Below are 142,730 nucleotides of genomic sequence, written 5' to 3'. Positions count from 1 at the left end.
GCCTGTTAACCTCCAACAGACCCGCCCCTCAGCCGACGCTCCGCCCTCCACCCTGCAGACCCCGCCTCCCGTCCCGCCCCTCAGCCGCCATTGACTGTGCAGGCTCGCACTTCCTCGCAAAGGGATGGCTGCGCTTCGGGCGGGCCCGAGAGCCCCGCAGCGCGCGCTGCTCTGGTAGCGAGCGCATTGCAAGCGGGCGCGATTCGGGCCCGCGTGTGCACAGGTGCGACCCACGCCTCCCTCAGCGCCTCAGCGCCCGCCGGGCGGGACCCGGGACGGTGAGTGCACCCTGGGCTGCGTGCCGGATCCCGGGGACCCCCGGGGGCGGGGGCTCTGCACCTTCACCGCACCTGCTTGCACGCAGCCCAGGACGTGTCTAGCGGTCACAGATACAGTCCCCAAGGCGAGCCCAGCACTGGAGCGCTCTCTCTGGATCCCTTGGCCTAGAAAAGAAAGCTCTCAGAGTGCGAGGAACCAGAAACCTGGCTGGCCGCCCTAAGTAGATGGGCAGAGAGGGTATCTATCAATGTTTTCCTCTCTGTGACCTTGGGCGGGCCCCTCAGCCACCTGCCCAGCCACGGTGTGGTTTTCTCACTGTGGGAACAATGGTGCTCGGTCGCAGACGGCCAAGGTGAACCGAGGAAGTCAGGGGTGTGCAGTAAGTAGATGCCGTTTGATGGCTGGACGGCTTCCCTTCTCTCTGGGCCTCCAGCAGCCTGGGGACAGAGAGTTCCCGCATGGGTACAGCTTAGTTACAAAGTTGCTAGTTTTCGCCGAAAGATCCACTTGTCTCTTTTTTCCCCGGGGAGAGTCGAACAGAATGAAATGTCCCCGGAATTCTTCCTCCGTGGGAACACCGGAGCCCCCTCTCTCTCCCTGTTTATCTCATAACCCTGCTGACTTCTTATCACACTGTTCTGCAAAGAGTCTTTTGTTCAATAGGTAACAAAATGATTCTTCTTGTGGAGTCAGCAGAACGGGGGAAAATTTCTCCGAATCCCAATCCCAGTATATGTGTTATGCCCAAGTTGGTTTTGTAAGGAAAATGAGGTGAAGAAGTGAGACTGGCGAAGACAGACTCATCTTTACGAGCTGTTAAGTAGACCAAGGAGAGGCTGCACCTTTCCAGCCTTCCCGAAGGATGGGTGGAGGTTGGGTTCTCTGTGCGTGCCTTTGGGTCAAGCTTGCTGCAGGGGACTGAGGATAGGGAAGTTGCAGGTGTTGACTCTAGGCTGTTTGCAGTGGTCCCCGCATCAGTGTGTCCCCCTTTCTCTCCCTCATTGTCCCCTGCCCCCCAACATATAGGGCCGGGGAGTTCCAATAGGCTCCAAGTGCACCCAGAATGTTCCTGACCACAGTTGGGGAAGCAAGCTGAGCAGAATTTCTCTGAGTCATATAAAGTTTAACCCAACAGGTTTATTCCTTCCTGGGTGTCCCCTGCCGGTGCCCTCCTCGTCTTCCAAGTCCCCCAAAGCCTGGTCCCCGGGTGTTCACAAGTTGCTTGGCCTTTTAATGCAGGTAGAAACATCATGTGTCACATCTGTAGATTTGATCAGAAAGGTCAGCACAGCAGGATTGCTCGTGTTTGCATTAAAGCATGGGCCTCTCCTGAGGCCTGTTCCTTAGGCCTGTGGGTTCTTCCCCACATGATAACCAGACAACAGTACAGCTTTGGAGTGCAGAACAACAGGGAGGCCTCTTGGGTCTTCATGCCAGCCCTGCTGCATCCTCCACACTGTGGGATGCTGTGTGGTTTATTTTACACCTCTTTTGTTACCTCTTGCTTTTTGACTCCAGGACAGTATAGGGATGGTTCCATCGGGTTATATGGAAGAAAACTAAAGAAGACCCACAGAAGCCCCGAGGTCGGTTCCCAAAGCAGAGTTTGTACCCATTAGTCACAAGTGCCTCTCACCCTTCACTTCCTCTCGAGAATTTGAAAGTGTGACCCTGGTCAAGTCTGGGCCTTGTTTCCTGTACTAAGATGGAGGGCCCCCAGGTTTGGTGGTCGGACATGAACTAGCATTATGACAATTTTAAATGTCCCCATCTGTAAAATGGGACTGTGGACATTAGCCTGGCTAATGTGTGGCAGGAGTTAAATGAGGTGGCGAGTGGAAGTCCTTAGCTTGGATCCACCGTAGTCCAGATTCCAAAGTGACAAAACCTGCCATAGCCAAAAGATAGGGTTTAGATTAAACATCATAAGATGGGCGCTGGGCCATTGAGGTGGCCCAGTGGATAAAGGCGTTTGCCACCAAGCCTGACAACCTGAGTTCAACCCCTGGGTCCCATATGATGGAAAAAGGAACTGTCCCGGGCTTTCACAGAATAAATAAATTAAATAAAAGTTAAGGGGGAAAAACATGAGCATGGGACACAGACTAAATGCTGTGAGGTGCCAGACTTTAGACAATAGAGGACATGAATTAAGTGTAAGTAAAGGAAGTTGTCCCCTTGTTCCCAGCCAAGGCTATAAAGTAGGCTCAGAGTTCCAGGAACTCTGACATCCATGCAATTACCCAAGGTCCTGAGGAAAGCAACTGACCTATCTCCACCTCACAGTTTCCAAATAAAACAGCTTATTTTAAAAAACAGCTCATATTCCCCCCCCCCCGCCGCCACACACACACACACACACACACACACACACACACACACACACACCTAGACTTTGCACTGTGTGCTGTCCTGTGCACCAGGTCTTGAGATACCCTTCAGATTAATACAGTCTGCTTGTGGTTGAGGGCTGTCTGTTTCCATTCCTTCAATTCCCTTTGCGAACTCAGTTCTTACATTAAGCAGCTACGGCAGCCTGACTTTCTACCCACAGTATCTTGTTCTCTCCCACTCTCCTTCATGAGATGGTTTCTTCATTTGCTGACAATGGTATCTGCCAGCAGGGCCTGCAGCTAATAAGCAACCTGGAGTTAATGCTGCATGCTCAGGAATGCTATTCTCATTGTAGGCCTGAAATCACTCACAATGGAGGCAAGCAAGCAGAGTCGAGTATCTCGGCCATACAAAATCAGCGAATCTTCAAAGGTACGTGAGCAATCCCTCCCCACCCAGGGTATCAATTCCGATTGCCTCTGGCTTCTGGCTGATGTCTCCTTAATTGTGGCCACATGTGGGTTTGTAGAGAAGCTCCTGGGTATAGCTCCCTCTATTCTACATATCACCATGAGAGGTGGGACAAAAGAACCATGGGACTTCTGCCTTCATGTGGGGGCTTACCAACCTCAATATGAGTCTCATGGAGGGCCCAGCCCCTGACCTTATGGTAGAACTCATCTTCCTGATGGTAAGGCCTCAGGGATCTCTTCCCTGTTTGTGTCCAACTCCCTGAGACCCCAAGAATGAATACGTATAGACTCCCTGGGTTCTGGCCACCAGCACGCACCAGGCTGGTTTCATTAGAATCACCCTCAGCAAGTCAGGAAAGAGTCCAGGGAGAATGGCCGTTGCATGGGCATGGTATACATCTGTAATCTCAGCACTTGAAGGCTGAGGCAAGAAGACAACCATGAGTTTAAGGCCAGCCCTGTCTATATAATGAGTACCAGGCTGGCCGGTACAAAATCCTCTCTCAAAAAATAGCCTGTGTGAAGCTGGGTAGTGGTGGCTCATGCCTTTAATCCCAGCACTCAGGAGGCAAAGCCAGGTGGATCTGTGTGAGTTCGAGGCCAGCCTGGTCTACAGAGCGAGTTCCAGGACAGGCCCAAAGCTACACAGGGAAACCCTGTCTCAGGGAAAAAAAAAACAAAAAACAACAAAACAGCCTGTGTGTGTGTGTGGAGGGGAGGGGTGACACACACCTTTAATCCTAGCAGAGGCAGATGGATCTCTCAGTTTGAGTCCAGCCAGGTCTACAGAGTGAGTTCCAGGACAGCCAGGGCTACAGAGAGACCCTGTCTTAGAACCAAATAAACAACAACAACAAAACAGGGCTGGTGAGATAGCTCAGCAGATAAAGGCATTTGCTGATAACCTGAGTTCAAAACCCAGGATTCATGTGGTAAAAGGAGAGAACCACCTCATGCAAATTATCCTCTGACCTTTACAGTAAGCAGTGGCACACATGCACTACCCCCCCCATAAAAACTAAGTCAACAGATGTAATAACAATCATATTTTAAAAAGCAAGAAAAAAAAAAGAAGAAATACAAGGGCTGGTGATGGAGCTCAGTTGGTAGAATGCTTGACTGGCCTGGCATGCCTGAAGCCCTGGGTTCAGACCCCAACACTGTGTATACAGGGCACAGTGGAACACACCTGTAATCCTAGCACTCAGGAGGTAGAGACAGAAGGAGCAGAAGTTAAAGATCACCCTCTGCTACATAGCAAGAGGAGGGGAGGGCTGGGCTGGGCGTGGTGCCTGTCCACAAGACAGGAAGAGGAGAAGAGGAAAGAGGGAGAGGAGGAGGACAAGAAAAATAGACTAAAACCAAAGAGCTGGTCCATTCAAGGACCACCAGCTGAGAGTGGCCAGCCTGAGAAGAACAGCATTCCTGCAGTTGTGTCCTGGGTCCTCAGCCTAGAATCTGAGACTGAGGACGTGCATCAGATATAGGTGGTGACGGCTGTGGGCCCCTTAAAACTGAGCAGAGGACGTGGGTTGGGGAGGGTGTCGCGTGACAGTGAGGCCAGCATTTTGTAAGACGGAGGGCTGCCTCCCCTCAGAGCTTCATGCACAGCAGCCTGCGTTTTTCAAGTGCCCACTGGTCTGTCTCATCGACCCCCTAAACCCGAATGATAAACACGCTCGTCTATCGTTTAACATGCTCGAAAACCTCACTCAGGCGAGGAAGTGGGTCCATGGCTAACCTGAGACCACAGTCAGCAGGATGCAGAGCTGGAGTTGTAACTTTGGTCCATGTGATTGTAAGTGTGTGTGTGTGTGTGTGGGGGGGGGGGCAGCACCACTTTTCTGATGGGAAAACATTTACAAAACATCTCTTGTGACCTAGAAGAAGGAAGAAAGGAGAGAAAGAAGGGAAGACAGGAGAAAGTGAGCTCTTAGACTCCTGGTTATAAAGGAGGAAGACAGAGAAAGCACCCAGACAGCTTTTTTGGTTGTTTTGGGATTTTTTATTTTTGCTTTTTCAAGACGGCTTTTTCTGTGTAGCCTTGGCTGCCCTGGAACTTACTCTGCATTTATGTCTGTGTGAGAGTGTTGGATCCCTTGGAACTGGAATTACAGACAGTTGTGAACTGCCATGTAGGTGCTGGGAATTGAACCCTAGTCCTCTGGAAGAACAGCCAGTGTTCTTAACCACTGAGCCATCCCTCCAGCCCTGGAACTTGCTCTGTAGACCAGGCTGGCCTCGAACTCACAGAGATCTGCCAAGCAGACAGTTTCTAGTAATCATATATACTGAGGCTGGCTAGACGGCTCAACATGTAAAGTCACGTCCTGCTCAAGTCTGACAGACAGCCTGAGCTCCACGCCTAGAACATAGGAGGTGGAAGAAAAGCCTTCCCTTCACCTCCACATTCACACCTGGTGCGTGCACATGTGCTAATAAATACTTTAGTCTTTTGATTAATTTTATTTGAGACAGTGTTTCTTCTCTATGTAGTCCTGGCTGGCCTGGAACTTTCTAGGCCCACCTGCCTCTGCCTCTGAGTGCTAAGATTATAGGCATGTGCCACTACACCGAGCCAAATATTTAAAACATTTCAGGAGGGAGGGCAAGAAGGAAGGAGACGCGTGCTGTCAGAAGCCCCTGTGATGCTCTGGGGTTTCCTTCCGTGGCTCTCATCCCGTCTTATAACAATTGCCGTTACCTCTGGGCTGACTGTGGTCCCTGTGGGCGGCAGGCCTGTGCTTTCTCTCCTGATGCACCTTCTTGTGCAGGTGTTCCACTGGGCTGAGCACTCTACCACAGTGCTGCAGCGGCTGAATGAGCAGCGGCTGCATGGCCTCTTCTGTGACGTGGTCCTCGTGGTGGAAGAGCAGCAAGTGCCTGCCCACCGCAACCTTCTGGCTGTGTGCAGCGACTACTTCAACTCCATGTTCACGCTGGGCATGCGTGAGGCTTTCCAGAAGGAGGTGGAGCTGGTCGGCACCTCCTATGTGGGGCTCAAGGCTGTGGTGGACTTCCTCTACAGCAGTGAGCTGGAGCTGGACGGCAGCAACATCGACTACATCCTGGAGACGGCCCACCTGCTGCAGATCTGGACGGTGGTGGACTTCTGCTGCGAGTACCTGGAGCAGGAAGTGAGTGAGGACAACTACCTATACCTGCAGGAGCTGGCCTCCATCTACAGCCTCAAGCGGCTGGACGCCTTCATCGACAGCTTTGTGCTGAGCCACTTCAGCACATTGTCCTTCACGCCTGACTTCCTGCAGACCGTCCCCGTGCAGAAGCTGTGTGTCTACCTGAGCAGTGGCCGCGTACAGCACCAGTGGGAGTACGACCTGCTGCAGGTGGCTTTGCAGTGGCTGACCCAGCAGCCCGAGCGCGAGGCGCACACCTGCCGTGTGCTGGAGAACATCCGCTTCCCCCTCTTCCCGGAGGACATCCTGCTCCAGCGTGTGAAGCTGGCCATGTGCTCCCTGTTGCCCAGTGAGGCCAATTGGGAGGGCTTCGTGGAGGAGGCCATGCACTACCACAACAGCCTGGTGGCACAGCCTGTCCTGCAGACGAAGCGGACGGTGCTGCGTTCGGAGGAGTGCTTGCTCTTCGTGGGCGGGGAGGTCTCCGAGCGGTGTCTGGAGCTGAGCGATGACACCTGCTACCTAGACACCAAGAGCGAACAGTGGGTGAAGGAGACGTCCCTGCCAGCCCGCCGGAGCCACCACTGTGTGGCTGTGCTGGGGGGCTTCATCTTCATTGCCGGTGGCAGCTTCTCAAGAGACAATGGAGGGGATGCAGCCTCCAACCTTCTTTATAGGTATGACCCCCGCCGTAAACAGTGGATCAAGGTGAGATTAAAGCAAATTAATTTGTTACTCTTGAGGCCTCCCTCTTTGCAGCTCCCTAACCTCACCATGGCTTCCTGTTTGGGGGCCTTGTCGACCGCCCTGCTTCTGAGAGAGTTGTGATGATAAGGTGATGGTCCACGTCATTGCTGCCTTCCCCATACCTACACCAGGGTAGGGCTAAGGGAAGGCCAAGCAACCACCATCTGAAGGGCTGGCTCTTGCCCAAAGCAGCATCCTTTGATGGAACTTTCTACCCTGATGGGAGCATTCTGTGTCTATCCTGTGTCCAACACAGTGGCCACTGTCCCTATGTGGCCGTTGAGGGCTTGAAATGTGGCCAATGCACATTTTGAGTCTTATCTAATTGTAACTAACAGATATTAAGTGTCAATGGCTGCTCCAGGCTCCATGACAGGGCTCAGCCAAGCGAGGGCCCCCATGCCTCAGAGCCTCTGCTGGGTTTCTCTTGTGGAGAGATTTGAAGAGTAATTAATGTTCAGGAAGCCACAAAGCTCCATGCCAGCTAGGGCCAGTATGGAGCCCGAACATCAGCCCTGTGCACCCTAGCTGAGTGTCTTAGTTACTGTTCTGCTGTTGGGAAGAGACACCATGACCAAAGCAACTCTTACGAAAGGAAGCATTTAGGCATTTAGGACTGGAGAAATGGCTCAGTTGGTTAAGAGCACTTGGTTCTCTTGCAGAGGACCAGAGTTCAGTTCCCAGCACTCACATGGTTGCTCACAAACATCCGTGACTCCAGTTCCAGGGGATCTGAGGTCTTCTTCTGACCTCTGTGAGCAAAAGGGATACACACACATACATGCAGGCAAAACACCCATACAAGTAATATAAAATACATTTTTTCCCCCCGAGACAGGGTTTCTTTGTGTAACAGCCTTAGCTGTCCTGGAACTCGCTCTGTAGACTAAGCTGGCCTGGAACTCACAGAGATCTGCTTGCTTCTGCCTCCTGAGTTCTGGGATTAAAGGCATGTACCACCACCACCACCAGGCAAAATAAATAAATTTTTAAAGGAAGCTTTTAATTGGGGGCTTGCTTACAGTTTCAGAGGGTGAGTCCATTATCATCATGGCCAAAAGCAGACAGGCATGGTGCTAGAGCAGTAGCTGAGAACTTTACATTTTGATCCACAGGCAGCAGATAGAGAGACTGGGCCTGGCATGGGCTTTTAAAACCCCCAAGCTCACTTCCAGTGACACTCCTTCTCCAAGGCCACACCTCTTAATCTTTCCCAAACAGTTCACCAGCTGGGGGCTTGGCATGCAAGTATATGAGCCTGTGGGAGCCATTGCTGAGCTAGTGACAGCTCAGGAGTTCCAGGCTGCCTCCTTGTCCTTTCCAGGTTTCACATTCCACCTGTGGATATGCGTGTGGCCTTGTAAGCCTAAGGGGGTGGTAGCCTGAGTTGATTGGCATACGGATGGCTGAAGTGAAGTGTCCCCTTCTACCATCACCTCTCTAGACTGCCACCAACTGAAATCGGTCTCCTATGCTCACACCTCTGTGTGACTAATTGCCTCAGTGTTTGCTGAATTTAACACCTTCCAGGCACAGCAGCTCACCCCAGTAATTTTTTAGGAGGCTGAAGCAGGAGGATTACCACAAGTCTGAAGCCAATTTGGGCTACATGGTGATTCCAGGTCAGCCTGGGCCATAGATTGAGACCTTGTTGCAAAACCAAAACCAAAATGGATTCCAGTTGGCCTTTCAATTCTATGATCAAAACTCTAACCTGGCCAGGCAGTGGTGGCATACCCCCTTAATCCCAGCACTTGTGAGGGAGAGGCAGGTGGATATCTATGAGTTCGAGGCCAGTCTGGTCTACAGATCGAGCTCTAGGACAACCGAGACTACACAGAAAATAATAATTAAAACAAACAAACAAACAAACAAACAAACAAAAAAAACCCAAACCTCTAAACTGGGCCAGCAAGATGGCAAAGGAGAGAATCAACTCCTCTGACCTCTATACATGTCATGGCATGTCCTCCCACCCACCCCCAACACACACATACACACAATAATAACACATTAAAACTTTTTTTAAAAACCAAAAATCTAAGTGGCAGTGGGGGACAGTTAACACCTTTAGTCCTGGCACTCAGGAGGCAGAGGCAGGTAGATCTCAGAGTTGGAGGCCAGTGTGGTCTACATAGTGAGTTCCAGGATAGCCAGGGCTACACAGAAAAAATCCTGTCTCAAAAACAAAACAAACAGGCTGGGGCGGTGGTGGTGCACGCCTTTAATCCCAGCACTCGGGAGGCAGAGCCAGGTGGATCTCTGTGAGTTCGAGGCCAGCCTGGGCTACAGAGTGAGTTCCAGGAAAGGCGCAAAGCTACACAGAGAAACCCTGTCTCAAAAAAATCAAAGAAAAAAACAAAATAAACAAACCTTGAACCCTAAAAGCCAAGTAAGGCCTCTAGGAAGCCCAACATTGGAGTCCCTTCTGAAAAACTGGTGGCAGGGGCTGGGCCTGTGGTCTCCTGGTTATGAAGATTGAAGCTTCTACTTCCCAACTGCCTGTATGGTGTCACTGTCTGAGGGTTTCTATTGCTGTGAAGAGACACCATGACCATGGAAACTCTTATAAAGGAAAACATTTAATTGGGAAGGCAACTTACAGTTTCAGAGGTTCAGCCCATTATCATGATGGCAAGCCTGGTGGCATGCAGGCAGATATGGTGCTGGAGTGGTATCTGAGAGTCTTGAAGGCAACAGGAAGTGAACTGAGACATTAGGCAGTATCTTGAGCATATATGAGACCTCAAAGCCTGCCCCCACAGTGACACACTTCTTCTAACAAGACTGCACCTACTCCAGTAAGACACAGCTCCTAATAGTGCCAGTCCCTTTGGGGGCCATTTTCCTTTAAACCACCATATTCCCTCCCTGACCCTCAAAGGCTTGTAGCCATATCATAATGTAAAAATGCATTCAGTCCAACTTCAAAAGTCTCCACAATCTATAATAGTCTCAAACTTGTTTCAAAGTCTCTTCTGAGACTCATGGCAATCTCTTTTTTTTTTTTTTTTTTTTTTTTTTTGGTTTTTCGAGACAGGGTTTCTTTGTGTAGCTTTGCGCCTTTCCTGGGACTCACTAGGTAGTCCAGGCTGGCCTCGAACTCACAGAGATCCGCCTGGCTCTGCCTCCCGAGTGCTGGGATTAAAGGCGTGCGCCACCACCGCCCGGCTCATGGCAATCTCTTAACTATAATCCCCTGTAAAATTAAATCAAAAAACACATCACATACTTCCAAAATATAATGGCACAGGTGTAGCTAGAGTTTTCCTGCCTGGCCCACAGTCAAGACAAATCTCTCTCACCTGCCAGTCCCACAGCCGCTCAGACCCAACCAAGTAAACACAGAGACTTATATTGGTTACAAACTGTATGGCCGTGGCAGGTTTCTTGCTAACTGTTCTTACAGCTTAAATTAATCCATTTCCATTAATCTATAACTTGCCACATGGCTCGTGGCTTACCAGCATCTTCACATGCTGTTTGTCATTGTGGCAGCTGGCAGTGCCTCTGACTCAGCCTTCCATTTCCCAGCTTTATTCTCCTCCTTGTCCCGCCTATACTTCCTGCCTGGCCACTGGCCAATCAGTGATTTATTTATTGACCAATCAGCAACACACTTGACATACAGACCATCCCACAGCACACAGGATATATACTACTGTTCTAAAACTAGGGAAGGGAGCACACTGAGGAAATACTGGACCAAGGCAAGACCGAAAACCAGCTGGGCAAACTCCAGACTCTACATCTCTATGTCTGATGTCAAAACGCTCTTCGGATCTCCAACTCCATTCAGTTTGTTGACTGCAACAGACTTCTTTCTCTTGGGCTGGTTCCATTCCCTGTTAGCAGCTCTCCTCAGCAGGTATCCCACAGCTCTACCATCTTCAACATCTCCAAGGCAATCCAGGCTTCAGCTTCATAGCTTCAGGTTGGGTATTTAGCTCAGTGGTAGAGAGAGCTACCTAGGCCCTGGGTTCAGTCCTCAGCTCCGGGGCGGAGGAGGGACAACAAAATAACTTCACAGCTTCACACAATGGCCTCTCTAAGCTTCCATTCAGGGACACCCCTGACACATGCCTGGCCTCAGCAGCTTTATTCCATAACTCCTTCTGTCCTTAACTCTAAAGGCAGAACCACATGGCTGAAGCTACCAAGTTCTGCTGCTTGCTGAGGCTGGAACATGGCCCCCTCGTTCAATTACATTTTCACCAGCTTTCTGTTTTTCACTGCCTAAGCTTGGCTGTCCTGAAACTTGCTCTGTAGACCAGACTGGCCTCAAACTCAGAGATCTGCTAGCCTCTGCCTCTGAGTGCTGGGATTAAAGGGATGCACCACCACACACAGCTTTTCTGTAGTTCTTTTTCACAAGTTGGAAATTTAGCTGGGTGGGATCTTGCCCTGAGGTCCCCACTCCTTTATTCCATTTCTTAATCCATTTATCTCCTTGAACACAGGATTTAGCTCCATTCTACTTCCTGGTGCTCTTTTTCTCCTCAAAGTTTACATTTTGTAATTTACCCTGCTCAGCTTGCTCCTTTTCATTATAAATCTTCATTAGAATTATCACTAATACCCACACAACTATACTAGGCTGTTTTGAGATTTTCTGTGCCAACTGAATTAATCCACAATTCTTACTTTAGCCTCGGGCAGACTCTTCGGACAAGGGCAAAAGGCAGCCACTTTCTTCCCCAGAATATCACAAGAACGATCTCTAGGCAACATACTAACATTCTCTCCTCTGAAACCTCTTGAGTGAACCTCCCACAGTTCATCAGATCACACTCAGCACCATCTCCCATGCTCCTACTAGTACGGCCCATTAAGTAGTACTAAAAATGGTCAACTGCTTTTCTAATCCACAGTCCCAAAGTCCATATTACTCCAAACAAAGACATAGTCAGGCCTATCACAACAGTGGTACCAACCTCTGTCTTAGGTAGTGTTTCTATTGCTGTGAAGAGACACCATGACCATGGCAACTCTCAAAAAGAAAACATTTAGTTGGGGTGGCTCGCATACAGTCTCAGAGGTTCAGTCCCTTATCTTATGATGGGGGGAGGGCGTGCAGGCGAATGTGGTGCTGGAGTAGTAGCTGAAAGTCCTTCATCTTATAGGCAACAAGAAAGAGATTGACACTGAGCAAAGTTTAAGCAAAAGACCTCCGAGCCCGCCTCCACGGAGACATCTACTGTAACAAAGACTTCCTCCAACAAGGCCACACCTACTGTAACAAAGCCACACCTCCTAATAGTGCCACTCCCTTTGGGGGCCATTTTCTTTCAGACCACCACAGTCACTCTGCTCTGTTAACATGGATGAGTGGATCAGTATTGATTTAAAAAAAATAAATGTGAGCCAAACTGTGCTTCAGTGGTAGGACAGTGTTCAGCATGCTGGAATCCCTAATGGGGAAGAAGGGAAAACTGAGTTGTTTTGTTTAAATTTTTAAATTGTATATAGATTTATATTTTTGATTTTATGTGTATGAGTATGTTTATGCTTGCATGAATGAGCACCATATGCATGCCTGGTGTCTGAGGAGGTCAGAAGAGTGCAGGAGACTGATTTTTTTTCTTTTTAATTAATTTTAAAAAGTCATTAATTTCTTGCATAATGCCAGTCCACAAGGTTGACTATGTGGCCAAACCAGTTTGAGCAGGTGCCCTTATGCACTTCTTGAAGATCTGAGGTCTGATGAAAGCATCAGGAGTCTCAGAATTCCCACCAGTAGCACCCCATTTTCCTCAAGTCCAGGCCCTTCTCCCCAGCTCATCTGGCCACTGTCTGGCCCTCCTGGGCCATTGACTCTGTGGACACTGTTGAGGAACATGGTGCTAGGGCTTGGGAGGCGAAGCTTCAGGTGTCTCGCCCTCACAGGTGGCATCCATGAACCAGCGCCGTGTGGATTTCTACCTGGCCTCCATTGAAGACATGCTGGTGGCTGTTGGTGGCCGGAACGAGAATGGAGCGCTGTCTTCTGTAGAGACCTACAGCCCCAAGACCAACTCCTGGACTTATGTGGCTGGCTTGCCAAGGTGATGAGGGCTTGAGGCCGACTGCTGGAAGGTGATATTGTCAAAGGATAAAGTTTAGTCTCGCTTTCTGTTTTCTTTGTTTTGTTTTAAGATTTATTATTATACAGATGTATTCTGCATGCAGAAGAAGGCACCAGACCTCATTACAGATGGTTGTGAGCCACCATGTGGTTGCTGGGAATTGAACTCAGGACCTCTGGAAGAGCAGCCAGTGCTCTTAACCTCTGAGCCATCTCTCAAGCCTTGCTTCTGTTTTTATAATGTCCTGGCTTCTGTGTAATGGGGTAGGCCATGGGGGGCTTGAGGGCATTTGTAGCTCAAGACAAGCATCCTCCAGTTTCCAAGTTGACTGGGTCCTTGGGTTTCTGAGAGTGAGTGTTGAGTTGGGATATTAAGTCCCTTTCTAGAAGGCCCAGCTGGGTGTAGGCAGGAGGTCAGAGGGGCGTGGACCTCACCCTACCCGTGTTTCATTTGTTCGCCTGCAGAATGGGTACCACAGCACAGCCCGGGGAAAGTTAGACACCATCTCTCTGTGACATTCTCATGTGGCTTCCAGCAGGCCGGGAATGCCCCAGAGATGGAGTGCACCCCACCCTCCCTAGGCCTTCAGCTGAGTATTGGGTCACTAAGTGTGGGTTGTGTTGTGGGTTTGCCAAACCTGCACACCATCTGTCTACCACTCCTATGCTATACCTAAACCCAGACTCTGAACCTTCCTGGCTGTGGGATACACTAGGTATCTTGGAGATGTGGTCTCCCAGAGTTAGCAGGGTATGTGGGATTGGAGTGAATATGTGTTTTAAAGTCACACTTGAGCCTGGCATGGGGCTCATGCCTATAATCCCAGCACCCAGGAAACTGAGGCAGGGAATTGAATTTGAGGCCAGGCTAGGCTACATAGTGAGACTTTATCTCAAATAAATATGGATTCCAGAAGCCAGGGGGCAATTCCTGGACACTGTTGGTGAGCAGGCGACACTCCGTATCACTGTGACTAGGCCCTGGGCATCCATAGCAACCTGGTGAGTGGAGAGGTAGCCAGAGAGTGACAGGGAGCAGGTGGTCAGTGTTGTAAGTGATTGCCTGTTGATGGGCTCCCTGAGTAAGCACCATATTGACATTTATGGGGCAAAATGAAGCTGGTGGTCATGCTAAGAGCAAGTGCCACCACCACCACTGTCATGGGACAACATGGGTGTGGGGGTGGGGTTATTTCTGAGGAGACCTCCTGTGCTCTCAGTTGGTGTGAACACAATCTATGATGTCAGCAGCAGTGTGTGCACAACCCATATTTATGAGTTTCCTGTCCAGCCTTGCTCAGTCATTGCCTCGCCTCATAGCAAGCCTGCACAAACTCCACCTGAGCCAGGAGCTAGGCCTGCCCCATCTCTTCTGCCTGCCCTGGGCTCTTCCTGTGAATGCCATCCCCCAGCCTTCTCCAGCCCTGACTGCCGACTAAACCACAGGATATAAGGCTTCATGTCTTTGCTCCTGGGCTTTATTTTTGGGTTTCATGGGTTTTTTTGTTTGTTTGTTTTTTTCATTCACTTTGTGTGTGTGTGTGTGTGTGTGTGTGTGTGTGTGTGTGTGAGAGAGAGAGAGAGAGAGAGAGAGAGAGAGAGAGAGAGAGAGAGAGAGAGAGAGAGAGAGATGTGCACATGCAGGTCCCACAGCACACACAGGGTGGACAGAAGACAACTTACAGGAGTTGATCTCTTCCGCCGTGCAGGTTCTAGGGATCAAACTCAGGTTCTCAGGCTTGGCAGCAAGCACCTTTACCCACTGAGCCTTCTTGCTGGCCCTCTCTGACATTATTTGGAACCCTTATTTATAGGTCTCATTTTGTAGCTCTGGCTGGTCTGAAACTCACAGAGATCTCCCAGCTAAGAGCTAATATTAAAGGTGTGCATCACAGGCCCAGTTAAGCATCCCTTTTGTCTCTTTTTTCCACTTTGATATTTGGAGGAGCCAGGCTTACAGAACACTGCACAGAGAGTGGAGTGCTCCCATGCACCCTCCCCGGGGCAGGGACTACTTGTTCACCTGCATTCTGTGCCTCTTGTCCATTGACAGCCCAGGTCTGTGAGGTGGCCGTGGTTTGTCTGCTCTGACCCTCATGACCTCCTGAGAAGCAGGCTGTACCCCACTGGCAGAGAGCCCAAGTCCCTTACTCACAAACATGGGGCCGGGCTCTTCCCTGAGCTCATCTGTCCTCCCGCCTCTCTGCAGGTTTACCTACGGCCATGCAGGCACCATCTACAAAGACTTCGTGTACATCTCAGGGGGCCACGACTACCAGATTGGCCCATACCGCAAGAACCTGCTGTGCTATGACCACCGCACAGATGTGTGGGAGGAGAGACGGCCCATGACGACAGCCCGAGGCTGGCACAGCATGTGCAGCCTGGGTGACAGCATCTATTCCATCGGGGGCAGCGACGACCACATGGAGTCCATGGAGCGCTTTGATGTGCTGGGCGTGGAGGCCTACAGCCCACAGTGCAACCAGTGGACTCGTGTGGCACCGCTGCTGCAGGCCAACAGTGAGTCGGGCGTGGCCGTGTGGCAGGGCCGCATCTACATCCTGGGTGGCTACAGCTGGGAGAACACGGCCTTCTCCAGGGCCGTGCAGGTGTATGACCATGAGGCCAACAGGTGGAGCCGGGGCCCAGACCTCCCCAACGCCATTGCAGGGGTATCGGCCTGTGTGTGTGCGCTCAACCCAAGGCTGGACGAGAAGAAGAAGAGGAGCAAGGACAAGCGCCAGGACCGAGGTCAGTGACACCGAGGTCAGGGACACCGAGGTCAGGGACACCGAGGCTCTGGCCGAGGCGGCCACATCCATGGCAGTTGCTCCCTAGCAGGTTTTTATACTTTTTTGATCCCTGGTATTTCTATGCTATCACAGTAAATAATGATTAAATGTTCTTCACAACTTTACACATTATCTTGTTTGAATACTTACACTTGGGTCCTCATGTCTGCACAGGCCTTCTTCCCGGGCCACACACCCCAGAAAGTCCCCGTGACTATTCCCACCAATAGTAGCCGGCTCACGGGTTATGTGGGAAATGATGTAATGAAATTCAGTGTCTCTACATTTTGGGCCTCCCTAAACCTAGCTGAAGCTTTTGTACGGACACCCAAGCCGTGCTGAGGTGCTGGAGGAGGCCTGTCCAGAGACTTGCGTTCTACGCATCGTTTGCATTCTGCATTCAGTTGTCTCAGGCAAGAACACGTATGTCTGTTGAGCATTTAAAGACATGGGGACCCCAAGCTTCCTGGACAGGGAGACGAGACCCAGGGACTCTTGATTTTCTTGCTGAAGGTTCCATAGCAGCAATTCTTTTCTTGAATAGTGTCGTCTTCCCTGGCTGGTAATCTTTATGAATCCTGTGTGTCATTAAGAGAGGAGGGTGGGAAGAATGGTGCCAAGGTGTTTATGTACAGTATTCTGTAATGTGAGCTGCCCGCCTCCTGTCGTCGCTGTTGGAGTGAGCTCCCCAAATCTACCTTTGTTTCCTCAGAAATGAAAACGCAGCCCCACAGCACGTGCGGTCATTGCCTTGGGCTGGTGCAGCCATCGGGAACACTGCACAAATGAGTGCACTGGTCCCCAGGAAGGGGGCCGAGTTCCTTCCCTGGCTCCAGCAACTGTCCTGGCCCCATTGGCTGCTGCTAAGTGGTTTTACCATGCTGGGAAGATTCTCTTTCTCAATTTTCTTTCCTTCTTTGAAACAGGGTCATGCACTGTAGCCCAGGCTCTCATCAAACTCACAGAGATCCTCCTGCCTCAGCCTCCTGAGTGCTGGGATCATAGGCATGGCCACCATCCCCAGTCAGACTCTTTGGTGCTTCCATCTGTCCACACCTCATTTCTTACTGGACAGGGTCAGGGGGATGCCTCTCCAGCCCCAGAGGATAGCTCCTTCTCTCGGTCTTAGTGAGTTGCTAAAATATCAAAGTCTGCTGCCCTGTGGTGATTTCCAAGAAATGCCATTCCTGGGAGCACTAGACTCTCGAGCCCAGGCAGACATTAGTGATCTGTACCTCAGGTGAGAAAGCTTAAGACACTGTTAACACTGTGTCAGAAGCAAAACCTCAATGCACTAGTTTGATTTTTTGAGATAGGGTCCCTTGTAGCCTAGGCTGGCCTTAAACACTGATCCCCCTGCCTCTACCTCCCAAGTGCTGGGGTCTTAAGGATTTGCTACTGTGGTGGTTTGATTGGCACTCAAAAGAAGTGACACTATTAGGAGGTGTGGCCTTGTTGGAGTAGATGTGGTCTTGTTGGAGGAAGTGTGTCACTGTGGAGGTGGGCTTTGAGGTCTCATATATGATCAAGATATGGCCCAGTGTCTCAACCCACTTCCTGTTGCCTGTGCAAGATGTAGAACTTTCAGCTACCTCTCCAGCACCACATCTGCCTGCTCGCCACCATGTCCCACCATGATGATAATAGACTGAACCTCTCTGAACTGTAAGCCAGTCCCAATTAAGTGTTTTCCTTTATAAGGGTAGCCACGGTCATGGTATGTCTTCATAGCAATAGCAACCCTAACTAAAGCAGCTACCATGCCCAGATTATCAGTTTACTTCCTTACCTCCCAGCCTGGGGGTCACTCTGGTTCTGGTCAGTCTGCTTCTGCAGTAATCTGGGAGAGGGGAGACTGGCCTGAGGACTGAAGGCTTCAGAGTCACTGGCCTCCATAGCTATCATAAAGCAGTCTGCGTATCTAGTCAGTTACGGCGTGCGTAAGTCCCTAAGGACTCAGAGACAGTTGAAAGCTTCTGCAAGGCATGCAGACAATCGACCAGGGATCTTTGTGCCCTTCTGTGTATTAAAGGCTCTGAAAAGTCTTGCACTAACCGTTCACTTCCATCATCCCACCATTTCCAAACTTTGGCTTTGAAACCACTTCTTCTTCCCTCCCCAGTACTGAACTCCAGGAGAGTGTACCCATCCCTATTCCAAGAAAAACTTTATTACTTGAAAACCTTTCAGAAGGCACAATGGAAGTGTGACCTCTTCTCCACGGATCATGAACACACAGGAGGGGATTCAGCCAGAATTGGGCAGTCTGGGGGAAGCACACCGTAAAGCTCCATGAATGGCTTGCAGAGTAGGACAGCTTTGACCCTGGGAAGAGGAAAGCCACTGAGCTGAGCCCAAGCCAGCTCTCCATTACTCACTGCCGGTGTTTGCCCCAGATAAGGCAAGACGTGGCCTCCATCCCACTTGATGCCTTGTGGGTTAGCCACAATGTCCCTCCAGCCTTGTTAATGTGGTTAGTCACTTAGGTTTGGAATCTGCTACGTGACTGACAGCTGAGAGCCTTCCTTTCAAAGGAGGCGGGACTGTAAGTTTCACTGTGGACTGCTTTTTCTCATAGTTGAGGGCAGCTGCCTTCTGCTGAGACATGGTTTTGAGCTTGGTGGGATCCGTGGAAAGGCCCAGAGCCCAGCAGGCCCCTGGGCCAGGCTTGTGTTACCTGTGGCTTTAATGGAAAGTTCTATGCAAGAATGGAAGGAAACAGGCTTCCTCTAGGACAGCTTCCAGCTGACCCCGAGCAGGTGCCTGTGGAATAACTACGGCAGCCTTTGAATTGGACTTTGCATCTTTCCCTTTATAAAGAGTTAGAGTTTTACCTGGTATCTGTTGTAGGTTTTTTGGTTTGGAGCCCTGTTTGAGTAAGGCAGAAAGGAAATAAGAGATGGGAGGGGAGCGGGAAGCTCAGGGCCGATTGCCGGGTCCTCTTGGTGTCTGGCATCTGCACAGAGCAGCTCGCTGCTGAGGCACATGCCTGCCACCCAGTCACTGGAGAGGCTGAGATCAGAGGAATCCCTAAGCCAGGGAGTCCCAGGCCAGCTTGGGCAACACGGTGAGACCCTATGTTGCCCCTGCCCCCAAATAGACACAATTGTCTGGCACAGTTTATTCTTTTTCACCTGGTTAGGTCGGGCTCCTTGTTCTGGGCAATGTGACTGTCCCTTCCTTGACCCTAATTGTGAGGTGACCCAGACAGCCTTAGATGAGGCCCCGGCAGCTAACTCAGGTGGCATTTTAGGCTTCCAGCTGAACAGGAGTCCCTACTCCAACAACCAGTGCCCTGTGTGCAAGTTTGGATGTCCTGACCTCTGTCTAAGCACATAAGCCCAGAGAAACCTTCTAGTGGCAGAAGTAAAAGGTGCCTGTCACCCTTCCACCCTCTTAGAGAATCACCATTTGTCCTTCCTTACCCTGGTCCCCATGGTGTGGTGGTGGGATGCAACCTTAGCCTGGGGTGTCCATCCTGCAGGGGCAGCTGCTCCTGCTGCTGCACTCTGTAGTGGCTCCTGGGCCTCCAGGACAAACCTGCAGAGTGCAGGGCAGCTTCGTAGGAGACCTTGACTTGAGCCTGACAAACTGACTTTTTAGAGTTTTTTAAAACTGTTTTGATACCCTTTCATACAATTTGCTAATCACCGTTTTGTAGAACACCCGCTGGGCTCCCCAGCTCTTCCCTTACCTCCAGCACCTTGGTTTGTCTAGATAACAAATGCTCTGCTGTCACTGTGCACCTTGCTCAGTGTGGCTTTGTCTTCCCTCTTGCCCTTCTATTGACCAATCCAACACAATTCGAGTTTTGTGAGTTCACACGTGGTGATGGGTAGGACCATCTGAGGCCCCTGAGTGAACAAGAGGACACTGATGTACCAGGAGGGCAGTTCCTGCCCTTCAGAGGATCTGTATTTCTGCTGGAGCTCCTGCTCAGTGGAGTACAGAATAGGAGCATTCCCTGAAGCTGGTCCACATGGAATCTGTTTCATACCGGTCATTTCTCTAACACATGTATGGCTGGGGTCCTGGTCTCTTCCTGTCTACCCCAATCAGTAAAGAATTCCTAACTGGACCTCTGCAGCCATTAACACAGCATGCCATTTTGCACTTTATATTTTCTGACCTCTGACTTTCAGGTGTGTGTGTGTGTGTGTGTGTGTGTGTGTGTGTGTGTGTGTTTAATGTGAATAGAATTGGTGGCTTCTAAGGGGAGCTGAGTGCCTTAACAAGCTGTGTCTCAGTTAACAGCATGGAATGAATGGGGTTGGGACCAGGGCTCAGTTGGTAAAGTGCTTGCCTAGCATGCAGGAGCACCACATAAACTGAGCGTGGTGGCCCAAGCCTGTAATCTCAGCACTTGGGAGGTGCACACAGGAGGATCAGAAGTTCAAGGTCATCCTTGACTACACAGCAAGTTTGAGGCCAGCCTTGGCTACAGGAGCCCTGTCTCAGATTAATTGGTGAAATAATAATATATTAATAAGTAAAAATAAAAGCATTGGGGGCTGGAGAGATGGTTCAGAGGTTAAGAGCACTGGCTGCTCTTCCAGAGGTCCTGGGTTCAATTCCCAGCAACCACATATGGTGGCTCACAACCATCTATAATGAGATCTGGTGCCCTCTTCTAGTGTGCAGGCAGAACACTGTATATGTAACAATAAATAAATCTTTATAAATAAATAAATGAAAGCATTGAATGAACATAAAACTGTGAACTTGTGTTGACCCAAGAAGAAAGGTCCTTAGGTTTGATGTTGAATAGCCATCAACGGCTGGCCCCAGTCAAAACCAGTTAAGGTTGACGATGATGGACACATATGGTGCCTTCTGGCTCCTAATGTCACAGAAATCTGTAACTGTATATGCTTTTTAATTTGCAGCTTTTGTGTCTGCAATTTTATGGTCTTCAAAGTTTTCCTGTCTTACCTCCTTAGTTAACTTTCTGCATGTTGCTTTTGTTTTGAATTCCATACAGAGCTATCAGTTCCTGAAATACATTAAAACAACTTGCTTGCCAGGGTGTGCTTTGTGGTTATTACATGGTTGTGCTTCTATCTGCTCTGCTCTGTGAGGATGAGCCCCCTGTGTGTGGAGCGTGGATAATCTGGAAATGAGCCGGGCTTCCTTTGAACATCGTGAGAGGCTGGGGCGGTTCAGTGCCATCTCAGCTGTGCTTCTAATGACTGTGTTCACCCAGGAGTATTATGCAGCTCCTTGATTGCCACACGGAATCCCTGCGACCTGAAATGTGTGTCAATTGGAGTAATTTGGTTAGAAAGAAAAAAGCTAGAAATGGAAAGACGTCCAGGCTAGGGCATGCAATGGGTCCCCTTGATCAAAAAGACCATGGCTGGAGGTATAGCTCACAAGCACAGCCCTTCATTAGCATGCATGAAACTCTAGGTTCTATCAGTCACACTACAAACCAAAAATAAAAACAGACTCCAGAGCCTAGGGCAGGGAGCTTACCACGAGTTCCAGACCACCTTGGGTTGCAGAGTGAGACTCGGTCTCAAAGAATCAAAAAGGAAAAGACCAGAAGCTGTGTGTGAAGACAGACTCCTCTCTCCTGGGGACCTGGGGGCTGAGGTTGGCTCTCCGACTGCAAGTTTTAACGGGGTCACCTGTCAGACAAGCCAGTCACCCTTGGGTGCCTCCAGTTAATTCAAATCCAGAGAGCACCGGGAGGCACCTGCACACCTCACACCTGGAAGCCTCAAGCCACCCTAGGGAGGACATGGCTGCCTGTCACATATTCCTCCCCTTAGTGTTCCCAGGTCATCGGTCCAAATCCCAGCTTAGGGACCCTGCTGAATGTAACTGCCTTGGCACTCGGCCGCCAGTGGTCAGTTGTCTGGGTTTGGGAGCTTCTGGGGAGATGAGATGGGAAGACGGGGCTTTGCCTTTCTTGGAGTGACAAGTCAGTCACAGCCGAGCAGGGTGATCATTTGTGACGTGGAGGGATGTGAGCATCGGCTCATCGAAGCTGCTTTCACCTGAGGCTCACACAATCATGGAGTCACCCATTCCATGGGGTGGGGGAAATCCAAAAAGCGAGTTAGTGTGGGGGTCTCTTCGACCTCCATGGCTAGCAGAGTATTGATCTGTGGGAGGCAAGAAGGCAATTTAGCAGCCGGTGTTGGTTCAGACTTCAGAAGTCTGACCTGGAGTAGTTTGTTTTAGGCATATTTAAGCACAGCACAATTTGGTGAAGACTTTCCTGGTGATAATTAACTCAATCCCAGGTGCACGATAAAGCACGCATAAATCTCCCTGAGGAACAAAGTAGGCTAAATAAAGATCAGACGGGACTTCATAGAAACTCTTTGTGAAGTACACGTGACACCTTCCATAGAGATGGGTTCTGTAGACGGACTGAGAAAAGCATGCTTGTGATAAGGATCTGGGGAGGGTCCAATGTGGCCTCAGCCACACAGATGATGAAAAGGTCACCAAGCTATTAACCACATCCACTCCCAGTCTTCTGGGCAGATAACAGGCTATGCATTCCTTCTCTTGAAGGGATGACCCTGTGTATTTAAGATTCCAGGTTCCCCTAGTGCTTATCTGTGAGGACAAGGCCCTCTGTGCCTCCTTCAGGTTAGGAAAACTCAACAGGTTGGGTTTCCCCTCACACACTTTCCCTCATCCTTCCTCTTGTCTTTGGTACCCTGGTCTCTGTCTCTCCACATGGGGACCTGATGTACACCTTACATGGATGCCAGAGCTCACCAGACTGAAGGTCCCTCGTGTAATGAGCGGAGGTTTCACGACTTCTGGTCCCAGCCTGAGAATCATGCATTGTCACTGTTGTGTACCACTCCTAGGGGCCATCACAGTTCTTCCTGCTGAAAGGAATGTCAGTGACAGTGTGGACCTGTCCCCAAGTCCTACAGAAACTATGTCCTGAGGTCACTGCCCAAGGCAGCCGGATGTAGGAGCAGACAATGCCACACACATCTTTGCACTTCAGCAGGGACTGTTCCAGATGCTTGATACAACTCTGCTTTTGGCTGTTCATGCAGGAACTTGATCCCAGGCCCTGAGAAGCTGTGTGGCAGAAAAAAGTGATGTGTGGGTTAATGACAGAGCACACCACTGGGGGTGGGGGAAGTAATGCCATTTGCCATCACTTAGAAGGTAAATGCAAGAGGAATAGCTGCATAGTGAGTTCAAGACCAGCCTTAACGACATGAGACCCTGCCCCCATAAAAAGCTGTCACCTAAGTCTGAAAGCTCAGACGAGGAGACCCTAGAGCTCATTATCAAGACTCCAGAATCATGGTAGCACATGTCTTTAATCCCAGCACTCTATTCAGGAGACAGGCAGGCAGACCTCTGTGAATTCAAGGCCAGCCTGGTCTACATAGTAAGTTCTTTCTAGGACAGTCTGAGCTTCAGAGAGAAATCCTGTCTCAAAACAAAAAAAAATGAAGCATTCAGAGAAGAAAGGGGCAAGCAATGGGACATGGGGTGGATGGAAGAGCATGTAGAACAGACGAGGCCTGTGCCCAACTCAGGTCTCCACAGGAAAGAACTGGACGCTGGTGGGTATACAAAGTGGGTCAGGCAGTTAGTTCATGCCTGTGATCCCAGCACTCAGGAAACTGAGGCAGGAGGATGGCAAATTCCAAGCCAGCCTAGGCTGTGAGCAGATCCATGGAGACAGGAAGCACCTTGATGCCTCCCTGGAGGGGGGATGGTGAGCGGGAAGCAGGAACAGCTGACGGGCACAGCTGTACACCCCCTCGACTGTATGAGAATCATTAGGTTGCACACTTAAGGGCTGGAAAGAGAGCTCAGTGGTTAACAGTTCTTGCAGAAAACCCAAGTTGGATTTCTGGCACCCACATCAGGTGAGTCAATTCCCTCTGCCTCCAGCTCTAAGAGATTATCTGCAGTCCTCTTCTGGCCTCTGTGGGCACTGCACTGCATGGCCATACACACACACACACACATACACACACACACACACACACACACACACACACACACACACACAACTAAAAATAGATCTTTTAAAAATTGTATGCACTTAGAGTCCATTAGATAGCATATGAATTATATCTCAATAAAGCCATTTACAGAATTAAGCTAATTAAAGCAAAGTTGCACCTCATTGTTTTTGTCCTATTGGCTCCAAGGAGTTACAGATTGCAAGCCAGGGCTTCATTCACTTGTTTATTTGCTTATTTGGGGCTTTTTGTTTTGTTTTGTTTTTTGAGACAGGCTTTCTCTATGTAGCCCTGGCTGTCGTGGAACTCTCTCTGTTCCAGGCTGACCTCAAACTCACAGAGATCTACCTGCCTCTGCCTCCTGAATTCTGGAATTAAAGGTGCTTGCCACCACTGTCTGGCCAGGACTTAATTTTTAAAGATTTATTTCTAACATGAGGTTAAAATAGTAAGGTTGGAGGCCAAGGAAACAGCTCAGGGTAAGGGCTCTTGTTGCCAAGCCTAATGATATAAATTTGATCCCAGAACCCTCACGGCAAACTGACTCATGGAAGTTGTCCTCAGAACTCCACAGGCACCAGGTGGTATGTGCCCCTTCCCTCGCAATAAATAAATAAAATTTTAAAAGGAAGTTTGTGTGGTTGCCTCAGAGTGCCCTCCAGATGGCGCTGTGGAACAGCAGTCCTCAGTTCTGGACCAGCTTGTGCTGGAGATACTCTCAACCACTCCTGGGACAGATCCATGTCTCTGCTAGCACAGCTCCCTGAAACCTTTCTGTACCCACAGTCCTTCCTGGATCCCCGGCGAACAGCCAACCACAGCTTTGCCCGGTTTGTTCTCGTGAAGACCCAGGCCATAGCCCTTCTCCCAGGTAAGCACAGGCTGCTGTGATCGCCTGGGAGTCCGGGCTTGAGGCTGGAGTGACCTCAGCAGGAGCTCCCACCTGCTGCCCACAAGGAGGATGACTCTCTCTGCTGCCCTTCCTGTTGACGCAGCAGGAAGCCCTGGGGTCTGGCTGGGGCCCTTTGAGCTGACCTTCAGCATCCGCTGGCTAAGTTCCATAGATGGGTTTACCAGGCTGGCTCTGACAATGATTCAGCCCCCAGGGCCTCCGGCTATCCAGTCATGCAGGGGGCTAAAAATACAGTTCTGACTTCTGAGCCTTTTGTGCTCCCTGCTAACCTTCAGGAGACCTGATCCCAGACTCAGTTCATCACTCCTGCTCACAGCCCACAACCTCGCTGGCATCTCCTGTTTTAGAATGGGGACTGGCCACATCTCCCCCATGTGCACAGAGCCCAGGACTCTGAATTACTCTCTACAGCAGCTGGGGTTAATTCCACAGATTTGAGGAGACATTTTGGCCAAATTAACTAAAGCAAACAATTATTTAAAGCAAGCTTTTAAAATTTGTGCACACAGGCTGTCTCTCCCTACAGGAGGGGTTCAAGAGATCAGCACTGGACATGAGAAAGGTAAGGGTTTTTAGAGTTCAGGAGTAGGGGGTTTCCAAGTGGGGGATTTGGCAGGCAAATCGGTGGGGTTACAGAAGCAGAAGACAGGCATAACAATTTGTCATCACAACTTGAAACAAAGACATAATTGCATGCTGGGTGGTGGCGGCAGCGGTTGCGGCGCACGCCTTTAATCCCAGCACTCGGGAGGCAGAGCCAGGCGGATCTCTGTGAGTTCGAGGCCAGCCTGGGCTACAAAGTGAATTCCAGGAAAGGCTCCAAAGCTACACAAGAGAAACCCTGTCTCAAAAAGAAAAAAAAAAAAGGCACAATTGCAAGGTGGTCATAATAACCTTTTGAAACTAAGGCATGGTTGCTGTTTCCTGGAACAGGAAGTACAGAAACATTTGTAGTTAAGGTTACAGGTGGGTCATAGCCCACTTCTTGAGAAACAGGTTTAATCATAAACAAGAATGAACCTAGTTTGTCTTTACTATAAAATGGCTTTCCAGCCTATGATGGAGGCAGGCTGGTTCATCACTGGCTCTGTGAATGCCTCCTGGGCTGGGCAGAAGACCTCATCTGGAATTTCAGTCCTCCCACTATGGGGTGAGATGACTGGAGATAAGTGGTCCCTAGGGTGTGGCCTACAAAGCCCTTTCCACCAGGCAGCTGCTTAGGAGAGAATTTGTAGTTATGAAATCTTTGAGGGAACGTTAGAGACAATGGTCCCCACTTGGAAAGAAGGGACATATTTGTATATTAAAGCCCCCAAGAATCCCATAAAACATCTATTTATTATTAATTTTATTACTTTGATTTTTTTATAATTTGGGAGGTTCTGTTATTGCTGTTTTCTGTTTGATTTGAGACAGGGTCTCTCTATGTAGCTCTGGCTGTCCTGGAACTCACAGAGATCCTTCTGCATCTGCCTCCCAAGTGCTGGTACCACCATGCCTCACCAGGCTTTGTTTTTGTTTTTTAATTTAAATCTGATGTGTATGCATGTTTTGCCTGCGTGTATGTCTGTACATCATGTGCCTGCCTGATGCCTGTGGAGGCCAGAGAAGGGTGTCAGATACCTGGAACTAGAGTAACAGATGGCTCTGAGCTGCCACATGGGAGCTGGGGCCTGAATCCAGCTCCTCTGGAAAAAGTCAGTGCTCTTAACCACTGAACCTTCTCTCCAGCCCCATATTTTGATTTTGTGAGACAATCTCACACTGTAGCCCAGGATGGCCTAGAACTCAGTATCTAGCCACATGGACCTCAAACTCCCAGCGTTTCTGGCTCGGTCTCTTGAGTTCTGGGATGAGGGATGTTACGCATCACATCCAGCTTAAAAAAAAAAAAAAAAAAAAAACCCTCACTCAAGCCAGGCATGGTAGTGCACATTTTTAATCCCAGTGCTCAGGAGGCAGAGGCAGGCAGATATCTGAGTCAGAGGCCAGGCTGGTCTACAAAGAGTTCCAGGACAGCCAGGGCTGTTCACACAGAGAAACTCTGTCTCAAAAAATCAAAGAAGTCCATTCAACTCTCTGTCTGTGTCTCTCTGTCTTTCTCTTTCCTTGTTTGTTTGTTACTCTGGGCAAGGTTTCTGGAACTCACTCTGTAGATCAAGCGGGCCTCAAATCTCCTTGTTTATATGTAACCAGGCTGGCCTGGAAGTTACTGTATCACTCAGGATGAACTTAGACTCATGATTCTTCTGCCTCAATTCCCCATGTGCTGGAATTACATGTGTAGACTACCCCACCTGGCATTTTTTTCTTTTTAAGATTTTTTTTTTTTTATTTTATGTGTTTCTGTATATGTATGCACTTAAGTGTAGTGCCTGTGGAGGCCACAGGAAGGCATCAGACTCTTCTGGAGTAGGTGCTGAGAACCTGGGAATTTAAGTATTTTGGAAGAGCAACAAGTGTTGTTAACCACTGAACTATCTCTCCAGCCCCATGCCTAGTTTTTATTGGGATTCCTCATGCTCTTTTGGGCCTGGCTCCCACCACAACCCCCTCTTTCCATTTCTTAGTACCAAGAGATATTATTCCATGCCATCAGGAAGATGGGAAACCAGGAGACTCCTGCCTCTACAGTTCTGCAGAAGACCCAACTTGGGTTCCCAACACTCATATCAGGTGACTCAACTGCCTCTAACTCTAGCTCTAGGGGATCATGTGATGTCCTCATCTGGCCTCTGTGTGTATTACACTCATGGCCACATATAGACAGACACCTTCATAACTGCCTCTGTGTGTGTGTGTGTATGTGTGTGTCTCTGTCCCCAAAACTCAGTAGTTGTCACCTACCTAGAAAGCTGCCACAAAGAGACTGAAGAGGTTGGTCAGCTCAGAATCAATCCCTGGAGTACAGTAGCTTCAGACTGTCACAGTTTCAAGGTCAAGCTTTTGATTTTGCAGATTTAGCTTCCTGGTCTACTTGATGCATCTGTGATGGTTAATTTTATGGGTCCACTTGGCAGGGCCACAGTCCCAAGCCCACACTCATCTTTGCAAGTTTCAAATAACTTTTATTATAGTGTATTTTATTTTTGGTTGTGAGCCTAGCCTTTAACGGCTGAGCCATCTCTCCAGCCCTATTATAGTGTATTTTATAATTGTTTTACTTTACTATTAGTGTCTTAGTTAGGGCTTTCTATTGCTGTGAAAAGACACCATGACCATGGCAACTCTTACAAAGAACACATTTAATTGATGTGGCTCACATACAGTTTCAGAAGTTCAGTCCATTGTCATCATGGTGGGGAGCATGGCAGTGTGCAGGCAGACCGTGCTGGCTACATCTCAGCTTGCAGGCAACAGGAAGTCGACTGACACACTGGGCTGTATCCTGAGCATAGGAAACCTCAAAGCCCGCCCCCACAGTGACACACTTCCTCCAACAAAGCCATACCCACTCCAACAAAGCCACACCTCCTAATAACACCACTCCCTATGAGATTATGGGAGCCAATTACATCCAAACTGCCACAACTAGTTATTGTTGTTGATCTTTTCCCATGCCTAATTTATCAATTAGACCTTTTCATAGGTCTCTGGTGTAGGCAAAATCAAAGCATATGTAGAGTTTGGTGACTCTGGGGGTTTTAGCTGCTCACTGGAGTCTTGGATCATGCCCTCACAGATGATGAGTATGATTTGTGTGACTCTATGTGTGGACATACATGCCCATAGATTCAAATGGCTTGACTGGCTGGTTAGGTCCAGAGGAAGTTAAACTGGGTCTCAGAAGGAAGAGAGATGAAGCCTGGGATTGGCTTCCATCTGTGGGCAGGGAGTAGTGTCCCTGTGTGGCATGGTGACTTGTATTTGTACTGGGTATCTAGTATACAGAAATGCTTTGCTCACAGATGCCAGCCAGCCTCTGTGGTCAGTGCAGGAAAGGAGGTGGTGTGGGGCTCAGCAGTGTAGGTACCTCACCATGCTCCACCCCCCACTCCCCCACTGCTGCCACTGTCACCAACACAGAGCAACGCCCATATGGCTCCATCTGTCCCCGGAGGAGGCCTGGGGCAGGAGGATGCTCCTTAATCTCCATGAGCACCCAGCAGTGAATAAGTCCACTTTATTGGTGGATGGAATCCCAGCACTCAAAAGGCAGAGGCAGGTGGATCTCTGTGCATTTCAGGCCAGCCTAGTCTACATAGTTTCAGGTTAGTCTGGGCTACCTTGTCTCAAAATAACAAGAGCAACAACGGAAATTAATGTAACTGGATGTTTTAGGTAGGATGGAGTGCCCTGCCTTGACCCTCATCCAGCCAGTAGCTAGTGGCAGGTGGCAGATGCCCCCCCACACACACACTACGAGGGAAAAATCTGCCTGGAATCTTAGCCTCTTGTATAACCAAAGCATCAAGAGCACTAACAGCAGCGTTACCTCGCATGCAAATTGCCTTTATTTAATTGCAGATCAGGCACAGCACAGTAATTACTCATCAAGTGGTAATTATGCTTTTATTATTTTTTAAACTTCCATTAAGAAAAACATCTTAAATTGGGATGAAACAATCCGTGTCACAAACCAGTTATTTAAAAGATGTTTGTCTGTTTGGAGGTCTCAAAAAGATTGTCACGGCCCCCATCTGATTAACCACTCAGCACGCACCAGGCACCAGCAAAGCTCAGAACGCGCCATGCATCTGATGTCACGATGAGTGTTCTCCTTACCATGCCAGACAGTTTTCTTGGCACCACAATATTTCAGGTGAAGTGTGCCACAGAGCCTGTGGCAGAGGGGCTGTGATCCCAGCTACTCCAGAGGACACGGCAGGAAGATCTTGAGTTGAAGGTCAGCCTGGGCAACTTAATGAGACCCTGTTTCCAAACAAACAGTGAAAAGAAGGCTGATGAGATGTAGCCCAGTGGTAAACACTTGTCAACCATGCATGAGGTCCTGAGCATGCATGAGGAACCTAGGTTCAATTCCCAGTGTGAGAAAACATTATTAAGAAGAAAGAAGGGCTGGAGGAATGGCTCAGAGCATGTGAGTTAAGAGCACTGACTGCTCTTCCAGAGATCCTGAGTTCAATTCCCAGCAAGCACATGATGGCCCACAACCATCTATAATGGGATCTGGTGCCCTCTTCTGGCCTGCAGGCAGAACACTATATATACAATAAATAAACCTTTTGGAGAAGAGGAAGAGGAAGAAGAAGAAGAGGAAGAGGAGGAGGAGGAGAAGAAAAAGGAGGAGGAGGGAAGGAAGGAAAGAAGGAAGGAAGGAAGGAAGGAAGGAAGGAAGGAAGGAAAGTAGGTAGGTAGGAAGGCCGGGCGGTGGTGGCGCATGCCTTTAATCCCAGCACTCAGGAGACAGAGGCAGGCGGATCTTTGTGAGTTCGAGGCCAGCCTGGTCTACAGAGCAAGATCCAGGAAAGGTGCAAAGCTACACAGAGAAACCCTGTCTCAAAAAACCAAAAAAAAAAAATAAAGAAAGAAAGAAAGAAAAAGAAAGAGCTGGGTGGTGGTGGTGCATGCCTTTAATCCCAGCACTTGGGAGGCAGAGGCAGGTAGATCTCTGAGTTCAAGGCCAGCCTGGTCTACAGAGCTAGTTCCAGGACAGCTAGGACTGTTGAACAGAGAAATCCTGTCTCAAAAAAACCAGAAAAAAAAAAAGGAGGGGGAAGCAAGAAAGAAAGAAAAAGGGCTGGGCATGATGGAGCAGTGCCTTTTTAAAAAAAGATTTATTGTTATTATTATGTTTAATTATGTATATATCTGTATGTAGGTATGTGCACATGAGTACCAGTACCAGTGCCTGAAGAGACCAGAGGTATCAGATCTCCGGATCTGGAGTTACAGACAATTGTGATCTGCCCTATGTGGGTGCTGGGAGTCAAACCAAGGTGCTCTGGAAAAGCAGAATATATTTGTAACCCCTAAGCCATCTCTCCAACCTCATTCCTTTAATCCCAGCACTTGGGAGGCAGAGGCAGGTGGATCTCTATGAGTTCAAGGCTAGCCTGGGCTACAGAGTGAGTTCCAGGAAAGGCTCCAAAGCTACCCAGAGAAACCCTGTCTCAAAAAACAAAAACAAACAAACAACAAAAAACCCACAAAAACAAAATTCATGGTTTTCCTAATAAAGCATCTTGGCTTTGTAAAAGAAATATGTTTCTATTTTCATTGGCTAAAGAAAATTGAAAGAGTGTCCGTCATCCCCTGTACCCCGAGGCTGTCTGTCTGGCAAAGAAGAAAATCTTACATTAGATTAAAATTGATGAAGTAAGACTTTTTTGTTTTGTTTTGTTTTTCAAGACAGGGTTTCTCTGTGTAGCCCTAGCTTTCTTGGAACTCTCGATGTAGACCAGGCTGGCCTCGAACTCAGAGAGATCCACCTGCCTCTGCCTCCCAAGTGCTGGGATTAAAGGCTTGCACCACCACCAGCTATTATCTTGGGGTGGGGAGTGGGGTGGAGAAATGGCTCAGTGGTTAAGAGTACTACAAGTATTTGCAGGGGACCTGGGTTCGATTTCCAGTACCCAAATGGTGGCTCACAGCCACCTATAACTCCAGGTCCAGGGATCTGATGCCCTCTCCTGACCTATGTGGACACAGGGCACATTCATGGAGGCAAAATATCCACCTACATAAAATCAAGAAATAAAATCAAAACAAAATATTTTTCTCTCTTTACCCTTTCCCATGCCTCCCAAAAAGGAAGCCCCAAGGGTTGGCAAGATGGCTCAGCGGATAAAGGTGCTTGCTGCCAAGCCTCTGATCACCTGAGTTCAATCCTCCAGAGGCACACGGTGAAGAGAGAACTTACTCCTGTAAGCTGTCCTTTGACTTTCATGTGTGCTCACACACACACACACACACACACACACACACACACACACACTGCAATAATTTAAAATGGCTTTTTAGAATTATTTTATTATATGTGTAAAGTGCTTTGCCTGCATGTATGTCTGTGTATCACATGCATGTCTGGTGCCTGTGGAAGTCAGAAAGGGTGTCAGATCCCTTGGAACTGGAGTTATGGACCATTGTGAGCCACCATGTGGGTGCTGGGATATGAATCCTCTGTAAGAACAAGTGCTCTTAACCCATGAGCTGTCTCTCCAGCGCCTCCCTACTCCTGTTTTAATGTTTTTTAGAAGTATGGTAACGGTATTAAAATGTTTAGAGGAAGCCCCAAGCAACGGCCAAGGCCCTGGAGTACTCTTCCTCTAGGGGCCTGCTGTTCCTCTCGCAGCATCTGGTCCCAACAGGCCTTGGGATAAAGTTTTCTTGACATCCTGCAATCTGTGGGCTTCTCCAATCCTTTGAGTAAGATGCCAAGAAGCACCCAATCCAGACACTGGCCACGCCACAAGATAACGCCTTCATCTGTCCCCTCCACACTTCCTGGGTCAGGTTTACTGAGCTGACCTCAACATCCATGTTTAAAGGCAAAATATTTTAGGAGGCTGAGGCAGGAGGATCAAGTGTCCCTGTCTCAGTAATGAGAAACAACAGCTCGCACACAGTTCAAACAACGTGTGCCAACAGATGAAGCGGCAGCTTGAGCCTCGACTCAGCTCTGGATAGAAAATGGTCTGTGTTCGTTTCAGTGACACTGACTCAGAGCCAAACAGGAAAAAGTCGTGGGGTGACAGGCGCAGAGGCTGGAGTGACAGCGTGACAGGATGAGGAACACCAAGGCCTGCCTGAGACCTGGGAAGGATTGTTCATGACCCTGGAAACTGTAGGAAAGGTGAGGAATGGGGCTTCCCGCCGCCGCCGCTGCTGTGACCTGAATGTGACTTCTTTTCTTGGGATGAAAGTCAGTCCCCAACTCCTCCGCTGAGGGTATTTGGAGGTGAGTCTGGGAGCTGGTCACTTTACAGGAAGAGGAAGCAAGACCCATGCTGGCACACTGTCCCTTCATACTGCCGCCAGGAGGCCTCGGGAGACACGGAGGTGCTGTCTCCTGGACCTTAGTCTCCAGATTTGTAAGCTACAGGAACAGCACTTATGTACAGATCTCCTGTCTCAGGTATGCTTTAGGAACACCGGAGAGTGGACAGGATGTCCTTCAAAGCCTCCAGCGGGAGCACGGCCCTGGATTTTGCACTTCCGGTCTCCAAAACTATGACAGACTGAATTCTTGTTGCATACTACTCTAAGAAGTAGATTGCTGGGGTCCATTTTCAGTGTGGGATGCATGTAGAGTTCACCAGAGTTACAGATAAGCAGGAGATGTGAGGATCCTCTCTCCTAGTGCCTGCTTGTCTCAGAACTCTGCGAGTTGGAATATTAAAAGTCTTCCACTCCATGACTGAGCCATGATAAGAAAAGGGGGCAGCCTCAAGCCCCAAACTAACTATCCATTAGATAAGACTGTCACAAACCAATGAGATGAAGAATTTGCAAAGGGGACAAGTGCTAGTCTGTGGGAGAAGAGGACAGGAATTTAATATGATCAGTGCCCTTTTTTATTTCTTAAATTATTTCATTTTGTGTGTATGCGTGTTTTGATATATGTCTGTGCACCACATGCATGCAGGGCCCACAGAGGCCAGAAGAGGGAGTCAGATCTCCTGGACCTGGAGTTACAGAAGGTTGTGAGTCACCATTTGGGTGCTGAGAATTCAACTCAGGTTCTCTGCAAGAGCAGCCAGTGAGCCAGCAGTGGTGGCTGGTGGCGCACACCTTTAATCCCAGCACTCAGGAGGCAGAGCCAGGCGGATCTCTGTGAGTTCAAGTCCAGCCTGGTCTACAGAGTGAGATCCAGGACAGGCTCCAATGCTACACAAAGAAACCCTGTCTTGAAGAAAAAAAAAAAGGGGGGGGGGTAGGTAGCATTACAGACTTGAGCCACCAAATCTGACTTTTACAGGAATTCTGAGGATCCAATTCAGGTCATCAGGCTTGGGCAGCAAGCGCTTTCACACCCTGGCCTAGCCAATGTTTTGCAAAAACAGAATCTGAGAAGCACGAAGCATGTCCTTGAGTAGGGAGAACAGTAGCATCCACTTCACTGGGGTTTGTGAGAGCTCAATAAAGTCACTCGTTCATTCAACAAATGTTCACTGAGGAGCTGCCAAGTGCCTGGAGCTGGTCTAGGCACTGGGGACATCTGGTACAAGATTATGTAGCTGGCTTCTGGGAACCTGATTCCAGGGCAGGAGCAGAAAATCCACATGTCAAATGCACACAGACCAGGGTGCCAGCTCAGGACAAGTGCGACCCAGCACAATCCCGCAGAATAATAGGAAGGACCACAGAGGGACAACCACTACCAGGGAGTGGCCAGGTCCTGGGGAGGAGAAACCTCAATGTGGGATAAGTGCTGAGGCCCTGGGAGAAACACAGTCCCAGGCCACCAAGGGAATACACCTGGAACTGGCTGTGTAGACCAGGCTGGCCTTGAACTCACAGAGATCCCTTTGCCCCTGCTTCTGAGATGTTGAGATTAAAGTTTCTTTCTATGCTCAGACCTAGGACAGAAGAGCTAGAGATGGAGTTGATACCAGAAAGCCTTCCTGGCACTGCCCGGGGCCTTGACCTTAAATCTCATCTCCCCAGCTACAAAATCACGCACAAACATAGACATGCTCATTTGCCAACTCCTAAATGCTTTGGTTTTGTGAGTTATACCCATTTCTGTTTTCTGTATTGAAAATGAAAAGAGTAAGGGGGCTGGAAAGTTGACTCAGCGGGTAAGAAAGAGCACATGCTGCTCTTTCAGAGGACCTGCGTTTAGTTCCCAGGACCCAATCAAGAGTCTTATAACCCTGGGTAACTCCAGCTTCCAAGAATTCAATACCAAAAAAAAAAAAAAAAATCCAATACCCTCTCACCTTTTTCTGGGTTCTGGGGGCACGCACACACATACACACACAGAGTAAACACAAAGAAATAAAATGTGATATTTATTTATTTATTTGGTTTGGGGTTTTTTTTGTTTGTTTGTTTCCTAGACGGTTTCTCTGTGTAGCCCTGGCTGTCCTGGAACTCCCTATGTAGACTAAGATGGACTCAAACTCACAGAGACTCACCTGCCTCTGCCTCCCGAATGCTGGGATTAAAGGCGTGGGCCACCACCGCCCTTGTGATATTTTTTTTATTCTGGAGGCTTTTTGCCTTTGTTTGTAGATAAGGTCTCAAGTCCAGGCTGGCCTCAAACTCACTATGTAACTAAACTGGCTTTGAATCCTATTCTCCTGCCTCAACCTCCTAAGTGCTAGGATTCCCAGTGATAATATATATGGAGTCATATATATATATATATATATATATATATATATATACATATATATACATATATATATAATAGTGATATATATCACTATTATTTTATTTGTTGTTCTTTATGTTTTGAGACAAGACCTCATTATGTGACTCTTGGCTGGCCTTGAACTCACAGGTACCCTTCTGCCTCTGCCTCCCTAATGCTGGCATTAAAGGCCTCATGCTGCTCTCTTTGTACAATAGTGAAAAGCCCCCAGTCATATTGAATGGCAGGAGGTGGGGTGCAGTTGAAAAGCACCAGAGGCCACACCCTCACTGGGATGTTCATTAGCTCCTGCATAGGCATTTTGTCCTGGGTTAGTTTTTCACAGCTAGTGCATTGCACATAATTGACTAGCTTAGAAAAACACGAGAGCCGGGCGGTGGTGGCACACGCCTTTAATCCCAGGACTCGGAGGCAGAGGCAGGTGGATCTTTGTGAGTTCAAGGCGAGCCTGGTCTACAAAGTGAGTTCCAGGAAAGGTGCAAAACTACACAGAGAAACCCTGTCTCGAAAAACCAAAAAAAAAAAAAAAAAAGAAAGAAAGAAAGAAAGAAAGAAAGAAAGAAAGAAAGAAAAACACAAATTATTCCCTTTAAAGCTCTTCAAATTAAAACATGGACAGGGCTCAAATCAAGGTGTAGGCAGGGACTGTGTGCCTTCCACATGGTTTACGACCTAACTGGCTTCTATAGCCAGCTGCACGCCTCTGCTTCTGGCTTTTGTCCATGTCTCTGAGATGGCCTCATGTAGCCCAGGCTGGCCTCATTCAATATGTGGTTAAGTATAGCTTTGAACTCCTGATCCTCCTGCCTCTACCTCTGGAGTACTGGGATGACTGCCTGGGCACCACAATGCCTAGTGTGTGTGGTGCCTCATACACCCTGGGCGAGTGCTCTGCCAACGGAACTCCAGCCCCCCTCTCTCTCCTTCTCCCTCCCTGTTTCCACACCCCCTCATCTGCTGTCTCACTTGTCTTCTACCATGTCCGCTTCTAGGGACCCTGGTGATTCCACGGGACCAACTTAATGACTCCAGTTTACATTCTGATCTTGATGTCCTCCGTATCATTCCATCTGCAAAGATTCCATTAGCCAAGTCACATCTCCATCTATGCAGGGACTAGGACAGCTGTGCTGTCTTCCGATCTTTAGGAGGGGTTAATCACTTCTGAGAGATCCCCCAGAAAGGTTAGGGAACCTGTCCCAAGCTCACACAGCCACAAGGATGGGTTTGAAACTCCAGCGGGCTGCTAAGCACTGTGGGGCGGTTGTGGGCTCCTAGTGAGGCAGGATAAAAGAGAAGAAGCTTAAGGTGACTGGGAAGGGATGAAGTCCAACACTGGGGGAATCTCATTTCTGCTTCCTGTCCCTGAGTACTGAAACTGGGACTGATAAAGCCAAGGTTACCTACAGAGATAAAGCTGCCTTTCCTTAGACTTCACAGATTAATGTTAAGAGCAATGAACCACTCCTACTCAGGAAGTCTGTGGCCCTGAGCCTAACCCTATTAGCATCCCCCCATCTCTCCCTCCCTCTCTGGCTCTTTTGTTTTTTCCAGGCAAGGTTTCTCTGTATTGTTAGTATTCTGACCTGCCCCCTGGAAACTCACCCCTTGGAAGCCTGCCCAGCGTCCTGCTGTAAAGTCCCCTTTAAAAAAGAGAACTGCCGCTGCTGCCTTCTCTTTCTCTCTCCATTCCCTCAAGGTGTGCACCCTTGACCCCTCTCCTCCCCCTCCCTCTTTTTCTCTGCCTCCCTCTTTCCCTATCTTTCTCTTTATCTCTCTATTATAATAAACTTTTCTCCACGTGGATGCAGTGCCTGGGAGGGAGTGAGTGACTGCTCATGCGCTGCCGTGCCCGCCGCTGCATCTGCCTGGCATGCTTCCCCTGCATAAGTGGGAGACCCAGGCCCAGCCAGGTGGGTGTTCCCCACATCACCTCACCGCCGCCCCCACCCCCCTATCCCCGCCCCCCCCCCCCCAGCACACAATATCATAACATTGGTGCCATGACGCCGGCAGGCTATCCCACTGCTTTCTCCTGCCCGCTGGTGGTTTGAGGAGTTCTGGGACCCTGCACTACCCACCATTTTTTCCCACTGGAGGACTGCTGGGACTCTTCACCCTATTGGTAAGATTTCTCTCTTCCCTTTTAGCCATTTCCCCACAAATGAGCATTCCCTCATCTCTGACTGTGGTCTCCCGAAGTTCTGGTGCCGGCACCACATGTCTTTTGGGCTTTCAGCCCTTCAGCCCGTGTCCCTCCCTATGCAACAGTATATGGAGATAGCATATGCCCACTCAATTCCATGTCCCATAGCCTTTGGTACCACGGTCCACTGGCTATCTTGCGCCATTATTGGTCCTCGCTGACCCTCTGGGATGCTAGAGGTCAGTCCGCTGGACCTTACACCTCACTGTGGAAAATGTGCCTTCCCTCTATCCCAGGTCCTTCCTTATTGCCCCTCCCCCATGTTCCCCCACTCTCCGCTAAGCAAATACATCATCACCTGTCGCCAGGTTCCTTTCCTCAACATGTAAAATTGCCCACCAGGCAAAGTCACTCTCTTTGCCTGCCCCTTGCCTCTAATTCCTCTCCTTGTCTGTAATTTTATCTCTTAAATCTCTTCTCTCTGTTGCTTAACTAACTCTGTTGCCAGGACCTCATCCACCTGTTGCACCCGTGGGACCTTTCTGTGCAGCCCTGAGCTCCACCCAACTGGCTGCTGAGCCAAAGGGGTGGCAGACTTGCTGCAGAAATGTCTGATCACTTCAATCCATGGCTTGGGTTTGTTCCTCTCTCGCTGCTCACAGCCCCGGGGTCCCCGGCTGCACTGCTACTCCATTTCCCAGTCCCCTCCACAGCACCACCGCCTCTGAGCTCCAATGTACTAACTGTAAAAGTCTCCAGAAAAATTTTTCTCTATCTTTCTTTCAAAAACTCAATTTCTATGTGCGCATGAAATGTATAATTGATGTGGCTACCTATATTTCTTCTGACTGACTTTAAGTGCTTCAGTTTAATATGTTCCTTATCTGTTCAGTTTATTTTGGGAAAGAAAAACAAACAAAACAAAACCACATAACCACATGGTCAGGCAAAAGCCATCTTTACTAAGGTCAAGACTGGCAGGTCATAGGACCTTACCACTATCTTTATTAAAGGAAGCAAAAAGCCACTTCCTGTCAGTAGCTCGAGCATGGGCGGGGTGCCTGGCACTCCAGTCATCTGGCAGGGTGGAGGTCCAGTCTTGGCCTGGCGTCCATTCCTCCTAGGCTGCTCATGTAGGAGGGGCCCAGATGTGGTGATAAATTGTGTACCCCAATAAAGCTTGCCTTGAGGATCAGCAGACAGAGCCAGCCACTAGATTAGATGTAGAGGCCAAGACAGTGATGGAACACACTCTTAATTCTATCACTTGGGAGGCAGTCTCTGTGATTTCAAGGTCACACTGGAAACAGAGCCAGGCAGTGGTGGCACACATCTTTAATCTCAGCACTTGAGATCGCATGCTTTTGTTTTGGGAAGCACAGACACCTTTAATCCCAGGAAGTGATGTCTGGGCAGAGAAAGGTATATAAGTAGTGAGGAAACAGGAACTCACTCTCTTTAGACTAAGGATTTGGTAGAAGTAAGAACTTGTGGCTGGCTTGCCCTGCTTTTTAATCTTTCAGCTTTCACCCTAATATCTGGCTTTTTTTTTTTTTTAATTAGTAAGACCATTTAGCAATTCATGTTATACCTGGAGACCTATGCGCTCCCTTCCAGGGTATTAGCAAAACCACATGCAGGTGATACCATTATATTAAGATTTTAAAATTTCAGATTTTTAACATTAATAGAGTTCTGATGCTGTTTGGGTCACAAGCTTGGGATTTTACATTTTCCTTGGTTGTCTTCTAAATCTAAAGTTAAACTTCTCATCAGACCAAAGACATCTCTGCCCAATCTGTACCTGGCTCTCTAAATAAAAATTGTACATACTAGCCGGCGGTGGTGGCACACGCCTTTAATCCCAGCACTCGGGAGGCAGAACCAGGCGGATCTCTGTGAGTTCGAGGCCAGCCTGGGCTACCAAGTGAGTCCCAGGAAAGGCGCAAAGCTACACAGAGAAACCCTGTCTCGAAAAAAAAAAAATTGTACATACTTTTTAACCCAAATCTGTAATTTTTGCTAGGACTCAAAGGTATGAACCTAGATACTCATTACTTGCTCTTTTATGATTTGGATTTCAGTACTGATTGATAATGCTAATTTATCTAAAACTTTTATGTGCTTTTATAAAATAAAAATTCATATAAACTTCACAGGATCAAAAGAAATCATTGGATCCACTTCACAAAGGTCAAAGAGCTCCAGATAAATGAGTTTTCCTCACCTGTTTATTCCTGAGGATGATATTTCTCTCCCTCCTGGTCTCCCTTTCCCATAGGCCAAGTTGTTCCAAATAAATTCATAAAATTTTAACTCTTACGGGTAATGCCTGGGGGGGCAGTCACCAACCTAAGACAGAGCGCCTGTGTGACCTGGGCAGGCGTCTCCATGACGGGTAAGATGACCTGCTGACGTCCCACACAACCTAAGTCAGAAACTCATTTTTTTTTAGTAAAAGGGGGACCTATAGGGCCCTAGCCCCTGTTTCGGGTAAGCTGTTGCCTTGCTTGCTGACCTTGATCTTGATATCCTCCCTATGCTAATTCCCTGCTGGGTTCCACCCTCCTGAATGCTTAAGGGAAGTTCCTTGTCTGTGTATCCTACATAATGGGTGTTAATAGCTTAGATGCAAGATTGTAAAACATCTGTAGCGAAATTCTGCCCTCCGGGGTTCTCCCATTGTGCTGTAAGCCTGTATTTAAGACCTCTTCCCTCCTTCAATAAACAGCATTCGGCATAAAAAAAAATAAAAAAAAATTTAACTCTTGTCTCTAGTCTGTATCTGTTTCAGTGGGCTTCCATTTGGCTGACCGACACATCAGGCATTGGCAACTGACTTCAACCTGTGACACATGGACTTGCTGAAGGCTGATGTGGACCAGTCCAGCCAAACATAATTATTTCCTTTCTCTATGGCTAGGTCAGATGGCCACATGCTTCTGATAAATACCCAATTGCCTAGGTTCCCTCCTTACTTTTAACTAGCCAGAGTCCTGACCACCTGCACCCGATTTCAGCTTGAAGCAGTTATGGAGAAAAATACATCATCCTGTACTCCCTGTTCCCAGGACAGGCTGGAGGGCTAAATTAAGGATGGAATCCTTGGCATATGGGACCAAATGGCTATCTAATGCCCATTGATGTACCAGGAAACTAGACTCAACATTGCAGTAAGATATAAGATACTCAACTTTCTTTATGCAGAACAAAAGAGGTATTATATGACCTTAAATTATTATTTCTAGCTGGGTGGTGGTAGCACATGCCTTTAATCCCAGCACTAGGGAGGCAGAGGCAGGCAGATCTCTGTGAGTTCAAGACCAGCCTGGTCTACAAAGTGAGTTCCAGGACAGGCTCCAAAACTACACAGGGAAACCCTGTCTCAAAAAATTAAGAAAAAGAAAAAGAAATTATTATTTCAGCCTGGTGGTGGTGGTGCACACCTTTAATCCCAGCCCTCAGGAGGCAGAGCCAGGTGGATCTCTGTGAGTTTGAGGCCAGCCTGGTCTACAAAGTGAGATCTAGGATCCAGGACAGGCACCAAAACTACACAGAGAAACCCTGTCTCGAAAAAAAAAAAAATTATTTCTATATAAATCATTCAAGATTATAATCTGGCTGTACTCAAAGATCAGAACTACAGCTATAGGGCCTGAAAAATGGTAATAGATTCAGATATCACTACCAATGGCTTAAAAAATGTCTCTCCTGGCTGGAGAGATAGCTCAGTGGTTAAGAGCACTGACTGCTCTTCCAGAGGTCTTGAGTTCAATTCCCAGCACCCACATGGTGGCTCAGAACCACTTGCAATTAGATCTGGTGCCCTCTTCTGGCCTGCAAGGACACATGCAGGCAGAACACTGTATACAAAATAAATCATTAAACCTTAAAAAAAAATGTCTCACCTTACTCAAGGTCTATTCAGGCTTAAGAATGTAAGCCTCTCTGTCCTTGCTAACTTCATTAAGCTGTAACTAACTGGGAAACTTGTATATCAGATTTAATTTATACATCTAACAGATTTTGTTCCCCCAGTCCTCAACCACCTTTAGAGATCTGAGAATATGGCATTTAATATGAAAGCTTTTGATGACAGAGAGACATGTCAGCTCCTGGCAGCATCCTCTATCTCCTCCAAGAAGACGGATGACCGCAGAAGAATTTCTACCCAGAAGCTTATGGCAAGACTGGCCACGCAGTGAAAAGCTGAGATCCTGTCCAGACTGTGAGTATGAGGAGCAATAGGGATCGATTGTCCTCTCTGCCAAGACAGGTAGGATGACCTCCCCACATTTCTACTTCACAGAAAAAAACTGTCAGATCTTCTGGGCCTATCAGCTGAACAAATGCTGCCTTTGGGGCTTCTGTCCCCCAAAGACCATGGAGAGACTTGGGATTGCTGCCTAGGTAGCTGGAGAGCTGTCTCACTTCTTAAATTTATCCTTCTCAGATCTGACGATGTTTGATGACTAGGGTATCAGTTTAACAGCCCCAATCTCAATACTACAAACACCTCGATAGCTCACTAATACATTTCCTGTTAAAAAGTTACAGGTATGAGCCGGGCGGTGGTGGCGCACGCCTTTAATCCCAGCACTTGGGAGGCAGAGCCAGGTGAATCTCTGTGAGTTCGAGGCCAGCCTGGGCTACCAAGTGAGTCCCAGGAAAGGCGCAAAGCTACACAGAGAAACCCTGTCTCGAAAAACCAAAACAAAAAACAAACAAACAAACAAAAAAAAAAGTTACAGGTATGCATCATTCACAGACTTCATGGTATAGAATAGACTAGTTTCATACAGGATAGACTGGTTTCAGATATAACTCCAGAGGTTCAAAATTTTAATTTTTATAAATGCACTTTTGATAAACTGATAGAGCACTGACTACAAAAAGTTTTTTTTTTTTTTTTTTGGTTTTTGAGACAGGGTTTCTCTGTGTAGTCCTGGCTGTCCTGGAACTCACTTGGTAGTCCAGGCTGGCCTCGAACTCACAGAGATCCACCTGGCTCTGCCTCCCAAGTGCTGGGATTAAAAGGCGTGTGCTACCACCGCCCAGACTACAAAGAGTTTTTAAGAGTCCTTAAATTTCTATGGATTTTTAACCCTTTTGTTATGATATAAACCTATTCCAGCTGTCTTATAGATACCTACAGGTTCCTGGGGAAAATTCTGCTACTGTAGCAAGAAATCTGGTCTGCATGTAATCTATTTCAGCTGTCTTTTGTCTTTTTTTTTTTTTTTTTTTTTTTTTGGTTTTTCAAGACAGGGTTTCTCTGTGTACTTTTGGTACCTGTCCTGGATCTCACTCTGTAGCCCAGGCTGGCCTTGAACTCACAGAGATCTGCCTGGCTCTGCTTCCGGGAGTGCTGGGATTAAAGGTATGCGCCACCACCGCCCAGCTATTTCAGCTGTTTTACAGATACCTGCAGGATCCTGGGAAAAGTTCTGCTACTGTATCAAGCAATCTGGTCTGATGAAAACTTAATCTCCAGAGCCCGTTTTTTTGACCCCACCCATTTTTTTGAGCATGCTTTGCTGACTCGCTCCTCCTGCCTGACCTCTAGAGAAGCAGCAGAAGCCACGGCTTCTGTACTCCTGATTTGGTGTGCCATTCCCCACAAAAGTCCTGGAACACCACTGCTGCAGCCTGCCTTCTCAGCTCCCTCAAGGAACAGATGCCTGAGATCTCCCTCAGTGCATGACTCCCGGTTTTCCCCTCCCCACTTCACCCCTTGTCAGCAGGAAGCAGCCTCGAGAATTCAGTGCCACTGGCTATCCATAACTCACCTTTTTATAATAATCAAAGCAGAGGAATGTTAGTGTTCTGACCCACCCCCTGGAAACTCGGCCCGTGTCCAGGCTGGCCTCGAACTCACAGAGATCCACCTGGCTCTGCCTCCCGAGTGCTGGGACTAAAGGCGTGCACCACCACCACCCGGCTACATAAACCATTCTTGATAGGAATTCCAACCACGCCCCATGGTCACACATGCCCGGCGGGACACTTAGTCATCTCCATGTAGTCATTTCCGTGTCATATATCCTGTGATCTCTGTGCATGGGCCTGTGTGCACTGATGGTCTAGGCCCTTATAAGGCGGCGCCATGTTCCCGCCCCCATCTCTCTTTGCGCCTCTCTTTCTGTCAGGTCTGGCTTCTCCTGTCCTATCCCCTCTTTTCTCTAGTAAAGCCCATTCTAACTCTGGTAACCATGGCTTCTGCCGAACAACCAGCGCTGTTATCCTTTCAATTCTGGCTTGGAATTCACAAGAGAACCACCTGCCTCTGCCTCCCTAGGACTGGGGTTAAAGGCATGCACAGCCGAGCAGGGCCAAAAGGAAATCCTTAGAAGAAACCATCAAACCAACTCTTACAGTTTTGCTTTGTTTGGTTTTGGTGAGCCAGAGGTAGCAGTTAAGAACTGTAGTCTTAGCCGGGCGGTGGTGGCGCACACCTTTAATCCCAGCACTCGGGAAGCAGAGCCAGGGGGATCTCTGTGAGTTCGAGGCCAGCCTGGGCTACCAAGTGAGTTCCAGGAAAGGTGCAAAGCTACACAGAGAAACCCTGTCTCGAAAAACCAAAAAAAAAAAAAAAAAAAAAAAAAAAAAAAAAAAAGAACTGTAGTCTTGTCTTGTCCTAGGGAGGCAGAGGCAGGAGAATCATGAGTTCAAGGTCATCTTTGGCTCTATAAACAGTTTGAGGCCAGCCTGGGCTACATGAGAGCTTATGCCAAAGCAAAGGAAAACAAAACCCAAGACACCTAAGAAAAACTCACTGAAGCAGCTGTGTCCATACTCATACATCACCCTTGTCTCCCTCTAAATCCTAAACTCAGTGTGACCTGTGTACTAGCCCCCTCCTCTACTTATAAATTTGCCAACTTTGCCTCACACTTAAAATTCTTTCCTGGGGGCTGGAGAGATGGCTCAGCGGTTAAGAGCACTGCCTGTTCTTCCAGAGGTCCTGAGTTCAATTCCCAGCAACCACATGGTGGCTCACTACCATCCATAATGAAATCTGGCGCCCTCTTCTGGCCTGCAGGTGTATATGCAGACAGAACACTGTATACATAATAAATAAAAATAAATCTTTAAAAAAAAAAAATAAATAAAAAAAAAAATAAATAAAATAAAATTCTTTCCTATACCAGGTGGTGGTGGCGCATGCCTTTAATCCCAGCACTTGGGAGGCAGAGGCAGGCGGATCTCTGTGAGTTTGAAGCCAGCCTGGGCTACCAAGTGAGTTCCAGGAAAGGCACAAAGCTACGCAGAGAAACCTTGTCTCGAAACCCCCAGCCCCCCAAAAAATTCTTTCCTGAAGTGCAGTGTAATCTTCAGGGGAGGTTTTACCCGATTGGAGCAGGTTAGGGAAGACTCCTCAGGCTATGACAAAGCTGGAGCATAATTTCTGTCTCTCAAAAAAAAAAATTTTTTTTTTTTTTTTTTATGCTGGATGGCAGTGGCGTTTGGGAGGCAGAAGCAGGAGGATCTTTGTGAGTTCCAGGACAGCCTGGTTTACAGAGTGAGTTCTAGGACAGCCAGGGCTACATGGAGAAACACGGTCTATTGAATACCCAGGGTCCAGGGGCTCAGCTAAGTCCAGCGTGGGATCTGAGGGGAAAAAAAAAAAAATCTACGTACACTATATTCTTATGCCTGTTAACTTTATTCCTCTAAGACAAAATTACATCAATACAGCCTTAGCTCCACCAGGCATTCAAGGCAGGAGTAACTCTAGCTCTTTATCTGTCTACTTTATTTCTCTGAGATGAAATCCTGTTTCCATAACTACAGTTCCGTCCAGTTCCCTAGCTCATAACCCTGCTAACGACTAAACTCCTGCTTCCAGCCTCATTTTGTCCTCTGTATCCTCTTTCTCCATCTCTGCTACTCTCTACTCTTGACACTCAGAAGACTCTACTGGAGATCTGCTTACCCTCTATGGAACCTCTGTCATCCTCTCTTCTCTCTCGCCATGCTGTTCTGTCCCTGTCAACAGAAAAATGCCTGCCTTTTCTTTCCCTGGGCACGTGGTTCTCTGCCTCCTCAGGAATGTTATTCTACCTCTCACCTTGATATGTAAAAACCTCTTTGGTCCTCAGTCAATTGCTCTGGAGAACCATTAGGCCTCCTCAAGCCTAGGGGATGGTCTGAGCTTCACTAGCACAAGAAACAAAGCTATGTGTCTCCCACAAGCCTGTCTCCTAAACACAGCAGGGGAGTTAGAAACTTAGTAGTTCAGCAGGTCTGGGGAGCTAACTGTTTACCAATCGGTCTGGGAACGCAAGGATTTCATAGCAGAAGACAGCTGGAATATTAAATGGCTTTGCCTTTTGATAGACCCTTGGCCGGTCAAAGTTCAGCTTTAATACACAGCTGAATCTCTATGATATATTCTTGTGGCTCACAAGACCTGTCTCTATCTTTCTTCTTGTTATTATTTTTTTAATTAAGAAATTGTTTATTCATTTTACATACCAACCACAGGTCCCCCTCTTTTCCCTCCTCCTGCCCCCGTCTCTGTCTTGGAAAAAAAAAATGAGACGGGGTTTCTCTCTGTAGCTCTGGCTGTCTTGGAACTCACTATGTAGACTAGACTGGCCTTGAACTCTGAGATCCATTTACCTCTGCCTTTAAAGTACTGGGATTAAAGGTGTGAGCCACCAACCCCAGCCTTCTCTTGAATTTAAAAAAATTATTATAAAATTACCCAGGTGTGGTGGTGTACGCCTTTAATCCTAGCACTTGGGAGGCAGAAGCAGTCTTAAACAATCAAACAAACAAACAACCTCAAACCAAAAGAAAAAAAAAGTGTTTTACAGGTATTGGTGTTTTGTCTCAATGTATGTCTGTGTACCATGTGTGCCCTGTGTCTGCTGAGACAGAGAGTATCAGATTCCCTGGGATATTCCAACCGTGGAGTCACAGAGGTTATGAGCTACCACGTGCATGCTAGAAACTAAACCCAGCTCTCTGGAAGAGCAGCCAGGTCTCCTAAATCTCTGAGTCATCTCTCCTGCTCTCGCAAATCTCTTTTAATGTTTATCTATTTGTTTTGAAGTCTTGTGTTAACATCTCTGAGAATTATTTGAAAATTCAAGCTGGCTAGGTGTGGTGACTCACTTATGCCTTTTGGAAAAATTAATGTATTTTCATGTTTCTTTGTATTTTGTCTACATGTATGTGTACCTGGTGCCCACAGAGGCCAGAAGAGGACATCAGATTCCTGGAACTGAAGTCACAGACAGTTGTGAGCTGCCATAGGGGTGCTGGGAATCAAACCTAGGTCCTCTGGAAGAGCAGCCAGTGCTCTTAACCACTGAACTATATCCCCAGCTCCCCTGGCTCACACCTTTGATCCAAGCAAACCACTCTGGCAGAGGCAGGAGGATCTCTGTGAGTTCAAGGCCAGCCTGGTCTACATAATATAGTGAGTTCCAGGACAGCCAGGACTATGTAGACAGACCCTGTCCAAAAATAAAGAAGAAAGAAAGAAAAGAAAACTATGTCTGGTTCTTGTTTACTATCATATTTCCATTTTGTGTTCATGCAGTGTTGATTAAAAGTCAAACAGACACTACTATGTGAATTGGCAGTGTTGTTGTTTTTTTTTAAAGACTATCTTTACTTATGTGTATGTCTACCAGAATACCTACATGTGAGTGCAGCTGCACTCAAAGGCCAGGAGAGGGCGTCAGATCCCCTGAAACTGGCATTATAGATGGTTGTGAGCCACTGTGTGTGCTGGAACAGAGCTACTAAGCCATGTTTCCAGCATCTGCCTATAAGGTTTTCTGTGTATTTAAGAATCTGTCCCTGTGGAGCTCTAGCTTTTCTGTCACCATCATAGCATAGATACAATAACACAATAATAACAATATCATAGCCATAGTAACATAATGTTTTGTTTGTTTTTGTTTTTTGTGACAGGGTTTCTCTGTGTAGCTTTGGTGCCTGTCCTGGAACACACTCTGTAGACCAGGCTGTCCTCGAACTCACAGAGATCCACCTGCGTCTGTCTCCTGAGTGATTAAAGGCGTGCACCACCACCTCCACCACCACCCAGCTAACGTAATTTTGTTGTTGTTGTTGTAAAATGTTTTGTAGAGAAAAATTGAAGTATAGTATCACTTAGATCCCATAAGTTAACACTTTGCTACATTTTAGTTCCCTGTTTGCTTGCGAATATATTTTTTACTTTTTTGCATTATGAACCACTGAAAACTTTTGGTAGACACTGATAAGTTACTCTGAAACTTTTCAGGATGTGTCTTCCAACAATAAAGCAATGAGCACAATCTTCTCTTTACATGTATATTTATTTATTTATTTATTTATTTATTTATTTATTTATTTATTTATTTATTTTTTATTTGTTGGTTTTTCGAGACAGGGTTTCTCTTTGTAGCTTTGCGCCTTTCCTGGATCTCGCTCTGTAGACCAGGCTGGCCTCAAACTCACAAAGATCCGCCTGCCTCTGCCTCCCGAGTGCTGGGATTAAAGGCGTGCACCACCACCGCCAGGCCTGTATTTATTTATTTTGAGACAGGCTTCACCATGCATCACAGAGTCCTGGCTGGCCTGGAATTCCCTTAGTATACTCAGGCTGGCCTCAAACTCACAGAAATCTACCTGCCTCTCTCCTGTGTGCTGGGATAAAAGGTGCACATCACCACGCCTCCTGCTTCTGCTCCTTCTTCTTCCTCCTCCTCTTCCTCTTCTTTTCTTTTGTGGCATGATCTGGCTCTGTGGTTCAGGGTGCCCTTGAACTCATGATCTCCCTGCCTCAATCTTAGGAGTGCTGGGCTGACAGCTCAGTACCACTTCTGCATTCTAAAATTAGCAAGACACCAGCCACCCACAGGGATCCATATTTGAATGTCTCCAGTTGTCAGAAAAGAAACAGTAAAGTAAACCTGGCTTGGTGTGCCTGCTTGTAATTCTAGCACTGGGGAGGTAGAGGAAGCACTTGAACTCTGGAGTTTGAGAGCAGCCCAGGCAGCACAACAGAATCCCTTCTGAGAACAAGAAAAAAGGGAAAGCTAACTCAAAGCACACTACCACCCCATCAAGGCTGACACATTATATTGACTGTTCCGTGTTTTATTTTTAAATTTTACTTTTATTATTTTATTTTCAATTATGTGTATATCTGTGCATCTGTGTTGGTATGTGAGTACAGGTACCCAAGGAGACCAGAAGATGGTGGAACTCAGGGCTTCGTGTATGTGTGCTAGGCAAGAACTCTGTTAACCGAGTTACATTCCCAACCTCAAAGAGTTTTACTTTTACCCTAGGCTGGCCTGAGACTTATTACTCTGTACTCGAGCTGGAATGGGAGTTACAGGAGCTGCTCCATTAGTTCAGTGCTGGGAACTGAACCTGGTTCTTCCCCAAGAGTAGTACATTTTGTTACTTGCTGAGCCATCTGTCCAGGCCTTATATTTGTGTATGTGTGTGTCTTCTTGTTGTTGTTGGGTTTTTTTTTTAAGCTCATTCATTTATTTTAAAAATATGTTTATTTTAGGGGCTAAGAGATGGCTTGGTGGTTAAGAGCACTGGTTGCTCTTCCATAGGACCCTGGTTCAGCTTCATGGCAGCTCACAACTGTCTATATTCCTAGTTCCAGGGGATCTGATGCCTTCTTCTGAATTCTGCAGACACTGCATACACACACTGCACAGACACACATGCAGATAAAACACCCATACATATAACATAAAATACATAAACAATGTTTATTTTCTATTGTACCTGTGTGGGTGTGGAAGTCAGAGGACAACTTTTGTGAAGCTGGTTGTCTTCTACCATGAGTGTCCCAGGAATGGAACTCAGGTTGTCCGCCTTGCAACAGGTGAGCCAGCTTGTTGAGCCATGTCCATGATGTTATTACTGTTTTGTTTGTTTTTCAGACAGGGTCTTATTTAGCCTAGGATGGCCTCAAACTTGCTACATTGCTGAGGGTGATCCTCCTGCCTCTTCCTCTTCAGTTCTGGGACTGCAAAAGTGTGCCAACACATCCCGATTATTTGGTGCTTGGGGTGGAACCCAGGGCTTCATGTATGTGTGCTAGGCAAGAACTCTGTTAACCGAGTTACATTCCCAACCTCAAAGGGTTTTATTTCTACCCTAGGCTGGCCTGAGACTTATTACTCTGTACCCAAGCTTGCCCTGATCCTCCTGCCTCAGCTTCTTGAGTCTTGAGTGCTAGGATTTACAGGCAAGCACAAATTTGTTCAGCAAATATAATGTCTGTTTAGTAATCATCTTTGTGTGTGGTGCCGGCATTAGAACCTACCACTCCTACTGAACTATGCCTCCAAGCCCTCTTAAGAGCACCCTGTGGGAACACACTGGTCAAGACAACTCTCTGGAAAAACCAGGTGCTGGGATGATTTTTGAAAATCGTCATGACTGATTCCACTTGTCCAACAAGCATCTACAGAGACCCTGCTATTGTCAGGCGCTGGGCTAAGGAGGGCCTATTAACAGTCAGACATAATATTCCCACAGTCCATAACACAGTGAGCCTGGCTTTTCAGAAATGAGATGCCAATAGTCTATGGACACTCCACCTGGACATGCCTCATCTCTGAAGCTAAGCAGTATCATGTTTGACTAATAGCCGGGCGGTGGTGGTGCACATCTTTAATCCCAGCACTCAGGAGACAGAGCCAGGTGGATCTCTGTGAGTTCGAGGCCAGCCTGGGCTACAGAGTGAGATCCAGGAAAGGTGCAAAGCTACACAGAGAAACCCTGTCTTGAAAAACAAACAAACAAACAAACAAACAAAAAAGTTGGGTGGGAGAAATGGGATGCCATGAAACACAGTAAGTGCAGTAGAGGAGTGTGCTTGAGCTGGACAAAATATTAAGAAATAAGACCTCGAGTTAAGATGCTTTATTCATTCAGTCACAGGTGCAGAGACTGAGGGAAAGGAAATTAATTTGTCTGAAGCCACACAGAATGGGGATGGTGGACCCATGAGCTGGAAGAGCGCAGTCAGGTAGAGTGCTCAGCAAGGGTTTCCTGCCTTTGTGATGAGTCAACAGCCCGTCCTGCCTGTATGCACCCGCATGTTTGTGCTACAGGTAACATCTACTGCACAATGTGCTAGGACCTCAACACGATTTTTTTTTGGGGGGGGGAGACAGAGTCACCTTATGTAGCTCAGTGTGGCGTGGAACTAGTCTGCAATTCATGGATGATCCTCCTGCCTCGGCTACCTATGTACTGAGATCACAGGAGAACAATCCCGATCAACGACATCTTTCTTAAATGAACTAACTAGTTTATTTTGTGTGTGCCCTTGTGTATGTCAGAGGACAACTCAGTTTTCCCTTTCTGCCACGTGAATCCCAAGGATGGAACTCAGGTCGTCAAGGGTAAAGGAGGCAGGCAGGCTCCATTACCCGCTGAGTCATTTCCCTGGCTCCTTCAACGTTTATTCCTAAGCTTTACAAACAAAAACATTCCCCTCCCCCGCAATGCCAGGCAAAGCTTGTGCAGGGAATGAAGAGTGAAGAAATGAATGAACCGTCAGAAGAGCGCGCTCCGTAAGGTAAAGGATCCGTGGGGAATCTCCAGTGGAGGTTCTCAGGGCCGACTTGACGCGGCCGCTGCGCACCTCACGCTGCGACTCCACGTTGCAGCCTGGGGATGCGTGCCCACCTCCATCCGCACGCCCTCGCCCGGAGCGGCAGCCCTCCACGCGCCGCGGGCGGAAGGGTCGCAGGCTGGGGCGCACGCCCACCTGTCGCGCGCAGGCGCAGAACGCCGCCTGCTCTCCCGCGGCGCGGCCAGTGCGCAGGCGCGGCGGCCGATGCGAGTGTGTCTGTGCGGCGAGAAGATGGCGGCGACGGGGGACGCGGCGTGAGGAGCCGGAGCAGCGCCGAGCCTCATTGAGACGGGCCGCCATGGCCCTCCACAATCCGCAGGTAGCGCGGGCCGCGTCCAGGGCGGAAGGTCTGGGCCTCGGAAAGGCCTCGGGGCTGCGAGCGCGAGGTGCGCGGGGAGCCGGCGGTGGGGGAGGCGCCGGCACGCTGCCGGCCTAGGCCCGCGCCGCGCCCCTTAGCGCCGCGCGCCCCAGCGCTCGAGGCCGTCCGAACTGCCCCGAGAGCGCCCGAGGCCGCAGGCAAGGCCTCCGCGTGCCCGGCCGGCAGCCGCGGAGTCCGGGGCGACGCTCTGGCCCAAGCGGCTCAGGTGGCTGGCTGGTGCGCTACGCGGCGCGAGGACCCGGCCCTCGCCTCCGGGATTCTGTTGCAAAGAAAACTGGGAACCACTGGGGTGGCGCACTGTCTCGCCCGGGACTGACACCTTTTGCATGGAGCCGGGGTTAGGTTAGGCGCCCCCCCCCCCCCCCCCAGGCCGGAGCGCCTGCTGCGCCTTGCTCTCTGTGCGGGAGCTGCTCCCTCAGACTCCCCTGATAAGACGCGCTTCGGAGAAATGAGCAGTCGGCACGTGGTGCTGCTTCTCAGGGCTGCTTTGGGCCCGGCGTTTATGGAGGTCTCAGACCTAGGCTAGAAATGATCTCCTTTTATAATCATCTTTGAGTGATTTTTTTTTTTTTTCTGCTAGACTGAGAAAGTGACTCTTGGGAAACTGATGGGGAGTCAAATCTCAACCTTTCCAAGGCTAGTGGATGGGTCTGTATATAGGCAGGCGAGGGCGATCTGGTTAGACCACTTTTGAAACACGATTGTCTTTTTATTTGGGGGGCAGGGTCTCCCTCTGTAGTCCAGGCTGGTCTGTAACGAGATTCTTCTGCCTCAGCCTGGTGGGGTTGCAGACACCAGTCACCACGTGCTTTTGAAAGGTTATTTTAATAACGGTTTCAATGAAGGTATAGTGTGGGATTTAAACCTCGAAACCTTTTTAAATGGAAGGTTAGATCCTAGGAGAAACTGCCTTTCTGTTAAATATGTGGTGTTTCCTAGATCAGATCAGAACTTTGCCTGTTTGACCTTTTCCCTCCTTTTGTAAATTTACCTTTGTATTTGATGTAGTTCTTTTCAGTAGAAAGGGAGTTCGCAATTGTTGAATAATATTTTTTGACAAATATGCCATTCAGAGTTTTTATTAGTTTTTAAGTTGTAGACAGATCTTCACTACACAGCCCTTGGCTGACTGGAAATTCAGACAACTGCCTGCCTCTGCCTCCAAGGTGCTGGAGGTTCCTGGCTTTCTTGGCCACATCTGGCTCTATTCCGACCTTAATTTTTTTTTTTTTTTCCCTCTCCGAGACAAGGTTTCTCTGTGTAGCTTTGGAGCCTGTCCTGGAACTCTGTAGCCCAAGCTGGCCTCGACCTCACAGAGATCCGCCTGGCTCTGCCTCCCGAGTGCTGGGATTAAAGGCGTGCGCCACCACCGCCCGGCCAAAAAAAAAATTTTCTTTTTTTTTTAAATTTTTTAAAATTTCGTGTGAGTGAATGTGCCTTCCTGGTGCCAACTGAAATGAGAAAGAGGGCTTTGGAGCTCCTGGAACTGGTATTGGAATGGTTGTTAGCCTCTGTGTGTGAGTGCTGGGAATGGAACCTGAGTCCTCTGCTAGAGCAACTAACGGCTTTAAACCCAGGAGTCATCTGTCCAGCCTCTCTCCTCAGAGGTTTTAAGAAATTTCAGCCTCTTGCTCAACTCAGATACATACGCCTTTAGTCTCAGCACTAGGGTGGTAGAAGCAGGCAGAGCTCTGTGAGTTCGAGGCCAGCCTGTTCTACATAGTGTGTGTCCGGGACATAGAGGGCTACATACAAACAAACAAAAAATCCTGGTTGACTGCCTTGTTTTTTACTTTTGGAATTAGTTTGTAGGGTTCATTCTGAACTTAGCTATAATGTAATGCTTTTTTGGATTTTGAGATGAACTGAACATGTTTAAGCATAATTCACTTTTTTGGTCACCAGTCCAATGTCAAGTTGATGGAAGTGCCAGTGGTGTTTTGTAAACTTGCAATTTGTCTTGGATTCATTGTCCTGGCATTTAGTTTTGCAGGCAGACAGCATATGCACGTCTTCAGGAGTCAGACTGGCTGATCTAGCTAAACATAAATGTTAGTAGTGCCGTGGGTCGTCTAGTGGCAGAAAGGGGAAAAGGTGATAGTTTGAGTCCTGTTTTAGTTTTAAAAGAATAGTAGTGGAATAGTTGTGTAAGGCTGAGCACACCTGTAACCCAGGATGGTAGAGGTGGAGGCAGGAGGATCAAGAGTACAAGTTCAACCTTGGGTTACATAGCAAATTTCAGGCCAGCTGGGCTATGAAAGTCCTTGTCACACACGTGTACACACACACACACACACACACACACACACACACAAAAAAAAAAAAAACCACACAAAAAAAACAAAAAAACAGGATTTCACTCTTGGATCTGTCTTGTTCTGAGTATTTTAACAATTAATTAGTTCATTCATGAAATACTGGCAGTTTACCATGTGCTGGCCTCCATGATATGTAAACTGGGTGGTTTTTGTTTAGATGTTTTTGGAAACAGGGTCACTGTATATCCAGGTTAGCTTTAGACACTCAGTTTTCCTGCCTCAGCTTCTCAGAGACTGGGATTTTAGCGGGGAACCTCCATATTCTAATACTCTAGGTTTTTGTTGAAGTAGCTTCCACAGGTTCAGTTAAGGGTCAGTTTTCAGCGGATTTGCAGAGGTTACAGGTTAACTCTTTCATATAGATTGTAGCCATGTTTTTGAACTGTGTGTTTGAACCCTGTTCTGTGGATTGAAAGGCAACCGTGAAGAACTTGGAAACACTGCAGGATGTGTTCCTGTTCCCCAGCTGAACCAGTTCAGAGGAGGAGCTCTCACCTGAGGTGGAAGTGAATCTGGCATGCATGCTGTCAGAACTGGCTCAGTGAGCTGAGGGGATTAAGTTGAAGCTACCAATATGCTTTGTTTTGGAAGAAAAGTCCATGTTGATTCCAGTGTTGTTTCTGTACCCAGGCAGGAGAGCTTGCTGTTGGTTTCTGTTCTCCTTTACACAGACCCCCACATCTTTCACGTTGGAATTTCTTGGATGTAGTTTATAGCACATGGCAGAGTGTTAAACTGTCATGGACGTCATTTGTAACTGATGGCTAGATTAGGGTAATTTTTAAAAGGATATTTTTACTTTTTTTAATACAATGTTGCATTATGTAGCCCATAATCCTGTGGAACTCATTATGTAGCAGTGGTAGTCTAAGACTTCAGACTTGGAGAATTCCTACTTCAGTCTCCTGAGCTACCTCACTCGGCTATGAGATCAGAATCAGAATCTTACAGGGCGTATGCAACTGAAATAACAGTTTTGAAGTGATCAGAGTACTTGAGGAACTTTTTTTTTTTTTTTTGCATAACAACAGTAAAACATTTCAGTCGCCGGGCAGTGGTGGCGCACGCCTGTAATCCCAGCACTCGGGAGGCAGAGGCAGGTGGATCTCTGTAAGTTCGAGACCAGCCTGGTCTACAGAGCTAGTCCAGGATAGGCTCCGAAGCTACAGAGAAACCCTGTCTTGAAAAAACAAACAAACAAACAAAAAACCCAAAAAACAAAAAAAAAACATTTCAGTCAATCTTGAGACTGTGTATGCAATGAGAAGTCCAGGAGCTGGTAGTCTGCTGAGTGCATATTGCTATGTTTAGGGCCTCAACCTCTTGTCCTTTCAGTTCACTCTGTTGGGAACTCAGCACAGAAAGTCAGTGGACGGTAAGTGCACAGACTGCATTCTGGATTCTTCTCTAGGGCTAACATTAGGATAAGTATTTCAGTTTATGTTATGTGGAAGTAGAATGATTTGAACAGTGGTGCACACCGGAAAATTGAAAGGAGAAAGATGCCATAATTTGGTGACTGCCTCCTGCAGGCTAGATAGTCAAGAATGGGGAACAGTTGTTACTTAACTTGGATGAGATACATCAAGTCATTTTCAGATTTGCAATTATAGGTGTGTAAGTACTTCTGAGCAATGGATCAAGTTTTCAGGGTACACTAGATGTGACTGGGGGACACTTCTCACTGATAACTTACCAAAGTATGGGAAATGGTTAGCAGAGCTTGCTTTTCAATTTATAATTAGGCTAGTGCATTGCAGTCAACTGGTACACATGAAGAATCACTGTTGCAGAGCAGACACATGCGTCTGCAGTGGAATTTGCTGGCCATGGGATGTTGGATTAGTGTCATTTGTCTCTTAGTGCCACTTCAGCAGGCTACTATTCATTTCTAAGACTTGCATGTGCTTGGACTGCAGTTTTTCTGTCTGTGGAAGTGATCTCCTAAAAGGCCTTGTGTGACCATCCTGTCGCGACAGGCTGGATTAAGAACTAGTGTTGGGGATTGGAGAGATGGCTCTGTGGTTAAGAGCATTTCTTGCTCTTGCGGAGGACCTGGGTTTAATCTTGAATGGTGGCTCACAGTGTTGCCTGTAACTCCAGTCCCAGGATATTTGATCCCTTTTCTGGCATTCTCAGGCACTGAATGCACACAATACCCAGACATACATGCAAGCAAAACACCCATATTCATAAAATTGAAAAAAAAAGTATGGATAAAGCTTGGTGGTACACAAGTTACCCCAGGACATGGGAGGCTGAGCATAGTTGGGAATTTGAGGCCAGTATAGGCTACATAGCAAAATCCTGTCTGAAAAAAAATAAAAAAGAATGAACATAAATTGGAACATAAAGGTAGCCCACATGGCATGTTTGTTTGTTTCAAAGATCAGAAAAATGTATGATTTATAGTAAATCTGAGTGTAGCTCTTCAGATTATAGATGTTCATGAGCTGGTTATTTTCTTAGTATTGAGAAACTCTTTGGCAGTGATCCAGTTTTCATTGGAAGACCTAGAAAATCAGAAGCTGCCCACTCCTGTTCCGCCCATCTCAACACCTATTGTTATCTCAATTACTCTGTCCTGGGAACAGGGCAGGTGAGCTGTTGGGATAGAAGAGGGATTTTGGACTGGTATCAGAAGACTCCAGGACCTCTTCCTGGAATTTCTCTTTCATGCTCACAGGAGAGTTGAGAGGATATACAGAACACATGGGAATGGGGCTGCTCCCTGTGTGTGGGTGCATGCCCATGTGCATGTGGAGACCAGACACTTGGGTGCTTCTCTACTTTAGTGCCCTGAGGCCTGGTCTCTTACTGAAGCCAAAGCTTTTGTTCCAGCTAGGCTGGCTGGTAAGCTAGCTAACTAGCAGGCTCTGGGATCTGCTTGTCTTGACCTCCCCAATGCTGGGGTTGACTTTTTAGGATCCTTAGGACCCTATTTTAGGAGGCTGTGTCTGTATGTTTCTTTGCTGGCAGGCATCTTGAGGACCATCTCCTAGTCTACTCTGATCTAAGAGTCTCACAAGCAATGACTTAAATGAAAGCCTCACCTTCATTCATTTGGTGCCTAGTTAACAGTAGCTGCACCATTGCTCTTTATGAAGAAATGACCCTTTTTAAAAATAATTTTAATTTTTTTTTACATTACAGATCTCTGTATGTGGGGGTATGTGCACATGTGTGCAGGTGCTTGTGCAGGCCAGAAGAAAGCTATAGGTGATTGATTGTGAGCCATCCATTGTGGGTCTGACACTGAATTTGTTCCTTTGCAAAAGCAGAGGTCCACATGGGCATGCATACCCACACATTCATGTGCATGTCCCATATACTTGACTGCTGAGTCAGCCCTCCAGCCCCAGCTCCTTTAAAATAATTCTTCTGTATTTCTCTGTGTGTTGATGCACATGTGGAGGTTAGAGGGTAATTTTGTGGAGTCATTTCTCTCCACTATGTGGGTTATGAGGATGGAACAGAGGTCATCAGGCTTTACCTGCTGAGCCATTTGGCTAGGCTCAAAATGTGTTTTTCAAACTTTGCCAGGTAGTGGTGGCAAACACCTTTCTTTAATCCTAGCTCTCGGGGCAGAGTCAGGTGGATCTCTTTGAGTATGAGGACAGTCTGGTCTACAGAGAATTCCAGGACAGCTAGGGCTACACAGATAAAACACTGTCTCAAAAAACAAAAACAAAAATTTTTGTGTGTGTGTGCAAACATATTAGTAGACCCTTGCTTCTTTTTTCTGGCAAAGTGTGTGTGTCTGAGAGAGAGAGAGAGAGAGACAGACAGACAGACAGACAGACTTTAAATGTGGCTAAGGCTGCCTTCAAACTTGCTATTTAGCCACATAGTCAAGGATGACGTTTGAACCTCCTATTTCTACCTCCCCAGTGCTGGGGGGTGGGGGGTCACAGGAGTGTATTATCAGTGCCGGTTTATGTGATGCTGAGGATCCAAAAGATTTTATTGTGACATATCCATTGTGAAGATATACTAGTGAAGAGTGTACTCTGAATCCTTAATTGGGTGTTTTGGCTGGGTGGGACATGGTTGATACAGCTCTGTGTTCACAGAGAACAGAATTTGGAAGACTGAGGTCTTGTGTCACATCTGCTGGCTGGGAACTTGTAGCAATCATGTCTTGGTCTACTGAGTGTTGTGATTAGAGATGTACACTATGCCCTGCAAAATTTATTTTTATGTCTTAAAATACAGAGTAAGGCTGAAGTAATATATGAATTACATTTTGCAAGGCATGGACCTTGTCATCTAGACTGCCAAAGAGCATTTAATGGAATCTATTAGAAAACTTGCAATCACCTTTCATAAAGGGTCTGAGGATATACCGCTGGGGCTCTCACCCTAACACACTGTGCCCTTGTTGGGATGAAAGCTGTCTACCTTGACTCCATTGCTTTTATCTAAGTGTTGTCAGGACCATTAGCTTATGAATTTATTGGAATTCTAGCAACTGTCAAGAGGCTTTCTAGCATTTCTTACTTTTCATCTTTTGCATTTTGCCTTTATTAGGCAGCTTATCTCAGAAAAATAAATCCAGGTCATCTTTTATATGTGTGGTGTGTGTGTGTGTGTGTGTGTGTGTGTGTGTGTGTGTGTGTGTGTGTGTTGCATATGTGGAAGCCAGAGGACAGCTCTGTAAGTTCAGTTCTTTCCTTCCACTTCTGTGTGGGTTCTAGAGATGGAACTCAACCATATGTGGATTTCAGAGGTGGATCCCAAGTCTTGGCTTGTACAGCAGCTGCCTTTCCCTCCTGAGCCATCTTGCTGGCCCAGGACTTAATATTAAAATACATGCTTCTGCCTTCTTTACCTTCCACTAATTGTATACAAGGCCAAGATGCAAAAAGATGCAACATCTTTTCCTTATAGACCCATCAAAGCTGTGGGGTAAGCAGGAGAGTTTGAAAATGAAGCTTAATTCCAGGTTCTGTGCTATGGGATGATCTGTATGTCAAATTGCTCTGATTGGTCAATAAATAAAACACTGATTGGCCATTGGCTAGGCAGGAAGTATAGGCGGGACTAACAAAGAGGAGAAAAGAAAGAACAGGAAGGCGGAAGGAGTCACTGCCAGCCGCCGCCAGGACAAACAGCATGTGAAGATGCCGGTAAGCCACGAGCCATGTAGCAAGGTCTAGATTTATGGAAATGGATTAATTTAACATGTAGGAACTAGATAGCTAGAAGCCTGTCACGGACATACAGTTTGTAAGCAATATAAGTCTTTGTGTTTACTTGGTTGAGTCTGAGCGGCTGTGGGACTGGTGGGTGACAAAATTTGTCCTGACTGTGGGCAAGGCAAGAAAACTCTAGCTACAGTTCTGTGATTTCTGTCCAGTCTGTTTCTCCCCCATGCGTATGATCATTTTCCTGCATGTGTTTGTGGACCTCTGGAGGCCAGAAAACCATATTGGATCCCCTGGAACTGGAGTTGGACAGATATGGCTGTGAGCCATCATGTGGATCCTGGAATCTTGGGTCCTTTGCTGGAGCAGCTGGTCCCTTTAACCACTGAGCCATGCCCCCTGCCCTTTTTAAAAATAATTTATGTGGATTGGTATTTTGCCTGCATGTATGTCTATGTGAGGATCCTGGGATCCCCTGGACCTGGAGTTATAGACAGGTGTGATCTGCCATGTGGGTACTGGGGAATCAGACCCAGGTCCTCTGGAAGAGCACCTAGTGCTCTTAACCACTGAGCCACCTTCCCAGTCGTTCCCCCCCACCCCATACCTGTAGATGAACAGTCTTATTAAATAAGAAACACAGAGCCAGCCAGGCGTTGGTGGCACACGCCTTTAATCCCAGCACTGGGAGGCAGAGGCAGGCGGATCTCTGTGAGTTCGAGGCCAGCCTGGGCTACAGAGCAAGATCCAGGAAAGGTGCAAAGCTACACAGAGAAATCCTGTCTCAAAAAAACAAAACAAAAAAAAAAGAAACACAGAGCCAAATGCAGAGTTAGAAGCCCAAGAGGTCAGAGCAGTAGCTGAGACTTAAAACTTCTTACTCTTCCTGCCGCTGCTGTCCTTCCCCTCTGCAAGAGACCTACTTCCTGTGTGTCTGTCTTTTTATTGACTTTGTGTTCTGCCTTCTCATTGGTTATAAACCCAACCACATGACCTCGTCACTGCCTGTCTATACAGACCTCCAGGTCTTCTATGGTTGGTATTGAGATTAAAGGCGTGTGTCTCCATGCTGGCTGTATCCTTGAACACACAGAGATCTGTCTGTCATGTGATCTGGATTAAAGGTGTGTGCCACCACCGCCCGGCTTCTGCTATGGCTTGCTGTTAGCTCTGACCCCCAGGCAACTTTATTTATTAACATACAAATAAAACCACATTTCAGTACAAATAAAATATCACCATACATGCCCCCTTCTAACCTTAGCTGTGATACAAAGAAACCCTGTGTCAACTTCCCCCACTTTGAAATTTTAAATGTATTTTTTTTTCTGTGATGGAGCAAGTGTTGTACCCCTGAACTAAGCTACCATCCTAGCCCATATCTTGATATATTTAATTTTTTTTTGTTTTTTTGTTTTTTGAGACAGGATTTTCTGTAGCCGCGGCTGTCCTGGAACTCTAGACCAGGCTGACCTCAAACTTAGAGGTCCACTTGCTTCTCTTGAGTGCTGGGATTAAAGGCGTGTGCCACCACTGCCTGGCTGACTTTTTTTTTTTTTAAGCGTAGTTTTAGAATCACAACAAAACTGAGAAGATAGACATCTCCCACATAACCCTTCTTTTGGTATTTTAAGTAGTGTTTTCCTTTAGGTGGCTGCCAAGGCCATATCTATTTAAGACCCACATTAGGCTTCCTGGGTAGGTGTGATCATTTGGTAGAAAGTAGTACACAGTACAACACTGAGCTTCGAAGGGGCATTGCAGCGGCTGGGCACTGTGGTTCGTGTGGTCCTATGTGGGTCTATGTGGCCCGTGTCAGCTGTCACACACTGTTATCACTATTCCACACACACCACAGAAGAGAGGCAGGGCTCTAGGTCAGGAGGCCGATAAGTCAGTGGTTCAGGAGACTTAAAAGCAGGTCTTTGGCCTTCTAGTCTGTATTTTCCTACTTTGTAGAATTGCTTTTATAGAGGACACTAGGCCAGGACCTGCTGTCCACAGAGGGACTTTTATAGTGATTCTCAAATGAAAGGCAGGATGAAGGAATGGATGAGATAAAGCTGGGCATGCTTGCAGGTGTTACTGTGCTAGTTAATGTGTGGGTTACACTTTGATAACAGCCCTTCGGATTTTACTTTTACTTATAAAACAAAGATGCCTTTTGTGAGCTACTTAACCCCTGCAAAGAATAGGGGAAATTTAAAGTAAAAGATACAAGTTGTCTTCACTGAGCCTTGATCTTCAGTTTGTCTTTTCTGTGTTTTTGGTTAGACCTTTTTGTTTTGTTTTAGGGACAGGGTCTCTCTGAGTTGGTAGTCTGGGCAACTCACTGGATTTAGATTGCTCTTTGTTGCCTAACTACTGGGGTCAGGGACTGGAGCTGCCACACTCTGTGTGTGTATTTTAAAGGCAGGGTCTCTGTAGTCTGTTTCTTACCCCAACTCCCCATCCTGGGGCCGCACCTTACGATTGTAGTGTGCCATATACTGGAACAAACAATTTAGAAACTATTCTGAAAACATTCAGCACATTTTATTATTATTTATGTGTATGGGTGGTATACTACACATGTGCCTGGTGCCCACAGAGGCAAGAGAGGGCATACCTTGGAACTGGAGTTACAGATGATTGTGAACCACCATGTGGGTGCTGGGAATTGAAGCTGGGTCTTCCAGAAAAGTAGCCAGTGCTCTTAATAGCTAAGCCACCTCTGCAGCCCCACATTACACTCTTAACTGTAGTCTCATGCTCTAGCTTGATACTGTAAAAAGAGGTGATTCACAGTTAGGTTTTTGTTGTTCCATTACCTCTACTAGAGGGACTAAAGGACAGACCATTCTTTGGAGAGAGTGGTAGGTTATCTGTCTGAGTGGCTAGAGGAATCTGCTAATTAACCTGAAATGTTTCTTTTCCTTTTTCTTTTAAACATATTTCCTTTTATTTTTACTTTATATGTATGGGTCTTTTTGCTTGCATGTATGTCTATCACTGAAGAGGGTGATACCATGGGACTGAGTTACCATGTGGGTGGTGGTGAGCCGCCCGCCATGTGGGTCCTGGGAATCAAACCCCAGTACTTAGGAAGAGCAGCCATTGTTCTTAACTGCTGATCCATCTCTCCAGCCCTTTAACTTGAAATGTTTTCTGTCTTCTCCACTGTCATCTTTTTTTTCCTCTTTATCAGTGTGCTGCAGAGGCCAGATAAATAAAACATTCCAGCCAGGCAGTGGTGGTGCATGCCTTTAATCCCAGCACTGGGAGGCAGAGCCAGGCGGATCTTTGTGAGTTCAAGGCCAGCCTGGTCTACAAAGCGAGTTCCAGGAAAGGCGCAAAGCTATACAGTTCTAGAAACCCTATCTAGAAAAAACAAAAACAAACAAAAAAACCATTCCTTACCCTCTAACGTTGACTTTTTTCTTGACCAGCACATTTACTTCTGACTCTAATAAAATGCAAAACTAGCGCTTCTGTAGTAGTTTGTGAGTTTCCTCTCCCCTCCCCTCCACTATATAGCTCTGGCTGTCCTAGAACTCACTATGTCTAGAACTCACTATGTAGACTAGGCTGGCTGTGAACTTAGAGATGCAAAACCAGTGGCGATGGAGCATGCATTTAATTAATTCCAGCAGGCCAGCTTGGTCTACACATTGAGTTCCAGGACAGCCAGGGCTACACAGAAAAACCCTGTCTTGGAAAAACAGCAAAAACAAAAAGCAAAACAAAACAAAAAACCTCACACCTCACAGAAATGCATTTGCCTCTGCCTCATGTGCTAGGATTAAAGGCTTGTGCCACCATGCCCTGTCACAAAATATGTTTTAATGCCTCCAGTCTAGGGTAGGTGTGAATGTCAATAAAAACACAGCCTTGTCCCTTCAGTGCTAGTGTTCACTTAGCAGTAGGTGGAGCTGTGGCCCCGAGGAGCCTGCAGTCTTGCCACTGTCTTCAGAGCAGGAATCTCAGTCTTATTAAGTTTATGAGTTTTTATGTAACTAATATCCTTCAGCAAACATTTACCCAGCTTTTGTTTTCTTTCCTCTGCCTTCGTTGGGGTTCATTTGTTATAATCATAGATGCCCCCTAAAGCCTCCCCTTCTCCCTTGCCTTCCCACTAGTGCCTTGTTTCCTAGTTTGCCTTCTTCCGTCCTTCACATCCTTGGCTCATATATCTATAATGCCAAGGATCCATGGCTGAGCGAGAACATGGGATGTTTCTTTCTGAGACTGGCTGGCTTTATATGGTCTCCAGCAGTGTCTCTTTTTCTGCAAATGACATAGATTTGTTCTTCCTTGTGGCTGAAGGATGTCTGTTGTGTGTGTACACATTTTCTCTGTTCCTTCCGTGTTGGACACCTAAGTTTTTTTAGGCAGGGACTCTGTAGCCCAGGTGGCTTTGAACTGTGCCTGAGAATGACCTTGATCTCCCTCCACTTCTGTAGTGCTAGGATCACGGGGGTGGGTAGCCATGTCCTCTTCTATAGTGCTGAGGATGGAACCCAGGGCTTCCTGCATGTTATGCAAGTGGGAATTCATCAGAGCAAGGGGTAGGAGAGCTGTTTGTTTGAGCGATAAAAGCAGAAGAGGTTTCTGAGACACAAGGCTGGGTGGGTAGGTACAGGGACAGCTCATTACACCAAGCTAATTTCTGTCTATCCACAGTTAGGAGTGGTTTTATGCCCTGGTTTACAACTGTCTACTACAATTAATAGTGAACCTTCCTTTTGCTTTGAAATGCACCTTTGACTAAGATAATCAGTGGTCACTCAAATAGTGCAAGGTAAACACTCCTTTATAGTAGGGCCACGGAGTTACACAGGCATAGCTCAACAGGGCTTCATCTAAAAGGTAAATGCCTATTAGGGTATGTGCTTGGATTCAGTAAGTCTGGCTTGGGCCACAGGGCCGCATAAGTTTTTGGGTGATGCCAACACTGCTGGCCTATGAGTGTATCCTTGAGTAGCTGTGGTCAGGTAGAACTCGGAACAATAGAGGGTCTGCACAGTTCTTGCAATCATATGCCAAATGTTGTGTGTATGTGTATTCTTCAGGTAGTGGACCTGATGTCTGTATATTCTAGTGAGTGGGAACCATAGTTCAGTCACTGAAGTCAGGTCAGAAGAAGGCATCCAGTCCCCTGGAACTGGAGTCATAGGTGTTGGTTTTGAGGCATCCTGTAGGTACTGGGAATTCAGCCTGGGTTCTTCTAAGAGCAGCCAGTGATCCTAACCTGACCCATCACTGTAGCCCCTAAAAACTTTTTTTTTGGTTAGGGTTTTTTTTTTTTTTTTTTTTTTTTTTTTTGAGACAGGGTTTTTCTGTGAAGCTGTGTAACCCTGGCCATAGAAAACATCTTTTTTTGGAAGGGTCATTTATTTATTGGTACCACGGTGGTCATACACATGCCCACTGTAGTACCCATATAGTTACAGAATATTGCCATGCCTCCCAAAGTTCTCACCCTTCCAGGGAACTGGTGTCTGCTGGTCAGAGCTCATTCCTCAGCCCTGTCCCCAGGAAGATGACTTGTAACTGTTTTTGTCCTTTATTTATCTGCCTCTTTTCCATTTCCCTTTCTCTTAAGATTGGCTCCAAGGTAAGTGTAGTGGTTAGGAAAATAGTTGGAACTTGCTTCCCAGTTAGTCCACTGTTGTATTTCTTAGCAGTTCTAGCATAGTGAGTGTGTTTTGTGAGCAGCCATTGCTGTTTTATAGAAAGGACTGGGAAGCTGCTAACAGTGGGGTTAACGAAAGCATGAATCATGCTTTCTCATTTTGAGATTGCGTCTGTAGCAACAGTTTAGCTCAAATTTTCAATGGAAGTACCAAGAATATGCAGCTAGCCCATTTAAAGCCTGACAGAATTTTAGTAGTTGGAATAAAATATGCATACAAAGCTACTTTACTTTAACACCAAACTGAAACACTGCTCTCCAAAGCTGGGTGTTGCTGTCTGGGAGAATGGCTTTGTAATGCTAATGGCTTTGTTCCATTCTGCCCAGGACCCTCTTCCCAGAAAGCAAAGCAGGATTAATGCAGCTCAGTCGGGAGAAATGAACAGCGTTTCCCCTGCTATTTGTAACACTCATCAGCCTGCAGTTCACTTGTATTGTGACAGCCTGTGAATATTGTGATGTCCTGAGTCCTCGGCATCTGCTGACATTATCCTCAGTCACACACAGTTCACCTGGGGTAGGTAGTGCTTAGTAAAATAAATATTGTTATGTCAGCGAGACTCGTGGTTTGCATGGACTCAGCAGTGTCACCTTCAGGTGTTTCCCAAGCCACCACACCACTCCAGAGTGTGCCTCTTTTTTTTTTTTTTTTTTTATAGACAGAGTTTCTCTGTGTAGCCCTGGCTGTCTAGCTCTGTAGACCAGGCTGACCTTAAACTCACAGGAATCCACCTGCCTCTGCCTCCTGAGCACTGGGTTTACAGCTGTGCACCGCCACACCGGGCTCACTTCCCCTTTTCAGCGGTGGCCTTTTTCTAGTTAAGGTCCTGTTGAGCAGGTATTGGTGTGCTGTTTCCAGGTCCATGTTTCCCCTTCTTTCTTGTTTTTGCTTGTTTTGTTTTGTGTTTGCCATGCTTGGGACACGGGTCAGAGCCTCACAAATGCCAGACATCCCCCACCCCAGTCCTGCCTATGAGCTCTGTCAGTTGGCGAGAAGGCTGGAGCTACCTGACTCGGCTTATCTTCTGCAGAGGGAATGAAGGCTTTGCTCCCTCACAGTATCTGTTGCTTCGAAGGATGGCCCAAACCTCCCAGATAGCAGGAAGATTGACCCAGAGCCCCTTTGTTGGCTGTGGCAGGCTTCAGCATGCCTGCATAGTCATAGTACACTGTAGTGGGAGGGAGACTGTCCTAAGAGCTTGTGGTGGCTGCCCATCTCCCTTGGAAACTGAGAAGTACTGAACAGAGCAAAGCGTCAGCTGATTACTTGTCTCAGAGCTGCCCCTTGAATTACTAGGAACCTTTTCAAAAGGCAAAGGACATTAATTTGAGGGCGGTGGACATATTCAATTTAATTTCTAGAGGTGAAGTCTTTAGGAGCTTAGGGGCCGAGAACGCTGTTCTCTGGCGCCCCCTAGTGCCATGCAGTAATGGCAGCCCTCAAGTTTCCCTTGCTGGCAGACACTAGTTTCCTATATTCTCATTTATGCTTCTGCAGGTGAACCTGGAGCATCTTCTCGACCTTCCCTGGGAAGAGACTATTTCTGAGCAGATGTTTTTCTTTGTCTTTCTTCCAGTTCTTTTCTTATATTATTCGTATGTGCTACTCCCTGGAGCTTGGCCTCTGCTTTTTGCAGTTTTATCAGCATATTGTAATTTCCTTTTTCTCCTTCCTATAAGTGTAAACTGTTTTTAAGGTTTGTTCTCTAAGCAGCACTCTTCAATAGTGATAGCGATATAAATGCTTTTCAGAGTGACTCCTATTTTTTTTTTTTTTTTTTGGTTTTTCGAGACAGGGTTTCTCTGTGTAGCTTTGCACCTTTCCTGGAACTCACTTGGAGCCCAGGCTGGCCTCGAACTCACAGAGATCCGCCTGGCTCTGCCTCCCGAGTGCTGGGATTAAAGGCGTGCGCCACCACCGCCCGGCGACTCCTAATTTTTTTCACTTATTTTATGTATGTGGATATTTTACCTGCCTGTGTTTCTATGTACCATGTGCTCTTCAGAGGTCAGAAGAAGGAGTAGAATTCCCTGGAAATGCAGTTACAGATGCTTGTGAACTACCATGTGGGTGCTGGGAATGGAACTCAAGTGCTCTTAACTCCTGGGCTGTCTATGCAGCTTCCTAGGGGATGTTTAACTGGTTACCACTTACGTATGAGTCACTTTGGTTAGGCAGATGTATTTGTGTATCCAGTACAGTTGTAGCCCCCGCTCCCTATTTTTAATGAGTCCCCGGCCTCAGATCTCAGTGTCTTCATCTTTCCGTCCTTTGACAATGACTTCCTCAAGCATCAGGGCTTCTGTTACACATTGTTACTGTGTCCCATCAAAATGATTTTTGTGTGAGCAAAGCTGGTGCATAGAAAAGACCTATGTGGATGTATTCACAATAGGTGGAGACCCTGACCCAGGCTCCTCTGAAGTGGATGCTCCAGATGGCAGAACATCACTTTCTGGCTTCAGCAGCAAAACTGAAATAAGCCTTTTATATTAGTGGTGCGATGGCTTACTTACAAAAACTCATGAAAATAGATTTCATTACAGCAGGAGGATGTGCTTCATGTGTCTTGATGGAGTTCTCAATTGATGTACATGAACCAGTGGGAAGGGAGTCAGGATGGAGTTGCAAACAGACAGCCCTGGCTATCCATTTGTCATTCACTAAATGGTATTTGGTGTCACATACCTTCTAGTTAACAGTTCTCATGGTATCCTTAGATGGATTGAATGTTTTCAGCTGAGTGTCGTCTGATGGGTGAAGTCTTCACTCATGCACAGTTAATGCCTGTGCAGGGGTAGATTTGAGCATGTCTGGAAGTGAATTCTGTTATTTATACCAACACGTCTTTTCCTTTCTTTTCTTATTTTTTTTTTTTTTTTTTGAGATGGATTCCCTACACAGCCCTGGCTGTCAGGGAACTCACCTTGTAGACCAGGCTGACCTCAAATTTACAGAGATCCACCTGCCTCTGCCTCCTAATCTTAGTTTCTTTTTTGCCTGAATGTATTTCTGTGCACCATGTGTATGCCTAGTGCCCATGGAGGCCAGAAGAATGTATTGGATCTCCTGGAACTTGGGATACAGTTGTGTATCATCATTGGAATGTTGGGAATTGAACCTAGGTTCTCTGCAAGAACAGCCACTGAGCCATCTCTTTAGCCCCTAAGTAGTTTCTTGAATAAAACATGATTTAACAACAAAAATTCTAAAATAACGCCCCCCCCCCCCCCCACGTGCAACTATACATCTCCATAGATTTCTGTCAGACTGGGTTATAGGTCCAGAGCCTCTGTAAACAAAAATGTGCATTTTTATTTCTCGTCACGCGGCGGGGGTGCTGGGAGCTTATTTGTTCAGTCATATATTGAAGCTTTCTGTCTGTCTGTCTGTGTGTCTGTAACATGCTGTCTTGGTTGGCCTTGAACTAACAGAGATCTGATAGAGCCTGTCTGCCTCTCTAGTGCTAAGATTAAAGGCATATGACACTATGCTCAGGTCTGAATCTGTAAGAAAAACACTAGAGCAGACTTTTTCAAGTGATACTGGACAAATAATGAACTAAATGAAAGTACCAGGAGAGATTTCCACTGGGGTCTTCTAAGCACTTAGTTCCTCCTCCAGTGAAGGATCCTGGATTCTGCAGTCCAGGCTGGAAGGCATGTGATCTTGGTTCCTCTCTGTCTACTTGTACATTTCTAAGATTTAGATTTTAGCCCTTAATGGATTAAAGCCATCTCTTTAAAAAACTTCCTTGCAAGCCAGGCGGTGGTGGCGCACGCCTTTAATCCCAGCACTCGGAGGCAGAGCCGGGCAGATCTCTGTGAGTTCGAGGCCAGCCGGGGCTACCAAGTGAGTTCCAGGAAAGGCGCAAAGCTACACAGAGAAACCCTGTCTCGAAAAAACAAACAAACAAACAAACAAACAAAACAAAAAAACACTTCCTTGCATATGAACACATTAGGAAGTGTGTTTAGAAGTGTAATTTAAATGAACATTTCTGGGCTGGAGAGATGGTTCAATGGTTCAGCTCCCAGCACCCACCCACATTAGGCACCTTGCAGCCACCCATAACTTCTAACTCCAGAAGATCCAACATGTCAGATTTAATTCTTACCCATAAACCTCTTCTACATTGTAAGTCCGCAGTCTTTCTTATTCCTAAGAGGCTCCAAAGGGGATGGCTTTCTGCGCATTGCTCCTCCCCCTGAGATGGAGCTGTAGTTCTCACTAGTGGCTCTGAGTTCCGTGGATCCTACTTCTGTATCCATCCCTGTCTGTCACCATAGTTCATTTAGTGGGATTTACAAACTGCACACAGGTGTTCGTATGTTAGTGGAGATGACGTTGAACCCAGGTATTTCATGTGCTTTGCCACTGAGCCACCACATCCCTGGTCTTCGAGAAAGGTTTTTTGGTTTTTTGTTTTGTTTTTTTTTTTTGTTTTGTTTTGTTTTTTTTTTGTTTTTGTTTTTTTTTTTTTTTTTTTTTTGGTTTTTTGGTTTTTCGAGACAGTGTTTATCTGTGTAGCTTTGCACCTTTCCTAGATCTCGCTCGGTAGACCAGGCTGGCCTTGGACTCACAAAGATCTGCCTGCCTCTGCCTCCCAAGTGCTGGGATTAAAGGCGTGTGCCACCACTGCCTGGCTGAGAAAGTTTTATATACTTTGTGTAAAATATTTATAGGATGGAATTCTGTGAAAATAAATATAGCATTCTAGGGAAAAGTACTTCTTGAGTTTTAAAAACTGCCCTGTTGCTGTATACACTGCTTCTGCCACTAAAAACAAGTTGCGTTTTTGAATTAGTATTTTGAACTTAGTCTGGTTTTCACACCCTTCTGTTCTCTGATAGGATAGTTCCTTTCTTACTGTGTTTCTTCTGTTGCTTTTCACTGGCCATACCGGGAGTGATGTTAATATAAGCTTCCCCGTGTTGTGATTGGTAAGAGGCCGAGTCCCAAAGCATTTCACAAGAAGACCCCGAACCGTGTTGAATGTCAGTGTTTCCACCATTGCCATCAGTCCAGTTCCCTTGTAGACTAGGTCAAGGATATGTGAGTATTATGTGAGGACAGCTTTGTTTTCAGTGTTTGTTATGGCTTTGGTAGACAGAGCCAAATGGCCTTAGGAAATGCTCTTCCCAACAGTGGCTTTTTGCATAATAATGAGTATTATTTACTGTAATACTTAGTTACAGAACACAGGTTTATAAACTTCCCTGTAAGTCATTTCTAGACTCGAAGCTGCAATAGAGCTGAAGACACAGCTTTACTGAGCCCTGACCCTCAGTCCTGAGTTTTACACATAGCAGGTTACTGGCTGAATGAATGAATAAATGAATGCTGTGAAAATCCCATGATGATACTTGTTAGTGGTAGACTTCGTGAAGCTCCTAGGAGCTGGTGGCCACCTGGCACACTCAGCTGTATCAGATCCTGTCAGGGAAGATCACACCCACCACTCTATGAAGCTAGAGGGTTTTATCTACCATATGTATCATTTATTATAAGCGGCGCTGTTTACTGTGTGAGAAAAGCCACGAGGTACAACAAAACCCACTATAAGAGTTTATTAAGGAAAGGGAACAGGAAAGATGTGCATAGGCCTATGGAATGACCATGCAGGAAGAGAGGGGAGAAAAATGTGGAACCCGCTTTTATAGATTCCCCCCCCCCCCCACGCTCATATGGGCTTACATAGCTACGCCACGCATGAGCATAGATTACGTGATCATGCTGTTTGCAAATTACGTGATCACACAGTGCACGGATTATGTAGGACGTAAGTGCTGTGGGATGTATGGCAAATGTGTTGCTAATTAATCAATAAAACACTGATTGGCCGTTGGCTAGGCAGGAAGTATAGGCGGGGCAAGGAGGAGAATAAAGCTGGGAAGTGGAAGGCTGAGTCAGAGAGACACTGCCAGCCGCCACGATGAGAAACAGCTTGTGAAGATGCCGGTAAGCCACGAGCCATGTGGCAAGGTATAGATTAATGGAAATGGATTAATTTAAGATATAAACACAGTTAGCAAGAAGCCTGCCACAGCCATACAGTATGAAAGCAATATAAGTCTCTGTGTGTGTTTACTTGGTCGGGTCTGAGAGGCTGTGGGACTGGCAGGTGAGAGAGATTTGTCCTGACTGTGGGCCAGGCAGGAAAACTCAAGCTACACGTAAGGCCCTAGGATGACTAAGCATCTTGCCTGACTACTGGACTGCACATGTGCAGTAATGTAGCTGAGGGAGTGCTAGGGATTCTAACAATACGTATCTCAGTCCTATTCTAGTTCATGTTTAGAATAAATAACATGTCTTTAAAGATTGTTAGTCAGGATCACTGACACTTTTTTTATGAATTTTGCTGTCCTTTGGCAGGGAAAAATGAAATGAAGGTGGGTAATGATGTGACTCAGCTAAAAGCTAAGTGGAGGTGAAAAGGTGAACCAGGAAGTTTACCCACAGGCAGGAGCCTGCATGCTCTGTAACCACACACTTGACTTGATTCAAAATAAGCTTTTTCAACCTTGTTCTTTGACAGTTTATTGAAGAGGTTAGGTGGCCTTTTTTTGTATGTTATGGGGAAATACCACTCCTAGGAACTTTAGCTTTCAGCTTGAAGCTCCTCATTACTTATTGAAAAGGATTTGGGGGATTCTAGTCCAAATGTTTCATAGGACAAACACTGTAAAATATGTGGATTTTCAAAGATAAGTAATGTGTATATTGAATGTAATCAAGTATTCTTATTGTTTTCCAGTATATTTTTGGCGACTTCAGCCCTGATGAATTCAATCAGTTTTTTGTGACTCCTCGCTCTTCAGTTGAGGTAAGAAAAATTGTTTTCATTCACATGTGTGTAGAAATGATTGACAATGCGTAAATGAGTAGAGACTACACCAGGAGTGTGCTGGACCCATTTGTTAGCTCTTGTGTTTGCTCTGAAGTTTGAAGATGTACGTATAGTTGCACACACAGTTGAACCCCTAGTTCTTCTTCCTGCCTACCTTTCCCAGAGGTAGTGACTGCTGGGGTGGGCAGCACACTCTGTGTCCACAGGAAGTGTCGAGTGCTGTATGCTTTAAGATTGTCCCTTTACAGTCCACTTTATGCCAAGTTTACGATTATACATTTGTTCTTTTGTTGTTGTTACTGTTTGTTTCTTTAAAGATTGTTTTATGTGTATGAGTATCAGATACCCTGGAACTGGAGTTATGGATGGTTGTGAGCCATGTTGTTAATGCTGAGAACTGAACTCTGCAAGTGCTGAGCCACCTCTTCAGCACCTGCTTTCTGATTTTAATTGCTCAGTAGGTTCCTCACACACATTGTAATTTATCTATTACACTGTATTCGTTTAGTGTAGGACTGCTTGTTTGGGTTAATGGGTTCCTGAGGGAGTTCATGATGGTGTCTCACTTCTGTGGCCTTCTATCCCATAGATTCCCCCCCACACCCTTTTTTTTTTTTTTTTTTTTTTTTTGGAGACAGGGTCTCACTGTGGCCTGGAACTTGATAAGTAGATCAGGCTGGCCTTGAATTCACAGAGATCAACTTGTGTCTGTCCCCAAGTGATGAGATTAAAGACATGGGCCACTGTACACTCCAGCGAGTAAAATGGTGTATGTTCATGTTCCTGCCTATGACTGTGGTATAGCTTAGGATCTGGCTCTATTCTCCATATGCTGAGGGCTATAAAAATTTAGTGAAGCACTTTCTTCTGTGTCTCAGGTCAAGAACTGGGCGGGGGAGGAGAGACGAACGACGGGGCACGGGGGCACTGGGACAGGAAGAGTTAAAGTGTAAACCATCACAGCCAAGGGCTTTTGTGCTCATCTTATGTGCTTGTTTAAAAACTTGCCCCGTAAGATAGGGTGCCAGGGAGAAACAAACAGGTGAGTTCTGTGTGTGATCTTAAATATTGATGTTGTTTATAAGGATTGCTGGTATTTCCAGAGCTGTGCTCTGGTTTATGGGCAGTGACTTGAAAGTAGATCTTCCTAGTGGAGAATAGTCAGGTATTTTAGTCGATGTTTTTGAGCTCTAGTCCTTATCTTATTACTGGTGCTTGAAAAGTGTTTATTCCAGATGTTCAGATCTTAGTACTGGAAACAACACACACACACACACACACACACACACACACACACACACACACACACCCACACACACACACCAAGTGTTACCGAACAGATCACCCCAGCACCATAGCTCAGTAGGGGAGTGTGTGTGTGTGTGTGTGTGTGTGTGTGTGTGTGTGTGTGTGTGTGTCGGGGGCACAGATAAGGCTATTCGTTGTCATTTAAGGGTTTTTTTTTGTTTTTGGCATAGAGTCCTAGAACTCACTATGTAGACCAGACTGACCTTGAACTCACAAAGATCTGCTTGCCTCTGCCTCCCAAATGCACCGCTAAGCTCCGCCTTAGATTGATTTTTTTTTTTTTTTTTTGAGACAGGGTTTCTCTGTAGCTTCAGAGCCTGTCCTGGAACCTGCTCTGTAGACCAGTCTGGCCTCAAACTCACAGAGATCCACCTGTCTCTGCCTCCCAAGTGCCAGGATCAATGGCATGCACCACCACCACCCGGCTAGATTGATTTTTTTTTTTTAATTATATGTATATGTGTGTCTGCATGTGGTTTGTGTACTTGTGTGTACAATGCCCATGGTGTTGGATTTCCTGGAGCTAGAGTTACAGGCTGTTGTGAACTGATTGACAATGGGTCCTCTTCAAGAGTAGTAAGTGCTGGGCAGTGGTGGCATATGCCTTTAATCCCAGCACTTGTGAGGCAAGCCAGGCGGATCTCTGTGAGTTCAAGGCCAGCCTAGTCTACAGATTGAGATCTAGGACAAAAACAAAAACAAAAAACCAACAACAACAACAAAAAAAGAGGTAAGCACCCTTAGCTGCTGAGACATGTCTTCAGCCCTCTTAATTGGTGTCTCAGGCTGGCTTTCAGATTAGGGGTTTGTGTTTCCTGAGGCCTTTTTTTTTTTTTTTTTTGGTTTTTCAAGACAGGGTTTCTCTGTGTAGTTTTGCGCCTTTCCTGGGACTCACTTGGTAGCCCAGGCTGGCCTCAAACTCACAGAGATCCGCCTGCCTCTGCCTCCCGAGTGCTGGGATTAAAGGCGTGCGCCACCACCGCCCGGCTCCCTGAGGCCTTTTGACTGAGGAAGTTTGAGAATGTTTGAAGAAGCTGGAAACATTACCCTGTGCAGGGCCCCAGGCTAACACGGTTCAGTTTCTCTGTGTAGCTTTGGAGTCTGTCCTGGAACTCATTCTGTAGCCCAGGCTGGCCTCGAACTCACAGAGATCTGCCTGCCTCTGCCTCCTGAGTGCTGGGATTAAAGGCTTGCGCCACCAACACCCGGCCGAATTGGAAAGCTTTGATCCATTTGGATAGTTCTGTCCCATTTTGCTTACTGCATCTGCTACCACAAGAGAAGGTCTTAACTTGGTGGCAGTAGTTTATTGGGTGAAAGGTGCCACACACATGGACGCAAAAGTAATCACGTTTTTTGCCATGCCAGAACACATCCTGGCTGCAATTATTACACAGTTATGATTTCCTCAGATCAGTAGTCAATGTCAGTATATATATGATTTTCTTTTTAAAGTCTTACTCTATAGTACAAGCCAGCCTCAAACTCATAACAATTCTCCTGCCTTAGCTTCTTGAGTACTGGGTTTACAGGTGTGCATCATCATGCCTATTAATTTTTTAAAAATTAATTTGTGTATGCAAATGTCTCTGAGTGTGTGTGCCATAGTGCTCTATGGACACAGAAGACAACTTGTGGGAGTTGGTTTTCTCCTTTTACCATGTGGGTCCCAGGGATGGCAGCAATCTAGCCAGCCTAAAGTAAATAAACCCATTTTTTCCTGCATGTGGTGGTACACACTTTTATTCCCAGCACTCAGGAAGCAGAGGCAGGTGGCTCTCTGTGATTGTGTATGGGGGTGGGTGGGACATAAGTCCAGTTGTGGAGGTCAAACAGGATTAAACTCAGGTTGGTAGACTTGTTCAGCAACCAGTCCTTAAAGTAAAACGCTTTAAATACACTTGACTGAAAATGATCGTAGGACCGGAGAGATGGCTTAGTGGGTAGAGGCCCTTGGTGCCAAGCTTGATGACTTGAGTTCAATCCCTAGGATCCATATTGTGTCATGAGAGAACTGACACTACCCCCACCACTACCCCAGTAAATAATAAATGGAATTTTATAAAGAGGCTTACATGAAGTTACAGTATTGGTTAGAACAGTTAGCCTGCATTCCCTATTTGTCTGCTGTCCCAGAAGTCCCTCCTGGGGTCTTTGAGAACAGGAGTGTTAGGAACCCTTGTTCAGTGTTTTCACTGTCACTGTCCTCCTCAGCTCTATTATTGATGATGCTAGTGCCTTTAACATGTCTTGCCCCATGTGGGGTGGCTGTTTTGAGAAGAACTAGCTTAAGAGTTCTGGCCTTACAAGGTCTGGGGGTGCAGGAGTTGGTGGCTTGTGTTGTGCTGATCTGATGCATAGTCCCAGGGGTAGTTTACTGTCTGTTCCTCTTATAAAAGGGTTCAGTAATGGAGGCTCTACCCTACTGACTTATCTGCTCTTACTACTTTCTAGAAACCCCATCTCTGCACACTACAAGTAAAGTTGCTGTGTGGACTCCTGGGGTGTTCCACCCTCCCAGTAGGCACATGCACCACCACTGACTGGTCCTCCCTCCCAGAGTTGGATTCAAAAGGTTTCCCAGTGTCACAGTGATTTTTTGTGTGAATGGATTGATTGATTTTTTTTTTTTTTTTTTTTTTTTTTTTTTTTGGTTTTTCGAGACAGGGTTTCCCTTTATAGCTTTGCGCCTTTCCTGGAACTCACTTGGTAGCCCAGGCTGGCCTTGAACTCACGGAGATCCGCCTGGCTCTGCCTCTGAGTGCTGGGATTAAAGGCGTGCGCCACCACCGCCCGGCGATTGATTGATTGATTCTTAACACCTTTCTGTGCATCATAGATTTCTGTCTCCATGGGGCCATTCTAGTGCCACTGACAGAGCAGACTTTCTATGTAAGGGTGTCTGGTCTTTCTTCTGTGATTGTAGAGAGAAAGGACTTTGCTTAGAAGTGTAGCCAGAAGTTTCTCTGGTCCCACCCAGCCCCGAGGTCCCACAGCCTCTTATATAATAATCACTCAGAGGCTTAATATTTACAAACTGTATGGTCTATGGCAGACCTCTTGCTAACTAGCTCTTATAACTTAAATTTACCCATTTCTATTAATCTATGTTTTGCTACTTGTTCCATGGCTTACCAGTCTGCTGGCAATGTTGTTCCTTGGGCCGCAGGCTGGCGTCTCTTCACAGACACTGCCTTTCTCTTTCCTGTCTCTCTCCTTGGATTTCCCACCTGCCTCTAAGCTGCCTTGCCATAGGCCAAAGCAGCTTATTTATTAACCAATAGGAATAACATATTCACAGCATACAGAAAGACATTCCCCCACATAGAAGCTTCCTTGAGATTGCTGCAACGCACTGCTTCTGTGTGCTGTCAGTGATGACATGTGGAGGGATTTGCTTGTGTGTCAGGGTGTTCCGTACTGGGCTGCCTCTTGGCACCAAGTCCTGAGTGGTTGGGTTCCTTTCCAGTCACTGTGTTTTTCTTGTTATTTGTCATTACCATGGGGGGGCAGGTTGGGGGGAGTAAACTTAACCTCTTATAACCACTGCGTTGGCTACCTAAGAGTCCATTGGAGACCACTAAAACAGCAGATAGTGATTGGCATGAGCACCAGCTAGAGACCTTAAGCTGCACACCCCAGGCTCTACAGACTATTGGGTTATGTCTGGACTTTAGTGACCAGACAGAAATGCTGCAGCAGGTGTTGTTTTGTTCTCTCTACTCACCTCTCAGACATCCCCAGCTCTTACATAAATGTGGAGTTGGCAGGAAGAAGTATTTGAGAGGTTCATAAAATTTCCGTGGTTTTCACGAAGTAGCCAGGCATATGTTTTCTTTCTTCCAAACAAGAAAGGTGATTTCAAATTATTAATTTAGTTGCACAGGACACTGTATAAGAAGGGAGCCACAGTTTCCAGGCCCTTCCTTCCTATGGGCTTCTTTCTGCCATCTGCCCAGAGCCCGGGCTCTACATCTGCCAGCTGTGTTGCTGTTTGCCACTCAACAATCAAGAACGGCCATTTCCACCAGTGGACGGACAACACAGGATCTGGGCTCACCACTGACATACATCCTGTGGAAGGAAGAAAGGCAGGCGGGATGTGTTGGAAGGGTTTCAGTGTAGCCTGTACACATCAGGAGTCTGTTTCAGTTTTCCAGCCTCATTTCAGTGTATTTAGTAATGATAAATAATTGAAAGCATTCTTAAACTGTTGGATTCAGATTTTACCAGATTTTTATGTGTGTCTTTCTGGGAAAGTGATGTCATGAGATGGAACTTAAAGGAAGTATTGAATTAATGCAGTGATTTATGTTGGGTTTTAATCCTCTGTTAAGATTTGCTTTCTGATTTCTTTCGCAGCTCCCTCCATACAGTGGGACTCTGTGTGGCATACAGGCTGAAGATGAACTACCAGATGGTAAGCTGGATCACGTGTGCTAGGTGGGCATGAAACCTGCAAACATGTCCTCCATTGGTTCATATCTTTTGTTTGTTTGTTTGTTTGTTTTTTCCCCACTTAAGAGTTTATTCATTTATTTGAGGGTGGGCTGTGGTACTTCAGGATAGTTCTTCTTATTCTCACAAGGGGCACACTGACAGCAGAAAGCTCAGACTGAGACTCATCTTTCAGATGAAGAAAGGAGAGGCCTGCATATGTGACTCTGAATAGCACTGATGTTAACACATCTTGGTTGTGCAGTCATCACAGGCCCAAACTCAACCAGACCAGATAAGGTTCCTGGTGGCTTCCAAGGATCTAAAAGAAAACCATTTTTTTAAGAGCCAGGGATTGGATTCCATGTTTAGTTAGCATGTCAGATTCATGATAGTGTGTTAATTAGGTTGACGTATAAGCTTGAAAAGACTTAGCTGGCCTTTTCTACAGTAACATCTCAGAAAGTGACTAATAGAAATGTTAGCAGTTCTGCAGTGAGCTGTAATAGGAGATCTGAAGGGAATGGGCAGGTTTAGTAATAGCTTAGTAAAATTAGCAAATCGAATAGAGCTCTAGAAGCGACCTGTTCTTTAATCTGCTGGTGTCCAACTCCAGGAGTCTGGGTCCCTTGGAGCATCTGTCTCTGCTTTGCATGTAGTGAGTATCTACACGTTTGCACCTGCAATGGTCTGTTCCTTTCGGTGTGTTAACTCTTCTTGCTTGTCAGTGGCCTTGTCCCCTGCCTTGGTGTTGGGTTGTATCCATCTCTGCCCACTTATTGTTACCTGGCTCCTTGTCTCCATTCTCTGCTCTCTTTTCCTAAGTCTGGCTTTAATTTTGCTGAAAATGCTTCGAGAGTTGTTTTTTTTTTTTTTTTAATTATTTATTTATTGTATGTACATTGTTCTGCCTGCATGTGTCCCTGCAGGCCAAAGAAGAGTGCCAGATCTCATTATAGAGGATTATGAGCCACCATGTGGTTGCTGGGAATTGAACTCAGAACCTCTGGAAGAACACCCAGTGCTCTTAACTGTTGAGCCATCTCTCCAGCCCCCCCTTTTTTGGGGGGGGCATTTTGAGACAGGGTTTCTCCATATAGTTTTGGTGCCTGTCCTGGATCTTGCTCTGTAGACCAGGCTGGCCTTAAATTCACAGAGCTCCACCTGGCTTTGCCTCCCAAGTGCTGGGATTAAGGGCATGCACCACCGCAGCCTGCTGCTTCCAGAGTCTTAATGCCTGCTTGCACAGTTAGTTGTTAGGACCACTTAAAGGCTCTTTTCTCTAAAGCCTGTTTAGTTTTCTCACCATAGGGCAGTGGTTCTCAACCTGTGGGTTATGACCCTTTTGGAGTCATATCAGATATCTGGCATATCAGATATTTATATTGCAATTCGTAACAGTAGCAAAATTACAGTTATGAAGTATCAGTGAAATAATTTTATGGATGGGGTCACCACAACATGAAGAACTGTATCAAATGGTCGCAGCATTAGAATGTTGAGAACTACTGCCATAGAGCCTTCCATACCACCATAATGAATCTGTCTCCCTTTAAGACTGTCCAGCAGTAGGTGACAGGGACCACATTCATTTCTGAATGTCTGTCATTGCCTAGTGTCTATTTAAAATGCTGTGACCCTTCAGTATGTGTGAGAATGCATGACATAAGTGCTTCCTTCTCCTCTGCCTCCCAGCATAGGCAGTCACAGCAGGTGACCTCAGGGCACCTTGTCGTGCCTTGCCCTTTATCTGCCACTCTTTCTAGGCAGTTGCTGAACTTTGAATCAGTGTGTCCTTGCTGTCCATCAAGTTAACTGTTGAAGTTCTGCTGCTCTCTGCATAGATTCCGTGGGAATGCTGTGGTTAAAGGGTGTCACCACACCCCCACTGCAACAGTATGTTCATAAGCTTTTCACAGTCTTTTCTTGTACTAACCAGTCAGCCTCCGACTGAGTCACATCTGCAATCCCTCTTGCCTTTCTTTGGGGGTGGGAGGAGGCTTTATTTATTTATTTATTTATTTATTTATTTATTTATTTATTTATTTATTTATTTATTTTCAAGACAGGGTCCTCTGTAGTTTTGGTGCCTGTCCTGGATCTCGCTCTGTAGACCAGGCTTACCTCAAACTCACAGAGATCTGCCTGGCTCTGCCTCCTGAGTGCTGGGATCAAAGGCAGGAGCCACCACCGCCTGGTCTTCTTGCCTTTCTTTTGCACTGTTAATCTTTGGTAATTCACGTTGGTCTTGTCAGTAAATGTGAACTCCCTAAGCAGGAACCTTGTCTTCCCTGCTTGGGAAATCTCTGACACACCATGGAGGTATATGTACTTGATGAAACTCACTTTGAGAAATGTTGCCTTAAGATGCCCTTGTTTTTTTGGTTTTTTTTTTTTTTTTAAAGAAAGTTATGTGTGTGGCACACCTTTTAAGTGTATTCCTGGTGCCCACAGAAGCCAGAAGAGGACATGGAATCTCTTAGAACTAGAGTTCCAGACAATGTGAGCTGCCATGTGGGTGCTGGGAACGGAACCTGGGTCTTCTGGAAGAGCAGCCAGTGCTCTTATCTACCAATCCATCTCCAGCCTGGAACGCCCTTATTTCACTAGCTGTTCTCCTTCCCTGGCAGACATACTGCCCACACGCCAAGGGGTTGACTCCTATTCGGAGTCATATTTGCAGGCCTCTCCTTTCTTCACCTGAAGATGAGTCTCAGTCTGAGCTTTCTGCTGTCAGTGTGCCCCTTGTGAGAATAAGAAAAACTATCCTGAAGTACCATGGTGGGTAGATGCTGGAGTGTTCCTCTGATACCACATCACATCCTAGAATAGTGTTCTCTGATGAGATTAAGGATGGATGTGGAAGGCAATTTCTGTTGGGAACAGTCAATCTTCTGTAAGCTTCATAGCACAGAGCACAGTAATTCTGAATGACTTCACAGTATACATTTCTCAAAGGGTAGTCTTCCTCCAAACACACACACTTCAGTGTTTGTGCCTGGTAGCTCCAAGCATTGTGGATTAGATGTACCTGGAAGCATCATGGAAAAGCCTGCTGCCCCCAGATGTAATAGAAGCCTTTACTCTTTGGTAATCCATTTCAAAGTGAGGAAACAAAACTGCTCATTGGCCAGCTGCAAACAGAGGCAAACCTGCTGTGGTCTTACAGTCACTGGTAGAGGATAGCCTTTCTTCCCATCCCAGCTATGGGCATCCTCTTCCTCCTTTATCTAATTAGCATGTCACTGGCTTCTTGTTGAATCTGCGTTGTTTTTCCCCCTTCTTGTGAAAAGTCTTTTAAGCCCTCTAGAGTAAAACATACTTAGAACACAATTTTGGGGTTATAATTCTGTCCTTGAAATGCAGGACTTGAAAACTATTGCTACCCTATACCAGACTTGAAGGCGTGTTTCCTTTCATTAATTTCACATACATGACCATTTCACCAAAATATCAAACAACAGTGGTTTTCCATGTGAAAGGACACAGTTGATTCTAGTAGTCTTCTTTCAGAGACATGAACTAAGATACACTGTTCACCTTGACATGTATGGGAGGTTCAGGGTGAGGTTAACTGAAAACAATGCATATTGGAGCTTGCAGTGGTACATTGTTGCATACCTGTGATCCTTGGACCACACAGTGAATCCCGCCTCAGATTCCCCCAAGGTTCACTTCACTCCTAACTTGTTTTTGTAGGCCTGAAAGTATCTTTACCACTTCTGGGGTCAATCCAGTGTGGATTTAGTTACTAGCTAGCTGCTGTTGAGGCAAGGGCCACATCTAGACCTCGGTTATGGTGTTCATTGGAGGAATCCAAGAGAGCCAAGAGAAGGGCACTGGAAGGGCCTGACTTTGCACACAGACTGCCTCAGGGCTCTGCCTCAGAGCTCATGGTTCTGCAGCTTCTAGGGAGAAGCTGATGTACCAGTGTCTCAGGTTGTGCCCTCAGAGCCCACACTTTCTCAGCCTGGGCATAAAGCAAGCACAGTAAGTCCATTCGCAGGGAGGCCCACGGTCTCACTAGGTAGTCCTGCCTGGAACTTGGACTTCTCATGCCTCAGTTCTGCTTGCTGGGATTACAGGTGTGAGCCAACATGCTTTTGTTTTTTCGTTTTTCTTTAAACAAGATGTGATTAAAGCCAGGTAAGGATGCTATCTACCACTGAACTGTATGTCTGAGGAATATTTTTAAGCAATGAGATACTTATTTGTTTATATAGTACGGCTGCCATGTAATGGTGGGTGATCTTGGATTCCTAATCCTACCTCTACCACTCCAGTACTAGAATCACATGTCCCACTAATTTTTTAATTAGAAATTTAATTTCTACCTGTTTTTGTCTTTTGAAAGTCTTTCTTAGTTACCTAGATAACCACAGGTAAGGATAAACCTATTTTTCATACCCCCAATTTACTCTTGTTTTATAGATGTCATTTTCAACAGATTATTAAAATAGGCATAAAGCCTATCATAACTGTTTCAGAAAAGAATACAAGGTGTCACCTCTCAGAGGATGAATGATTTTGATACTACTTAGCTTGCACCCTGTGCTTGGAATGGATGCACATTGACTGATTATTTCTTCTCAGCAGGACAAGAACATCAGAGGATTGAGTTCGGTGTTGACGAAGTCATCAAACCAAGTGATGGTTTGCCGAGAACCCCTAGCTACAGTATTTCAAGCACCTTGAACCCTCAGGCACCTGAGTTTATTCTTGGTTGCACAACTTCCAAAAAGACCCCTGAGGGCGTAGAAAAAGACGAGAACTACAGCTCCATTGACCAGTACCCAGGCTCATCCCTGGCTCTGGAAAACAGCTCTAATGTGGAGGCAGAAACCTTGGAGAATGATGGTGGTGCTGGTGGTCTTGGTCAAAGGGAGCGGAAAAAGAAGAAGAAGCGCCCCCCTGGATACTACAGTTACCTGAAAGATGGTGGAGATGATGGTGTTGCCCCAGCTGCCCTGGTCAACGGCCATGCCAGTTCAGCAGTCACGAACAGCGTGGGTGTGGAGGATGCTGAGTTCATGGTCGATATGCTTCCTTCAGTTATGCCCAGGACTTGTGACAGCCCTCAGAACCCCATGGACTTTATCAGTGACCCTGTGCCTGACAGTCCTTTCCCCAGAACACTAGGTGGTGATGGCAGGACTGCAGGGCTGCTTGAGGGCTGCCGTGGAACTGACGTGGAGCAACCCTGCCTCCCTGCAGACAGCCTTGTAAGGACAGCTGTGACTCAGCCCTACGCTGGCACCAATACTACTGAGAATCTTGCAGTTGCTAATGGAAAAATACTTGAATCCTTGGGCGAGGACACTGCTGCCAATGGGGTAGAGTTGCACACTGAGGAAAGCACGGACTTGGACCCTGCAAAGCCTGAGAGCCAGTCACTTCCTGCTGATAGTGTGCTCTCTGCATCTGGGGCCATTCCCATTAGCCAGCCCACAAAGTCCTGGGCTAGCCTCTTTCATGATTCTAAGCCCTCTTCCTCCTCACCCATGGCATTTGTGGAAACTAAGTGTTCCCCCCCTGTCCCATCTCCCCTGGCCTCTGAAAAGCAGGTGGAAGTCAAAGAAGGGCTTGTTCCAGTTTCAGAGGATCCCGTAGCCATAAAGATTGCAGGTACAGTTAAACAGACAGGCTGAATGGAGATGGGATCAGGTCTTAGGGACACACTGTGTAGTGTATTGGTACCCACAACAGTGGTAGCTGACCTGTGTAGTAACAGGAAGTAAAGGGCACATACGCATTAACATTATCCAGTTGTAAAACAATATACACAGGAAGAAAGATGGAAGGAAAGGGTGCCATGCCTTTATGTAAGTGGGAAAACCTCATGGGTTTTTTGTTTGTTTTTTTAAATGAGTTCTTCTTGACAAATTTCATTTCCATTTTGTGGTGCTGTAGTGTTGGAATGTGTGACAGATGTGTCCTGTGCTGTAATTAGGGTATACTTTTTGTATAATTTGTACTCTTTTTCTCTATCAGTATAGAAAAAGGCATTTAAAAAAAATAATGCAGCCCCCCTCCCTTCCCTTAGTGACTTTGGGTTGAGTGATGGTTTTTATTCAGCACCAGGCTGAAGGTGGGAAGTCAAGAGACAAAGGAGCTGGGTGCTTAGGTGCAAAAACAGGTCTTCAGCTCCAGACTGCTGCAGTGTGTCCTTGGAGTGCTGAGTCCCAACAGACATTAAGGTGTATCCTCTTGATGGTTGGGGGTGACAGCAAGTCTTGGCTTTGAAATATCACAATTATGGCTGTGTGTGGAAACACACACCTGTAATTCCAGCTCTCAGGAGGCTAAGGCAGGAGGAGTGGCAGTGCGAGGCCAGCCTGGCTTCAGTAGCAAGACCTTGTCTCCAAAAAGCCAAAACAAAGGGAACATTTTATTCCCTATGTGAGATATGTTATTTTGAGTATTCTTTGTGTTCTGAAGTCTCTTCAAATGAGAAAATGGATAGAATCTTTTTATTTTTATTGTTTTGGGCTTCATATTGTAGCCCAGGCTGGTTTTGAAGGTGCATTTTAGCCCAGGCTATCTTCAAAGTGGCTCTTCCTCTGCTTCCACCTCCTGAGTGCTGGGATTACAAGGTGTGCCACTACACGCCACTGGAGTAATTTATTACTACTTTTTAAAATTTTTAAGTTTTATGTATGTGGGTCTTTTGCCTTCATGTATGTCTAGGCATCACTTGTGTATTAGTGCCAGCAGATGCCAGAAGACAGCATCAAACCTGGAACTAGAGTACAGTTGGTTGTGAACACTTATGTGAGTGCTGGAAATCAAATCCAGGTCCTTTGGACTAGTGGTCAGTGCTCCTAAACTGCTGAGCCTTTGCTCCAGCCCTTTGGGATCATAGTTTTAAAGAAAAGTGATTTTCTTCTTTGCAACCCCTCCCCATACGTTTTTCTTCTTTTCTTTTTATTTTAATTAAAAAAATATTTTAAAAGGTTTACTCATTTTATTTTATGTGTGGTTTGCCTGCATGTGCGCCATGTGTGGGTGCTGGGAATTGAACCCATATCTTCTTAAGAGCAACAAGTGCACTTAACCTCTGAGCCATCTCTCCAGCCCGTTGTTCTTTTCAGTTTTACTTTGTAGCACAAAGCTTTTCACAGATAAGTCTTCTTGCCAGTCTCCCAAGTGCTAGGTTCTAGCTGCACACCTGTATGCCCTGCCTGATTTCTTTAATATATATCGGGTGTCTTTCTCCTAGAATGTATTCATTGCAGGACTAGGGAGGTGCCTCAATAGGTAAGAGCACTTGTTATGCAGTCATGAAGATCAGAGTTTGAATCTCCAGCATCCATGTAAAAAAAGCCAGGTGTGGACTGTGTACTTGTAACTCCATCATTGGGGGCCCAAGACAAGTCTATTCTGGGACCTGTTCCCAGCAACCTAGTCTACCAGGTGGATCCCTATGATTTCTTTTTTTTTTTTTTTTTTTTTTGGTTTTTCGAGACAGGGTTTCTCTGTGTAGCTTTGCACCTTTCCTGGAACTCACTTGGTAGTCCAGGCTGGCCTCGAACTCACAGAGATCCACCTGGCTCTGCCTCCCGAGTGCTGGGATTAAAGGCGTGCGCCACCACCGCCCGGCCCCCTATGATTTCTAGGCCAGCCAGCGTAAATCTTTACACCAGAAGACTACCAGTTCTAATCAGACAGTTTGAGGGATGGAGAGACAGGCTTCTGTTTATGTCATTTTAAATGCATATTGCCCCCCCCCCTTTTGAGGGGGGTTGTTTTTAGTTCTTTAAGACAGGGTTTCTCTGTGTAAACAGTCCTGGCTGTCTTGGATTAGACCAGGCTGGCTCGAACTCAGAGAGATCCACCTGCCTCTGCCTCCTGAGTGCTGGAATTAAAGGCGTGTGCCGCCACCGCCCAGCCCTATTGGCTATTTTTAGTAGGAGTAACTGAATCAAGAAAGCAGTGAAAGGAAACTTGAGAATCCATGGAGCTGGTGTTTGCTGGCTGGAGAGCAGTGTCTGCACACCACTGTCAGGAGTAAGCGGGACAGCAGGGTCGTGAGGGCTGACTGTTGTGACTCCCTTGTCTGTGAGCCAGGCCTGGGAAGCTGCTGTGTGCTGCTTGTCACTGCACCCTTGCTTTAATGCACGTGGTCTTCCTGGGGTTTAGAGGAGCATATTTTAGATCCCAGCTAGGAAAGGCTTCTGAGCCCATATTTAATCTTTTAAAACTATGCGTCAGCTTTCAGGGAAGATAACTCCAGGCAAAGAGAAACCCGCCAAGTGCCCACATTAAAGCCAGTGGAAGAGAACTTGGTAAGCTGAGGTCTTGAAGTCTGTCCAGCTATGTGGTGTAGGTACCTAGCTGCTTCATTCATGGATGCTGGACAGTCATTGTAAGCTGAGGCTGCCCAGAGGGATGAATGTGTTCCCGTATATTTTAAGTGCAAATGACAATACAGTCTAAGACTATTGTTTTGGTGGCTTAGAACTGACTTGAGACCTTGTACTATTGGTAGTTTAGGTCACTTTGCTGTTGTACCTGGGAACGAAACAAGTTCTTCCCAAGTGGTAAGAGTGAGGGAAGGAAGGCTTAGAAATGTGACAGTGACTACGCATTAATGGTTAGGCTAGGTACAGGAGTATGGTTACATACATAACCAGTGCACTGGTTAGGCACTGGGGTGCGGCAGGTCCTGGATGGCTAGGCAGCTGTTGGGCTTCCAGAACCAGTGCAAGTATGACTTCTACCCTTAGATCTTGTGAAAACAAACCATGTAGGAAAACCCTTAAGACATAAGCTTGAGCTGCCTTGAAAACTCAGTGCTAACTATTATCCATTTGTAGGTGGTCTGTGTTGAATCATTTATAGTATGGGAGGTCTTTATTTCTTGATATTTAAAAGGAATATTTAGTGATTTAGTTTTTCTCGTGTCAACAGATTGCATAAGAAAGCTGGACTCTGCTCAACTGTTTAATGCCTGCAGTTTCACCAAAGTGGAGACGTTGGTTTTAGTTTATTTTATGAGTCATTTGGCACTACCATTCCATATGCATTGTTTGGATAGTTCTACCAACTTCTATGAGAAAGATGCATTGGGGTCACGTTCCCAAAATTTGCCTTGAATAAAAAGAAGTTTCTGGAGAATTTGGTGTTGCAGCCAGTTTCTAGTATTTGGCTCTAAGGGAAGATAAAGCTTTAAAAGCTAGCAGTGATGACCTAGCACAAGTCAGCAGTGCTCAACCCCCCTCTCTCTCTCCATAATTGTAGGCTTGTGGATCAGGCTAGAATGAGTGCAGTCCCCAGTAAAGGAGCTGAGCAGGAGGAAGTCAAGGGCTCCAGCATTCTCCTCTCTGTGATTTGTGAAGGGTGGGGCCTTTACCTTTTGGCTGTGTGGCAGTCACTGAAGGAGCAGGTTTCCTGTGCAGGGCATGATATAGAGCAGGAGCAGTGGGTATGGAGGCTTTGATCTTAACCTTAAGATATTCAACTAGAATCAGTTTTACAGCTGCTCCTTTCTTTTGAAATGGAACTTACTGGTATATAGTCACAACATGTTCAAAAGTTCTGGTTTTGGGAAACATAGATTGTTTCTTTTTGGAATGATGAGGTGTTTTCTCAAACCCTTGTCTTTACTTTTCCTTTCCTCCCACTTAGATTGTCTTTTTTTTTTTTTTTGTTTTTTGTTTTTTTTTTTTTTTTTTTTTTTTTTGTTGGAGAAAGGGGCTCACTGTATAACCCTGGTTGTCCGGGAACTCGCTATGTAAACCAGACTGGCATTGAACTCAGAGATCCATCTGCCTCTACCTTGCGAGTTGGCATTAGCAGTGTGTACTCAATTGACTAGTTTTTACTTTATGTGTATGGGTGTTTTGCCTCCATGAGTATCTGTGCACATGTGTGCAGTGACCAAGGAGACCAGAAGAGGGTGTGGAACCCTCTGGAACTGGAGTTGTAGACATGAGGTGTGTGTGGTTGGGAGCTGAACCTGGGTCCTCTGCAACAGCAGCAAGTGTTCTTAACTACTGAGCCATCTCTCTAGTCCGCAGATTGCCTCTTTAAAAAAAAATTACACCTCATTATTTACTTTTCTGTGTTTGTGCACACATCCAAGCTTATGAGCACTCAAACTCAATGTCATGGTCAGAGGACAGCTTGGGAGTTGGTTCTCTGCTCTACCATGTGGGTCCTGAGGATGAACTAAGACTTGATGGCAGGTGAGCCACCTGCTGGCTCTGCTTTGCCTTTTTTCCCCCCCTTCATTTTTTGGTTTTTCGAGACTGGGTTTCTCTGTGTAGCCCTGGCTATCTTGGAACTCGCTCTGTAGGCCAGACTGGCCTCAAACTCACGAGATCCTCCTGTCTCTTCCTCCCTAGTGCTGGGATTAAAATTGAGAGCCACCACCGCCCAGGTTCTGCTCTGCCTCTTTCTAAGGAGGCTTATGGGGTGTCTAGAAGGGGCTGACCATGCCGGGGCTACCGTGCGCTTCTCTGTATTGTCACTGTCCTCGCTCATTGCACCTGGTGAAGGAGGAATTAAAGGCACCAACCGCTTCAGATTACAAAATGAAGGAAGTGGCAGTGCCAGGTGTCAATCCAGCTCCTTGGTTGTCTGTCCTTTCTGTTTGTGTGTGGTTATTGGAGGATATGGGTACCTGCGTGCACACATGCCACGGAACGTGTACAGGCCAGAGGACAACTTTCGGGAGTCAGCTCTCCTTCCACCATATGGTTCCAGATACGCATCTTAGGTAAGCAGGCCTAGTGGCAGCAGCCTGAGCTTTGTTAACTGTGAGATAAATGAGTTTTGTTTAAGATTATTGGGCCATTTCTGATGATCTGGAATGGATTTGGGTGGCTATACCAAATCTGCATGGTGGTCTAGCCAGTATGTACTGGGTGGGGCAGGGAGAGCAGATTGGCTGTCCTTTGTTTAAGGGATGAGATAAGAAAGGAACAGGCAGCAACTCATATTAGCCAAGAGGGAAGACTTCAGGCAGCCAGCAGGGTTGGGGCTGCAGTCTGGGGACAAAGGGCATGGAGAATTCTGTTGAGAATTATCAGCATTAGGGTCTTGTTTTCAAAGAACTTTGAATCCAGGAAGAAATTTGCCAGTAGCGATAAAGGCAGACAGTATTACCTGCTGTGGGACTTTTCAGTCAGTCTTAGAGAGCAGGACTTAGGGTGGCTAGAAGACCTGAGTAACAGATTGGTGCTAGAGAAGCCTTTTCTGGAAAAATAGAATAATTATTTTAATTTTCACTTTATTTATTTTAAAGATTTATTATGTTTATTGTGTTCTGCCTGCATGTATGTATGTCTGCATGCCAGAAGAGGGCACCAGATCTCATTATAGATGGTTATGAGTCACCATGTGTGTGCAGGAAATTGAACTCAGGACCTCCAGAAGAGCAGAGCAGCCAGTGCTCTTAACCACTGAGCCATCTCTCCAGTCCCAGTTATTTTTATTTATATTTTATGTGTATGGGTGTTTTGCATCCTTGTTTTATTCTCGTACAGTTTGTGTGGTGCTGGCGGAGGTCAGAAGAGGTCATCATATTCCCAGGAACTGGAAGTATGGATGGTTGTGAGCCTGGCAATGATGGATGTGAGATGGTGATGTGGGTGCTTGGAACCAAACCCTGGTCCTCTGTGAGAGGAACAAATGCTCTAAGGCACTGGGCTGTCTCTCCAGCCCCAAGAGAACAGTAGAATAATCTTTAGAAAAAAGCCTAGGTATCTCTTCTATATTTGTCTGTAAGGAGCACGTGAGGATTGTACCAGAGGGCAGAGAAGAAGGTCTGAGCACTCCCTGCAGCAGTTGTGTAGCCTCCTCCTGTCTGCTCCACATCTTGCTTTGTGTTTCCTGTCTGTATGCTTGCAGTTCTTGAACAAGCCACTGGATGGTGCGAAGAGATAAGCTTACTATCTTGGAAGGAAAACGGAAACTGCTTTTTGACTGGCTGGTTCTTCAGGGAAGGGCAGTGTAGAAACCAACCTGAGCATGTGGTTTCTGAGTAAATGTCCAAAAGGAGTCATTATAGTTGGCGTCAGGTTGCATGTGTTCTCACGTTCACAGAGCTCTACTATCTGTAGAAGCCCCCAGGCTGTTGAAGTCACTGTGGCCCATGGTGCTTTTTCTTGGGAAAGCGAAAGAAGCTTGTTCCTAGGGCTTAGTGCAAGCAGCTTGTCTCATTCCCTTTTGAAAAGGAATCAGCTTTGTCATAGATGCTGGGTTATTTTTAACTGATGCAGTGCACTTAGAGCACTGTCTCTAGTCTTATAGTGGGTTTTCATGTATGGTATGTGTGGATGGGTGTGCGTGCCTACTAAAGCATCTTGGGGTCAGAGGACAACTTTAGCAAGTTTGTTCTTACCTTCACCTGTTTTGTTTTTAGAGCAGAGTCTTGCTTCTGACACTTCACTGCATACTATATCCAGGTTAGGTGGCCCGTGGCTTTGGGGTAATTCTCCTCTCAGCCTGTGGTCTCTCCATAGGAATGCTGGGATTTTTGTTTTAGTTTGTTTGAGGTAGAGTCTCTTTATGTAGTCTCGGAACTTGCTGGGTAGCTATCCTGAACTCCCAGAGGCCCACTGACCTCTTTCTCCAAAGTGTTTGGATTAAAGGCAAGCGTCCCCATCCCCATGTCCTACTTTTTAAAAAAGTGGATTTCCTGCTTCACTTTTCTAAAATGTGGATTCTGGGGATTTGAACTCAGGCCACTGGACTTGTGCCTTCTCCCTGCCCCTGCAGTTCATAGTTGAGGCTGCTCAGAACAGTGGGCGGGAGAGGGAAGAAGGTTCTTGTGGGTCTCTGTGCCTGTCCTTTGTTGGTCTTTTCCACTTTCTCCAGTGCCTGTGTCCAAACACGTGTAAATGTCAATGTACCCCATCCCTTCTTCCACCTTCAGCCAGCCCGAGAAGACTTTACCTCTCACATCACCAGGAAAACAGAATTTTCTCCCATTCAGAAACCTGAGTATTTGGCTACTTCCTATCTTAGTTCCCCCCATCATGTGGCTGTCTAACTTCTTGGCCAAGCATCCCATTGAGCAGTTCACAATGGCTCTCCACTCTTACCCAGACCTCTGGCTCCTCCCTGTTAAGGCCATTAGTATGCACTTTGCACTCTGAATTTGAGATGTGTGTTATTGTGGGAGTATTGGGACTAAGGCACACTGATTCCTGAATGTAAGTCACAGTTCACAGTGTCAACACCTCCTGCTGAGCCGAGGTTAGGCCCACTATTGCATCACTGTGCAAACAGTATGACAGTGTGCTTTCTGTTACTCCTAGTGGACACGCCTCCCTGCTGTCCGATGTCTGTCCGATGTCTGTGCTTCCTTAGCCTCTAGCTGCTCCCTTGGTGTGTCTGCAGACCTAGATTGGATGAAGCATACCTCTCAGACCTCCTCAGCTAAACTTGCAGTGTGTGATGCTCTCAGCTGGGACAGTGAGTCCTGCTCATTGCTGGCCTAGAGCAGGGCCAACTGTATGTAGTCTTTGGTGCCACACAGGACAAATTAGCTGTTCGTCCAGAGGTCAGCCACAGCAGCAAGACCGAACCTTCTAATTTTGTAAAATCTTGCCATTGATTGGTGCTTTGAAATCCTGTGCCATTGTGTTGGGGTGTGGTTGTTGAGCATGCACAGGTTTGGAGGTTACTGTGATCACCCCTGTACTGTGGCACATAGTGGAAGGTGTGGATCCTTGTAGAACAGCCCAGGGTCAATTGGGAACAGGATAGAAGAGGAAAGCAAGAGATGCCTTACAGTACAGATATTTAAAAACTCCTTTTGTGCTTGTGAGCATGTTTGTGTGCATATCCAAGTGTTTTTGTGAAGTCAGATTGTAGGAATCAATCCTCTTTACACCATGTGGGTACTGGAGTTAGTAACATCAGGTGTGGCAGCAAGTGCCTGTAACTGCTGAACCATCTCACTAGTCCATAGGAAGAATTTTCAGTAGAACTCACCTTAGTGGAGAGGAAAAAGCCAGGTAGGTAGATCCACAGTTTCATGTAGTTCAGTTCTATGACTCAGTTTTCTCATCTTTAAGATGGGGTGTCAAATGCCTCTTTGGCAAAGTTGCTGTCAATTTGAATGTCAATGGGCAGCACCAGGCACTGGTGGGACGTGTCTTCAAGTCCTAACCTATGCCTTTTACTAAGAGGTGGCAAGCTTTACACTCTTGTCTCACTGGATGCATCCTGCTGCTTCTCTGGAGCCTATAGTAGTTTACTTTCTCAAAAAGATGAACCATGTAAAATTACTTACTGTGCTCCCGCTGTGTTTGTGTGTGTTGCACACGTGCACGTATACATTCGAACAGTGCAAATTAACTTTGTCATTTGACTTGGACACTAGTCTAGGACCCGCCAGTACAACTGTTTTGGTTCTTGTTTGTTGTCATGCATGGGAGTGAATATCACATGTGCCCGTTAGTGTTTCATTCCTGTGAAACAGTTTAAAAGTAAAGGAGGCATCATGGCATGACCCTGAATTGGAGCCTAGATTGTGTGTGGATCATAGGCATGCTGTTGCTGTAGCAAAGCAGACAGGGTGCTCCTAGATGACTGAAAACTAGGTCCCCACCAGTTAGCACTTATGGATTGTAAACAACAGACTGAGTATGAGGGAGTATGTTCACTGTAGCCATTACGGTTACAGGATTCATTATGGGATGTGGGAAGAGCCTGGACCTTGCTATGTAGATGAGGCTAGCCTCGCCTGCCACTGCCTCTTGAATGCTTGGATTAGAAGGTGCAACGCCTTGTAAGGCTAGGTTTGTTTTTGTTTTTGTCTTTGAGACAGTCTTGTGAAGTCCACACTGGTCTAGAACCTACTGTATAGGCTGAGGCTGACTTTAAACTCCTGATCCTTCTGTATCTGTCTCCCAAGTGCTGCAACTACAAGGATGTGCCACCATTCATGATTTCCTTGTCTTTGTTTTAAAAAGGCATTTCTAGATAGGCCTGATGGCATGTACTTGTAAACCCAGTGCTGAGGCAGAAGGAGTGCTGTGAGTTTGAGGTTAGTCTGGGCTGCATAGTATCAGGCCAGTCAAAGTTACAGAAAAATCCAATGGTGGTGAAGATGGGTAGTTGTAGAAAATGACAGTCACAGTTTCTTTTTCCTTTTCTTTTTGAGACAGGGTCTTTGTAGCCTTGGGTGGCCTCACACAGATCTGCCAGTCTCTATCTGTGCACCACCATGCTTGGCTTCATAGTTTTCTTACGACTGGAAAAAGTGGTTTCAGGGGGTGAATCTGAATAGAGAAACCTGCTTCTGAATGGAGTGAGGAATAGAGTGCAGAATGAATGGATTGCTGATTTGACTTCTGATGGAAACTGTGACTAGCAGGAGCAATTATCACTTAATGTGTGGCCATCAAGCACCCACTGTGACATGCCAGGTTTTATGTGAGTTCAGAAGACACACTTTTACTCCTAAGTTCCTTTGAAGTATCCAGGACATCTTGCTGCTAGTGAGGCACACTGTCAGCCTTGGTTGGGGAGGCCAGTGTCGTCCACATCTGCTCTCTGCTGCTAATGATTGTGTGAGTTTCTGTCACTTGTGCTTGCTAGTATATTCTCACAGGAAGATAAGTAAATGTTGATGTTTGGAGGAAAATATTAATTGGAAGAAACAATTCCTCATTCAGTAGCAAAGCTGATGTTGAACTAAGTGAGGCTTTAATAACATGGGCTTTCTGAGGACACATGCTCTCCTGACAGCTCTCTCAGCACTTCAGACATGCCTTGGCATGGATGTTGCTGCTGCTGTTGCTGCTGGAGTGTTGTTAATGCCTTCATTTGCTTCTTGACTCTTGCAGAGTTCCTGGAGACTGTAACCCTAATACATAAGCCAGTGTCATTGCAACCGCGCGGGCTGATCAATAAAGGAAACTGGTGCTACATTAATGCCGTATCCTTCCTGGATGCCATCCCCAGGACTGGCCACCATGGTGCTCACCTTCTCTCTGGGTGCATCTGACTTAGTGAAGCTTCCACAGGGCGGCTGGCCTGGACTCTGAACACAGACTGGGCCATCACCTGGTCTGCCTACCTCATAGTCAGTCAGACTCTTGAGCCCTACTTCTCCACCCTCTGGAAGAGGGTTGATCTGTTGACCTGTGAAGGACAGAAAATCAGGCATGCTCTATTCTCATTGGAGTGATTGTAGATAGTAGGATAGAATGACCACTCAGAACTGGAAGCTTTGCTCTAACTAGTGGGAGCATCTTGCTCAGCTAGGTTCTTGAATGTCACCCTGGCCCACAGCAGATCCTTACATGGCCGTTACAAGGCAGCTGTCTTCTTATTTGGTTTATTCCTTTTTGTGTTTACATATCGTAGTTGAGTGTCCTTGGCTTATCTCGTTTTTATATGCCTTTAGAAAGTTTGCTGTGTCTGTTTCATTTCCTTTACACTTCCTTACTGCGACATTTAGACCCTGCAGGCATTGGTGGCTTGCCCTCCGATGTATCACCTGATGAAGTTCATTCCTCTGTACTCAAAAGTGCAAAGGCCTTGCACATCAACGCCCATGATAGATAGCTTGTAAGTAAAGTGCTCACATGTGCCAGTGGTTGGGGGGCATTCCCGTGGTGATGGGAACTTGAACAGTTTGGTAAAGGAGGTGCTGCCTGAGCTGAGTCCAGCCCTCTGCTCTTGATTTTCTACAGATAAGTGCTGGCATAGTCCCCTGCCCCCTTTTAACTTATGTATATGAGTGTCTTACCTGCATGTATGTAAGTGTACCACATGTATGCAATGCCCATGGAGGTCAGAAGAGGACTTTGGATCTCCTGGAACTGGAGTTACAACCAGTTGTGAGCTGCCACATGGGTGCTGAGAACTGAGCCTGGGTTCCCAGCAAGAGCAGCAAGTACTCTGGACCACCCAGCTACCTCTCCAGCCTCTGGAAGTCTCTTTAAAAGGAAGATACTGTTGGGATTTTATATGGAAGTTAATCTGAAGTATAACTGAACATTGTGTTTCTCTGCTCTTCAGATTCAGTAGAAAACCTTGTATTGTTGGCCAGCTTAAACTATCATTTAAAAATGGTCCCAAAATATGTGTAGGTTAATGTTAAGAAGACACTGAGTACTGTCACATCACCTGACATGGGCTGCACAGCTGCTGGTTAATGTGCTGTTGTGTCCAGGCCTGTTCCTAACATGTGCTCTGCTTCACTTTTCTCTATATAGTGTTCGGCTAATGAACGAGTTTACTAATATGCCAGTACCTCCCAAACCCCGCCAAGGTGAGTGAGCAGCTGTGATACCTTGTCATTGGGAACATGGAGCCAGGGAGCAAATGTGGTAAATGTGGTCTTGTTGGAAAGAAAATGCCCTTTTAAATTGAGGTGTTTGCCCTGTGCCAGTCTCACTTCCTGCCTGGGTGGTGGTGGGAGTTTGGGTGGCTTTGCTTTCTGTCCTTTATGCTGTCCTTTTAGTTACCAGAATGTCTGTTTCTCTTGCAGCTCTTGGGGATAAAATGGTGAGAGATATCCGCCCAGGAGCCGCTTTTGAACCCACATACATTTACAGACTCCTGACAGTTATCAAGTCGAGCCTGTCTGAAAAGGTCTGGGGTGTTCTGTGGTAGCTGGGAGGGGGCCCATGCCTGTAGTTCTAGCGAGTGGAGGCCAAGAGGACCTTTGGGAGTTGAAGCCTAGCCTGGGGTACAGAGCAAGTTGCAGAAGAGCCTGAACCACTGTCAGTGGTTGTTGCTCCTGTTAGTCTGTGTCACATGCCCCGTGCTGTTACTTGGTGGTAAGGTTTAAAGTGGAGTCGCTTAAGGCATGTACCAGTTACCCACATTTAACGGCACCAAGTACCGAGGATTGAATCTCACTAGCTCTGCCAACTCTGTGAATTCAAGCTGGTAATGGGCAGAGCCTGGCTTTTGAGTCTGTCCCTTTGCTGCACTGCACTTGGGTAGAGTGGAGACTCCTGGTCCTAGAGTGAGTGCCCAGCCTCCGTGTATTCATGCTCAGGCTACAGCAGCTATTGCATCAACGTGCCTCTTGCTTTTTCCTAAACAGTGCATATTGTGTTACTAAAGGCAAGAGAGGAGAGGAGCCAGGAAGCCTTACAGATGGCCCTGAGAACCATCGAGAGTGACCAAGGCATTTGTCTAGAGCAGTCAGCTGGTCTTTTCAGTTCCAAGTCTGTAATACATTGGCATGAGCAGTTCAGTGCTGCTAAAGCAAACTTATTCAGACAGGAAAAATAGTTAGGAAAATGCCATTTAAATGAAGTGGTATGGAAGCTACATTGCTTTAAATACAGTGAGCGTCTAGGTATACAGGAGAGAGCCTAGCTGCACAGCTTTAACTTTTTAAATGCCTATGTCACAGCTTTTCTTGTTGGCTTGGACTTACATTTCCCACTACTTGGGATTCAGGGTGTTAGGGATGCCCTACCAAGGGTTGGGATTAGAAACAGCCTAGGCAACAGAAAGAGAAGTGTGAGGATGACAACATGCAGATGCTGTAGAACATGGATGAGACCCAGGTGCCAGTGGAGCAGAGGTAGAGGGGCACTCAGGGACAGCTTTATGAAGCTGAGCCCCTCTAAGTTTGTGTTCCAAAAGAATGTTTATGAATAAAGCACTTTGGAAGTTACATTGGAGTTGACACTTTTAAGACCAACCTCAAGCTTGATGACTTCCTAGCAGGAGGTGGGGCATCTTGTGGTGTGGGCATAGTACTGCAGCAGACAGATGCAGAGAAAACCTCAGACACCCCCCATTTGTGCCACCCCAATGCCCAGGCATGCTGCTGCTCATGGATTCCTCCAGTATTGCATGGTGGCTTATGTGGTTGCTAGAGACTCTTGGGGAGTGCCTCGGGAACTGTGTCACAGGCTCAGGGGATTACAAATGCCAAGGAGGAAATAGCACTTCAGTACAAAAAACTGCTTTGCTTGTCTAGAGTTAGACACAGTCCCTTATCCATTCATGGAGTGATGGAACTCTTTCTGAAGTCCAGGTTCTCAGACACCAGCCAAGGGCCAGCCCAGGCCTTTCCTGGGAGTGCAGCCCTATACCTGCTGTGTAAACTCAGCTGCAACATGTATGTGTGTGTGTTTTATTGTGTTTGGTGTGTTAATTTGTTTATCGGCTGTGCTAAATAAGCATAAGCAAGCAGTAGCACCTGAGCTCCACCCCATTCCAAAGTCCCAGTCTCACTGAGTTGCCCAGGCTGGCTTTGAGCTCATAACACTCCTGTTTCTGCCTCCTGAGTAGCTTGTGTCCCCCATGCCTGGTGGGTCATACCTCCTGCTGCACGTGTGCATAGTGTGCCACAGTCCGTGGATCCATTTGGAGAGTGTGTAGTAAACTTGCGTGCTTTGCCCAGAAACCCTAGGCACTGGCTGGCTGTGTGAGTCCTGACTGATTGATAGAACCACCAGAGCTGCGTGGTGTGTGACTGGTGACTGTGCTGTCTCTGAATGATTTTGTTGGTAGAATATCTCTAACAGTCAGCTGATTACTTGGAACTGTAGCTTTTTATTTATGGCTCAAGTCCTCTCAGTGGAGATGGAGATAGGGGATACCAGCACTGCTGAGTGAATGTGACTCAGAGCTTATGTTATGAAGTGGCCCTCAATGTCTTGTTCCTGGGCTGGGTTTTTGTTGTTGTTGTTGTTTTGTTTTTTTCCCAAGAGAGGGTTTCACTATGTAGTCCTGGCTGACCTGGAACTCGCTCTGTAGATCAGGCTGGCCTCAATCTTAGATCCCCTTGCCTCTGCCTCCTGAATGCTGGGATTAAAGGTGTGCACCACCAAGCCTGGCTGTTGTTATGTTATTTTTAACATTTTAAAGTAATATGTATGTCTAGGAATTCAGTTACACAAACAAGAAAAGCACAGAACAAACCTCATGGCAGCTCTTGGTACTTGCCTGCACCAGTCCAGAATGTCTCATCAGAGGTGTGGTGTGATCCAGGTGCTGAGTCCTGTGGGCCTGACTGCGGTAAGTTAGGATTAATGTGACCATGTCTGACCTCCTCAGGGCCGACAGGAAGACGCCGAGGAGTACTTAGGTTTCATTCTCAATGGGCTTCATGAAGAAATGCTGAGCCTGAAGAAGCTCCTCTCCCCTACTCACGAAAGTAAGTTCTGTGTGAGACTGTTTGCCCAACAGCAAAAAGGAAGATTGCGTGTCCATGTTCTCTCTCACACACCTGTCAGAAGTCACATGTCTGTGAACAGTGCTTGGAGTATGTTAATAACTAGTGTTTTTTTCATTACCTCTAAGTATAGCAATGAGAAAGTTAGGTTTGGATAATTGGAATTTATCCAGCTCCATGCTGTTTTGCTTTAACTTTTACTGCAAAGAGATTGAGGCCTCGGTTACTGTTCTCTTGCTGTGTAAAACATGGGTCCAGAGCAATGGTCTGAAGGGTTTACTTTGGCTTACAGTTCTAGAGGGATAGATAAGAGTCCATCACAGTGGAGAAGCATGATGGCAAGCCAGACAACTGCATTTCATTCACACACAGGAAGCAGAACATAGAGCCAGGCTGTACACCCTCAAAGCCTTACTTCCTCCAACACGGCTCTACTGCCTAAAGGTTCCAGATCCTTCCAAACAATGTCACCAGCGGAGAACTAAGTGTTTTAGCTCCATGAGCCTGTGGGGTACATTTCATATTCACATGGCATCTGAAATACAGAAAAGCAGAGCAAGTAGCGGGAGCACCTGCAAGTGTGGGCTCACTCTGTGTGTGTGTGTGTGTGTGTGTGTGTGTGTGTGTGTGTGTGTGTGTGTATATGTATGTACCTTTCTTCTTGGTGCTGCAAAGGTGGAGGACATAGCTGAGTTGCTGTTTGGTGCTGAAAGCATCCTCTGAGGAAGAAGCCCCGCCCCCGTAACTACAGCACTAATTAGCCAAACCTGCTATAATTGCATGATTAAAGCCACTTTCCAGAGTGTCTTCAAATTTCTCCAGTTGTTGTCCAAAGAATGCCTCTAGTTTGTTTTTTTGTTTTGCTCCTCTCTCCCTCTCCCACACACACACAATTTTTCCTCTGTAACAGTCCTGGCTGTCCTGGGACTCACTCTGTAGCCCAGGCTGGTCTCAAATTCTCAGAGATCCACCTGCCCCTGCCTCCCAAGTGCTGGGATTAAAGGCGTGCGCTACAGCCCTGGGCTTTTTTTTTTTTTTTAAATAGTTGACAGGCTTGGTTTTTTGCTGTTGTTGTTTTGGTTCTTTATATTTATTTATTGTGTATGTGTGTGGAGGGGTGGGTGTGTTTGTGCATGTGCAGTTGTGTGTGTACACAAGGATTCCATGGCAAAGTGGAGGTCAGGATAATTTGTAGGAGTTAGTCGTCTTCATCATGTTGTCAGTCAGGCCTAGGGCATGTGACTTCACCTGATGTGCCCTGACAAATTTTCACACCTGTGGGTCGTGACCCCTTTGGGGTTTGGACTACTCTTTCACAGGGTTCACCTAAGACCATCACAAAACACAGATATTTACATTACAATTCATAACCGTAGCATTACAGTTATGAAATAGCAAAGAATTATTTTATGGTCGGGGGGATCCCACAACATGAAAAACTGTGTTAAAGGGTCACAGCATTAGGAAGGTTGAGAACCACTAGTTTAGACAGTTCTTGCAGAATCTGCATTTGCTTGGATTTTTTGCTCTTGAAAATAGTAGCCTAAGCAGACCCTTTCCTTTCAGAACTCACCGTTTCCAATGGGCCCAGAAGCCACTTGATAGAGGACGAAGAGCAGGAAGACACAGGCGAAGGGAGTGAGGATGAGTGGGAGCAAGTGGGTCCCAAGAATAAGACGTCCGTCACTCGGCAGGCTGATTTCGTTCAGACACCTATCACCGGCATTTTTGGTGGACACATCAGGTTTGTGCTTTTCTATGTTGCTGGGGCGGGGTGGGAGTCTGGAAGCTTCTGGACATCCGCTTTACCTGCTTTTCAGTTACTCTTCCTACTGTGCTGCCCTGACCCCAGGGGCTGTGTGCCTCAGTGTTGATAGAAAGCCAGCTGACTTTGTTCTGGTGAAAGAAACTCATGTGTCTGATTGGAGGCGTTGTATTGCTGTATTGTAGTAAATGGATTGCTTGTGTTTAAGGTCTGTAGCATGAGGCTATGAACAAAATAGTGGAGTGGCGGTCAGCACATCCCGCCACCTTCCTTGGTCCCTACCCCTTTTAGACAAGAGCAACTGTGCCCTACTCATTTAGTGTAAGTCCATCACACGAACTGTTAGCAGCTGCAGTCACCTATCACCAGCTCCTAGACCCGTGCACTCTACAGGTCTCAGGCTTTGTGCCCTCTGACCTTTACCCCTTCCTGTTTTCTTCCGCCACTTTGCATTGGTGATGGGTCTTTGTGATTGACTTTTTAATCTATAGCAGTATGATCACATAGGGTTTTTCTTCTGTGTCCAGCTCAGTTCATTTAGTATAATGTTTTCCAAGTCCATCCATGTTCTGGCAAATGTCACGATCTCTTTTTCCAAGGCTGAGTAATACTCCTTGAGTATAACCACTTTTTCCATTTGCTTGGGTGGACACATAGGTTGTTTATCTAGGAAATAATTAAGAATGGACTAGATGAATTTAGATAGCAGAACCTTGTGAGCTAGAAAGTAAAGTGAATAGAGGGAGACATTGGCAGGCAGGAGGATACAACCCCTGGTCTGTACCAGTTCAATCAGTTTTCTGCTTGTTCACGTCATCCTTCTAAAAGATTTTACATTAGAACATTTCAGTACTCAGGGTTTCTCCAAAAGCTCGAAACATAACTCCAAAGGATGATTTAGTGGACTTCAGTGTGTGACAGGCATCTCCTGGGTGCTGTATTTGAAAGACGGCTCATTTCTCAGGTATCCAGAGCCAACTCTGTCTGCTCAGCAGCAGATTGAGCGGCTTTAAGCAGAAAGTCTGCACTCTATGCCTCAGAACCTGCTTTGTGCTTCTGTGGCCCCCATGAGGAGGGCTGAGGAGCCAGTTGAGCTGCCCTGTGACATTGCACAGCCCCTTCTCTAGGGTTCTGGAGTCTTTGTGTAGCCAGGCCATCAGGTGTGGTCTGGGGAGTGCTATGCCCTGCTCATTGTCACTGTGACTTGTCTTGGCAGACATGTCCCTGCCCCTGAGATGAGCCATGGTGGCAGGGATAGCAAAAGATGACTGTGCCCTTTGCTGCATCTTGGAGTTAGGACTGTTGGACATGCCTCAGAGGGCGATGAGGGCACAGTGAGAGTGTAGGCAGCCATCATGACAGATCTCAAAAGTGTCTAAGAGTGACAGTGGGGAAAACCAGGTTCCCTTTGAAGAGATTGCATCACGGCTGCTCGCCTCAGCCTCTCTGGGGTCCCTGGCCTCAGTGGTTGGGCAGAGGTTTTTATGTTGAAGTTCACTGTTTCTTCAAAAACAATAAAGCAGAGATAAGGGATTACTGTTGTTATTAATTAATATTTTAGTCAGGGTTTCATGTATGCTGGGCTGGTCTTGCACTCACTATGTAGGTGTAACCATAGCTAAGGATGACCAAGTTTCCGCTCCTCACTCCTCCACCTCTAGGCCTAGACAAGGAATTCTTTTCTGGTTTCGTTTTATGTTTTGTTTGTTTAAGACAAGACCTCTGTACTTGCCCATGTTGGCCTCAAACTCATGGCAGTCCTCTGCTTGAGCCTTACAAGTGCCTGGCTGATGAGGATTTCTGATGACAGAAGTGCGTTTAAAATAGAATAATACTCGAATAAAGAATATTCTGACTAGAGACCCTCCTCTTACTCACTCACACTTGTGGGTTTTCAGTTTCCCTAGAGTAAACACTTCTTTTTTGTCCTTTTCTGATCATGCAGGACTTGGGAATTAAGGGGATCTTGATTTCTGCACTTATTTTCTTTTGGTTTTGCCAAGACAGGGTTTCTCTGTGTGACCCTGGCTGTCCTGGAACTCACTCTGTAGACCAGGCTGGCCTGGAACTCAGATCCACCTGCCTCTGCCTCCCAAATGCTAGGATTAAAGGCGTGCACACCGCCACCCAGCTTTACTTCCATTAATGCTTTTCAACTTTTTGGGAACGCAAAGCGCATCAGTCGTTTCCTCCACACTTAGGAGGAAGGTTGGAGCATTAGACCTTGACAGTAAGGCTTTCTGCTGGTTCTCATGGTATCTGGGCCGTGAAGTCCAAGTCTCCTCCCACCAGCTTTACTCTGCTCATAAACTAGGACACCAGGCTGCACAAACAAGATCCTTTATTGAATCTCGGAATGTTTCCTGGATGAGGTTAAATGAGAGATGAGATGAACTTGCAGTTATTACTCTGAAGAACTTAGAAAAAGAAAAAAGAAAAACCACCTAAGAAAACATGGTTGAGTTGGCATCCTACCCACAAGGCTGGTTGCCTCCCTTCCTGGATTGCTAACCTGTTTTTTTATTATCCTTAGCTTGCTCCTCTTCCTCCTCATGTTGTTTTTAGAACAAAAGCAGTATTAAAAGTCCTGTTTCCCTGGAGATTTCCTCCATTTCATTAGAACAGGCTGTGGCAACACTTTGTTAAAGCCCTTTGGGGGGGTCACATTGGTTAACTGGTGCTGCACTGTATTCAGGGGTGCAAGATAAGAATTTGGAAGTCGAAACATCTGAGTGGAGCTTGAGATCAGTTGCTAATAACAGAAGGTGGTAGTCATCAGAGTTCTTTTTAAACTCAAGAGTGCTTTTTGCTTTTCTGTTGTCTCGGGTCTTCTGGAACTGATATTGAATAAACTTATTTTGAATGTTTATTCCTTCTCTGTTGGTTAATCTTAAGAGAAAGTGACAAAGAGTGGCCTCTTACATCTTTTTTGTTTTCCACTGCAATTCTTAGGTCTGTGGTTTACCAGCAGAGTTCCAAAGAATCCGCCACTTTGCAGCCGTTTTTCACACTGCAGTTGGATATCCAGTCTGACAAGATACGCACAGTACAGGATGCATTGGAAAGCTTGGTGGCACGAGAGTCTGTTCAAGGTTACACCACCAAAACCAAACAGGAGGTATGTTCCCAGCTGGCCAGGAACCTGTATGGAGGCCCTCTAGGTGCTTGAACAGAACAGAATAGGGTTGCAGGAAGCTGATTGGAATCCACCTCCCACACCAGTTAGTTAACTTTACTGAGAAGTCCCAGAATTTCAGAATGGAGTAGTGAAAACAGATGGTCCCACAGTTCCTTCACTTTTACTCTTGTGGCCTTTCTGTCCTTGACCTTGCTCCGCATTTCATTTTCTGGCAGTCTAATCCTGGTATCCTGAATTCAGCCTACCTCCAGTGGAGGCTGAGTTAGGATGTAAAGGGGCTTCTGGGCACATCTGTGTTGCATTTATCATAGGTCACTAGGAACACTGACATATGGACAGTTAGATGTTCAGATGCATGCTGCTCTTTGATGTGATTTGACAAGGATAAAGTCTCGAGTCTTTCTGTCCTCAATAGCCATGATCTGGGGTTGTACTTTGGTCAGAGGAGGCTGTTATTTGGCTCTCAGTGTGCCTGTTCTTTTGGTCTGCAGTGGAGACCATCTTCTCTATCAGGTCTTTTGTAGTCTGTGGCATTGAGGTCACAAGGCTGTCGTGGCAAGGTTAGGATTTGGCTGGCTAGTTAGGGTGTCACTTTTCTGAAGAATTCCTGGGATTGGAAAGCTTTAAGCACCTAGTGGAGTTGCACAGTTAAGTGAGAGGTCCCAGCACAGATCCTGTCTTGTTGGTGTGTGGCCGGCCCTACAGAAATGTCTGTGTGACCAGTACACTGAGTAGAGAAGAGCAAAGAGCCCTCTGAGGTCTCCTGCTCCAGTCAGCAATGCCACATTCTGGGGATCTGCAGAAGAGAGATCTAGGGTTCCACCATGTTGTCTGACTTGTTTCTGGTGATTGGTTTTGTTTAAAAACGTTAAGCACCAGGAAACCTGGTAGCTGGCCTGAGTAAGAAGTGCCTGGCTGAGGACCTTCACGTAGGAGAGGGCAGTAGAGACATCATGTTGAGGAGGCTGGTGGTTAAGTTTGTGTCTGGCTGTGGGTGAATGCCAGTTAGGCGCAGCCTATATCAGCTGTGACTCTGCAAAGATGGATTGCTGTCCCTGGCTCAGCCACACGGTCTTCTGCCTATGTCCTGTTGGGAGGTTTCCAGCCCTCCCTAGGCCAACTAGAAAAGACTCCTTTGTGGCTTTTCTTACTTTTTCATTTCTGCTGCAATTGAAAACTTGCCATCCTAAATTCCTCCTACTTTCTCTCCCTGCCCAGAAGTCCCACCTATACCTCCTCCCTTGCTATTGGCCATTCAGCTTTTTATTAGACCAATCAGGTGCCTTAGGCAGGCAAGGTAAACAGATGCAACACATCTTTACATAATTAAACAAATGCAACACATCTTTACATAAACAAAATATTCCGCAACATAGACAAATGCAGCACATCTTTACATAGTTAAACAAATATTCTGTAACACCTGACAGTGAGAGTGAGTGTCTCTGACTCTTTTGCCTGCTTTTGGGACCCTTTTCTCCTGCTGGGTTGCCTCGCCCAACCTTGATGCAGGTGTGTATGCCTGGTCTTATTTTATCTTGTATCGTGTTCAGTTGATGTCTCTGGGAGGCCTGCTCTTTTCTGGTCGGGATGCATTGTATGAGAGAAGAATAAATCAATCTATCAATCTATCTATCTATCTATCTATCTATCTAATCTATCTATCTATCTATCTATCTATCTATCTATCTATCTATCTAAAGAAAAAGAAATTATTCCTTAGTTTGTTGAAACTCCAGAACTGAGAATTTTAGTAACCATGTTTCTTTGAAAGTTTTTGGTTTTTGTTTTGCTTTGTTGTTTGATTTTTGTTCTTTGAGACAGGGTTTCTGTGTGTGCCCTGGTTGTGTGGAACTCAATCTGTAGACCAGGCTGGCCTTTAACTCCGAGATCCTCCTGACTCTGCCTCCTGGGTGCTGGGATGAAAGGTGTGTGCCACCACAGCCTGGCCAATGGGCTGGAAGTTAAAAGGTCAAAACCATGGCATCATGTACCTGGAATGAGTCTGGAATTGGTCATCTGTAGATGAAAACTGTTGGTTTGTGCCCCTCTCAGCTTCCCAGCCCTTTGTTAGCTTACGGGTCTGTGTGAGGTGTTTGCTAGGTTTCTCACCTGGGGAGAGACAAGCGTCCAGCTCCCTTCCCCTAGGTCCTGCCAGATCCAGCTCCTAGTGGACTGCTTGCTTCAATGCCTTGCTGTCTTTTAGATGATTACTTACAGTTCTCTCTGTCTTCGAGTGAATAATGGAGCTTTAAGGAAAGGAGTGACCAACTGAAGGTGCATTTAATGGAGAAGAACAAAATAAACTCCTGCACCAGGCATAGGCTGGGAACAGTACTGGACAGGCAGGGCAGGCAAAACAGTGTGGCACCCGGGTGTTTTGCCTACATGTATGATTGTGTACCATGGGCACATTGTTGGGTCAGCAGGGCATGCCACGCTCACCTAGGAATTACACTCCATTAAGTCTTAGAGTTAATGCTTCTTAAGGATTTTTAAAGGCATTCAAGAGACCTGTGAAAGCCCTAAAGGGGCATATTGACAGAACCAGCGAGTCAGTGACAGGGACAGATGACTGTAGGATTACTCAGTGTTTGTCCGAAGAAAGATACTAGGTAGCTTTATGAACGAAAGTGAAAAGACAGTCTAGTGCCTTCCAGTTCCAGCCTCTCCTCAGTTTGCTTGTGTTCTCAGTCTTTTGGTCTTCATGTGGAGGCCACAGGTGGGCTTCAGACCCGAGGGCTCCCTTGCAAGTGTGTCTGTAGGGGTGCAGGTGTGGCTAGGGCAGGGAAGCAGCTGTGGAGCCCCACAGAGGGTGCTGCTGCAGCCAGGCAGGCCTGTGAGCCCTGGCACATGGTCTCACAGGTTGAAGTCAGTCGGAGAGTGACTCTGGAGAAGCTCCCTCCTGTCCTTGTGTTACATCTGAAGCGCTTTGTCTACGAGAAGACGGGCGGCTGTCAGAAGCTGGTCAAGAACATTGACTACCCTGTGGACTTGGAGATCAGCAAAGGTAATGCCCAGCCCTGTGCTTGCACCAAGTCAGAGCTCTTTCTGCTTGAAATTTATTGACATTTGTGCATTTCTATACTAAAGTTCTCACTAGTTTTCTTATTTTTAAAATCTGATTTATGGGTGTTTTGCCTGCATGTATGATTGTGTACCATACACATGTCTGGTGCTGGTGGAGGCCAGAAGAGAGCCTTGGATCCCCTGGGGTTGGAGTTACAGATGGCTGTCAGCTGCCATGTTGGTGCTGGGAATCAAACCCAGGTCCTCTGAAAGAACAGCCAGTAGTCTTAACCACTGAGCCTTCTCTCTAGCCCACCTCTTTTTCTTTTTTCTTTTCTTTCTTTCTTTGGTTTTTCAAGACAGGATTTCTCTGTGTAGCTTTGGAGCCTGTCCTGAAACCTGCTCTGTAGACCAGGCTGGCCTCCAACTCACAGAGATCCTCCTGTCTCTGCCTCCCGAGTACTGGGATTAAAGGCGTGTGCCACCACCATCCCACTCTCTTTTTCTTTTTTAAAGGCAGGGTCTCACTATGTAGTGCTGGCTGGCCTAGAGCTCGCTGTATAGATCAGGCTGGCCATGAACTCTCACAAAGATCTGCCTGCCTCAGCCTCCTGAGCTCTGGGATTAAAGATATGTGCCACGCCTGGCTTAGAGTTGCTTTTTCAAAGATAGAGACAAAACTGAAGCAAAACATAATTCAGCTGGATCAGAAAAGTAGGAGAAGGGCAGCTGTGAGGAACAGGTGGTGCTGGCAGTGTCTGCCCTCTGCCCCTAGACAGTGACATGGTGTCTGTGCAGCCATATATTGGCCATTGCTTCCCATAGGCCTTTGCGACTGGATGACAGCACATTGTTTTGTTTCATTATAGATTTATTTTATTTGTATTAGTGTTTTTATCTGTATGTATTTGGAACACACAGCAACCTGGTGCCCCCACAGATTAGAAGAGCTTGTCAGTTCCCCCAGCAGTGGAGTTATAATGGTTGTGAGCCACCATGTGTGTGCTGGGAACCATCCTAGGTCCTCCGAAAGACAGCCAGTGCTCTAACCGCTGAGCTGTCTTTGTCTGGCTCTGACAACATGTTTTAAAGAGCCCCAGAGAAAGGTGCCCTACTATAAATCTGCAGGAAACCTTTTGCTTTTAAAAGGTTATTGTACGTGTGGGTAGGCATGCATGCCAGAGCACAGGTAAGTCAGTCAGAGGACAGGCTCAGGAAGTCCAATCTCACCGTTTCTTTGGGATCGTGCAGTTGAACTCAGGTCACCTGTCTTCATAGCAAGAACCTCTCCCTAGTGAGTCAGCTGTCTCACTGCTTCCCTCCGTTTTCCTCTCCCTGTGTTTAAAGAATTTGTGTGTCTTGTGCACATGCCCTGGCGTTCATGTGGGAGAAGACATCTTGTAGGAGTCTGGACTCCAGGTGGCAGGTACCAGCACAGAACAACTGCCCCTGAAGGCTTTACAGTTGTGACAAGCATCTTACTGCCAGAATGTGACTAGGAATGTGGCAGGCCAAGGCGGTCCACAGAATACATGGGTGTGGAGAGCAGAGGACAGTGGTGTCCTCTGTCCCCAGGACTGCGTACCTGGACTCCTGTGTCCTGATCCACGAGCCGGGTGTGCAGTTCCCTCCAACCCCCTTTGGCTGTGATGGCACCTTTAGGTTCAGTCCTAGCACAGCTCTGGGCCAGGACCCGTCCATCCCTGTCTGACCCTCTTAAGTGGGTGGGTGTTGTTAGGCAGAACTCACCAGTCAGTGCAGCTGTCCTGCAGAGACTTTGTTGAAGTATTGCTGTTTTGTTTTTCAGAACTACTTTCTCCAGGAGTCAAAAATAAGAATTTTAAATGCCACAGGACCTATAGGCTGTTCGCAGGTGAGAATGCTTGGCCACTGCTCCCTCAAAAACAACAGCGAGCAGTGAGCCTGCATGGTACCTAGGCAAAATTCTGCTGGAGTACACTCTCATGGAAAGTAGATCCTGGGAGAGCCTGAGCGTCTAAAGCAATTGGTTCTGACGTGAGGGAGGGTTCTCACAAGGATTAGTGTCCCCCTGAGTCAGTGGCCTGTGGGTTCCAGTGGAGACACTCCCTTTGGAGGGATTAGGTGGGACTCTGTGCCAGTGGGGGTGAGGGGCTTTTCTCATGGTTGCCCGCTGGGCATTGTCTTCCAGTGGTCTACCATCACGGCAACAGCGCCACGGGCGGCCACTACACCACGGACGTCTTCCAGATCGGTCTCAATGGCTGGCTGCGCATCGATGACCAGACGGTCAAGGTGATTAACCAGTACCAGGTGGTGAAGCCGACTGCTGACCGCACAGCCTACCTCCTGTATTACCGCCGTGTGGACCTGCTGTAGCCGTGTCCGTGTGCCTGTGTGTGTGCCTGACGCTGCTTCCTACAACTCCCAACTCACTCACTCTCCCACCTCTCTAGTGGCTCTTTAGAGAGAAGCTCTCCCTCTGCACAGTGGGCTTGAACGAAAGGGTGTCTTGTGGGGGAGGGCGTGCTTAGCGCAGCTCACGCCACCTCTGACTTCAGAGACTGTCGCTTGATTGAGGGAATACACAAGACGCGGGCAGGCGGGCAGCGCTTCTGAAGAACTGCTGGCTCCTGAGCGCAGGCGGTGCCTTGCACTGTGTCCCAGTCTGATTGCATAGTGGAATAAGTCCCGCACCAGCAGCTCTTGTACATTTGTGAAAATGAATTTTATCTTTCCTTAAAAAATAATTTTTTTAATTCATCACACTTTCCTCCCTTACCCTTTAGTTTTTGATAAATGATAAAAATGAGCCAGTTATCAGAGATGAGAGAGTTCTTACTTCAAAGGAAATAAATACACAAAACATGTCGCTGGTTCCTAGAAGGAAACACATTTTAACAATTGTGAGGTGAAAACTGCTGACGTATACACTGCAGGTCAGACATTTGGAGTGCAGACATCAGGCTGCAGAGGTGGGTGATTGTAACTATTACCATGAAAAGATTTCAATCGCATTCATGCTCTGTGTACACATGAAGAAAAGTGGGCAAAATAATGAAGATTGACACTTCCCAATGTCTGCTGTGTAACCTTCTGTCACGCCTCTCTGATGCCGTGTCCCTAATTGTACACAGTGTAGTGATTCCTAGGAGTATAAGTTGTCACCCGTCAATAAAGATCACAGAGTTGGTTTAAAGCTATGTGTGGTTCTTGGTATGAAAACACCTTCTCTAGAAGAGGCCTCCAGTCCTACAAGCCTGCTGGTCAGCTTCTGGGAACTCAGCTGGGACTCTGGCTGTGCTGGGCTAATGCTGTATTGATTAGTGTGAGGGGCCTGACTTTCACTTTTGCTCCCTCTGATCCTGTGGCTTAGGTCAAGGCCAAATCTTACACCCTCAGCTCCAGACATGGAGAAGAGGCCACCAGCAATAGGAAGTCTGCTGTACTTGGGGCCCTGTGCACCGGGCTCTGCAGGGCAGGGCTTGCAGTGGGGTGAAACCTTTTTTTCTCAAGCTCCTTTTGTGAAGTGGCAATGTTTTCATCAGCTACTAGCTGCCTGCCTAGGTCCTACTCAGCTTCCCATCAAGACGTGGAACTGTGGCTCCTAGGCATTCTGGAAGTCAGTCAGCAGCCAGAGGGATGCCAGCAGCTTGTTCTCTGTGTGGTGGTGCTGAGATGATTATGTCCTCTGCTGTACTCCTGACAAATCTGGCCACAGCATACACGTGTTCCACACACACGTGTTCCACAACTGGTGCTTGCTCTGTCTTGGCAGTGTGTCTAGAAAGCAGAGCAAGAGGCTCATGGAGTCAGTCCCGGGTGCCCTAGGCGACTTCCAAGTGTATAAATGTCCTGTGTGTGTACAGGAGACATTTCCCTCGGTGTCACCGTCGTTTGTGTTGTGTTGTCTGAGTTAGTTGTGTGTGTTTCCTTTAGCACAAAAGCGTAGAAATGACTGAACTTTGGGACTCAATCTGAAGACCTTTGAGTGGTGAACAGAGATGGAGTGAGTCCAGTGGGGTAGGGCACTTGGTATCTTGATCAGCTAGGGGCATGTCCCTTGTGTGGTGTCCCTTTTATGTGGCCAGTGTTGTTAGGAAAAACACTGGCTTTGAAGGGCAGTGTGCTTAATTTAACCCACTCCTGATTGCGCTGCTGTGACAGCCACCATCGAGTGTGTTCAGACAACAGCCACAGGTCGAGTCCAAGGCGGAGGGGCAGACTCTTTGTCTAAAGACCTGTTTCCTGACTTGTAGACACTTCAGTCATCCTCCCGAGGCAGTGTGAACTCCAGCTTTCTCTTCCAAAGCCATACATTCCTTCTGGATTCTCCCCTCTCGACCCCATCCAACCCTAATGGTTCCTCCGGGGTTTAAGTTCTGGCATGTCAGCATTTGGAGAGGAGAATGTAGGGGTGGGCCAAAGCACTGCTTAACTCAAGAGTCTTTAGATTTTATGAATGTTAATGTATTGCCCGTGTGCGTTTATGTGTGCCAAACCCACACCTGGTACTTGATGTACTTCAGAAGACTGAATCAGTCTGGAACTGGAGTTACAGATGGTTGTGAGCCACCATGTGGGTGCTGGGAACTGAACCCAGGTCCTCTGCAGGAACAGCAAGCTCTTTTCTGAGCCATCTCTCCACCCCAGATTGGGTTTTTGACTTCATCCCAGTTTTATATTGTCTAAGCTGCATCACTACACAGAAGTTGCAGATGGGTAAGCAGAACTGAGGCGGATGAGGCATGCCAGTCCGGAATGAAGAACTGAGCATTTTGTCCCTGGGTAGAGAACTCCGATGTTGTTTACGGTAGCGTCTGAAATCCTGTCACAGTGTTAGTTGTTAGCTTCCTGGTGGGCTTCCCTGGCTCCTGGGCATTCATATCAGAACTTCCCCGCGAACTTTGATGTTGACGTTTTCCTTTGTTTTCAGTGTGTCAACGCCTGTAATTCAAGGTGAATGCTGAGGTGACACCAGTCTCTCTGGGACTGGCATTCAAGATGGGAAGCCCCAAAGCCCATCAGGAGTGTGTTGGTTTACAGTGTGGGCCAGATGGTAGGGGCTCTAGGATGCTCCCTGGAGTTCTAGATCAGGGTCTCTGTAAATCTGGCCTTGGGTTCCTAGCCTGTGCTTTGAAAAAATACTTTTTATGTGTATGGGTGTTTTGCTTGTGTGTATGTCTGCACCACATGAATGCCTGGTGCCTAGAGAGGCCAAAAGAGGGCATCAGATCTCTTGGAACTGGAGTTACAGATGGTTGTAAACTGCCACATGGGTTCTGGGAATCAAACCTGTAAGAGCAGCCAGTTCCCTAACTGTCCTTCAGCTCCCCCCAACCTATATGTAAATAAAGCAGCAACTCATAGCTTCCCCTCAATATTTCGATGTTTTTACGTTTAAGATAAACTTTTTCTGCTAAAATAAATTGCATGAGAAGTGGATCGGAGTGCCTGGATTCTTGCCTGAGGCAGCACCTCTGGACTGGGCAGCACCGCACGGCTGTTCCTGTGGGTGAGCATTTCTAGCTCCTTAAGCCTGTCTGCTACTGCGAGGCTGGAAGGCTTCCACATCCTAGGCTTACATTCTCCTGTGTGGTTTGTAGCCATCTGCTTCTTTGCTGCCGAGAGAGGATGCTACCTCTCAGCTCTCCCGTGGCGTTTGCTGGCCGACCCTGTGCTGCCAGTGATGCACTTGAACGGGACCCCCTGGGGTGGTGCGGCCTACTGACAGCTGCCATCCTCAGGTGCTGCCCCGTGAGGTCAGTCCCGGGACACTGCCTCCAGTGCTGGCAAGCTGGGTCAGAGCCCAACAAAGGCTAGCCTCCCCCGTGGTCAGCTGCCGCATGTTTCTACCAGGCACCTGACAGCTTTCCTGCCTCCCTTCCCACTCCAGGACACCGCTGTGGCTTGGGCTAAAAGCTGTTTTGTTCCTTTAAGCAGGCAGGGCTTGGGGCTTGTGAGGCTGGGACCAGTCCTTTTAGCACAAGTAGCATCTGCTGAGACTTGGCACTAGCCTGCCTGTGAGCCTGTGCCAGCCACCCCTGCAGTGCTGATACTGCAGGGCAGGTACTCACACCCTTTAAGACCTCAGACTGTGAAGGGAGCTAGTCACTGACAGTGCCCCGAGTCAAACGGTGTTCAGAAGCTGGTGGGTGTAGCAGAGAAGACATTGGCCACAATTCCCAGAGCTGCTGCGACAGTCCCACATACAGCAGTGACTGGTGACTAAAGATGGTGTGGAGCCTACACGGCCGGCCTGGTGAGCTTGGGTCTACTACTTGGTTTCATCTAAACAGCTAGAAGTGGCACCCTCCTCCCACCTCTTGTGATATCATTGTGAGCATAGCGGGTCCTTGATACCCAGGCCTCTGTGCATTAGAGACCGCTCATGTCTAGGGGCACAGCACTCCTGTTTTGAGTTGAAGGTCTCTTTGTGTAGCCCAGGTTGAACTTGACTCATGATCCTCCAGCCTCAGCCTCGTGTGTCAATTCAGGTGCTTGCTCTACCATACCTGGCTCTTGATCTTGGTTCTAATGGTAGCGATCTTTAATGCCAACCAAGGAGGAAACAGGCCCTACTGGAAATCGCAAAATCAGTGGATAGATGCTTCTCCCTACTTGGATAGAAAGCTAAACTTGCTCTTCATGGAATTTCTTGCCAGGTCTCGCCAGGGCCTCACATCACCCATTTTGCCCTGAGCTACAAAGAGTGGCTGAAGGTAGGCATAAGCTGCAGTTTTGGCTTTTAGGGACTGGCCAGCTGTCCCACTAAGCAGATGACCTATGTGGTCTTCGATCATTAAGCAGTTGTTGACACTCCTGAGAAGCCATTGGCTAAGGCCAGGGGCTGGCACCTTTTTTATGGAAAGGCTGAACTCTGGAAGGTTTGTTTGTTGCCAGGGTGGTGGTGTGTGCCTGCTGGCTGCAAGGAAGTGATTTAGAAAATACTGTGAAGACCAAAGCAGCTAACCTGACTCCGAATGTTCACATTCCCATTTATCTTGGAAAACCAGAGTCTGAACCTCCATTTCATGTAGTAAATGCAATAAGTTGGCTCAGGTGTCCAGCCCTACTCAACAGGCTGCAGGACCCCGAAGCCTTGCCCAAGTCCAGGCCCTGCTGCCTGACCTCTGAGTGTTCAGTCTAGGTGCAGTTGGCTTTAGGAGTACTCTCCTGTGTATGTTCCCATCCTCGCAGGGTAACCGTTACAAATGTTTCTCCAGGGCTTTTTTCTCCCAGTTTAGCTACAGGTGGGGTTGGATTTGAGCTTCCATCAGCAGCATCCACAGCCAGCACACCTACCATTCCTTAGACATTCATAGCATTCCTTTTGGCTGCCGAGGAATGTCCCCGCACTTCTGTGTTTCCTGTGCGTGGATGGACTTGCTACCAGTGATGGCTGCTCCTGATGTTCTTGAGTTCTTTATGGTGCACACAGCATGTTTTCAGGCTGTAGCATGAATCTTAAAGAGTCTTATTAATAAAATCAAACCTGAAGCCAGGTATTGGGGTGAATGCTGGAAGATCAGAGAAGCAGAACAAGCCACAGCCACCTCACCTTGCCAATTCTTCAGCTGATTCTGTTTCCTCAGACTGGAAGCTTCTGAGTCCTCATCCAAATGGGTCTCAGCTGAACTATGCTGCTCAAAAGCCTAAAAGCTTAACCAGCCAAATGCTTCTAGTTTCTGGTCTTCACGCCTTATATACCTTTCTGCTTTCTGCCATCACTCCCTGGGATTAAAGGCGTGTGTCACCATGCCTGGCTGTTTCCAGTGTGGCCTTGAACTCAAGAGATCCAGGCGGATCTCTGCCTCTGGAACGCTAAGATTAAAGGCGCTAAGATTAAAGGCGTGTGTGCCATTATTTTCTGGCTTCTATATCTAGTAGCTGTTCTGTTCTCTGACCCCAGATAAGTTTATTAGGGTGCACAATATTTTGGGGAACACAATACCACCATATCAGGCATGCTCAGGAGTGGACCCACAGTACCTGGGGCTTGCAGCCTCAGCAGGAGCCGATGCTGCTTGGTTACCTCTTCTAGCTTACATCAGCAATGGGGAACTCTGGTCAGGAATTGAAACCGGCTGCAGGGTAGGTCAAACTGATAGGAATTCCAACCACGCCCCATGGTCGTGCATGCCGGACAGGACACTTAGTCATCTCCGCCTAGTCATTTCCAGGTCATACGTCCTGCGTGACCCATGCCCCATGGTTACGCGCAATCACATAGTTGCACGGATGTGACCTCGTGATCTCTGTACATGGGCCTGTGTGCATAGGTGCATCCTGGCCTCTATAAGGCGGCGGTCTCTTTCTTGCACGTGCCCTTCCACAGGCCTGATCACATCTATTCCTTTCTCTTTGTCTTGATAAAACTCTGGTTAGTGGATTTTGTCATATGTCGTGACTTTTACTTTGGGGCAAGAGCGCCACAAAAAACAAAACAAAACAAAACATTCATCATATGGTGCTGTAACTCAACGGGCACTCCCTGGCGCCTTGCGCCCAGAAACCTGTAAACCGGGGAGTCTGCTCTGTCCATGACAGCCCACTGTCCATTTGCCTGGCTTCAGGATCCTACACACAACACCAGCAACTTCAATTGTTGAGTCCCCCCACTTTTCAGCCAGCGTAAATGGTTTCCTGGATCTGTGGGAATGACCGTTGAGCGGCCGGCATCCCCCTGGTGTTCTTGAAACTGGGGGAACACCCCACCACCACCACAGTCCTTCACTGGCTACAGTTGGTCCCTATCGCAGGCTAAAATTTCTAGCCACCTCCCACGTCTGCAGTTGGAGATATATTTATTGCGGTCAGACACCCCCCCACCCCCCCCACCCCCTACCCCCCCCACCCCCGTCTTCAGGTGTGTCCTCAGGCTGTGTTAGGCCGACACATTTTTCTGGCTTGACAAAGCAGTAAATGCTATCTCGGGAGTCCTTGTCTCACAGGCCTTAGGCCCCTGCCTTACAGCTGACCATTTGTCTGGCAGCTTGTGCCTGTTACAGATCCATCCTTGGCCTTAGGGACGCCTGGGGGCCTTGGTTTAGGATCATGTTTGTTTTTTATTTTTTTATTTTTGCCTCTCTGCTACAGACATGGGAAATAAGGATTCCAACCCCATCAGTCCCACCTCTCCCCTAGGATGCCTTCTTGAAGCTTTAAAATCTCTCACTTTAATGCCTTGCTTAAAGACTCCTAAGCTTGTCCATCTCTGTACTAAGAGATGGCCCAAATATGCCTTAGATCATAACAAAAAATAGCCACCAAGTGGTTCCTTAGATCCTGATATTTTACGGGAATTATCTAACTTCTGCCAGACAACGGGCAAATGGAAAGAGTTGCCCTATATCATAGCTTTCTACCAGATGTAGCACGGATCTTAAAAGGTTCTTATTAATAAAATCAAACCTGAGGCCAGTTATTGGGGTGAATGCTGGAAGATCAGAGAAGCAGAACAAGCCATAGCTACCTCACCTCGCCAGTTCCTCAGCTGATCCTGTTTCCTCAGACTGGAAGCTTCTGTATCCTCATCCCAGTGGCTCTCAGCTGAACTGCTGTTCAAAAGCCTGAATGCTTAACCAGCCAAATGCTTCTAGTTTCTGGTCCTCACGCCATATATATCTTTCTGTTTTCTGCCATCACTCCCTGAGATTAAAGGTGTGTGTCACCATGCCTGACTGTTTCCAGTGTGACCTTGAACTCACAGAGATCCAGAGGGATTTCTGCCTCTGGAATGCTAGGATTAAAGGCATGTGCTACCACTGCCTAACCTCTATGTCTAATATTGTGGCTGTTCTGTCTCTGACCCCAGATAAGTTTATTAGAGTGTGGGCGCTGGAGAGATGGCTCAGAGGTTAAGAGCACTGCTTACTCTTCCTAAAGGTCCTGAGTTCAATTCCCAGCAACCACATGGTGGCTCACAACCATCTGTAATGAGATCTGGTGCCCTCTTCTGGCCTGCAGGGATACGTGCAGACAGAACACTGTGTACATAATAAATAAATAAATCCTTAAAAAAAAAAGTTTATTAGAGTGCACAGTATTTCGGGGAACACAATACCACCACATTTCCCCTTTTTTTTGTCTAAAATTTAAAAAAGCTTATAACTAATACAAGAAAAACTATATCCAATAAGTATATACAACATATACAGTCAAGAATTACATTAATGATGTCTAGTCCATTAACATTTGACAGATTCAGATAAAAAAAAAACTCCCATTAATATATAACAGTGTCCAGTCCAGTAACATTTGATAAACTCAGACAAAAAAAAAATTTCATTACTTATCCTATTTAAAACAAGTAGTTCCTTTTTAAAAGTAAATTCAAACCATCTCTTCTGGATTCCTTCTCTCCTGCCCATATGCTCTTAGCCATGCCTGAACCAGACGATTCCCTGACCCTGGAATCTCTGGCCCTAGATCCTGCAAACAAACCTCCACCTATCCGGCTTTCTGCTCCCAAACCTGCCCCCAGGGAGCCGGTACCTTCTCCTCTGGCTTCCCCCTTCTCTCAAGCAGCAGCGACCATTTCTGAAGGCCCGGCTCTGGCTACAACCTTTACCCCTCCTGCTACCCGCTCTCAGACTGCTAAAGGGCCTGACTCCAGACATTCAAACCCGCCAACCATTCTCCCTTTTTGAGAAGTAGCCGGAGTTGATGGACTGATTAAGGTCCATGTCCCATTCTCTCTCATAGAACTCTCAGATAGAAAAGAAACTGGGTTCTTACACCTCTAATTCTGCTTCCTTTATTAAACGATTTCAGTATATAACTCAATCTTATAGTCTCACCTTTCATGATGTGTACATGATACTTGCTAATAACCTACTTCCTGAGGAGCACAGGCAAGTTTGGGAGCAGGCTAGGACGCATGCAGATGAGATTCACCAAACTAAACCCCGCACACCCTCCAGGGGCTGAGGTGGTTCCTGATCAAGACCCATATTGGGATTATAACACCCAGGGAGGATCTCTAGCCAGGGTTAGGTTTATTACTTGTCTCCTGACAGGCCTCCGTAAGGCTGCCCTAAAGCCAGTTAACTATGAAAACTAAAAGTGATAGATAAGGACGAAAATCCGTCTCACTTCTTAGACCGGTTCCCTAAGGCCCTCCTTCAGTACACTAGCCTAGATCCTGAAAGCCCTGAGGGCAGGCAGCTCCTAATGACCCACTTTGTCTCACAGAGCTTCCCCAACATAAGGGCAAAACTTAAACGCTTAGAGAATGGCCCTCTGACCCACAGGCAGAATTGCTAGTGGTAGCATTCAAGGTGTACCATGGGAGAGATGAGAAAGTCCAAAAAAGGAACTGCCAGATGCTGGCACATGCTTTCCCACCAGCTCCCCAAAAGCCGCCAGGTCCCTGTTTCAAGTGCAGGAAAGATGGCCGTTGGGCCCGGGCTTGCACCACCACCCCACGAGAGGCACCGATAGGGCCTTACCCAAAGTGTTGCCAAAAGGGTCACTGGTCAGCTGACTGTCCTAATGCACCCAGATGAAGACCACCCTCCGGCTGACTTTGTAAGCTTGGCTTTCAGTGATGACTGAAGCTGCCTGGGTCTTGCCCCAGCCATTTCCATCTCACACAGGGAACCCAGGGTAGTGATAATAATAGCTGGGCACCCCATCTCCTTCTGGACACCAGAGCTACCTATTCTGTCCTGAGAGAGTTTTGGGGGCCTACTTCTCCTTCTTGTCAGGGTAGGGGGACAGCCTTATCTACCTCACCAGACCCCACCACTTAATTGTATTTTCAGAGGCATCCCTCTCACACACACATTCTTAGTGGTGCCAACCTGCCCTGTCTCTCTAATGGGGAGGGATTTTCTAGCTAAGGTAGGACGTGACCACGTGGGCCTATGTGCACAGGTGCGTCCTGGCCTTTATAAGACAGCGCCATGTTCCCCGGATCTCTTTCTTGCACGTGCCCTTCCACAGGCCTGATCACAGCTATCCCTTTCTCTTTGTCTTGATAAAACTCTTGTTAGTGGATTTTGTCATGTGTCGTGACTTTTCCTTTGGGGCAAGAGTGCCGCAAAAAAAAAAAAAAAAAAAAAAAAAAAATCACAAACCACACATGGTCAGTTTGACTGTCAGGTCTAGCTATTGGACAGGTCCCAAGTTTGCCAGATTGGTGGCAGTATCTTGGTTCTGAACTGTATTATCTCTTCTTCCTGGCTGCCACTCACTGACAGTCACCTAGCACTCCGGTGCCAGGCTGGGCAGCTGAACCTGCACAGCAGAGGGCAGGCATCACCTGCAGCAATGGTAGATTTCAAAGTCACCGTCCCTTGTCCCCCAGTGCCCTCCCTGAAATGTCTCCAGTGAACTGCCACCTCTGTAAGAGGAGCAGAGACCTCAGGTGTGTTTGTGGAGGAGGTGTCGGAGCAGAGGTGCTGTTGGCATGTGGGTGCTCGTTCCCGTGGGCCTCCCCTCTGGCTTGGGCCACCCAGCCCCTCTCTGTGCCCTGTAAGCTTTACCAGGAGGACCAGTGGGTGACGTACCAGAGACCCGCTGCTTTTCCCTTCAGCTTCATGTCCGGCACCTCCAGAGCCACTTCTCAGGGTGCAGAGGGAGACAGTGTGTTGCGGAATATTTGTTAACTATGTAAAGATGTGTTGCATTTGTTTAATTATGTGAAGATGGGATGCTGTTTTGCCTTGCCTGCCTAAGGCACCTGATTAACAAAAAGCTGAATGGCCAATAGCGAGGGAGGAGGTATAGGTGGGACTTCCAGACAAGGAGAGTAAGTAGGAGGAGGAATTTAGGCTGAAGGTGGTGGAGAAGGGAGGAAGAAAAAAAGCCAGGAAGAGCCACGGGCCCGCCAGCTAGACACACAGGAAGCAGGAAAGCAGGGCATACAGAATGAAAGAAAAGTAAAAAGCCCCAAGGAAAAATGTAGATAAATGTAGATAAATAAAAACAGGTTACATTAAATTAAAAGAGCTAGTGGGACAAGCCTAAGCTAAGGCTGAGCATTCATAATTAATAATAAGTCTCCATGTCTTTATTTGGGAGCTGGATGATGGCCCAAAGAAAAATCCAACTACAAAAGTGGAGTGTCGATGTGAGCCAAGCCAGGGTGACTGTGTTTCACTCTGTGTCTATGTAGCAGGTTTTCTCGCTGATTTGTTTTTTGAGACAGGGTTGCAAGTAACGCAGGCTGGCCTTGAACTTGGATAAAGCTAAGGATGATCTTGGCTTTTCTGCTTTCCAAGTTCTGGGCATGTGCTACCACACCCAGCCATTTTTCACTTTTTGATCTGCAAAGCTTGTCTCCCTAGTTTCCATGCCCAGAGTAGCTGGTGTACCCTCCTGCTCACCCTCCTCCTTGAAGATCAGTCACCCTTCTCCAAGGCCTTAGATTTCACTGTGCCACAAACCCAGGAGACTTAACTGGGAAGCCTGCTGACCAAGTCTGTGCCCTCTGGAAAGGGAAGCACTAAGTTCAGGTTTGAAAGTTAGCATGGCAATCTTGGGCCCATAAGATACAAGGGTCTAATTCCACGTATAAAGCACAGGGCATAGAGACTCATTGGGCGCCGAGTGCCATTCCGTTCGGGTGACCTAAGCACAAACAGATCCTAACCCTGAGGATTAAGTTCTCCCTTAAATACTTGTGGGTTTTGAACTTCAGGGAGAGGTTTGCCTGGGAATGCTGTCTTGGGATTTCATCAAACACTTGGAAAAGAATCTGAAAACATATTTCTAAACCCTTCGTGGTCCCAGCCCGAATCCTAGTTGGTTTTTAATAACCATAGCTACTGGGACTTCATCATGCTATTATTATTATGACTGACTGACTGAGGAGATGGCTTTCCTGAGAGTTCAAGGTGGGATGAGTTGACTTGACCCCCGTGGTCCATCTGGCAGGCTCCAGCACACACTCTTGAGCTTTCAGAAATGGCTGCCCAAATCTGATGTTAGAATCAGGTGGTGGCTCATTTTCAAATGACACGTTTATTCAGTCATCCAGCACGGATTGAGTCCTTCTCTGTGCCTTGGTTGTAGTTGCAAGGAAACTCAGGAGGTGAGAGTTCTGAGTACACCATTCTCCTCTTTGCCCTTCCCCTCCTCCCCTTTCTCCTCCCTTTCTTGTTTCCCCCAGCGCTGAGGGATTGAACCCAGGGCCTTGGCAAGTGAGGCAAGTACTCTGCCACTGAGCTATCTCCAGATCTTTCTCTGTCTTTCTTTAGACACAGTCTCATTAAGTTACCTAGGAAAGCCTTGAACTCACCCTGTATCCCATGGTGACCTTGAACTTGACCCTCCTGCCTCAGCCTCCCAAATAACTGGGATGATGGCCTGAGCCACCACGTGCGCTACTGTTTTGAAAAGCTCACAGTGGGTAGGGGGTGGGGGAGGCCCAGGGACCGAGGACTATGAGGAATGTCACCTTTCCTTTCAAGCTCCCACCAGAAAGACCCACTGAACTCTGCTTGTAGCATTCCAGGGCTTCTCTGGCACACGCTGCAAGCTCTTGCTCACTCCTGCAAGGCCTCAGAGCCACCTGGTCATGTCTGTCAAGCAGTGACCGCACTTCTTGGTACCAGTGTCTGTCTTAGTTACTTAGCTGATTGTCGTGACCAAACTGACGGAGCAGTTTAAGGAAGAAAGGGTTCCTTTTGGCACAGGTCTGAGGATGCAGCTCATCACGGCGGGGAAGGCATGGCGGCAGGAGCAGGGGGCAGCTGGTCACATGGCATCCCCAGTCAGGAAGCAGAGAGATGGGTGCCTGCCTGTGTTCACCTCATGGTCTCCTTTTTACTTAGTCCAACACCCCAACCCACAGCGCCACTCACGTTCAAGGTGGGTCTTCCCCTTCAGTTAACCCAGGCCAGACACTCCTCACAGACAGGCCAGATGTGTTTCCATGGGGATTCTGCATTGTCAGGGGCTCCTTTAATTATTTTTACATTGTGTGTATGGATGTTTCACCGGCACACGTGTCTGTGCACCGAGTGTGTGCCTGGTGCCCTCAGAGGCCAGAAGAGGGCATCAGATCCTGTGGAACTGGAGTTATAGTTGTGAGCCCCCATGTGGGTGCTAGGATCGGAACCCGGGTTCTCTGGAAGAGCAGCCATTGCCCTAACCACTGAACCACCTCTTAGTGAATTCTTTACGATCATTATCATTTGGATTTTAGTTTGTAGAGGCCATGTGTGGCTTATGGGCCTGGGGAGTTGGCTTCCTCCCTGTCCTATCTGTATACCTTTGGTTTCCTTTCCTTTTTTAAAGATTTATTTATTGTAGTGTGTGTGTGTGTGTGTGTGTGTGTGTGTGTGTGTGTGTGTGTCACGGTGTCTATTACTGTGATAAACACCATGACTAAAAGCAGCTTGGAGAGGAAAGGGTTTATTTCAGTTACAGTTCCAAATAACAGTTCATCATCAAAAGCACTGAGGTCAGTAACTCTAGCAGGGCGGAAATCTGGAGGCAGGAGCCAATGCAGAGGCCATGGAGGGGTGCTGCTTACTGGCTTGCTCTTATGGCTTGCTCACCCTGCTTTCTTAGAATTCAGGACCACCAACCCAGGGGTGGCCCCACCCACAATGGTCTGGGCCCTCCCTCATCAGTCACTAACTAAGAAAATGCCCTACAGGCCTGCCTACAGCCCAATGTTATGGAGGCATTTTCTTAAATAAGGTTCCCTCCTCAGGCGACTCAAGCTTGTGTCAAGTTGACACAATATTAGCCAGTAGAGTGTGGGCATGCAGTGCCTGAGGAGACCAGCGGAGGGCAGCAGATTCCCTGAAACTAGAGTTACAGAGCTCTGCTGTGTGGGGCTGAGAATGGAAGCCTGGTCCTCGGCAAGAGCGGCCAGTGTCCTAACCACTGAGCTGTCTCCAGCCTGGTTTCCTTTTCTTCTGTCTTCCCCTGGCTAGGCCTTCTGATGACAAGGAGACTGGGGAGTTCAGGTGTGAGAGTCACCTTTTCTGGACCTTTGAGATGGTATTTGACTTTTCCCAGAGTGTGATGCCGACTGGAGGTTTCACTTATGTCCTTTGCCAGATCTGAGGAGTGTTTCTTCTTTGTACATTTCCAGAGTTTTTTGTTTTGTTTTTCTTGTCTCACTCTGTAGCCCAGGCAGACCAGGAACTCACTGCCTCTGTTCCCGAGTGCTAGGATTGCAGATATTCACCACTATACCCAGCTACCATTTACTTTTTCCATAGCAATAATGGGCAAAGGACCCAGCTGTCCTCCTTACAGCAGCCAAGAGTTTCACCTGAGGCATCGGCTTTTCTAGTTGCTCGTGTTCCTCATCCTGCATTTTGCTTGCTGAGTGAATTCTGTCTTCTTCCTCGGTAGGAACGTGAAGATTGGGAGCTTACCACATCTGATCATGTACCAGATTGTCAATCAACTTTCTGCTGCTGTGACAAAATGCCAAAGTAAACACTTTATAAAGAGGGAAGGTTTATCTGGGCCTGTGGTGTGGAACATGGCCTGATGAGGTCTGTTCACTTCTTGGTGGCTTGGAAGCAGAAGGGTGGGAGGGACCAGAAGGTACTAAGGCCCAGTACCCATCCAAGGGCATGGCTCTACCACCATCCATAACACCACAGGCTGGGGACCGAGTCTTCAACACGTGGATTTTTAGGGTTCAATCATACAAGCCACAGGACAGAGAGCCAGGAGACACAAAGAAGATGTGTGTGACTAACTATGGTGGCACTGAGAGCCGGTCCCGGGCCACTGACATTTGGGATCCTGGGCAGTGGTAAGCAGCGCCCCAGCCACCTCAGGATGATGGAGGGAGGGTGACCTGGACCAGCAGGTTGCTTTCTTCGGTGACAGGCTCCTGAGAGAGAACCAGGACACGAGAAGATAAAGTCTGGGATCGGGAGTCTTCCACAAGCTGTGTCTTAGGCCAAGCGCGTTCCCGGGTTAAAAGGAGTTGTGTTCCATCTCCATCCATCAGGACCTCAGGGAAAAGCTCCCAAGGCCCCGGCCCCTGCCTCTTACTGGCTTGGTCAAGCATGTTCTTGGGTTTAGAGGAGCTGTGTTCCATCTCCATACATCAGGGCCTCAGGGAAAGCCTTGGTTATCAGTCCGGCCCTCAACAGGAAGGTTGGAGACCTCAGTCACCAGAGCTCGTCTAGTGGGTGGATGGCGTGGGTCAGGCACACACAGCCAGGAACCTCTATTTTATTTCATTTCTTTTCATCACTTTCTTTGACCTGTAAATATTTTTAGTGGTTCTCTGAGAATTTTGTAATAACACGTTTTGATCATTTGCACCCCTCCCCCGACGTTCCTGATCCACTCCCCTTTGCTTCCCACCCCACTGCATGTCCACCCCACCCACCCCCACCCCCACCCATCAAGTCCAGTTTGTGGCATCCATATATTCTTGGATGTCTGGCCATCCACTGGAGTGTGGGTTGACTTGAGTGGCCTTTCCCCTCTCAGCAGCTGTCAGTTGCCAGTAGCTCTTCTGCTTGGGGTAGGACTTGGTGGCCTGGGCGTGTCTTGTGCACACTGTCACAGCTGCTGAGGGCTGCCATGTGCGGCTGCCCTGTTGTGTCTGGAAGACAATTTCTTTGTTGTCATCCATGGCCTGTGGCTCTTACACTCTTTCTGCCCCCCCCCCCAAAGGTCCCTGAGGCTCATGGGGTGGGAGTGGGGTTGTCTGCGAAACGGATGTCCCAGTTAGGGCTGAGCGCTCCGCAGTATCTTGTTCTCTGCACCTTGACCAGTTAATCTGTGTTAATCACCATTTACCGCAAATAGAATCCTCTCTATTAGGGCCGAGAGATACAACTGTCTCCAGAACACCACCGGAGTCTGTATTTTAAAAGATTATAAGCTGCCGCTGATGAACAAGGGCCCTGAGTACCAGCTCTGGACCCAGCACGGAGCACATCCCCTCCACAGCAGCCCCACAGCCAGGGAATTGACTGTCTTCACTTACAGAGCAGGGACGGAGGCCAAGAGCAGGGACAGACAGCAGGGTGCACAGCAGGATTCAAACCCAGGCCAGCTTCAGTGGGTCCTTCAGGAATGCCTGGGAGCCACTGAGCCACGGGGTCTCAGTGACGTGGGGTTTGCTGGTGGGAAATGCTAGTGAGAGCGGTTTCCCTCAGAATTCACAGTGTTAGAGCGTTCTGTTTGGTTAAGAGTTCTGGGAAGCCTGAGTTCCTTCTGAGCTGCCGTCCCCACTCTTGGGAACCTGGTGACTCTGCAGCCTGCAGAAAGCAGGCCTGACTCACAGCCCTTCCCCAGCACTGGCAGGAGGTGTAAGTTTCAGTTGCTGTCGCAGGACCCCTCAGCTGCAGTGACTGTCACAGCCGTCCTCCCTGCAGAGACCTCAGTCGTCACCAGAGCCATCTTCCCTGTAGAGGCCATGCAGTGATGTCCGCCACCGTGGTCACTGCTGACAGCTCCTAGGCAGGTGACACCGCACCTCCCCACGCCATGCCTTCCTAAAGAGCACACGGCAGGCTGCCACAGTGTGGACTGTCTGCCCCACACCACACATGTCTTGCTGTTTGTCATACAGCCGTCCAGGGCCTGACAGGGCGGAGGAAAGCTGCTGGCTACTCTTAGCCTCTGGCCGCATACACACTTCAGGACTCCATACTCTCCCTCTAACGCCCCCCCCCCCCCCATTTCACACTTTCCTGTTCCTGTCTCTCATATGCTCATGCAGACATCTGTTCGGACAGAACAGGGGAGAACAGGCCACCTGTCACCCCCTTTCCCTCTGTGTTTGCAGACTTTGTAGTGCTCCTGTTTTTCTTGTGTGTTCGGTACTGTACTGGTGATTCCGTGCTGTTGGAGTCTGATTTTGCTTAATCTGCTTAATAAGTCTCTCTTGGGCCCCTGGAGCGTGTGTGGGTGTTGCCTTAGGACCGCAGTGGGCGCCTGTAGATCCTCATAGCCTAGTAAGAGCTAGTGGTGTTGAATGAGCATTGGGTGAAGCAGGTGTCCAGACAGTAATGCTCCACATTCCTTGGTGTTCCACATAAGGTAGAACCCCACCCCAGTGTCAGCCTGTGCTGTTAAATACGTAGCCGATTCTTCTTGGGTGGGCTGGGGTTTTACAGCCGATTCTAAGAGGACTGTCTTCCATTTGTTTGGAGTTTCTAGCAGAGAGTGCAGCTACTCACACAGCCTTGGCCAGGAGCCCTCTCGTCTGGGAAGGTCTCCCTCCACCAAAGTAGACAAGAAACCACCCATTCCCCCTACCCCTCCCACCCACCTCCCGAGTGTTGGGAATAAAGGCATTCTCCATAACACTCAGCCTTTTAAAAGTAGTTTCCCATTTTACAGTAAGGTCTAACTTTTGTTTGGTATATGTGTGGGGCTTGTGCCTGAGTGAATACATGTCATATATTTGTAGTCTAGTCAGCCAGCTGCCCCAAAGGATTTCTTGTCTCTTCCCTGAGGACTGGGGTCACAGGTCACCAGCAGACCTCGGCTTTTATGTGGCTTCTAGGGATCCAGACTATGGTCAAGGGCTTTGCCCACTGCGCTGTGTGTCTCCAGCCCCTGAGACTTAGTGTGTGTGTGTGTGTGTGTGTGTGTGTGTGTGTGTGTGTGTGTCTCCCATGTCATTCCTCAAGCACCTCCACTATTTTTAAACAAGGTCTCTCTGGCTGGAGCCCGAGTCTGCCTGTCTGCACAGGCCCAGCTCTCCGCGTGGCTTCTGGAGACTGAACCCAGGTCTCATGTTTGCGTGGCAAACGCTTTACAGACTGACTCCCTACCTACCCCTCTCTCTGGGTTTGTTTTGGGACCAAGTCTTACAATGTGGCCAGGGTGGGCCTTAGGGCTGAGAGTCTGCTGTATCGTGGTGTTTACCACCATGCCTGGTGAAGTCTGTATCGTGGTGTTCACCGCCATGCCTAATGAAGTCTGCTGTATCACTGTGATCACCACCATGCCTGATGAAGTCTGATGTATCACTGTGATCACCACCATACCTGGTGAAGTCTCCTTTGTCTGATTTAATCTACCTAGATTTAAAATAGTTTTTTTTTTCAAGATAGGGTTTCTCTGTGTAGCCCTGGGGGTCCTAGCACTCTCTAGGTAGACCAGGCTGGCCTTGAGAACTCAGTTACCCATCTGCCTCTGCCTCCTGAGTACTGGGACTAAAGGCGTGCACTACCACGCCCAGCTAGAATTTTTAAATTTAGAGTTGGTTTTGGGGGAGGGAACCCTAACATTTACCCTAACCTTAATGCCTAACCCACAGCCAGGCTGGCTTTGAACTCATCAGGCTGGCCTTGAAATCATAGAGCACTGTCTGGTTTCTTTTCTTTCCTTTTTTTTGGTTTGCTTTATCTATCTATCTATCTATCTATCTATCTATCTATCTATCTATCTATCTATCTATCTATCATCTATCTATCTATCTATCTATCTATCTATCTATCTATCTATCTTGGAGATGGGGTTTTTCTCAGTGTAGTCCTGGTTGTCCTGTAGACCAGGCTGGCCTTGAACTCACAGAGATCCACCTGCCTCTCTGCTTTCCGGGCACTGGGTTTAAAGGTGTGCTCCACCACCGCCCCGCAATTATCTAGTTTCTTGAAGGCTGAAGTTTCACTAGAGAGACATGGAAAAGAAGCTTCTCCTAAAATCTGAGCCCAGTGTCAGATGACTGCAGATCTGGCCGTTTTTTGTTTGGGGAGACAGGCAGGGTCTCTCAGTGAGCCTGAAGCTGTCAATCATGCAGACGAACATCTGGATTGATCTGTGGGCATCACAGGGCAACAGAACGGAAGCTGGGCTGATGGCAAATGTCTTTTCCTGTTCTGAGTCGTGAGAGGAGCCAGGCAGCCGAGTCCCGGGTCACAAGGCCCAGCCTTCCCTCTCTTGCTGTTCCCTCTCTGGAGCTGAGTGTTTACACTGCAAACTTCTCAGGCTTAGCGGGCCTCTTTCCAGCAAGCACTTCCAGGGTCTGCTGCTGGGGCCTGAGTCCATACTTGATGGGCCCGTGTGGTCCACCCAGTGTGCTGTTTAGAGTGGGGCTGACCTGTGGGCTGCACGAAGCCTTGCCTTTCTTTATTTCCAAGTCTTCCCAACAGGTGTCCCCAAGACCAGCCATTGTCAGCCCCTTCTGTGGCTCATGACATGAAGCTCTGTGTCCTGAAGACTGTTGCTGGAATTCCAACACAGGCTGTCTATCAGTACAACTGTCTGGGGCCCTAAGCAATCTCAGGGAGGCCTATCGTTGTGGACTTTCTGCAATTGGTGAACAGGTTTTCCCCCCAAGGCCTTCTGGGTGACCTTGCCACAGATAGCAGGAAAAAGCCAGCCTGTTAGCAGTAAGTGAAGGAATCTGCATGATGAAGGGGTTCTCCCGAGAACTGGTGCAGTGAGGCCGAGGAGGGAGGTGACCCCAGAGAGACCTCGGGAACGACACTGGGGTCTTTGACAGGCTGGACTGATGGGTGGTGTCTTAGGGTTTCTTTGCTGCAACCAATGCCATGACCAAAGCAACTTAGGGAGGAAAGAGTTTATTTCACTCACAGTTCCACATCATTGTTCATCACTGGAGCCAGGACAGGAACTCAAACAGGGCAGGAACCTGGAAGCAGAAGCTGATGCAGAGGCCATGGAGGGGCGCTTCTTGCTGGCTTGCTCCTCCATGTTTTCTTATAGAACCCAGGACCACCAGCCCAGGGGTGGCACCACCCACAGTGGGCTGGGCCCTCCCCCATCAATCACTAATGAAGGAAGTGCCCTACAGTTTTGTCTACAGCCCCATCTTTGGAGTCATTTCCTTAATTGAGGCTCCCTCCTCTCAGATGACTTGTGTCAAGTTGACATAAAACGACTCAGCACAATTGACCCCTTGTCAGCTTGACACACAGACACACACATTAAGCCACACCTTCCTTTCTTATTCACCCCCAGGGCCTCACATTAACAGCATAAAATAACTTTACAAGTTCCACAGCCCTTACAAATTCAAACACATTAAAACTCCAGTCTCTAGACATCCAAAATCTTGTTTAAAAGTTCAAAGTCTTTCAGCTCCGGGCTCCTGTAGAAATCAAAATTAAGCTAAGTACTTTCTTCAAGAGAGAACCAGTCACATCTGAACAAAGCAAAGCCAAACTCCAACAGTGTAAATAACTCAATGTCCAATATCTGGGAATCACTTAGGATCTTCTGGGCTCCTCCAAAGGGCTGGAGCCGCTTTCCTGGCTCCGCAGCACACGAAGCTCATCTTCTAGGCCCAGACTGGCTCCACTCCACAGCTGCTGCTGTCCTTAGTGGTCATCCCATGGCTGGAATCTCCAAAACCCTGGGGTCTTCTGCTGTAGCTGGGCTGTGCTTTCACCAGTAGCCTCTCATGCGTTCTCTTCGTGGTGCCAAGCCTCAACTTTTCTTCCTGACCCTTGTAATCCTGGGGGTGCCGCTAAGGCTGATCACCGCTAAGGTGACCTCTCCTGGCCTCTCACAGTGCCAAGCCTTAGCTGCTCTCCATGACCCCTTCATGCCTTCAAGACCAGTTCTACCTGGGAGACTCTTACACATTACCAAGTTCAGCTGCCAGCACGAGGTACAACCTTGGCTGCCTCTGGAACACAGCTTCTCTGTGCTCTCAGGAAATACTTCCCAGGAGATTTCACCTCTGCAAAGCTGGTCTCTTTGCTAATTTCTCAGCTCCAGCAACCAGTATCAAGTATCCCCGCAAAGCAAAGGTTTCACGTTAGTAGTTCTGGTATCTTGTTAACCATAGCTGGTTCTTCAGCCCCAGCTAACTTAATTCAAAATAACAAATGACTCCAATAGTCTTTAAACTACACTCTGAAATGTCACAAGCCAGGCCTCCATCTTCTGCTTTGTCCTCAACATTTTTATCTTCCAAGTTCCCACAGAACAGACCACTGAGATCTCAACACTCAGTGGCTCCTCTAATCCAAAGCCCTTCCATGGTCAGGTCTGTCATAATACCTCACTATCCTGGTACGAACTTGCCTTAGTTACAGTTTCTATTGCTGCAATGAAACACTGTGACCAAAGAGCAAGTTGGGGAGGAAAGGGTTTATTTGGCTTACCCTTCTGCAGTATTGTTCATCTTCAATCACTAATTAAGAAAATGCCCTGCAGCCGGATCTGTGGAGGCATTTTCTCATTGGAGTCTTCTCCTTTCCGATAACTCCAGTTTGTGTCAAACTGACATAAAACTAGTCAGGACACTGAGTAAGCCATGAGGAGCAAGCCAGCAAGCAGCACCCCTCCACGGCCTCTGCATCAGCTCCTGCCTCCAGGTTCCTGCCTTGGTTTGAGTTCCTGTCCTGGCTTCCTTTGATGCACATCTATGGGTATGCACACTCTCCACACACACCTACATACAACACCCACACCCACGTATACACACAGAATGCCATGGCTGTGGCTTAGTGGTTAGGCACTTGTGTAGCCTGAGTAAGCCCTCGGTCCTGTCTCTAGTGCTGAGGAAAGGACATTTCATAGTCTAGAGGTCTCAGACAAGCTGGCAGAGTAAGCGTTGATTATTTTAGGGTTGGAATGAATGTCCTTCCTGATCGAAGGACTTAAAACAGAAGCTTCAGTGGCTCCAAGTGCCTATTGTCTGTGGCCTAAGCCCCTTGTCAGTCCTACAGGGCTTTTGCAGGCATCCACAGCCCCTCTGGTCATCCCCAAGTCTCCTGTGTGGGCTGCCTCTACCTGGTGGCCTGAGACTGGTCACCAGGCAATTTATACATCTGGGATGTGTTAATTGATGTCTAGAAAAATAAGTAGGGTAATCGTGGGGCATTTCTGGTAAAGAGGCTTGAATAGGTACCCTTTTGGAGCCAGATGACTGGGGCCACGCCTAGTGGTGTGTGGTCTGGGAGCCTCTGGCTACCTTGCCCTTGTGCGACTCTGCCCAGAAACTGTTGGCAGTGCTGTGGGCTGATTTATGGTGGTTTCCTGTGGAGCCCGAGGCCCCAGTCTGCGGCCTCTCTGCCACCCTTTCACAGACACAGCTAGCTGTCGGTCTGTATGAGTTCCCTGTGGTTGCTATAACAAATGACCACAAGCTGAGTTGCTTTAAACAATGTAAACTTACTGCCTTAGTCCCCGAGTCAGAGGTCTCAGGTCTGTCTTAGTGGAAAGGTCTAGGTGTGGCGAGGCTGGCTAATGGAAACTCCGGAACTAGTCCATTTCTCTTCCTTTCCCGGCTTCTGGAGTCCACCTGTATCTCATTCTGTATCCTCAGAGTGTTTCCCTCAAGCCCCTGCTCCTGCCATCACACCTTTCTCCCCCGACTCTTCCCTCACACTCCCCTTTTAGAGGTGATGTATATGATGACTTCGTCTGGCCCACCATGTCCTTCAGGACACTGTCCTGACGATCCTTAGCAGAATCACATCTGTAAAGGCCTGTTCACAGTGACTGAATGCTGTCTGCAAACACTTGCATCCAGCGGGCACCTTACCTAGCAAAGGGCTCCTTGAGTTCTGCACACGTGAAGAGACTTTGTGTCCAGAGTTTTTCTTTGTGTGTGTGTGTCTACACAAGTGTGAGTGCCTCTGTGAGTGTGTGCACGCATGCTATTGTAGCACAGTGCACATGTGGAGGTCAAAGGTCACTTTGGCATGGAGGCGGGGGCGTGGTGGGGGGGGTGTCTCTCTTGTTTCTGCTGCCATACCCCAAGCTTCTGGATGACTCTCTCGTCTCCACCTCCATCTTTCCATAGGAGTGCTGGGGTTACAGATGTGTGGGATCCAGGGTCAAATGCAGGTCATGAGGCTTGCAAGGCTACATCTGGAGTTCTATCCGGTGAATCATCTCACCGGCCCTAACACATTTTCTTCAACTTTCATACCTATGTATATATTATAGGCTTACAAATAAAATATACTGATGAAAGATCATAAAGAATCATTTTGAAACAATTTCTTAAATTATCTTTTTATTTCGTGTGCATTCGTGTTTTGTCTGCATGTATGTCTGTGTGAGGGTGTCAGACACCCCTGGAACTGGAGTTAGAGACAGTTGTGAGCTGCCATGTGGGTGCTGGGAATTGAACCTGAGTCCTGGAAGAGCAGGCAGTGTTCTTAACCACTGAACCATCTCTGCAGCCCCTCTGAAACACGTTTTTATAGGGGGCAGCAGGGCAGTTCAGCAGGGAGGGCACTGGCCATGTGAGCCTTGCCACCTGGGTCTAATCCCCGGAGCCCACATGAAGACAGAGGACTGAGAACTAGCTCCACAGAGTTGTCCTGTGACTGTGGCACAGCCCCCTCCCACCATCACACACTGATAATAAATAAAATTAGAAACTGGAAAAATAAAACAACTCATTGGTATATATGTATATCATATATATACATGATGTATATACACACACACACACACACACACACACACACACATATAGTTTTACCATTAGAGACTAAAGTCTATACTTATGAGATAGATGTCTGATTAAAGCACGCCGTATTTAGAACTGGCCTCCAAAGTCAGGGTTTCCGAGATCAGGCCCTCACTGGCTTTCGAGGTCCCTTGTCTGGGGAAGGGTTCGGGCTGACAGAAAACAGCTGTCAGGATAGTTGGCTCTCAGCGCCTGGACAAAAGAGCAGGGGACTCGGGGCTCCAAGCTGCTGTGTGTGGGGTAGACAAGTGCAAGAATCCATCATGTGGAAGGGGGTCATGAAGACAAATTTTCATAAGGCAAAAGGGCAATCATATCACAGGTACAGGAGTTTAGTAAGGCAAAGGGGTAGGTCTACATCATGGGGTCACAAGATCAGTGTAGGTTGAAAACACGGTTTGCAGGATACATTAGGCTTAGGAAACAAGCTCATTCTGGTAAGGTATGGAGACTTAATAGCAACATAGGGCAATGTGGTCTCTTAGCAACAATGTGGCTCATGTTTTGGTTTCACCATTGACTCTCGCCTGAAGTCTAGGAAGAGCCTGGGTCTCTCTGTGGGTCTATCCACACTTCTGCCCAGGCTTGTGATCTTCAGGACCAGGGGAAAAGCCAGTAGCTCTGGTGGATCCTCGGAGCCCAGTGCATCACAGGTGGTGACCATAGTGTCCAGGGATAGTGCACGGCATACTCAGTTTCCACTGCTCAGCAGGGGACCTGGGCATGGAGGAGAAGCAGGTTGGTTGGAGAGGGGCTGCCCACCTCAATCATGTTGACACAGTTCCATGGGGACAGTGTCTGGCACATGATAAGCCCTCTGGACACCTAGAGGAGAAAGTGTCTTTGTGAACACGGCTTCATCAGTGGATGTTGCTTGACAAGGTGGCCTCTGTCTTGGGCTTGTTCTTTTGGATTCCTGCCTCGCCATTTCCCAGCTGTGTGTCACGAATGGCAGGGCAGACCCTCAGGGGCCTGACTGTCACAGGCAGGGGATGAATGGTCCCTGCTCTGGAACCTGCTGTTTGGGCCGGGAAGTCCCAACAGAGATCCTGGCCTCTGGAGCACGCTGGCAATGAGTGGGTGAGCATCTACAGCGTCCGGCAGCCTCCAGTCAACTGAGCGTTCCTATTCTTGTGGGTGATCAGTTGCTCTGAGAAAGCGATAGCACCTAGATAGAGCCATGGCAGGGACAGCCGGGAGCAGGGAGAGCTATGCTGGGGCCAGCTCCCTGTTCTCATCAGGTTCAGGATGACACCAGCCTCCATTCAAAGGCGCAGTCCCACAGAGGCAGGAAGGCTGCCTCCACTACAGGCCTGGGCCAGAGACACAATGTACCGCGTTCTCTTCTGCGAGTCACCGCAGCATAGAGCCTCAGACTGGGTCCCTCAGAGGTTGACCCTCCTGTCCTAGCTTGGTTTCCTGATGCTCCACTCAAATACTCCAGGAAAGCAACCCAAGGGTGAAAGGGTAATTCTGGCTCACAGTCGAGGGCACTGCCCATCGTGGACGGGAAGTCTAGGTGGCAGGCAGGATCATGAGGCAGCTGGTCTCAAGGATCTAGAGTCAGAAAGCAGAGCAGTGGATGCAGACCAATGCTCTGCTCTCCTGCGGTTATGCAGCCCATGACGGTTAAAATGGGTCTTCCCATCTGAATTAGTGTAATCAAGACACACACCCCAGGCATGACCAGAGGCTCTGGATTCTGTTCCTTTAACAGCACTATCACACCCCTTCTCAGTGCTGAGGAGCAGAAGTCTGAAGCAGGGTGCCGGCAGGCAGGTTGCTGTGAAGACACCATCTGGACTTGCTGGTGGCCTGTCCTTCCCCTGGGTTTGACCCCCTTATAAGACACTGGTCAGTTCAGCCCAGGAGCCCACATGTGACTTCTGGCCTTGTGTCCGTCTGTGAAAACAGCCACATCCTGCGCTCCTGGGGATGAACAGGAAGTTTGAGAACTCAAAGTCAGTTATAACAGAAGTATAGAATGTTCTAGGATGTTTTTTTGTGAGCATGTGTGTGTGTGTGTGTGTGTGTGTGAGATGTATGTATCTGTATGTGTGTATGTGTGTGTACATATCAGTGTGTGTTTGTGTCTGTGAGTGTACATGTAGATGTGGGGGGCACATTCATATGTGTGTATGTGTGTGTAGAGGGGCCTGAGGTTGATCCTGGGTATCTTTCTCGGTCATTCTTTACATTATTTAGTGAGGCGGGCTCTCTGAGCCTGGAACCCCCGCTGGCGCTAGTCTAACATACTCTGGGCCCCTGTCTGAACCTCTCCAGTGCTGGGATTACGAGCAAGTCAGCCGCTGTGCCAATCTGGCTTTTGTGGGTTCTGGGGAATCCACGCTCGTCCTCATGCTTGTACAACAAGTCTTTACCCGCGAGCCCTCCCCTTAGACCTTCCTCAGAGTTTCACAGAGTTTTAACATTCAGAACTGGCTGTGTTAGAAGGGACATGTAGCTTCGAGAGCATTCTGTCCTCAGTGTGGTTTGTGGTGACATGCTATGATCTCAGTTCCCAGATTGCAGATACTGAAACCTCAACAAGTCCTCATGCTCTGAGACTGGCAACCTGGTGGTCCCTCTGCGGGTCTCATCAGGGCTCCTTCATGCTACTGCTAGTTAGCTGACATCTCAGCCGGGGTGGGAGGGCCCAAGGTGACTTGCTGCACCCAGGAGTTGGCTCTGGCTGTCAGTTCAGGCCCTGGGTTGGCTAGATGGTCACAGAGGTCCCTTGGGAGCTAAAGCCAAGGCTCGAGTCTCCTGCTTCAAGCTGGGAACTGACGCATGGTTAGTCCCATTGCATTCCGTAGGCCAAAGTCACACGGCCTTTGTGGGCACAGGAAGCGGGGTATCACAGCAAAGGATCAAGGGAGTAAAGGCAGAATCACCCAGGGCTAGCGCTCTGATGGACCATGTGATCACTGCTCTCTGGGAGAGCCATCGCCAGGCACAGTGAGCACAGAGCCAGCCGTGGGCTACATGACTGATGGTGATGATCTGTAGTAAACACAGGATGAGTCAGGTGATGTCATCCTATATTGTCCATGGCCAGGCCTGGGGCCGCAGGTCATTTACTCACTCTGCGTCCCCAAAGCTGCACTGTATTAGTTTGCCTTGGCTTAGGCGGGAGGGAAGCTTGTGTGGAGGCCAGGGGACAACTATGGAAACGGTTCTCCCCTTCCACTCTGTGGGTCTAGGGCAGTGGTTCTCGGCCTATGGGCTGCAGCCCCTTTGGGGCAGAATGACCCTTTCACGGGGGTTTGCATATCAGATTTTACATTACGATTCATACCAGTAGCAAAATTACAGTTACGAAGAAGCAACGAAAATAGCTTTACAGTTGGAGTCGCCACAACATGGGGAACTGTATTAAAGGGTCTCAGCATTAGGAAGGTCGAGAACCACTGTCCTAGGGGATCAAACTCAGGTCATCAGGCTTGGCAGTAAATATTCACAGCTGTATGAGCCATCTCCCTGGCCCTGTACACACTTCTTACAAAAGGAAATGAGCATCTACCCTTCTGAGTCTGGCTTATTTCTCTTAACTTGGTGATTTCTGGTTGCATCCATATCCCTGGAAATGACAAGGATTTTTCTTGAATAAGACTCCGTTGTCTACACGTTCACATTCTCTTTGTCCAGTCACCTGTTGATAGCCATCTAGGCTGCTTCTGTTTCCCAACTACCCTGCACACAGCAGGAGTGACCACGCAGGAGGTGAAGGGTACCTTGTGTTGCGTTGACTTGGGCCCTTTGGGTACAGGCCAGCATTGGTAGCTGGGTCAAGGGTGGTTCTATTTTTAGTTGTTTTCTTTTGGAATCTCCACACTGATTTCTGTGGTGGTTGTAACAGTTTACGTCCTGAGGACATTTTTTAATTTAATTTAAAATTATCATTTTTTTTTTTTTTTTTTTTTTTTTTTTTTTTTTTTTTTTTTTTTTTGGTTTTTCGAGACAGGGTTTCTCTGTGTAGCTTTGCGCCTTTCCTGGAACTCACTTGGTAGCCCAGGCTGGCCTCGAGCTCACAGAGATCCGCCTGGCTCTGCCTCCCGAGTGCTGAGATTAAAGGCGTGCGCCACCACCGCCCGGCTAAAATTATCATTTTATATGTATAGGTGCGCGTGCCTGTGTGGGCAGTGCTCGCAGAGGCCAGAGGAGGACATTGGGTCCCCTGGAACTGCAGTTGCAGAAGGCTGTGAGCCACCATGTGGGTGCTGGGAATCGAACCCTAGTCCTCTGCAAGAGCAGCTAGTGCTCTAGACCTCTGATCCATCTCCCCAGTCCCTCTGGCCATTTTAAAAACTAGAACAAAGACTTTCATAGGTGAGCTAGCCAAACTGTCTGAATATTCCCACACAATGGAAGGAGGGCTAAGGACGGTGTGGGCCCTGGACTCTGGAGTGTGAGGCCCTGGGCTCCATCCTGTCCTGATGGGATCCCTGCCGGGTCAGCCCTTCTGCCTCTGTGCTGAAGGAGCCGCCTGCAGGTGTGGGTACAGGAACTCTCTCTTCCTGCCCAGGCAACCCAGCCCTGGGGCTCAATTCTTGCCACCCCACCCCCACCCCATGGAGTTCCAAGCCAGGGGAACATGAGGGCCACCTGCTTCCTATTCCAGATGGTTAGGGTCTGCAACAGTTAACCCTCCTGAGACTCTAGTCACAACAGCTCCTCTCTGCCAGGCCCCTGCGTTAGGTGGTACAGGCACTACTCCATCCATCCCCCCGTAACCATGCCCTCTGGCACCCTGTTCAGAGTGTGGCCTTGTCCAGACACCATCTTCACAGGTGGAGTGGGGTGAGGTAAATGCATTCAGGCTGAGTTAGGGTTCAAGTTGATGGGGGGTGGGGGTGGGGGTGGGGTGACAGATGTCCTTGCAAAGTGACAGGAGAAACAAGACTCTCGTTCTGTGTAATAACAAATTTAAGAGACTTCAAGTTGTGAAACAGAGCTTTCTTTTGGGTTCTGCAGAAGCTGGTGTCAGTCTGGGCAACAGGCAAAAAAAAAAGCTGGAACCCTAATTGCATGTCTCCGCCTCCTTTTAGTTCAGGAGGTACAACCTTCCCTGTGTCTAGATTCCCCCCTCCCCCAACTTCCCATCCTGTCAGTTCAGGATGCAAAGCCTTATCTAACCTATATCCCGGGGCTTGAGAGTCTCTCCTTTCCTGACACATGGGTCCAGTCACATGTGTCACTGCCTCTAACCCCTCTTTTGTTCATTGTTGCCTTTTTGTTTGTTTGTTTGTTTGTTTGTTTGTTTTTCGAGACAGGGTTTCTTTGTGTAGTTTTGGTGCCTGCCCTGGATCTCGCTCTGTAGACCAGGCTGGCCTCGAACTCACAGAGGTCCACTTGGCTCTCTGCCTCCCCAGTGCTGGGATTAAAGGTGTGCACCACTGCTGCCCGGCTTATTGTTGCTTTTGAAACTGCATCTGTGTAGCTCTATTGACCCAGAGCTCGCTATGTAGACCAGACTGGCCTCAAACTCTTGGAGATGTGCCCTTAGAGCCCCTGGTCCCAGAACTGGGAGGAAGCACAAGTGTGCTGCCTTTTGGGTCTGGGGAGTGTACTCCAGTGTGGATGCTGGTCAGCTGGCTGGGGTGGTCTCAGACCACGGGCTGTGCTTGTCATACTCTTTCTCCGCAGTGGGATGCTCAGGGTGGTTCCCAAGAAGTAGTGCTTGGAAGCCGGGAAGTGGTGGCGCACGCCTTTAATCCCAGCACTTGGGAGGCAGAGCCAGGTGGATCTCTGTGAGTTCGAGGCCAGCCTGGGCTACAGAGAGAGATCCAGGACAGCTACCAAAACAACACAGAGAAACCCTGTCTCCAAAAAGAAGAAGAAGAAGAAGAAGAAGAAGAAGAAGAAGAAGAAGAAGAAGAAGAAGAAGAAGAAGAAGAAGAAGTAGTGCTTGGTAGTTAGTTCTGGAGCTTTGACCACTCAGCCGTCAGAGAGGGAGGAGACATACAGGGCTGAAGAATCCTCAGCGGTAACTCATACAGCACACATTGGCTTTGGGAGGTGCATCTCTTTGTTTGTTTTGTTGAGACAGTGTCTCACCATGTAGCCATGGCTAGCCTGGGACTCGCTCTGTAGACTGTTTGAGACTGGCCTCCGACTCAGAGCTCTGCCTGCTTCCACCTCTGAAGGGCTGAGATTAGAAGTGGGCACCACCAGCAGGGGGGTGCTGCTGCACACCTTTAATCCCAGCATTGAGGAGGCAGAGGCAGGCAGATCTCTGAGACCAGCCTGGTCTACAGAGTGAGTTCTGGGACAGCCATAGAGAAACCTTGTCTTGAAACCCCCCTCCAAAAAAAAAAAAAAAAAAAAAAGTGTACACCATGCCTGGCTTCTGGGGAGCACATACTAACACTCTGCTCATTTTCTAGATGCGGGTGGCGGGAGGGAGTGCAAGGCTTGGTCATTGTCTTAAGCTTGGAAGTGGCCAAACTGGGACCTGGGAACTGATCTGGCTGGCAGCTTGAAGGAAGTGTTTCCTTCCCACCCTAGGCTTGGGAGGAAGTGAGCTGGCTGATCAGTCAGAAGGCCTGGTTCATACCCTAGGGTTGAAGATGGGACCCAAGTCAGAGCTGCAGTGTTACAGGTTCAGGTCTATAATCTTCTAGAATTCATTGTGCAACCCAAGGCCACCGCCCCGTCCCCGAGCAGAGCCTCCTGCTGGTCCCAGGCTGCATCCACCATGCTGGCTGACCAGAGAAGCCCGCGCTGGGGCGCCTTCCAGTGGACTCTGTGCCTATAACCGGATGCCTGACAGGTGTTGGGGCTCAAGAGCCCAAATGGGGAGCTTGCAGGAAGATGTGCGTCCAAGCGCATCTGTTGTAGGGGCTGAAGCCGTGCTAGGTGAATGGCCAGAGGCAGCATGAGCTGGGAGCCTGGGATTTCCCAAGTCATCATCCTTCTCTGTGGAGATACAATCAGATTTCCGCTTTGTGATTTTCCCCAGGGGACAGAAACACAGATCTAGGAGTCAACGAGAAAACATAGAAACAGGAAAAGAAAAACATTGCTCAAACACAAGACAGTTTTTTAAAAATTGTGTATAAGTTGTGGGAGGTGGTGTTACACACCTTTAATTCCAGCACTTGGGAGGCAGAAGCAGGTGGATCTCTGAGTTCAAGCCTAGCCTGGTCTACAGAGTGAATTCCAGGACAATTAGGGCTACACAGAGAAACCCTGTCTCAGTTTTTATGTATGTGTGTTTATATGTATGTGCGTGGGTAAGTGTATGCCAGGTGTGTGGGTGTCACAGAAGCCAGGAAAGGGTGTCAAGTCCTCTGAACCTGGGGTTACAGGTGACTGTGAGCTGCCAGTTGGTGCCGGGAACCAAACCTGGGTCCTCTGCAAGAGCAACAAGTGCTCTTAACTGTTGAGCATCTCTCCAGCCCCGGTTATCACTTTTTTTTTGAAGACAGAGTCTCACTTTGTTGCCCAGGCTGTCCTTGAACTCACTGTGGAGTCTATGCTGGTTTCAGAGTCTTGGCGATCCTCCTGCCTCAGCCTCTCGGCTGCTGAGGTTACAGGAGTTTGGCAGCATCAACGGTCTACTAGGTGCTGAAGACCGAACCCAATTTCATGTACACTAGACAGACACTTTCCAGACTGAGTCACACCCTGGTCTACTCTCACTTTTAAAAGTTTATCCGGATTAGTCATGTTGAATAAGAAAGACCTCCCCCTCCTCTCCACCGGACTAGGGGTAGACATTTGTCCTCCCTCATTTGACCACGCCGCTTTACATACCACAGGCAGTGCGGCAGATACACAGAACAAGAATGCCAGGAAGCAGTAAAGGCCGTGTCGCCTCCTCTCTTTTGAGGAGAACCCCCAGTGCTGGTGAGATGGCTCAGAGGCTAAGGGGTCTTGCCACCAAGCCCGATGACTTGAGTTCAATCCTTGGGAGCCCACGGGGTCCTCTGATCTCCACATGAGCACCGTGGCATGTGTGTGTATAGTCATGCACACACAAAATGTAATAACATTTTTTTTAAAAAGCTGGGTGATTCGCGAGCCCACAACAGCTGGGCATAGGTGCATGCCTCTAATCTGGCATGCTGTGAGTTTGAGGCCACATAGTTGGGATAGTGAGTTCCAGGCCAGCCAGGTCTACACAGTGAGACCCTGTCTATAAATATAAATAGAACGTGTCCCAGTCCTGAGAGATGGGTCAGTGGAGCTGGGTGGATGTGCAAGTCACATGTAATCCCAACACTCAGGAAACAGACAAGATGCCCCAAGCAGGCTGGTCAACTAGACCCCCAACTCTTTGAGTTCTGGGTTCAAGTGAGAGACCCATTCAGGAAGACACTTGGCATCAACCTCAGACCTCTACCACACACATGAGTACAGACACATGTGCCCTAACACACTTGAACACTACACATATGCACAAACATGCACAAACATGCATACTACACACATGTGAAAAACAAAACAAAAAGCCACGAGGTCCTGTAGAGTCACACACAACTGTTCATTCTTTTTTTTTTTTTCACTGAAACAGTTTTAGAGATGGGAGCAACTGTCAGGCCATCACGTGACCGTGTGTGTGTGTGTGTGTGTGTGTGTGTGTGTGTGTGTGTGCATGTGTGTGTGTGTGTGCATACGCGCGCGCGCGTGTAAACCAGGAAACGGGCAGAATACCCAGACTCTTGTAGCCTTGTAGCCTTGCCACTCACTCTGGGGTCGAGTCACTTATTTGCGTGGGGGGGGTGGTGTCACAGTTTTTATGTAGCTGCATAATCTTAAGTCTCACTCTTGTCCCTTGTAAGAAGCCAGCCACCCCCTCTGTGTGACCTCGGACACTCCTCCTGGCCTTTCTCACTTCTCTCTGGTGTTTGCCAGTGTCACCCAGCACACACTCAACAAATGCTCATCGGGAACATGGGTGTCTCCTTGGGTGTCCTCAGAGCATCCCGTGACTTCTGGGTCACCTTCTTCAAACTCTGGGTCCTTGTCTTGGTTCTGATTCCAGTAGCAGACCTGGAGCTGAGGATGGCAGGGTCACTGGTGAGAAGCGCAAGGCATGGGCAGATGGGTCGTGGTACGGGGTGGACAGGAGCTGATGTGTTGGAACGCCTGGCTCTGGAATCTCCGAGAACTCAGGAAACATCTCCACATCCTCCAGCCATGGACAAGGGTCTGAGTGATGTACACTTGTGTTGTCAGACCATTGTTAAGGTTCCAGAGAAAATTAAGCCCAAGGCACTGGGGTCACCATGCCATGGGTTGTCCTCTATTGTGTGTGCTGCTAAAACAAAAATAGCAGAGACTAGACATTTAAATGTTTTTAAAGATTTATTTTTTATTATTAATATTATGTGTCTGTGTCTGCACATGCTTGTGTGCAGGTGCCCCTGAAACCAGACGAGGGCATTAGAATCCCCTGGAGCTAGATTTATAGGTGTTCGTGAGCCACCTGATGTGGGCGCTGGGAACAGAACTCAAGTCTTGTATAAGAACAGCAAGTATTCTTAATCTCTGAGTCATTTCTCCAGGCCCCAGAAGTTTATTTTTTAGTTAAAAAAATTTTATGGTACTGGGGATTGAACCAAGGACCTCAGGAATATGAGGCAAGTGCTCTACCACTGAATTCCACTCCCAGCCCTGCAAACAGTACGCACACATTTTGTTCATAGTTCTAAGGTCCAGGCAGGCCAAGGTCAAGGCTGTCTGGTGAGGGCTGCATGCTGCTTCTGAGGTACCTTGTTGCCATGTCTTTACTCCTAATGGCAAAAGGAATGAACCTTCTCCTTCAGCCCTTTGGAAGGTCCCTGCTCTCACCCCTAATGATGCTGCATAATTCTCTCTCCTTGCTGATTTAAATTTCTGCATCTGAAAGGATTTCAGAGCCTCTGGGGCCAGTCTGGGACTCTAGTCCTTAGAGTGTCTCAGTGGGCCAGGGCTGCCTGCTATCCTGTGTCCTCCCCATAGCCCCACTGTGAAGCTTACGTGAAGATTTGTGGCAATTGAAACGTCGATTTCATAGGCTCTTGGCTCCAGTGTCCTGAGAGTTCCTGTGAGAGCGAGCTGAGGACCCCCACATGTACCCTCCTCCCCACCCAGCCCGTGTCAGGCTCACCCAGAGAAATGACAGCCGTGGACGCCGAGGGTCACCACCTCGTCATCTCGGTTGCTCTTCCTGAGCTGTGTCCATCGCAAAGCGGAACCCCATGTCTCTTTAGTGCCGATCATTAGCGGTCTTTGACGCAGTTGAGGCCTGGTGACGTTCTTCAGCTGTTCGTTGGTGCACAGAAACCAGTGAGCGGTGGCGTTCCCTGGCCTTGGTGCTCCGTGCCCAGCTCACAAACTCTGATAAAAATAGCCGGTGAGTAAGAACTCTGAGTGGGATGTGAGCCAGCAGCCAGAGACCAGGGTCAGGAGAGCCTGCGTCTTCGCATCAAAGGATCAGATCATTGGACCACTGACCACCTTCATCTTACAGCCTGCTGCAGCCCCTCATCATCCCCCTTGGCCCCTGGGAGGGGAGAATGGGCATGGCCCCACATTCCCCTTTAGGCCTGAGCAGATCTTTCCAGATTCTGCTCCCTTAGGCCTGGAAGGACTTTCCCGTTTGTCTCAACTTCCCCAGAACCCAACCCTCTCCCAGGTCACAAGGGCACTCCTGCTCGGATTTCCCAGGATGTCTGTGGCCAGTCCCTCCCCCAGGGACAACTACATGCTTCTTGGCTCCTTTTCTTCTGGAACCTCCCAGGCATCCACAACGCCTACGTTACCATTTTTCAAATACAAAGGTTGTACGTTTTCTCTTTTCCTTTTTAAAGAGATAACATCCTGAGATTGCAAAACGAGGGGAAAGTTGATCAGAGCCGAACTCCCTGAGGCCCAGGCAGCACCTTTGTTAGTCCCCAATGTGTCATTCCGCTCCAGTGATTTCCACATTAACCATTTAATAATTGAAGAAAGGGGGGTGGTGGCTGTGATGGTCCTCATTGGACAGATGGACCTTGAACACAGAAGTTCGCCATGTTCTCGAGGTAACAAAAGGGAACTGCTGGGGTTTGAACTCACTGGATCAGGATGACACCAACCAGTAAACCAAAGACACCATTTGCCCCATGGGTGTTCCTGTCTTGGAAGCAGCTGTGGCTCAGAGAGGTCAGGTGACTTGAGCAAAGACACACAGCTGGGGCATGTGGTGAGGACGGAAGCTTAAATCTGTCGTGATTCCTAGATGGTGTTCATTACTAGGCTAGGTGCTCAGCCCCTAGGAATGACAGCTTGTTTTTAATCGAGTGGCTGTATGGTGCCTGGTCATCTGTGGAGCTTTTTCTAAGAGCTCTGCAAGTTCTTTCATTTCCACTTGTGTAGGGCTGTGGTCTGTGCCCTTCTCCTTAAGGCTGATTAGGTTCTATGGTTTCAGCGTCAGAGAGAGGCATACCTCCAACACCAGGTCATCAAAGGCCTCCCAAGCCACCCGGCTCTCCAGGATACTTGCTTTAGGGGCAGGTAGGTACCGCGGGGAAAGTGTGACCACCTGGCACTGTCCACTGGAAAGGCTGGATGGAGCCACTACAGCCAGCAGCCCAGCTGGGCCCCTCCCACCCTGCAGCCAGTGTCAAATGCCATAATCAGTGTCTAGCCCCAGTCAACAGCGGACTGCAGCTAAGGAGGGGCTCTAGGGAAGGACCCAACTGCACCTTCCCAGCTTCCCCCACCTAGTCCAGTATAGGCCAAAAAGGGGGGCTGTTAAAGATGTCGTGTGTGGTCAGATGATGGTGGCACACACCTTTAATCCCAGCACACGGGAGGCAGAGGCAGGTGGATCTCTGTGAGTTTGAGGCCAGCCTGGGCTACAGAGCAAGATCCAGGACAGCAGGCTCCAAAGCTACACAGAGAAACCCTGTCTCGAAAAACCTAAAAAAAAAAAAAAAAGTGTGTGTGTGAGTGTTTGTGTGTGTGTGTGTGTGTACCATAATCATAATGCTGGGTATCAAAGCGCATATATGAATACACACATACATCACTAGCAACAAATAACCACTATACAGCTGGAACACTGCCAGCCAAGCCACTAAATACAGGACAATTTGTTACACAGTAGTACTAACTGTGACATTCCATTTGAGAAATTTGTTTAGCTTCCCTGATACATTAGCAAGAAATGAAATAGTTCTGAAGTATCCAATGCGTTCATCTTGTATAGATACAGACTCCCTAATCTGCTCCGGCCACTTACAGGCCAAAGTCATGGGCTGTCCTGGCCCATTTGGGCTCCTGGGACAAAACGCCACAGGCTGATGGGGTTGTACACAGTGGAGCTTGGGAGCTGAGGTTGTTGAAGGCTTTTCCTCCATTTGTCGATGGGTTTTCCCTGTCCTCCCCCCGTCCCCCCCCCCAAGGTGGAGGGGGCAACAAGAGCTCTCTGGTTCTCTTCACAAGTCTTTGGGAATGTCACCACATCCCAGCTCCACTCCCATATCTTCCCTGGGTAGTTAGGTCTCAAAGCAGCGATCTTGAGGCGATACAC

At 47.6% G+C, this 142,730-nt stretch overlaps 2 protein-coding genes across 4 annotated transcripts in view; both read left to right on the top strand.

Moving 5' to 3' along the window:
- The window catches only part of Klhl36 (kelch like family member 36), a 22,174-nt gene extending 6,361 nt beyond the window's left edge, over nucleotides 1–15,813 (top strand). Inside the window, exons 1-5 of one of the 2 annotated variants that reach the window (XM_059263923.1) lie at nucleotides 88–278; nucleotides 2,969–3,045; nucleotides 5,861–6,931; nucleotides 12,857–13,014; nucleotides 15,244–15,813. In XM_059263923.1, coding sequence (XP_059119906.1) covers nucleotides 2,986–3,045; nucleotides 5,861–6,931; nucleotides 12,857–13,014; nucleotides 15,244–15,796 — 1,842 coding nt within the window. In that variant the 5' untranslated portion in view covers nucleotides 88–278; nucleotides 2,969–2,985 and the 3' untranslated portion in view covers nucleotides 15,797–15,813. Of the gene's footprint in view, nucleotides 1–87; nucleotides 279–2,968; nucleotides 3,046–5,860; nucleotides 6,932–12,856; nucleotides 13,015–15,243 lie in introns of those variants that run through there. The other variant, XM_059263922.1, reaches the window with a different exon arrangement.
- A 35,122-nt stretch (nucleotides 15,814–50,935) lies between these two features.
- On the top strand, nucleotides 50,936–108,067 carry Usp10 (ubiquitin specific peptidase 10). 2 transcript variants are annotated; one of them, XM_059263921.1, is made up of 14 exons: nucleotides 50,936–51,068; nucleotides 71,029–71,097; nucleotides 76,792–76,849; nucleotides 81,463–82,491; nucleotides 92,670–92,761; nucleotides 93,287–93,396; nucleotides 94,047–94,102; nucleotides 94,322–94,425; nucleotides 96,859–96,958; nucleotides 98,543–98,720; nucleotides 101,694–101,859; nucleotides 104,746–104,890; nucleotides 106,697–106,762; nucleotides 107,060–108,067. In XM_059263921.1, exons 1-14 carry the CDS (start codon nucleotides 51,048–51,050, stop codon nucleotides 107,245–107,247), a joined length of 2,382 nt encoding a protein of 793 aa, XP_059119904.1. In that variant the 5' UTR covers nucleotides 50,936–51,047; the 3' UTR covers nucleotides 107,248–108,067. The 2 variants fall into 2 exon arrangements, with proteins under 2 accessions (XP_059119904.1, XP_059119903.1); XM_059263920.1 differs by having other exon boundaries at nucleotides 81,460–82,491.
- Nucleotides 108,068–142,730: the final 34,663 nt, after the last annotated feature.

This window comes from Peromyscus eremicus, chromosome 5 (assembly GCF_949786415.1).
Source record: "Peromyscus eremicus chromosome 5, PerEre_H2_v1, whole genome shotgun sequence".
NCBI lineage: Eukaryota > Metazoa > Chordata > Mammalia > Rodentia > Cricetidae > Peromyscus > Peromyscus eremicus.
Note: the sequence above shows the minus strand (reverse complement) of the source record. Positions and strands in the feature narration are given on the sequence as shown.

Coding starts and splice junctions, on each gene's coding strand:
- Usp10 (XM_059263920.1), top strand. CDS start 51,048: ATGGCCCTCCACAATCCGCAG. Junction 76,850..81,459: donor TGAAGATGAACTACCAGATG/GTAAGCTGGATC, acceptor ATTTCTTCTCAG/CAGGACAAGAACATCAGAGG. Junction 106,763..107,059: donor GACCTATAGGCTGTTCGCAG/GTGAGAATGCTT, acceptor ATTGTCTTCCAG/TGGTCTACCATCACGGCAAC.